We start from the raw sequence: 137178 nt of genomic DNA on the forward strand, positions 1-137178 counted from the left end.
CGTGTTTTATTTCTTTCAAGGAGGCGAGTTTCAAATGATTTCCTCTTCATATCATCCATTTGAGTTATTTGTTAGAGATTGGTAGAGAGACTTTCTCCAGGTACCGTCAATCGACGGTTTCCTCTTGAAGATTCACGTCCGCATACAATATAATAGACCCGATCACACAGCGGTGTGACAGATATGAACATTTATTATAAACAAGGGTCAGATCGAAAGATGATGTTGATGACGCAATTAATTTTTTTTTATTAACATGGAATTTGTTCTCGAATATTTAATTGTTTTATTTCTTCTTTAATCTTTCTGAAACTATATACGCTGTACGTGTTACAGTAGGCGGGTGTGTGACGGAGCAAGACAGGACGAATATTGTTCCACAACTTGTACGGACAAGCTTTTCGTATATAAACGAGGATGGATAATTTTATACCGGACAGAAATCTCTCCGTCGTCTGAAAATAAATGCACCTGTACAACAGCTATCTTTGCAGTCATTATGGCGACGCCAATCACAAACCAAGTGAGCTAATCAGTGGAGTATTTTTCGACAATCCACGTCTTGCAACGTTTTTCCTCGTCGAAATGCAGCATAAAAATCCCCCGACTCACTTCAAACAAATCGGCGCTCACTCATAGTTACAAATCTCGTTTGGCTGCGATCATTTACAACGTAAATTGCCGACTTGTTCCCAGGTAATTCCGTTTGCCTGCATTACAATACGACTGATTGCCGTGACCTTTGACCCAGCATTTGCTGCGTAATTCAAGTAGCCTTGGTTTCTGTATACAATTCGACTTGTCATTTCCTCGACTGCATTTTTTGTTTCATTCGTCGATTCCAGCGTTTGTCAAATCGTACCTGGGATACGCCTCAGGTAACAAAATGATTGCCGTCCTGCTTTTTGAAACTTATAACAGCATTTGACACTGTTTACGTCAGTTTTTCCTTCTCTGAAATATGTTACTGTTAGTTTGCAGAATATCCAATCTGTTACTTTCTAGTAAGTTATAAATTGCAATCAAGGAATGTGGAAAATGTACAAGCTGAGACAAAGCATGTATTTCGGTAATATTGCCGAACATTTCAAACTTCATGGCGTCAAGGATACCAGTGTGATCGATGAAAGAAATATAAGGATACTACGCAAATATTACCCATGATAATTTACAACCACGATGCAAAATACAAGTTAAGCAAGCGTCATTCAGATCAAAGTATGACGTCATTTTCTCCGCAACCACATAAACAAGAAGACGTAGGAATTTTGCATTATCGTCGCGTTTGTGGCTTGACGATTTTATTGAAAAAGTCTTGTCGACATGACGATCACATTTCAAAGTAGATAGAATGCCAGAAGGCGCATGCCCGGGTGTTTCTGATCAAAATATTGCACAACTTGTATCGTATCAGCTTAAACTCCCTGAATTGTACATCAGAAAAAAATCAACTACGACAACAAACCACTTTCCACAAACACACAGTACATACACTTATAAGCTTTGTCCTGTCATTCGTAACTTGTCTACGTTATGTAAGTTTGTCTATTTCTTCTGCATATTGACGCTTGTCGTCAAATTGCGTATTTTTGCCGATTAATCGTTTCTCACTCGGCTGTCACTCATTCTCGGGTTCGGTGAAAAGCAAGAAATGAGTAAAACAATGACTACTTAACAAATCACAATTAAAACCCTGAAGTTGAACTTGAAAATGGATACATTCGGCGCTGACTAAAAATTGAGTTGGCAGAGTCAGTGGTTTGAATTGCAAAAGATCAACATATCAAGTGAAAACCGAACACTATGATCGAGATGCAATGATTGGATTGAATACTTTAGAAATTCAGTTTTCCAGCCTTATGCACATTAAAAACTTAGCCTGAAGGCGGTCTGTTGTGATTGTCGACTACAATGTTGCTGGGAACATAATGTCTTTTTGCAGCCCCCACCCCCACCCCATCCAGTGGCTTTATCCTGTTTCGCTTTGCCACAACCATTTGTTACAGCCACAACAGATTCGCAATGAATCACGAAAAAGAATTATTTCAGACTTCTCAAACACTCCAACACAACATAACAATAGAACACGTAAAAAAACAACTTTGCGTTATGGTTACTGCGCATGCGTCGAATGCGGGCTCACAGGGTGGGCCTAATACAATAAATAATCATATCTTATATATTAAAATATTTTACATTAATATACACGTAAAGTTGTATCTTATCCGATATAATTGCGCGTGGTCCAAATAATAAAAGCGGAGTCTGTGAGGTCACTTTCTCCAGGATGATGAATCTGTTAATCGGGCCTTGAATTATCGGGAGAGTACACAGGGTTGCAGGTTCCGGCGTTCTCCAGATACGAAGATGGCGCTTACATTCCCAAGGATAGCCGAGTCACACAGGCCAATTTAAAGCTTTAAAAAGCCCCAAACCCTCTCACTTTCTTTAAAATTGCAAGTATTCTGCCTGTAGTATCAAGCGTTTCGATTCGATGACGTCACTGTGTCCATTTGCACCTCATCAGTACCTCATAATTGTCGTTCGTTTTTACTGAAGAAAACGATCAAAACTGTTCCGTGTTTTATTTTCGGAGGTAAGTTGACGGTATTTCACGAAGCACATGTCCCGTTTGGTGGCGCTGTCACTTCCAAACACATACAGTAGTGAAGGCCGCATTTCTGGCAAGGTGGAGGGTTGGAAGGAGACTTTAGTAACTCAGGAGAGTGGTCGACATATCCTGCAAGAAAAATGAGAGCAAAAACCATTTTAGATTAAAGGTAGAATGCGCCTTGGGGACAGATATTCAGACTCTTAAAAATATTTACTATACTTCGCTGGTAAGCAGCTTGTGATGACTGATTTTGGAGCTTATGTAAAAAGATCCTAACCGTCTTGTTTTGTGAAATTAAAAATTCAATTTTACCCGATAAAATCAACACTGGGATGGCGGCCATTTTGAAGTTCAAATACTGGTTAATATTAAGAAATTTGTTCACCTGGTACCAAAAGTTGCACGATTTTACTCTTGATTTGGAATGAACTTGCTCATACACACAGTCCTAACGCATAGAAACATCGTGCTCTCTTGGAGAGACGAAAATTCTAGCAATTAGACAAGCATCCGAACGAAACAGGCTCAACACCCGATGATTTTTTCATGAAACGTTGGAGTCGATCACTCGCCCTAAAGTGAATAGTATTATCAGAAAGTGCACTGCGGACTTTTTTATGTAAATTTCCTCTTAACAAATAAAAAACACGAAATATGCAATAAGAATGAGATCCCTACTTTGCTGACATGCTTTGAGTTTAATCAAGCGTCTTCGCGCCTCTTCGGTTTTGTTTATCATAGATAACAGCAACTTTGTCATTGCAAACATTCGTTTGGGGTTTATATGAAAACTTAATTATGAGATTTTGAATGTTGACTAAAAACTGGCGCTTCGCACCACAGCTTTCCTGACAGCTACTACCTAGACCCCCGTTGGACTCTGAGGAGATAGTTCTATGTCGGCTATTAAAATGTAATCTTGATCGCCTCACTGCTTCGTGTTTATTTCTTCGCCCAATTTCACCATCGCCTAATTTTTTTTTTCGCGGTAAAACTTTTTGTTACGCGTCACGGGACACGTTTACATATGGCGACTCTTGGCCGGTGAGCAGCCTGCATCTACAACCAGCGCCTCGTTGGTAACATTTCAAACTCCGATCTCCCGGGAGGCAATATCGATAATGATGATGTCGGCCAATCAAGCCTAATAACCATCCAGCTGGAATCATCTTCTTTCGGCGTGTTTTACTCGTTTTCCGTCGTTTATGATAATATCCAATGTCCTGATTACGTGTAATAGACTGTCGATGGGCTCTGAGTGGGCCAGGGGGCTCGCTGCACCGTTTTTTCAACAAATTGTCTTATTTTTATCGTTAGGACGGTTTTTTTTTTCATTTTTGTTAAATCAACGTAAACATTCGGCGAATTTTGTAAATCGATAGGACTGCTGATCTGTTTCATTGCCATAAATTCTTGACAGCCGCTGTTTTTGCCTTTCTATCGGTGAACATGCCAGTTTGCATACGTTATAGTTGTTTGCCACCTCTACGTCTTTGTCACATCAATGTATTATGGTGTCTCGCTCCACTGTCTATGCCAATACATTAGTTGTTGGCTTTTTGTTTTTTTTGTTTTTGTTTTTGTTTTTATTTTTTTTTTGTGAGGGCGGCAAGTGTATATATAAGAACCTGGAATTATTTCCGCTTCCGCCAGCTGCGAATGACTAGACTGATATTTGCCAATGTCTTTAGCCTTTTCCTTTAGGTTGTATGTGACTATTTCTCTTCTTATTTGTCGCTTAAACATTCACTCTCCAAGTGCAACTCATATTCTCAGTACGGCGAACCACACTTCATCTCTGCAGAGGTCTGTTTTCAATACCGCTTTCAGGTTTCCTAGCTTTATACTCTACGTAACAATCATCCAATTCGTTCCTATATCATTTCCAATCCCCACTCTGTTTTGGTTGTTTTCAACACAGAGGGCGAATCCTACTGTCTAACCAGCAAGCAATTTTCTTTTTACGATCACGTGTTCGTAGCCAAATCTAGACTAGCAGATCCATTTATACTTATTTGCATCATTAGTGTATTTTAAACCATCGCTTTGTTTCTTGCTACGAGCACAGAACACCCGTCATTGCATAACGTGGTTTGCTGTGTTGATATCATGTATCTGTACTTAGAGAACATCTCTAGCGTAAAGGTGTAAATTGTCTGTGCCTTCAAAGAGATCCAAAACAAAGGGATCCAAGCTAGCAGCTTTGGCAAGACACAAGGCTTAGCCTGTTCACACCTACGGTTCACGCTCCAAACTATGCAGTGAAGCGTGACACAAGTCTCTCAGTAGTCCTTGCTCCTCAACACTGACATAAATGTCAGTGAGAACCACATTTTTTTTTGCTAAAGCAAGGGGAATGAAACTTTTGACACCTACTTGAAAATTTTGATTTCCGTCTCTCTATGGTCTCGTGTAAATATGATTCTCGAGTTAACGAGACAAATATTCTCGCATCAGAAGCGTAGGGCAAATTTGCATTCACTTTTACATAAAACAAGGTGGAAAAGCAAATATCAAAGCCATGTCATTGCCCCTGGAATCAACATATGAACTAAAAACAAATTCTTTATCCTCATTGAACAATATCTGATAACAGTTCTAATTTCATCATCGTGTGATAAAGCACACCGTTTAACACGAATAAGATGAATCTCGTTATCCGATGCACTATTTTGTCACGGGGATTTCTGTCAAGCGTCTATACAAGTGACAAACGGTAATATATCAACACAGCAGATTCTACTGCAAAATGAACATATTTCTTATCAGTTAATCTGTTATCAGGCCAACAGTAGGTTACCGTATACACTCTAATCATTTGATAGATTGGATAGCTCTTTTTTTCCAGAAAGCTGCAATTATATCTTATCTTAAGATTGCCATAGATTACAACATTGGCATTATTTTCGAATATTTCGTTGTCATGGTGATTATTTTCATTAATATTCGCCTTTTATCTTTTGTAATGTTAAGGAGAGAGAGAGAGAGAGAGAGAGAGAGAGAGAGAGAGAGAGAGAGAGAGAGAGAGAGAGAGAGAGAGGGGGGGGGAGAGGGAGTACGTGTGACAGACAGGAAGATAACAGATGGGAACAGATAGGTGCTTGGACAGAGACGGATAGACAGGCAGGCGGGCAGACAGACAGACAGACAGACATGCGCACGCAGAAAGAAGGAAACAAAGAAGAAACTGACAGGTAAATAGAGAGGCAGAGACAGGCAGGCAGACTGACTACAGACAGAGAGATGGAACGGAAGCAATTAATTTGGGCAACCACGACCGCGATGTCTATTTTTTAACTGCTAAAAGATCCTAAGTTTTGTGAAAGTTTCAAAGCCCCCTCCACTTATAGCTATGTACGAAAATCACATCAAATTAAATGTGCTTAATAGGGATCCCCGTGATACGCCAAGTAAATTACATTTCGCCATATGAAGCTCTGTTTGGCGTCCCCCATTCTATTGAATGTTTTAATATCGGGACTCGAGTAATATATGTTTCAATGCTTGACAAAAACAATACCGTGACTGACATTAATTTTGCAATTTCAATCTCGTCCTGGCCTGAATTCAAAGCACTCCATGCGTGCCTGGATATCGAACTACTATGACTGTGATTGTGATTGACATAACACAAAGGCGTTCGAGTGTATTAATATTTTTCATCTACGTCGGAGCGCTGTAGTCGCAAAAAGTGACTGTAATGATAATGTAAAATGTAATAATTGTCGAGTAATTATCAAGGGAGACGACTTGTCATTCTTGTAAAGATACTTTTCCAATTTCCGTTACACGGGACTTGGGGATAATTTAACGTCCCGATCGACATTAGGGGTTATTTTCCTACCTATGTTATTTGCGAGCCTATATCAAGAGATCCTGTTCCCGAAAGGAGCCCTTGACTTTGATGGAAAAGTTCTGGAGTGATCGAATCCAAACCCGTTATCTGCAAACGTAAGCTTAGATATCAGTCCGATCATTCTAAATACAACTTTCCGTGACACAACTTATCATTCCTCTTCTTCTTATTTGTCTTTCTTTCTTTCTTTCTCTGTCCTGTCAGCATTCTAGCCATCTTTTAGTTTATAGGATTTATAATTCATCTACCTATACATCGACTCATAATTTGCCTCCGCAATTGTCTGGTATTCATAACTTTCTTCTTTAGAAAAAAACGTGTTGGTCAGATATTGCAATGATAGACAATACGTGACTTACAATTAACTAATACGGTTAAACGGACGTAAACTGTCTGAAATGTCACTTTTCTGCGGTCCTATTATTACCGCCCAATCAATACACAACATGACATCTACAAATATCATTTTTGGAATTGTTCAAAATGATATTATGATAACCGCTCTGTATTAATAATAATTACATCACTCTGTATTTGGCTTTGACTCTAAACAGTCATTGTCTAAAAACTTCGGTTCTCACAATAGAAGTAGACTTAGATAAAATATCATCTATAGAAGTGTTGGCACGTGGATACTCAGTGGCAGAGGAGCAGACGATCAGATTGAGACGAACAGACACACAGACAGGCGAATGCCTGACTAGCAGACTACCATGTAGTACAGAAACTATTTGAGCGCATCTCTGTCACGTCTGTTTTGTTGTCCATCGTATTTGAACACTGTCATATATGCTTTAATCTTGTTTTGTGATTATTTCTGAACAGATAGTTTGCTAGGACTGTTAAACAATAGACAATCAGAGACAACAGCTTGGACAGAGAAACTAGCTCACGTCATAAAAACTAACACTTGCGGCAAACATGTAACATATGTTCACGAATGCGCACTTTTCATTGCCATATAATGTCATCTCTAAAACTAGTCCACTGAAATAGAGATCGGCTGTGTTCACATGTAAATTCACGAAACAGTCGGAAATATGTGCAGATTTTGTTATACCGATGAGAACGGGTAATTAATGCACCACAACGATGATGTCACATGGTGTTATACAGCGGAGGTAAAGAGTAAATAGGAAATATTATTGAAGTTCTAAGATATGTTGAAGGGAGCTACGTAAAGAAATGCTGCGTATTGAAAAGGAATAGAGAAGTGACACAATCGATGATGAAAGATCTCAAGATAGGAGAAGGATTCAAGGATACACCATGCAACATCGCAATGTGTACCGTAATTTCCATTTGTCCACTCGTTGTGTCGGAGATATACAGCACTCTAATTTATGTTCCCTTCAGCCAAACTCTTGTAATACGCATTTTAATAAAATGGAAGTTTGAAAGGTAATTTAAGGTATTTTCACAGTCACGGTTATTTCAGCCTTTATTTCGAGGCGTTTGTTGGGCAAATAATAAACACCACGTAACATAAATTAAAAGGCGACCATCGTTTGCCACGACTACTTGTATTTTTAAAGTTGCTGTAACGAGTAATCCAATTTTATGGACAGTAATAGGTTTAAAGACTGGTAATTTACGCCGATTTCTCCCAATTACTACCTCGCAATTAACCTTGTTCACGGGATGCATCACTACCCCGCTGCAATAGCCATGGCAGCAAAGATAACATAGCTGTCATTCACTGTAATAATCATGAAATAAGTGACCGTTCGTAGGTTGCCTGCCCAAGAATTTTCTTCGGCGGTAGAATTATGATTTTGTTTTTCACTCGCTAAGTTTGATCAACTCACCAATCTTGTTGTTGTTGTCAAGAGGACCCGGCGTTGTCTTCCCAGTGTTGTGTTTTTTCTGTCTTGCTCGCGAGTTTTGAAACCACACCTGCGTGACCCGTTTACTGAGTCCCGTTATCTGAGCTATCCTCTCCAAGTCCTGGCCGTCTGGATTGCTGTCGACGTTGAAGTTCGCCTGCAGAACTTGCAACTGTTCCTCGGTGAACGTGGTTCTTACCCTCTTCGTTCTCGGGTTGTGTCGGCCATGACCGTTTTCTGCAATCAAAGAATAGAGCGAGAGTCTTAATATGTAGTAAAGCTTCCTCATTATCTTGACTCGACAATAATTGATATAAAAAACAAAGCGGCAGTGGGGAGGAACGACCGGGCCACAGCACGGCACCGCCGTCAAGGTCTCGGGTAGCAGCTTGACTCTGACGCGAGGAGTGCGTTCACATAACGCGTCAACTTACAAACAACCGTGACGTTACGTAATGTACAAAGAAACCAGCTCACTTCCTTCATCTTCTGTACGTTTAATATACCTTCATCTGCTGGAAATGTACAATGCAGTAAGGAAACGTGGCATCCCTATAGCTATAATATCAACTACGTTAACAATCATGCCAGTCATTGGTAAAAATATTGTTTGTGTTTTTAAGGGAATATTTCCAACTACGAAGGTATTCATGCATTGATATCGTCATGGCACTTCGACATCAGAATAATTTGTCAATACTAAGGGAACAATTGAAGAATGCTATAATCATATAAATCAAGAAATTATCTTATAAACAATTGTAATAGAATTATTTTACCGTCGAATCGGAGTTATTCTAGCTGCATATCTCATAGCTAAACAACTGAAAATGTAAAGAAAGACATTTCACGATTTACATTATAAGTCGATCTCTACAAAGAATTATCGCTACGGTGAGCTGGGTAGGTCTGAGAAATTATTTAAGCATTTGTGCGAAAAAGTAAAAAAAATTCAACTACATTGCAATACAAAACCTGACGGAAATTTCCCTGATCTGCGAGCAGACGTTTGGTAATTTCTTATTCGTGCCTACAAGTTACCTCTCTGTCTATATGTTCCGGCGAACACTGTCAAAATATTGAAAAGATATTTTGCTAAAGTGGACCGCCCGAGAGGAAAAGTAGCCCAAATGAGTTGATGGGAGTGGATCGGAGTAAAAAAATTAACTTTAAACTAATTCAGGTCGCTTATCTAAATGCAATTTTCCTGATAACATACACGCCAATTTGTGTCGATCACTACCCCACGCTGTGCTCAATTCGGACCCCTTTGCACGTCGTTTGCTGAACAACGGGCGGTTGCATGTAATCATACCACTACGGCAGCTTGCACGTGAATGCAAAATTGGTCAACGCAAAGACCCAGCGTTTTACCACAGCCCAAGCATTTACGTAGTACGCATCGACCGTCTCCGAGTCCAAAAACAGCGACGTGGTGCGCGGGTAAACTATCATTTCCATCTTTCAACAAATAATACATTATTATCGCTTAAATCAGTGTTTCGCTTACGAAACAGCCTAAAATGCAGCGGAAAAACAGTTCGACGGTGATCTCAGACTTCTGCTAATTAATCGACCGATCCATGTTCCACAGCAGAAGAGCTCTCCCTTTCTATATCTGTGTCTCTGTTTGTCTGTCTCCGTCTACCTCTGTCTGTCTGTCTGTCTGTCTGTCTGTCTGTCTGTCTCTGTCTCTCTCCCTCCCTCCCTCATACTGTCAGTTAAACTAGAACTACTCCGCAAGAAAGATCGCTTAAACTAAACCAGTTAATGGTACTGGAAATAAACTCTTTAACTGGAAAAATGCTTCTAATGAAGAGGTTGACACATCACAATTCTGACACTCTGTAGGATTCTCTCACGAGAAGAAACAAAATTATCCTTGGTGCATTAAAAACAGAATTCTCTCTATACCCCGTCGTACATGCGAATTTATACATGGTGTGCGGAATTAACCCTTACATAATGTGGAAAGGGCTGTCTTACGGCGGGCGTTCGAATAATTCCATAATTTTAGTCAAGCTTCTTTGGGTAAAAACATTTACGATCTGAATGCGATCACTTTTCTCTGTGGGATCATTAAAAGTTAGCACAAAATTATTCAATTCGGAGCTAAACGCTCCGTTATCTGGGCTAACAGCCGCGCTAGTTCACCTTTTTCACTTAGCCTCAGCTGACAATATTGGCGGAGTATGTTTGCATTTGTGAGCAAACCTTGAAGGCCGTGGTTAAAATATTCAGAGATGTCTTTTCAGTGCCAGCAGTATCTGTGACTGATGATTTATTAATCGATGCCTTTAGTGATTGGGGAAGGCTTTGGAACAGTTATGTGGTTGAACGTTTTCGCATTTCGTGGGTTTTTCCAGTTTCAGAGCTTTTTAAAGTTTGTCAGCGCGGTCTTGATATTGTTGATAAGCAGGTCGTTGAGTAGCGTTTAGACGTTCGTAAGAAATATATATATATATATATATATATATATATATATATATATATATATATATATATATATATATATATATCACAATGTCAATCTATTCCGATGTAACGTTTATACGAGATGATAATTTCTGATATACAGTATATTGAAATGTATAGTTTTTTCCACGTTTAACTGGAAGTACTGACTCGCAAGTCAACGAATCTTACAAAAACAAACGTTTGAAATGAACATGGCAGTTGATTTTTTACTTTTCTATGAAGTGGTTGCTGGAATACATTCGAGCTGTACACCTCATTGACTTTCAATTTCTTTTGCCTGGCGAAAAAACGTTACGCAAATATCTGTCCTGAAATATTTGTTCTTTGTGGTGTGAGCATAAGACCCAAGGCGTTGTGTTTTGTTAACTTGTTTACGTTCTCTTGGGGAATGTTGAGCGGGCATACGAAACTTTCGGTAAACAACTCGACATCATGACAGAACAGGATAGACTAGATAGTGAAACAGAAGCGTTCACTTTTAAATGCGGACTTCAACTCTTTCGAACTCCTGTAATTTCTGCTATTTCGATAAATGAATGGGCAAAAAATATCACGAGCTAATTGTGTTATTTCATCGCACATTTTTGCGTCGTTGGGCAATTAGGACCAAGTCAAATTAAATTAGGCAATAATATGTCTTGATAATTTACTGACCTGTGCGGTCGAATCGGTTATGAAAGTGAAGGATAGAACTCCAATATTTTCTTATCCATTACGATTATTCATAAATATCATAGACAGGCTGGCGTTTATGGACACGTGCACACAAAGACAGTGGAGCCAGCAACCGACTGCGTTGGATAGGGAATGCCATACATCCTATCATGATGACGCCAAACCTTGCCACACATGTAGTTCAACAGCAACAATAAGTTACACCGCCCAGGCGTATACGCCATTGTGATGGTGCTATTACGTAAACTTACGTCATGAATGCGAGCACGCTGAAATGGCTTTCTGACTTCCGCGACCAGAGCAATTTTACATGCAGGTAGCTTTGTATCATAACAAAAATATTGGTGGCGTTCAACGCCGCTTTATGCAGAGCAGCTAACCCTGTGCTGTATGTGTAAAGATGTTTTTTACGGTAAAACCTGCGTCTTTTGTCATAATTTCATGATATATGGCAGCAAAGGTAGATATGTTTGTTGTATATTTTAGCCAGGTCGTAATCCAAGGGTTTTCAACGAAAGTGACAGTACACAAAGGCCTCCATTGCCTATCTCCTTTCCCGCGGCGGGTGGCTGATTCACTTCGACGGAGAGAACGCAAAGAATGGTCGCTGGAAGCATAGAAACACATTTACGTTCCCAAATGTCACCGCCCTACATTACAGCTTGCGTCTCGAGCTGCAAAACATGTTTTAACTCGCCCGTTGAGTCGCAATTGAGAGAACACTTTTGCAGTTGAGAGGGTCGTAATGGTTGACACCTCCAGAGCGTCGATGAGTGTGGATATTGTCCTCCGTGTTGGCAGTTTCATCGCCGTTACACAAAATGCATGTAGTGACATCATAATCATTCAGAAGACGCAAATTCAAAAAAATGTCAACCCGACAAATAAATTCAAGAAAACGAAACATGGTCAGAAGCTCCCTTATAAAATATTCGTGATTGTAAAAACTGTACAGCACCAAGCTGTACAATGTAGAGCATAACACACACACGCTCTCTCTCTCTCTCTCTCTCTCTCTCTCTCTCTCTCTCTCTCTCTCTCTCTCTCTCTCTCTCTCTCTCCCCAGTAGTTGTCGAGAATATAAAACAACTAAAAAAATAGACAGTAATTGTAGTGAGTTATAATTTGTTTTTTTTTTTCATCAGATAACTCTCCAAACAAAGAAAGAAACGACCCGGCGCCAGTATAAAGGGCCGATGACGGGGTTGTTTGATAACCTGGGAGTAGTCGGTGCCCTATTGACTAATAAATGTTCTGACCATGCTCAGGTACTTACCCTCTTTGGTTTCCGAAGTGTCTGACGAGTTCTCTAAAAGTTCCAGGTAGTGTGTTTTGCATAGCACTTTGTTTTCCTGCATGGCGAACTCCTCCCCTGTTGATAATTGTCTCTTGCAGTTGTCGCAGGCGAAGCAGGCCAGGTGGTACACGTGGTTTTTCGCCTTCCTCACCCAGTCGTTGGACTGGATGTTCCGCATGCAGTGAGCACACTTTGTCCCAAATTGCCTGTTGAATAAGGGAGAAATGAATAGTGACGGAAGGCTAGTTTTTATCTTTTGATTATCGAAGATAACGGTGACAGTAATAACAGTCACTGTATATGATCATGGCGACGTCCAATATGGCGATGTCAGTTGTTCCAGTGATAACAACGAATCATCAGATCATTGATTATAGATGATGATGATGATGATGATGATGATGATGATGATGATGATGATTATTATGGTGATGATGATGATGATTATGGTGATGATGATGATGATGATGATGATGATGATGATGATGATGGTTGTTGTTATGATGGTGGTGGTGATGCCACCTAGTGATCCTTCCCTTCATCATCATCATCATCATCATCATCATCATCATCATCATCATCATCATCATCATCATCATCTTTATCATCATCATCATCTTCGTCGTCGTCGTCGTCAAAATCACATGCTCCGTTGTCATTATCACACCTTCAAAGTCAAGTTGAACAGTATTATGAAAGTTTAACAACATATCAAGGGGAAAAAATAGAAATACATTTTGTAAAGACCTAAACTACTCAAATACCCATTTTACAGTTGTGGCGTGTTTAAAACTGAGAGCGGTGCAGTATTTCTTTATTATAATAGTACAACATGTTACATGCTGGAAACACTCTCTCGAGGTTTAAGGCGTGTTGTTTGAGTGTTAATTGCATTTGTAGCCGGCAACAGCAGTGTTTTCATGGACAGCTGTTCAGTCAAATGTTTCCAAAAATAGTGATAATGATCTGCCAACGAATAGCTCGTGCCTCTCGTTTATATGACTGGTTTCTAAATTTTCTGATAAGCATGATCAGTCACAACATCCCCCAACCATTGTCACCCTCTCAGGACTTCCCCTCCCCCGCCTCTCACGTACTCGTTCCCGTCATAATGCTCGCATGTAAACCCTTTACAACCCTTCCCGACGTCATTGTTGCGACTCGCGCGGGAGGAAATTTGATGGAGAGGTCTCTGACAAGCATACCATGTTACGGTCAACGAACAGATCAACAAGGAAAGAAGGAAGAGTATAATCGTTTTGAATGAAAGCCTTCCCGCTAGGCCTGCTAGAACCAAAGATTATCAAGTAGTATACACCATTTGATACGAAAAGACAGGAACTCAAAATCAGATTAGAAGGGTAAAGACACTGTTTCTTTCCAAAGCCACTCCTTTCAAATAGAGTGCAGTGACATAAGGGTATACGATTAGTGTACCATGGACTCGCAAAAGTATGCTCAGTTTCTTCAACCAATCGTAAATCTCGACAGGCAAAACAGTCGGTATACGTAGAATGCCTCGATGATGAACGTTCCCAAATATAACGTCTCCTCGTTTTTCGCCAACGGCTGGAACTCGACAAAGCTTGTAGGGGCAGCGTCTACAGCCACAAATACAACTTTCGCTCGACAGAGCTGATCAGTCGAGGATTACTAAAACACGCTAATTATTCAAATACTGACTATTTCAACTGAGATTTTCTTAATCCATAAAAACAAATAGTTCAATTATACTGGGCAGTCAATTTGACGGCAATTCCCGGTTCAACTCCTCTGAAAAGCGACCAGCCCCGGCAAACCAATCCATATGAAGACGGTGTAGGTCAAATATGCGAGTCACTATGAGCAAAGCAGTAGGTGTGATTCATTGTTTATTCTAGTTTTTTTATTTCGTTTTCGTCGAGACTCAGTACTTGTCAGCAGCGTAAAACTCGACACGCGAGGAAAATTTGACACAAATCTGAGCTGTGTGGACGACCTCAACGATTGGCAGAGCAATCGCTTGCCACATCAGGGTGTTGTTGGAAATTCGCCCCTTCCAGGACACAACGATGTCTTTAGTGGCCAATTAATCAAATAAACGGTGTAATAATGACAGATACTGTTTGTTTACACAGTGTAGATCGATTTCGATAATTGACAGTCAGCGTTCAAACACCATTGAGAATATTTACCCTGCGCTGTCTTGTTAGTTTTTCGATACATGTTTATTTGTTTGTCTGGTTCAGTTAATTTCACGGCTAAAGCCAATAGTGTGATTGGTGGCGAGAAAAGTGTGCGTTCCAAACGTCTGAGCTGAAATGTTTGCTTGTTTTCGTTTGATGTTGACAAAACAGCGACATTGAGCATCTTGTTCGGGCTTTTGTCCCCTCCTGAGTGTTTCTCCTTCGATAGTGGGATGTCGTTGCCTCGGGTGTCGCGGTGAAATAATACCCAGCCCCAGCCGCAATTAAGCCATGGCTCAAAGTAAGGAACCAACGCACATTGAGAACGCTAGCCACTGTGATGCTGCAACGGGCGATGGGAACATTCAAGGTTGGCCAAAATAACACATATCTGTTCTATTGACAAAAAGCTCCTCGAAGACATTCATGAGCAGTCATCCTGCTTTAACCAACATTCAATAAATTCGACAAGGTTTGCTTTGTCCATAGACTTGCATACGCTTTTGTCCCCTTTCAAGCGTTTCAATGTCAGAACGACTTCCGGTTTCTCTGAACATTTTTCAATAGACCACCTTACTTTTCCTCGTGCTATTATCACAGTTCCGATGACATTGCACCGGGCTTTATGCATTTGTCCTACCTAGCCAGCTTTCTTGCCAATGACACTTTTTGCCTACAGTGCATTACCGCAACGAGCGGCAAAGACATCGTCTGAAAAGCGGCTATCGGTAAAAATGGACAGATCAAAACAATCTTGACGATCAAGCGAGAAAATGCAACATTTGTAGATATGCTACGTTCTTGTGGTGAGAATCAACATGATTTCACAACCCTCTTAAATTAAAAGTTGAAACTACCGGTATACGTCTATCGTCTTCCTTGGATTACTTCAATGATTACGAAGGACCGTCTCTATCTACCGACGATTCTACCATGCTCTGTGGAATGGATCGCCAGGCTCGTGAGGAGCTCTCTTCGACGCTAGCTTTTTTCAGAATGGTAATTTTTGCTGTTAATGAGCCTCCTTCTATTGAAATCTCGATCTTTCTACCTCACTAGGTGCTAAAGCGCCCGAGGGGAGAGTTTCTGCTTCTCGGTCTCCCCAGCGACTGGAAAACCAGTCTCTTCCCCACTGGCTTCATTGTAGCAGTGAAATTCCCGTCGTAGTATCATGGCAAACATTGTGATTCCTGGCAATCGAAACACTTACATCCAATTTAGGGGAAATTCAGTGGAATCTTATCAGTTTGAATCCAGCGTACTTAGTTGAACTTGAACAGAGACATCTATGTCTTATGTCAATTAAAAACAGTGGGAAACGTAGACCTGCGATTCAACTCGCGGCGCATGTACTCGCCGTTTTGGTAAATTATTTGTCCTGATATTTTCTAAATAATCACAAAACCTTTTTTTGAGTCTATCTCCTCAAATAATTTCTGTACAGAATAACGGCATTGTTTAGCGTTGAACGGAAATGACCACTAAATATTAGGCGCTTGGCACATTGCTGGGATAATAATCGTATTTAATATGTAGAATGTCTATATTGAACTTGATTATTAAATAAAAGAATCACCGTACGCGATATTAGTGTAGGCCTATAGGCCTACATGTTGCCTGGCGAATGGCTATGGCTGCCTGGCTCGGGCCCGGCGAACGCACTGCATAATCATCAATGTGTAGAATGTCTACATGACTTGATTATTTATTAAAGAATAACCGTACGTGATATTACTGTACATGTCGGCTAGCTTAACCGAGCGGCTGTAGAGCTCTGCAGGGCTTGGGCCCGGCTTTGGCCCGTTGTCCACTGCTGCACAGACAGGAAGGGAAGGTGTGAAAGCTTTTCACCGCCCGATTTCATAAATCAGCGAAATTCACGAACTCTGAGCGTTTCCGGTGATAAAACTGGTCAACGGTCAGATGGTTGCATAAACAATCGATCGACTGGCCTCTTTTGCCTAAAATCATACCTTACCCTATGCTACTGGCGAGAAATCGTCCTGAAATCGGCTGGGCACACCAACCCAGCGCCGGCCATTTTGAATAAGCTGCATGCAATGTATGCGCGCCTGCATAGAACCCTTTGCAGATGACGTCATTGCTCTTCTCTCATTGGACGCGTACATTGCATGCAGCTTATTCAAAATGGCCGGCGCTGGGTTGGTGTGCCCAGCCGATTTCAGGACGATTTCTCGCCAGTAGCATGGGGTAAGGTATGATTTTAGGCAAAGAGGCCAGTCGATCGGTTGTTTATGCAACCATCTGACCGTTGACCAGTTTTTATCACCGGAAACGCTCAGAGTTCGTGAATTTCGCTGATTTATGAAATCAGGCGGTGAAAAGCTTTCACACCTTCCCTTTCTGTCTGTGCAGCAGTGGACAACGGGCCGAAGCCGGGCCCAAGCCCTGCAGAGCTCTACAGCCGCTCGGTTAAGCTAGCCGACATGTACAGTAATATCACGTACGGTTATTCTTAATAAATAATCAGTCATGTAGACATTCTACACATTGATGATTATGCAGTGCGTTCGCCGGGCCCGAGCCAGGCAGCCATAGCCATTCGCCAGGCAACATGTAGGCCTATAGGCCTACACTAATATCGCGTACGGTGATTCTTTTATTTAATAATCAAGTTCAATATAGACATTCTACATATTAAATACGATTATTATCCCAGCAATGTGCCAAGCGCCTGTGGAAATGACCGCTAAATATTATTCGGTGACTAAGGAAAAATAAATAGATTGTGCTGTTCCGATAACATGGTTTTCAAAAATAGGGTAGGTAGGTCGGCAGGGATTTTTTCCAAAATATTTTCATTTTTAAATAAGCTTATGCACTTTTCAGGGGTTCAGGGCAATCAAACACTGGCCACAACATTTCCAGAAAAACGTATCATACATATAAAAGGAATAAAGACATAAAAGACGTTCTGGTTCAAGCAAAAATCAAATGCCAGGTAACAAACACGTGATTTTACGCGTTTTTTCTTTCATTTTTCTTGACTTCCGTGTTTACGTAGCTCTAAAAAGTTTAGGGTCGGCAGGAAAAAATAGGGTAGGTCGGGTTATCGGAACAGCACATGTTTTTCCTTTGGCCTAACAAGTCTGGGTCTGGGGTTTCAACGGCAACTCATTTGTTGCCGTAGAGATATACATGTAATCGGTGAATCGTTCAAAGACAGCTTGAACCCTCTGAGTGGTGAAATATACAAAAAAATTAGCGACAAGGTAAAGCTTGCCAACAAGTGTAATCATTATCGGGATGAATTGTGTACGTACTGCGTCACCGTGTGTCTTAGCACAATCTCATATCCCGGTGCACATGAATGGAAAACACGTGTATCGATTTTTACGGCTTTCAGAACTCAAACACTACCCATTCTTTCTTCTTTCTCTCTCTCTTTCGGTTCGGTCATTTCATGGTTAATAGTATAAAGCATTTTCAACGGAGTGTTGGAGCCTAATCGATGAACTTCATCTCGGCAAACTTGACACTGTAACCTTCGTACTCTCTGACTCTGTTCACTGCAATTCAAAGTCGAGGTGCTTGTTCGCGAAGCGACGACGAGTAGAAATCAGTGTTATAAAACCGAATGTAAACATGACATCGAGAAATAAAACAGCCAAACCACATGGAAACATTGTCATTGCAGTTCAATTTCTGTACTGTAGAGGGTCATTGCCGAAAAACAACAGATGACAGCATTTCAAGTCGCCAAGAAGTACATGTTTCTCGTGGCATACGTCAGAGAGTGATTTTTCTTATCCATAACTAAACCATTTTTCTGTTTCGATTCCTATCAGCAACGCTGACAGTTACACGCACAGAATCAAGACTGGCCGAGGGGCGGTTCTCTCCGGACCGTCTCACGGTTTTCTCCGTCTGCAGCCCCCCTCCCTCTCTCTCTCTCTCTCTCTCTCTCTCTCTCTCTCTCTCTCTCATATTATTGCTTAATGGCCCTCGAAATTACCCAAACTAAACATCAAATGTCATCCAACTAGTCCCCTCACCCGACGTTTCTCCTGATAGTTTTCTTGTCCCCCTTTCACAGGCAAAAAGCTCAGTCAGTAGTCATTTGTCGAGAAATGCGCCATGTGTGAAAAAACACATATACTGACATCCTTACGTGCGTCAGCTAGAAATTTTACAATTCACTGAAAGACTCCCCGGGGCAGGTCTGCAGTTTATCTTTCAAAGCGAGTTATTCCCAATCCCAGATGACCCCCGGTTTTAACAGAAAGGTGTTATATCAGTGGCTACCATCTCACGGTAGCACTACGTGTATTTCCGATGCATGAGGCACCGTCGCGCAGAGCATATCTCATTGCTTTTCTCGTTTTTTAACTTCCTTTTTCAGTGCATTGGCTCCATATCTAACCCTTGAGTCACTCAGGGGTTAACACTACCTCCGAGTAAAGCCGGAAGAACGACGGGGTTCGCTAAAAACTACCAAAGCGTAAGTATTTGTTTCGCTGCGCCGAAAGAGCGCAAATGAGTCAACCCTTTGTCTTAGGGTTCAAATTACGTTGCACAACAGTTACAGTGGACGCCACGGGGGGAAAGGCTACTGAAGTTCAAGTGGCGGTCAGCCGTTCTTGTCTTAAAATCGATGACAATGTCAAAGTTTGCCGGAAATATTAGGCGTTCACAGGGACGCTGCTTTCAATTCTAGTTGGGTGATTCACGTGTGTGCCAGTAACCCAGTCGAACTTAAAGAAACGTGACATTACGAAATAACAACGATTTCGTCTCACAGATTTTTCGAGGGGATTCCGAATTCTCTAACCATGTGAATTCACAGTTGTCTGAGCTGCCTTTAAGCCATACGACCTAGCCCAGTAGTTGGATAACCAGCGGTAGTTTCCTACCACGACGCCCTCTCTTCTATCCCTGACACGATGATGCGTTTTTTAAATTGAATCCTGGGAATAGGAAACGTTTGACCAAAAATTGGCCTTGGATTTGGATGGATGTACTTCTGTATTTTTAAATCGTTTCCTGTACACGATTTTGTAAAAAGCGTCTGATTATTTCCTACCTGAACCCAATATGAACAATGACTCGGGGTTTCGGATACTCTTTAAGATTTGCGAAAGCCATCCTTGGAAAAGCCGCAATCGGACCAAAGCCCGGCGTTAAGTGCAATCTGAGGCATGAAATGTTTTCACTTCAAACAAGTTCAAAGCAAATCAACAAAGAGCGTTGAAGAAAATCATAGAGTTGCTGGATCTATGGAAAGCATTCAGGAATAGAATGTTGCAAAAGTTTGATTCTGAATCTGAAGCGGTTCCTTGATTATTTGGTCGCCGATTTAAAAAGAATACACAAAAATCTAACAATTCTTCAGTAAAGCTCATACATCATCATCTGATCCAACAATAGTCGTGGTTTATATTTGTATGTTCAGCGAAAAAAATAACCCATCGTGTCATGATTGTGTCAAACAAAACAAAATTTGCGAATGACACTTTTCCCCCTTTGTCATAAAAGAGCTACGCCATGAGCACCACTTTTGCAAAAAGGGACCAGACGGAATCTGATACTAACATGATGATATCGAGAAAGGGGGCCATAAGTAAAACGTTTGAATGTTTATGACACAGGACTGTGATCTTGATGGTTATTCCACAGTGCCATCAAAACAAAAAAAGCCTTCTGGACATGGAAGTCACACAACAACCATACCAAAAAAAATTCTAAAATTGCCACCAAAAAATGAAATCACGCATGCAAATATATTTCATAAATGAAATTGTGATTAAGAAACTGAACTTTGAAGACGATATACATATTTGCCCGATAGCAATTAAAAAAAGTTATGATAGTTGCCTCAGACAATTGTGTCGGCGATTCAGTCGCTCTACTTTCCAGTTCTATCACTTGCTGACGTGGAGCGATCTCAAGCCAGGGGCAATATTCCATTTTCTAAGAGTGATGCAGGATCGTTATCGCTGATCTCCAAGACTTGGGAAAAAAACGCGTTGACAGGAAGGTGGTAACGCATGCCGCGAGCAAGAAGCAATTTTAACCGAATTTGACCCAACACACGTGATCCCGAAGATGCCTATCGCAAGCCGGGAGCAACGCACGAACGGGACTTCTGAAGTCATGCTGTATGCATCTGGATTAGAACATGGGCTGTTACGTACTCAGCTGCTGGTATTGTCGGAAAGTGCCACCCCTCCGTTTTGTCGAGTATATCTCCGTTTGCTACACTGCAGTATAGGGAACTTTGGGCTCCCTTTTACAGTAAGTTGGACCGTCCCCTCCGGTATTCATTGAGAAATATTATGTCCCCATGAAAGTACGATCTGTTCAAAAAACTATATAGGATTAGGAGACAAACTAAAGCAATGGTCACCGTTTGTCTTTTAATGTAACAACGTAGTGCCCCAATACCCAATACCCTAGATGACGACTGAGAAAGCACACAAAAATCGGTGCAATCAATATGAATAGAAAACACGTGTCGATATTGTCAGGTTGTAACGTGTTGTTTATGACAGCTTTTCTGGTGTGTATGGCTAAAAACACGTGAAAGCGTAATTACGCGCTTGTGAAATTATGCTGATCGACAAAACTTCTAAAACTTTTTTCTAGAATGTACTTTTTAACAGAAATAAGTTTATCATATAAAGATAACATGTTTTATTATATTTACGCAGGTGAACTAACCCTCGCATATCTAATAGTATGCATTTTCCATGTAACGTAATATCAGGCGTTATTGCGTGTAAACTGCAATTGACAGTGGATCCCATTCACTCCTATTTGTCAAGATTTGGTTCCATAATGTTTGGAGTGTAACACAATTAATTCGATCTTCCACTGAAGCTAGGTGAGCAGGGCATATGCATAGTCAACGAGACAACAAAGAAACTTGGTGTAAACTGCGGCATGTTTTAACCAACGAGGGGTACGCCTTCTGATCACCGATATATTAAACTTTCAAGTTTCACTCACTTCTCTGTGTGATCGTCTGATTATTATTCGCCGGCAGAAACTGCGATGAATTTTGTTTTCTTGTTTTGTTTTGTTTTATTACAGTTTTTATTTTTATCTTAAAGTTTGGAAGCAGGTTCAGCGAATTATCAGTTCTTCGATTATGCTGTCCCTATTTTGTTTTCAATGTCTCGCTTAACCGGATTATACTGTTGTCAACGTGATTCTAAAATACAAACTTTGAACAGAGCCAGGATTTTGTTCCGTCAAACCATAACGAAGACGCAAAAGAGCGTCTTTTTTTTATAATCGACAGATTCTTGATATTTTCCAAAAGCTTAATAACCGAACCGTATCGTAAAGAATAACATTAAACTGTGCTAAGAAAAATATGCTTAGGTTATCTGAGAATATAACAATTACATTTAAGGATTTTAGAAACACAAAGGCCGCCGATGGGGTTACTCACAGTCCAACACTGTTACATGATTGTATATGGCTTATCGCGAATTCTGTACAATTTTTTCCTCTGAATTTCTGTCTGGATATGTTATGAATAATATTTCGTATCGTGGGATATTTCATCACCGGGCAACTGTTTCCATGGGGATGTCGGTCAATTTCCGAGAGTTAAAGTGGTCAATATCTGACCCATTGCGTGTACACTGTGTGGTCATTTTAATTGCATTGAAATATTTTTTCATTCGTTATTTATTCCCTCCTGGTTTACGTCTTAGATTTGGTATATTATTCTATAATGGATGGCGGTGTCAATAGCAGAGGTTGAAAACAGGCAAATCGCCCGTCACGGAGTCACTATATCTAGAGACTCGTGTAAACACACCGGGCTCAATAACAAAAACAAAACGTAAACGATATAATTACCCAAACATGGTAATGAAATGATGCAGCCATTATAGTGCATTTTAAAATGCATCACACAATTTTTCCCTCTCCGCAACTAAATGAAAGTGTCGGTATTGCAGAGAATCGGAGAATTACTCACTCCCTAATTTGATAAAGCGAGTCATATTCGTTTCAAATTCATGTTTGTAATAGGATTAGCCTTTGGAACTGAAAACATGTCTGAATAATTGACAGAGGTTGAGAGTGGACAGTTGACCGTGCTCATTTTCGTTTCTCATCGGCAAAGTCACCGAAGGCATGGTGTTGATTTTCTCGTAATTCTTACTTAAGTTTATGCTATATTCACTTCGACCTCGCGTGTATGAAAACATCAGGGTACAGATCGAAAATCGCGAGACTTGGTTTCAAACACTGTAACGTCGAGAATTCGGTCTGTTTTAAGATTGGAGTGTTGGTGTGGTGTTTTGTCTCGGCCGCACAGGGGAGAATGCGTGGACGCACAATGTGAGGGTAGGGAGTCGTGTGTATATTTCGTGAAATTAATATGATGCGGTTGTACTAACCTTATGTAATCCATTTTGCAGTAGATATTCTCGTCCTTTGTGAAACACGACTGTTGTCCGCCGAGGTTGGTTTGACACACGCAACATCGAAGGCACCGTACATGCCATGATCTGGTGCCGACTTTCAGTAAGTAGCGATCGACAATCGGCGCTGTACACCCAATACACACCTCACTGTCCTGCTAAAAAAAAATAATTTCTTCGTTATTAATGGTTCCTCGCTAGAGTTCCACGTTTGTCATGGATTCAGACAGATGGTCAGAATTTGTAACTCATATCATAAAACATATTTGGCGTTCAACATAAACATTTCATCTAATATAACTTCGAAGTGTATAACATTGAAATGGTATCTTGTTCGATCGTCTCCTGATTTCACGTGAGCTCTTGAGAGATTCTCATCAACCCTAACGATGGCCACTTATCGGCCTTAGTGGCGACCGAAAAAGTCGAAAACTGTGACACTGACCATCAAGAACACCGTCGCAGGAGTCCTGACATGGCGTTGCGAGAGTGAGCACTGGCTAAGCGACACTGAACTGACCGCTGTGATAGTGAGAGACACTCGGTCCAAATCGCCTCCGAGTGCAAGCTTCGTAAACTATGATCGACACGACAAACCATACCCAATTGTAGGGCTTCCTTGATCCAGCCAACAGCCTCTAAACACCCATGGAAATGTTTACATAGGCTTGTGTCAAATTCTCAGGTTTTGATCAAAATAGCGATTGGGTGGGCTCTCATGATCAGTCAACGATGCAAAGTGAAACATTTCATTGATACAACTAATTAGCAGTTGTACATTAAAAACAACTTACGATCATCTGCTCTTCGAAGCTGTCGTTACTCGCTTGCTCCGACATATCAGGTGCCTCCGGGAAAACAGTCCAGTCGGCGACGGTCTTGGGTCTGATCGGCCGCAGACTACGGTGCACGTTCAGCGAGAGAGAAGCAAGCGTCATACGCGGTTCAGCAGCGGAGATACGATGTATTGCCTAGTGTTATCTATTGAAAAGCCGACTGAATAGCCGTCGAATATAACCTTCGCTGTGAACCATCCCCCTACCCACAACAATGACAACCTTCCAACCAATCAGATGCGGGCTCCCCGCCCAAGACCTCCCGCCATGTTGGCGTCTTTGCAAGCGTTCCCAACAGGTGGTATTCAGCTGTCAATCATGGCGACGCGATGAATGATTGGACGTTGACACCTAAAGGAGCCCGGAATGAAAAAGATGGTACCAGCGAAGATACCGGGCAGTAGCAGCTACTGTGCATCGTAATAAAATGGAAGAAGTTCGCAATGAATGACTTGATAAAAACGAAAAGATAGCCCCAGAGGATTGATAATGAAAGCGCGTTTACATTCGAAATAACAAACATGATGTACTATTGAAAAGCTACAATATAAACGACAGCTATGTTATTGTCGTAAACCTTTTTCAATATTGGTTCGTGCATAACAAATGACCAGATTCAAACACAAATATTTCACTTTCACGTGTTTACTGAACCTGAAGCGCAGCGATAATAAAAAACAAGGCACAGTGCTTTTTTTTGACAACGCTAATGGCACAGCCATTGAAATGCAGTGTTTATTTCACATTCTTTGTCAACCTAACTCGTTGACTCTTGAACCAACGTCCCTAATTCTGCGTGAACGAAGGGAGCGCGACAGATTCGCTCTCTTTGTGTCCGCTGTAAGCAGGTAAATTCGATACAGACTCTAGTTCTTCCAGCTCTCTGAAAACCAAGTCGGAGCAGCAGCTAATGTGGTATGTGAAGTACCAGAAGCGAGCGGACACAAACATATTCCCGCTGAAAGCGTTCTGTAAACATTTCAAAAGACGGCCGGGTGAGATAATTAGACACGAAATTTAAAACTCAATGTACCCGAAGTGACGTCACCTACTCTGGCGGGTAATCTCATTACCATATCAATCAGTTTACAAACCTATAAAGAATACAAAAGTGGACAAAGAGTGAGGATCGAAGGGTAATTGTTTGGGAGGAGAAGTTAATAGGAAGGGTGGGCTTCGCATACTAGTCTGTTTACTTTTTAGACTTGATAAGTTTACCTTTTCGCTTAGAGACTATAAATCTATCGCTGTGTAAACGAAGAGCACACGACCTGATAATTGGTGAGGAGGTATTGTCACTTGTAATGTTAGCTTACGACGACTGGACACAGTCAGCATTCAATGGTCATTCAACAGACATTATAAGATCACATCTTCACTGGCTAAATCTCTTTTAGAATGTTAGATAACTATAGCAACGAAGAAAGAACGAGATTAGCATTAGTTCAGTCAGAGGTGAAGAAAAATAGAGAGCAGAGATGTGACTTTTCCGCCAATTTATTGCTATTCAGATTTGATGCTACGATCTCTGCTGCGGATTACCGGTAGCCCTTTCCTTGATTTGCTGTGACAGCGCGGCCGAACCGACCGAGCGATGTCAGCGTTAAGTCTGCAATTTTACGCCAGGCCGTGTCATCTTCTTTCAGTGTGCGACAATACTCTTTGACACATATGTACACGTCACACAAGGGTGCCACTTTAGCATATTGTTTTGCTGGGAAACGCAACTCCGGCACTTATCATTCCAGTTGTCACGGGTAATACACGTACGTGCATTTTTGTCTTTACACGTCTTTCCTCAGCAGACATAAGATTACGATACCCTTTGCTCCGTTCTCTGTCGCTTGCTGAGATCCAGCTGCGTATATTTACCGGTAACTTGAAATGAGGATGCTTTAGACACAATAACGTCTACCGAGTAAGAGTCGGAGAGAGTCGCTTCTTCGACCCTGAGGGGGTGAAGTGGATCGCGAGTCGCTCTGTGACCTTCTGATTTACACAGACAAATTCTAATGTAAATTTAGCAGTGTCGGGGCGAGATTCAACAGCCTCTTGTCGCGTTGTTTTTTAAACTCAAACCTGGATTTAGCCCACAGACTGTGCGCTACCTCCGATGTTTCAACGAACCCCATTAGCGAGTAGGAAAGCTGCGTACAAGCGAAGACACGTACTCCCTTTAAATATTACATGGACAGAGATGATAAAAGTTAGCGGATCCAATTCACCGTATTTTTGCAGCGAAATTTCATCGATAGACTTTTTACATTTCATCTGTTATCCAGCATGACCAAGCCGTAACATGGTGCCTACATAGTGAAAATATACTTTGCTCTAACTCCCTTGCTTTCTGTCATAAGGAGTTTTCATGTAAAAATGTTCAGAGCCACTGTCGAGAACTTGACGTTATAGCGAGAGACTAAACATAAGAGCAGTAAATACAGACAGCGGTCTACGCTTTCACGCAAAACTTCTGTGACGAACACTGCGTACTCAGTGTTTTACCTGCGCGCTTATCATATGTTTTTGTTTACATTAGCGATCATAATTAGTGGTCTCGTGTTACGAATTCTTCACAGGTGATGTAGTGTTACCATGGGAGAGTTTGACTCGAGTTTCATCATAATAATGTGGGCTAGCCAACCTAAAGAGGCCGCCATCGAACGCATAAAGTACAGGCACTTGCGCAAGAATGACTGACCACGAAAATTCCAACCCACGAGGAAGGAGATGATCCAAAGAATGCGCGGTAGTTTGACGTAACCGAAGACGTCATGATACCGTAAAATGGTTCGAGACGAACTTTACGGATTCATACGCCGCGTAGTATCACGAGGTAGGACGCGACTCAGAGACAGATATTCAGACTCTCAAAATTTTTGCAAAGCTGATTTTTAATCTACCACTTTTGAGGGCTCATTTTGAAGTTCGCGGAGTAAACAAACTTTTCACCTACCTTTTTTGTCGACCTCGAATATTGTCGTTTCCCCATAGATTTAACACAAGAATGGCGGCCATTTTGAATGTCAGATGTTGGCAAATATTGGTCTCTATACTAAATTTTGCACGGTCATCTTGGTTGCTATTCTTGATTTCGAAAGTAAATTGGTTAAATTTTTTTAGGAAAAGTTTGAGGAAACATAAATTTCTTTAATTTTGAGGTGAGAACTCTTATCTTAAAGCGGCCATTCGCCGCATTGACTCTTACTTGCGCATTCTGTTTTGCGAGACTACGTTCGGTTCTTGAAATGCGATCCTTCTGCTGAGACGGAAGCAGTGCATTAAAAGTGAAAGCACTTGTATCTCGCTTTAATATCAATACCCTGTTTCACTGACGAAATTCCTAATGTCACAGCTGTCGTCACGGTACAAGGAGGCACCGTGGACCAGTGGTTAGGGCAACGGACTCACTATCAGAGGATGGTGGATTCAAGACCTGGTGAGGGACTCACTGTCGGAGTACGGTGAGTTCAAGACTCTGGGACGGTGTTGTGCCCCTGAGCAAGGCACTTTACTCCTCAGTGCTCCATTGGGGGTTCGTGGGTTATGCGTACCTCATCCTGTAATTGGGCTAATTGGGCCCGGATGATGGATTTTAATATAAAAATACAAGTATAAATCTCAAGGCAGCAAGGTCACAAATAAAACGTGCATATTTTCCTCTGTTAGTCATATTCATCACCCTTTTCGTTCAACCATTTATATAATAGCGTATTTTTATCCATATGATAATTGTTAGCCAGTCGAAGTCTAACAGTATGTTAGATGGCGTTGAGGTCATGTTGTGATGGTAACGGCGCTCGTTGCTATGGCCGAAGAGACCAGGTGACTGTCACCTCACTGCTGAGAGACCAGGTGACCGTGATGTCAGCGGTACTCACTGCTCAGGGACCAGGTGACTGACGGCTGACATCTTTTCTGTTATTTGTTATTACTGTTGTTGCTGCTTTAGTTAAGCTCACAGCTCCCTTTGTTGCTGTTTTTTCGCCTCTTTACACTCGGAAAATGTAGCATTATGTTGACGATAGTATGCCTTCTCTTAGCCCCTGGGAGGCTTAATATCTATGCGTTTCCCTTCTAATTTAGAGCGATTTTGTTGCTCCGTTCAATTAAGCAACTTGATATCAACGGTTATCGTCAATTTTCATTGTCATGAGCGAAAATATATGTATATGTATACATTTCCCGTGGGCAAAAGAACAGAAACAGCTAGAATGATGAGATCATTTAAAGACTGTACAATTGACTGTTTTGTTTGTGTGTTAACTCTCATGAGGAACGGGAATGCATTCAGTAGAAAATCAGCAAAATTCATATCGATAAATTTCACATTCCAGGAAAATATCTCTCTCTCTCTCTCTCTCTGTCTCTGTCTGTCTCTGTCTGTCTCTGTCTCTCTCTCTGTCTCTCTCTGTCTCTCTCTCTCTCTGTCTCTCTCTCTCTCTCTCTCTCTGCTCTCTCTCTCTCTCTCTCTCTCTCTCTCTCTCTTTCTCTCTCTCTCTCATATCATAGAACTACATTAAATGCCTTCTGCTATGATAAAACCACTTTTATGAACCCGTAAATAGTTCATTTCTTCAACTATGGCCTCAAACAGAGGTAAATGCCGAGATTCAATCCAAACAGCCTGACATGCACACATGTGTTTTGTAACTTTCAAAGACACTGTCCAACCTAAAAGAAATTTTATTTTAAGTAGAACTTAAACTTGTGTCAAACCATACATAAAACTTTAAGTGGACAAGAAATGTAACGGTTTCCTTCTGAGGTGGCCTAAACTGCCATTCTTTCTTATCAGAGAGCTTTTGAATCGAGTAATGAGTACGTAATTTTAGGCTTGGGTGTTACTTTGTAAATTCTTCACCTAAATCCGCGTTTTGTCACTGTTCATGTGAACGCTATGAACAGCAGATTTGTATCCACGCCCATGCAACCGTGAAAAAAGTAACACAATTTGACCTAAGCCTCTTGTGATCGAGCAAGGTACGTTGGTTATGCGTTCTCTGCCTGTGTGCTCTAACAATACCCGAAGATTGCCGCCATCCTCACACATTTGTAACTCATTTCTGATTGTCATTCTCCCTCTGAAATCGTTGTCATATTCGCACGTACCAGATCCCGTCTTACCCTAAACGTCGATATCACATCACCCCATCTTTAAACTGAAAGTTTCCTTTGTGACGTCAGCTACTGTGGTCGTTTCTTTGACAGGACCACCTTGCGTAAGTGACAGGTTTTTTGTATTCATTGGCGTCAAACACAGTGCGCACTTTTGTTGTCGCAGATATTGACAGCAAAAAATCCTCACGTACACAATATGTATGAACGCGAGACGAGCGTGAGGAACTGCCCGGGGCATGGCAAGCTGCCGGGCCGAGGGAGTGCTAGGTTTGTTTAGAAACTGTCAAAATAGAATGGTTTTAAGACTCTAAACACAAGCTAACGAGAGCATTAAAAATTCCCCGAGCTTTAGTTGTAAACGCCAATATTCGCGTGAAATCGACGTGAAAAGGCAAAGGCCTAAACAAAAAACCTTGTTTGTAGACCATGTTTTTGACATTCTCTCATCTTACCTCCAGATGTCCCTCAACCAAATAATTCCCTATCGGAAAGACTGTATAAATTAAAAATAGTCTTCCTGGAAGTCATACAACCACTGTACCTTTAACATTGAATCCTCGACACGGCAAAATTTCTAAAAGTCCCGTAGGAATTTGAGTGCTTAATGTAAAGAAATTAATTTAGGCTAGAGAAAAAAACTTTAGTCACAGTGTAATCAGAAAGACAGAGAGACAGAGAATGGCATAGGGTATTCAACGAGATGGTACTGTAAATCAAATGCGACGGATGCTGGTTTTCAGAGACTGAATTTTTTGAACGCGTCATTGTCACTTTTTCACACTTTACAGACATACTCGCATGTATCGCATTTTGCAATATTGTATCGTCGATAAGCAATAAATTACTGCTATCGCAAAATTTGTTGTTGTCATCATTTAAACACCATGACAAATGCCCTGGGGCGAGTGAATCAGGGAACACACACAGCACGCTTCCTGTGCCGTGTCCATCAAAGCGAAAACCGTTGTGTGCGTGTGATGCAGGCGGGAAGCCCATGTGATAATCACCCACGGCGCTTCCGTTGCGTCACCGTCGGCGAACTCTGCTCCGACGTCCCTCTGTACGCGGCCTTCAACGATAAAGCTGTCTCATACTGTTCACTAGAACGTTCAAACGACTACAAAATATAAACAACTAGGAAAAATATCTTCCTTGCAACAAAAAATATATATAACTTTTCTGTCGTTGTGGAATAGGCATACAGCTAGACCGTTTTTGCTCCAAGTCTGTGGGCAGATTAATTTATCGAAAAAGAATAAATTGAGGGACTGAATTTCAGCAGACTGTCGCACTGAATCTAAGTGATAGGCTGTTTTGTAGATCGTGGGATGAATGCCTTGGCTTAGCCAGCCAGCAACTCAGCTGCCAACAAAAGCCAGGCGACTGGGGGCCAGTCTAGCATAAAGCTGATGGCCAAAACAAGCCATATCAAAAAATTCCAGCGTCGTCGAACTAAAAGGAAACCCAAGTTTGCGGTGCAATTCTCGGCATACGCTCATTGCTAGACCAGATCAGACCAAATATGATAGTTCAGACTTTCTTGTTTAATTGTTTCAATGGCAATATCGCTCGTTAATCCCTAGAGACAACTGTTTTGTTTTAATGGGATGCGTAATATAATTAACCGCCAGCAAGATCATTGATATGTTAATATATCGCTCGACAATCTCGCGAGAGAAACAATGTGAGAATTTAACTTACAAAGAGACGAATATTACTAATTAGGAAATGCATCACACTCCTTGATGTCATGTTAATTGATTTTTTGATACTTTGTTTTGAGGAGATTACAAACATAGCACTATACAAAGGGTTCGAAGATGACACACCATAGAGCTGATATTTGATTCTCTGACGTTCAGTAATATTATTCGCTTTGCAATATTATCGAAACAAACTTCAACGATACAGTGACATGGCAAAGACGCTTCTGTTAGAGCCATAAAATCATTTATTTGTGACCAATATAGAAATATCAGCAACACCTTAAAATAATACGATTTCTAGCATGATTTGTTTTGAAGTCTTCCTTTAGGATGATTGACGCTGAAAGGACAGTTCTTTACAAAATTTCAGTTTGTTTTCCATATTATTTATGTGAACTTGGAGTTCCATCATTTTCCTCCCGCAAAGGTAGCCATAACTGCAGGGCTCCATACAGTAAATGATGCAACTTTGTTTACAATTTTACAAAACCTTGTTTCGGCTTCCCGTGGAAAGCTTGCAGCTCTGTTGGTATCGTATGAAGTGATTGAACAATTACTCGCCTGCATCAAGATTGGAAATTTATGATGAATTATACACATTCAAAAGTGTATGTAGGTAAATGTTTTGCGGTCAAAATGCAGGTCGCGCTTTGGCATTTTTTGTTGCAGGAAGAGTTGTATATTGGTATATATTGCAGAGACAACACAGTGTGTGTCCGTCAACAGTGACCGTTTTGTGATGAAAATCACACCAGATATTTTACATCCTGATGAAACTTTGAGTAATCGGGCAGTTACGAGAGCGATCTCCCTTTGCTTCTGTCCCTGCCTCCCCTCCTCCCCCTCTCTCTCCCTCCCTCCTCTCTCTCTCTCTCTCTCTCTCTCTCTCTCTCTCTCTCTCTCTCTCTCTCTCTCTCTCTCTCTCTCTCTCTCTCTCTCTCTCTCTCTCTCTCTCTCTCTCATATCTACGTACATGCACCGTGGGTGGAGGGACTGTAATAGTAGACAAATGCTTGATGCGAAACACTGTTTCTGTCCACCGTGTCACTATTCCAACAGACTGGGTTCAGATTTGAAAAAAAAACTTCATGTAGTAGCATAACTGTGTAATTAGATTGAGTATGGACACTGGGGCAAGAACCGACATTTAGTCGCATATCTCTAGACGGACAAAATGCCACACCAGTCTCTGTTACACGCGTAAGTCCGTTGGATGCCCCCCCCCCCCCCCGCAGGCGGAATGTGGCATTGCCCGATGGTCTTTGCTTCCTGTTATTGTTGTTCTAAAATGCTTTATACTATTCTTTGATAGGATGTACAATACAGCAACATGTTTGCTGTTTTCGGTGGTACTTCAAATCTGACGATCTATTCTTGCAATGTGTGACAACGGCTGTCTTTTCTTATTAAGCTAGAGCGCACCTCGGGAGAGATATACGGACTTTCACACTATTACAATTCTTTTCTGATCTACCACTTATGTGGGTTCATTTTAAAGCTGTTGGTGTAAAAAAACTTTTCATCGTCTTAGTTTTACGAAAATCGAAAATTTTTGTTTTCTCCATAGAGTTAACACTGGGTTGGCGGCCATTTTGAATTTCAAATATCTGTAAATCTTGAGCTTGTTTCTCTAGTACTAAAATTTCCACGGTGACCCCCGATTTTTATTGATTTTAAAAGAGAATGGTTAAAATATTCCTTGAGGAAAGTTTGAGCAAAAGTTTAAGTCTTTCACTTTCGAGGCGCATATAGGCCTAACCTTAAGTACGGAGGGCGGCGACGATAGCAAAACTCCGTAACGAAATATGATTAAACGAAGAACTGTTGTCTCAAGGAAATGCAAAATAGTGTAGAAATTGCATGTTCATTCATATATATACTGATTTAATGTTATAAATATGCTAGAGTTTTAACCATGTCAGCCGAACACATATCTAGGACCAACTACTGACGATCTGAACACGCTGCCCAGAAAAAAACAAAAACAAAACCGGTATCGATTCCAGTCGAATACAGAAATCTAGTGAGTCTGCACCGGAGACAGTAGCGTTAAATTGTCTCGCAATATATCAGTCTTTTTCCCGTCATATCGCCAAAAATCACTTCAATAGATTAACTGCAATGTCATTACTCAATTCCGAATTGAGTTTCTCTGCTATTTTCGGCACAAGTGGCGCGAAGACCGGCCAGTGATGATTTCTGTTCCCTGGGGAGTCCACGATTTGGAAATTAGATTTCGCATCCTATTAGAAAAAACGAAACATTTGGTACTCACGTGTAATCATATTAAGTTAGAGATGATACGGTCAATAAAACCCGACATGGGTGACATGACATAGCGCATGCGCAAACTAGGTTACCGAAATTGATTTTGCAGGACCGAATTTGATTACAAAGTCGCCGGCATTGGTGGTTTACCGGGTATATATCCACAGTATTTTCTTTATTTTAAAGTTTCCCCGTATCCAAAGTCACTTTTCCCAAAAGCGAGGGAGTTCATACCTGCATGTATATGTATGTATGTATGTATGTATGTATGTATGTATGTATGTATGTATGTATGTATGTATGTATGTATGTATGTATGTATGTATGTATGTATGTATGTATGTATGTACGTACGTACGTACGTACGTACGTACGTACGTACGTACGTACGTACGTACGTACGTACGTACGTATGTATGTATGTATGTATGTATGTATGTATGTATGTATGTATGTGTACGTTCTCATCCATGTCTTAAAACAATCTGATAGAAACGCCTTTCTGTCTGAGTGTAAGCTTATGTCTATCATCTATTCATTTTCTATCCAAAAATTCATTCAGAGTCATTTACCGACGGAAATGTATGTTCTGTTATCAGTTTGGTCAGCAGTTCGTTTGCCTAACTTTCTCTACTCTTATGTGTCCCTCTGACTGTCCCTCTGTCTGTCTTTCTGTCTGTCTGTCTGTCTGCATATCTATCTGTTTGTGTGTGTGTCATGTCTCTCGATCCGCCTCAATCCGTCCAGATCTTTCACATAGGATAACTTACTGACTCTCATAATTAAGCAGTTTGAAATAAGAAAAAAGACACCGGACATGGTTATTTTTCAGATAAACAGCAAATAAAACATGTAAATACAACACTTCCAATCCTACACTCATTAGCAAGCCATTGTAAAACAAATGCATCATTCCTGATAATTGATCATGGGACGTCGAAAACGCTAGCGATAAAACTTTTGTCATGATGAAGATGCTGTAAGCTGCTAAGAGGTCTCTGTGGCATTGCTTCGGGATAGCTCCGGTTCAGAGTAGAAACCTGACCAATTAAATAGTTTTACTCTGAATAATGAAATAGGTAAGCCTCACCATCGGCGTATCAGATAACATAATGATCAAACACATGAATAATTAATAATGGTGCCCAACAGCATGCAAACATCGAACTCGAATATTCATTATCCATGCTTGCTCGAAGATATATATGCAGTAATGGTATAAAGAAAGAGAAAAAAATATGGTGGGTATAGAGGGCGCCTTCGAAATGCTTTTGAACCTCTTGCAGTAAGTAAAGTTTTCACAGACTTAGTTTTGTGAAAATCGGGAAGTTTGTTTCCTCACAGAGATAACACAGGGATGGCGGCCATTTTGAATTTTATGAATCTGTAAAGTAACATTGGGTAATTTTGGTGACCTCTGATTTTTATTCTTGAGTTTGAGAGAGAATGGTTGAAAGTTTGCTTAATTTTCGAGGCGCGAACGTAACGGAAAGCAACAAATCGCCACATGATATATGGTCGTAGTACACATGTATGCAGCGTATTTGTATGTGGAACCATATATGGTGTCAGACCTTTCACGGATGGCTCGATTGCAATATATAATCAGTACCGACCTTTCAGTGTTTAGACATCAGCAAATGGTTTTAAAGGCGTGGCCTCGTGTATGAGTTGTTTTGGAGAGGGTATCATGATATTCGGCATAAAAAATCGGTGAAAGATATTTCTATGAATATGCATCAACGGATCTAGAATTTTGCAAAGTCATTAAAAGGGGCGCTTTTTACCTTCTGGCTCAGGGAAAACGAACTGTCAGTCTTGAACCGCCTTTTCTCAGGAGGGCGCTATTCTCACCCTGCCTCATGTAATTACTTGTGTACTGTGTACATGCGATTGAGTCGGTTTTGTAGATCTACAAAACAAGCGACTTGGCGGCCGATAGAGCTCGCTGTGTTATGAAGAGAATAATTATTTGTGACACATATGTTGATGAAGAAGGTGAAAATCCTTGATAGCTCACTTCAGGACGGCCTAACAAAAATGGCAAAAAATAGATGCAAAATGCACAATTTAAGATTTTTATCACAATTTGAACATATCACCTTAAGATCATCCCTTAGAACATGTTTGCCTAATATTAAAGCTGTAAGACGAGTATTTTTTGGGAAACAAATTTTTTGATCGAAAAATTGCTAAAATCGCCAAAAAAAATACAAAATTGCATGTTTAATTCCGATTTCAATATGTCACATTGAGATCATTGCTAGGGACCTGTATATCAAATATAAAAACTACCAGACAAGCGGTTTATGAGAAAATTGACAGAAATGACAAATTGCTTTAAAAATTACAAAGATGCAAATTAAACCACGATGTGAACCTGACTGACGTAAGCTCAAGGAACCTTAATATCAAGTAGCAATGATCGCAACAGCAATTTCAAATAAATTTTTTGACCATTAGAAAAATACCCTAAAAATACAAATATGTAAATTTCACTAATATTTGAACAAACCTAAATAAGGTCACCTAAAGGAATGTGCATACCGAATCTCAAAGCAATCAGACTAGTAGTTTCAGACAAGAAGCTAAATGTTGATGTACGACGGACGATGGTCTACACCCCGATGAGTTCGTGTCGCTGACAGCGGAGCTACAATAAGATAAGGTAGACTGTAACAATTAGAAACCGATGTCTCCTTAATGTTGACTGTAAAATTCTTGCTGAAGGGATTTCTACATCGGCTGAGAAAATTCTTTTGGAAAGTCACTCTGCAACCAAGATCAGTGTAGCAGTTACATCCAAAGACGAGAGATGGCGATGATTTTGTCGTTGCAAGAGAATGTGCAATAAATCACTTAAACCTTTTATTATCATCATCTAGACCAAACAAAAGCTTTTGATAGATTGAACAGAAATAGTCTATTTTCAGTCCTTGAAAACTTCAACTTTGGTAATGACTTCACCCGGTAGATAAAACTTTTTTGTAACAGATAAAATGCAACAGCTTTCTGTCTGTCAGCATTCAACAACATGAGGGGGTGTGGCAAGAGCGCCCTCTACCACAGTTTACTGGTCAACCATTGGTGGGACTCCCAAGTGTGATTTCAGAGTGGGTCGTACATCGCCCCTCGAGAAATCGACAATGTGGAGGACTTGCAGACAAGTTGATCTGAAGCTGTTTAGTATATTTGTGTGAATGACAGCAATTTTTACCTCCAGGTCATCCTCTCCGACAATCTGCAGTACTCAAGCACAAACACAATGGTAGAGTTTAATTGATTGTTGACAAGCTGTGATATATCTATAAGAATGTATTCTTTTTTTCCAAATCCACCGAACTATCTACTATTTGACGTGATTGTCAAGCGCATGATTGCAGAATAAAGGTTAATAAATAGGACAGTATTTACTCTAAATCATCGAACACTCGTGTACTATGACGAGAAAAGTACCAAGGCATGTTTTGTAATCGACGGATGATTGAATCAATCAATAGTATTCACAAGGGTTATATGACCATCATTGTAGAAAATGACATGTGACTGCTGCTTCATTGTTTCACCTTCCTTGGGGAAAACTCTTTAATTAAAAATGAGATATCATTTGGAGTTTTATTCACAACAACAGAAATGTAATCAACATGTTATCATGCATAAGACTGATTCCACGATGGAAGGAGCTTACTTTCTTGCTTTGTTCGCAGTATAATTTAACTGTGGTATATCTTACCACAGTATTGTCATGAGTTGCTCTCCTGATGCCCATATAGGGAAAGATAGGTACAAACCATGCATGTAAAAAGAGTCGTACAATATCCCGATTGCTCGTAAAAAATCTTATCCAAGCAATGTATGTCATTCAACAAAAACACAGCTCTACATTTGGTTCACGAGTGATAATATATGAGCTAGTAAAAACCGAAGTTTATTTTGATACCACCTGAAAGGTGTTATCAATGACACGATGTCATTTTTATAAACTGCATTATGAACGCCGAAAAAGTCTTAAGAACTTTTAAATATATATTACAACCCTGCGTTACATTCATTATGTTAATCAGTAAAAAAGTAACGATTTGGTCGTCTTATCATATCATGAGCAAAACAGCAAAAAAGTACAGAGAATAATTTCCACGTGGTATCTACAAATATCCCCATATTTACTCAATATCCCATATGTTGCGTAGAAACACCTTAACTAAAAAATGTTTGCACCAAAGATGAAGTTACACGGACTACATCAATTTGGTTCTATTCCTCTAAAACCCAAGTTTCTTTTTTGTTTTGACATTGTTGTGGCATTACTTTTGTCACCTCTGAGTTTCCATTGATTTTAAAAGGTTCATAAATCCCCATTTAAGTTTGCATTGACAGAAATAAAACAACACACTTGTACATTTCTCTGTTTTGAACGACAATTGGTAATCCACCCCATCACCACCCCTTTTCGGCAAAAAAACTTTGTTATTAACGGTAAGTGTAGACAGAAAACAGTGACTGGACAGTTTGAGTGCAGTTTGAGTGCAAGCCCCATTTTACAGCTGACATGTACAACGCTTCATCTGCTAATCCCTGATGCCTTTCATATCTGCAAAGTCTTCGTCCATTGTTGAGTAATATACATGTTGACGAGTCAACGGCAACCGCAAGTGACTGAATGACATAGATCACGTGACCTCCTAGTGACCCCCTGCTTTGAATTTACTGATCAATTCCCTGGATATGACGATTCTCTGGATCTGAGATGTACCTTCGTAAATCTGAAAGAGAGGGTACGTCGAAACTGTTGAGTAGGTTCTTCCAACACAGCAAATTTTACTGACTGCATTCATGAGATGGTCTTATCACATGTAGAAATCAACCACAAATTGTGTAAATCAAATGGCTAAACCAAGAAAAGCTGTCACAATGGTAAAAAGGTTCCCTTCTATTGTTCAAATCTAAAGTAACTTATGTCTTTCTCAATTAAGCAATTCTCACGCCTTTTTTTCTGCCTCCTAATCTTCTTTGCGTGTTCTTACTCTTCCCTCTGTGACACTCTAATCAGTGATTGAATGCGGAGATGATGTTTTTCATTCCCCAAAAAACTTGACTTTCTTATTTACTCCTTATGCCCAAACTCTTTTAAATAAGAACCAACCATTTCGGCAACTTACTTGCAAAATTTTTGCATCACGCATTAGTTTCTCCACCGGGTATTCACTGTTGAAACCACAACCACCATAGATCTGCACGGCATCAGTGGCACATTTGTTCGCCACGTCCGAGGCGTAGGATTTGGCGATTGATGAGTAGTACGTGCTGCGTTCACCTTGGTCGGTTTGCAAGGCCGATCGATACGTGGCCAACCTGGCTGTTTCGATGCCAATGGCCATGTCAGCTAGCATGAAGGCAACAGCTTGGTGCTGTAACAGAATATTGCACGGACTTTATTCAGCGTAAGGCAAAATATGTCTGATGTCCTTATCTTTTTTGCCTTATAACTCAAGATTACGAAGTGATAGTTATACTATAATGTTGAACTTCTTTCCTGGGTGAGAGGTCCATAGTACGTGTAGATTTTCGTACGCTCGTATTTGCACCTGTTTCATGATGAACTGCAATTTGGAGGGGGGGGGGGGTACTCCTAGTAATATTTCCATACGGGGGTGTGTCGCCCAAGTTAAAGAAAATCGACTCATGTATATTCAAAAATGATCCCTTGTTAGTGATTTGTCTCAGGCTGTCATTTTAGAGGATTTTTTATCGTAATTCTATTTTATGTTGACGTAGTACATACGGTAACATAATGAGGGGTTTTCTGATTAAAAGTTGACCCTTGTCTAGGGATTTTTTCGTTATAATTGCTCCATTTGGGAAGCACACATCTGTACATCTCTTTGTGGAGTACCCCCACCCCGGGCAACCCCCATCCCAGGGCAACCATCCAATCTCGTAAATGTTTATACTTCTGCACCATGTTTAAGTGCTCGAATCCTCTGTATTCTAGATTTACAGAACGAAAGAGGATCTATCTTTTTCATGCGTTAATATTTTAACATTTTCAAATTGATGTCGGACTTACACTAGTTTGATAGTCCCAGTTTTTTGGCGGAATAGGAAAATTGAGAAAACATCGGGGACGTAGCAGTTTGAATTTTCGCAAACCATGTTTGTGACTCTTTTTCCTCTGACTGACCTGTGCAATAGGAACTCCCATGGTCTTCCTCTCCAATGCATACCTTGTCGCCTCATCCAAGGCCCTCTGTGCTAGGCCCACGCCTATCGCAGCGACCTACAAGAATTACACAAAGTTGACCTCTCAGCATTTACGTGTGATCAACACTCCTTATTTTGTCGACTTCATGTTTACAGAAGCTCTAAATAAAATCTATATTTGAATAGAACAATTGCATTCATTTCTTTTAAAGGGATAGGAAGAGTTCATTTGAATTGAAACATCTTGCTCAACTTACAACTGGTCTTGTGCCGTCGAATGTACCCATACCAACTTTGAAACCAGCGCCCTCACCGATCAAAACGTTCTCCTTGGGAACAACAACGTCTTCAAATATGATGCTACGGGTGTCACTGCAACGCTGTCCCATCATTATTTCCTGTTAGGTAATAGTATGAATATTCTTTTAGGTGGCGAGTTAGGTTAGGCATTTTTTTGCTGAACACCAAATACCTAAACTTTGAATGACATGTTTAATTCTTGAAGGAACTATTTCAAAACTATTTTGTTTCAAGCGAACAACTAGGCATGTTGTTCTCCTCACTGAAACACGCTTAATTGTCAGTCATCAGATATTTACTCCCTCGCCGCTCGTAGATATAGCAGTAAAAACCTCAATGACATAATTTATGTCATCAGCACATTCAATTGATGTGAATACACAAGGTGTGGTCGAAGCCCTGATGATAGACAGTTCAACATGAGCAGCTGAACTTCTCATAAAAACATGACCAGAAAAGTTAAAACGACTGCAACTTTGTCCCTTGGAGCTTGCATGGAATAAAACGCCTCGCAAAGACCTGATGTTCTTATCATATGCACATTTACCTCACTTCAAAGCTAACAAAATTTTCATACATTCGACACATTTGTTTCCATGGATAATGAAGTTCAGGGCGAAAATTTGTTCGTTAAAGCAGTGACATGAAAAGTGTAAAGGACCAATGATAATTGATGATGAATTATTCGGACAGTAAACAAGCAAACACAAACAAACAAACAAAAAACAAACAAACAGGCGAACGAAATTGTTTCGCAATATTGAGTGCCAGTTTGGTTTCCTGACATGGTTTTGTCATGTTCAAGACGTAGCCTTACTCCGGTGACATGCACGTAGCTTCATTTTCACAGCCAATGGTACGAGTTGAAGTGGTTTCTATGGAAACCTCACACTTTGGTCAGAAACTTCGCGAGGCCGTAAGCCGAGTGATGTTTAAGGGCTTCTGACCAAAAGTTTGAGATTTTCATTGTTAAACCACAGTAACGCGTGTCATTTCTGACTTCTACTAACATTATATCAAATTGATCTTTCTAATTTATTCCGGTAAATGGTAACACGGCGATCAATACTAATTTACATATAATTAAGCGATGGCTACTGAAGAGAACATCTGCATTATGAGGAAGACCTTAATTCGGATTGGTCCGTTAAAAGATCTCGTCTGGTTGTATCAATCATCTATACACGTGGACATTTCTCCATTTAATTTGAGTCGAAGTTCTCCGGAAAGAAAGGCGTAATCTACTTCTCTGACATTTCGGAAAAAGAGTATAACAGTGCTGGTGACGTTCACCGGTATGTTTTCCAATTTCACATTTTTCAAGTTTGATTCTGTCTTCATTGAGCAAGACTTGCAAGAAGATTTTGAAACTTCAAATATAAAATATTTGGCAATGAGACTGTGTACCTTCTTGCCTGGTTGCACGCCTGGGGTATCTGCATCCACAATGAACCCTGTAAATGCACCGCCTGCTTTCGCTTTAGGGTCAGGGTCAGTTCTTGCCAACACAAAGTACCAGTTTGCAACTCCACCATTGGTAATCCACATCTTCTGTCCATTGATGACGTACTCGTCTCCCTTTTTCACAGCTCTCGTCTGGATTCCCGCGACATCTGAACCTGCACCGGGCTCCGTCACTGCATATGCCTGTTTATATAAGACATGTACCTCGGGTTTACCATAGTTTCCTCAATCGAGGTCACACAATTACATATCGACTGACCATATCAGCTCTCGGGGCGAAAGAAATGTCAATTATTCATTTCAAGTTCAACATTCAAGTCGTCAAGTGTTGTTAATCCCTCAATACAGTACAGTACAGTGAATTCGGTGCACTAGAATTTATACTCACACATAGAAGTGGTTCTTCCATCAACCTTGCTACATACTTTTTCTTCTGCTCCTTATTGCCAGCCAGTAAGACGGGAGTTAGCTTTGGTCGAAGGTAAAAAGCAACATCTGTAATCACACTGGAATTACCATATGCTATTTGTTCTTACAATAGTGCGTAATAGTGCTGAACACTCATACACACAAACACACAAACAAAGTCAAGCGTGCGCACACATATGATTGTTTATATATATATATATATATATATATATATATATATATATATATATATATATATATATATATATATATATATATATATATCTAGACGTGGAACTTGTCGTAATTACTCTACAGACTGTTTCATGCGCTTGGCAATCGTCCTGACGATTGCCAAGCGCATGAAACAGTCTGTAGAGTAATCACGACAAGTTCCACGTCTAGCAATACCTATGCCCTGCGGAAACGCATCGAGCACTATACATTGTCTGAATTGACACCAAGCCACTGATCATATATATATATATATATATATATATATATATATATATATATATATATATATATATATATATATATATATATATATATATATATATATATATATATATTGTATGTATGTATGTATTATGTATGTGATGTATGTATGTATTATGTATGTGTGTATTGTGTATCCAACCATTCATAAAATATATGTAGTATTTATCTTGTTAGGAGAACACCTACCCCGAGAGTTGAGGCGCTGTAAGCCGTGGCAAGTCCAGAACATCCATATGCTATTTCTTCGGTAATTATACTCCAATCTAATATTCCTAAACCTGGCCCACCTGTTCGTGCGATAATAGGAAGTTAGGAATTTCGGATGCAGCCCCTTCCCATTTTTTGTGTTTCTTGTCTTTGTCTCGACTTTGTAAATAAAAACAAACGTCCATCGCGTATCCATAAATGTATTGCGGACCAGCACATATTCCCGTACACGTATAGCCATATTCAACTTGTCATAGAGCACGATGTTCTACACGGTTTGCACTCAAGAACTTTACCGATGTTGAAGGTTGATAGACACTGAAAAAACGTGACCCTTGAAGGCACGACAGTTACAGCGATGACATGGAAAGCGCCCTCGGTTGATGAATCAGTCAGTCAACTTGAAGGCTTTAGTCACCCTTTACATCAATGTTCGAACGACATCGGTATAAGCTCGTGTTTATTATGTTACTAACCATTTTCCTGTGCTATCGTTGGATGTAAGAGTCCAAGCTCCCAAATTTTCTTCATAATATCCATAGGGTACTGAAATTATTTAAACACAATTTTGCGATTATTACTTGCAGAGGAATTAACAAGAAAATTCTTTTGAATTCAAAAGATTTCTTACCTTTTATACCGGACTAATAACAATGACGCGATCATTAAAGTTAGAAATCACATCATAATATACAAACTCCAAAACAATCAAATCACGTGTCACATCACCGCAGAGGCAGAGGATTGTTCTCAAGAAGAGTCAGCTTTGTACGTTATTCATCTCACATGGCGATTATTGAACCGAACAAATTAAAAACGTTCATCTACATTTGAGATAAAAAATTACAAATCCAAAGTCTCGGAATGCCTAACCTGTCCTGTCCGATCAAGTTCGGCGGCCACTGGGATAATTTCTTCTCTTGTGAGTTTACGAACCATCTGTTGTATCTGATACTGTTCGTCGGTAAGTGCTAAATTGTCAAAGACAAGAGGAGATAAGATGAGATACGCATGTAAACTGTCGATTTTATTACCCTGAATGACCATACACTTTGATCTTTCCATTGGCATGCTTTGGGTCGACATTCAAATTTCTGCCTTAAAATCTTCAGAGGGAATGCAAATTAAATGTATATGAAGCTTGCACCGGATCACAGACTCAAGTTACTGTTTTAGAATTTGAACACTGTCTCCACGTCGTCAAAAAATCTTCTCATTAGGAAAAGTCATGCAATGGCCATGGTATTGTTCTGATGAATTACCATATCCAACGTTCTTGGTGTAGAAAGTGGAGACTTATTGTAACAGAGGAATGAGAAAATTGCATTGCATCATGAAAATTCTTATGTCTATCCTCCGCTTTGTTTTCACCGTTCAGCTAAATAGTTAACCCGTGTGATTTTGGTGGAGTTCGAATCAGAACATTTCTCTGTAGCTCCACCATTGCGCATGTGCAATGTCATTGGCAGAAAATTGTGCCTTCGATTACCATATTTTCAGGATAGGTGTCGGAAACAATAGGAAGAATAAGTTTGTTTTTTATTTTTCTCACCGAATGATAGTCCATTCTGTCCTTCACTCGATTCTTCACTTGACGCAGTCGATCTGAATCGCGCTGTCGAAGAGCAAACACATCGTAATAAATTCTGAAAGAAATTGAGACAGAGAATACAATATGGCGTACATGAAGTGCTGCGAAGAACGCAGTATAAAACGACTGAGCGAAGTACAACCGACGGTTCTTCCTATAGGAGTTCTTCGATGTAACTATAGACCATCTATAATATCGCTTAGCATCTACTCGCTACTCAGTTAAAATATCCATAAAAATCCAAAGATGTTCGTTAAGGATATGCGGTCCTATCCATTGTGAAAGATGGAGGCTCTCTTCTTGCTTGTTCCTATGAAAAAAATCCAGCATTAATCTAAGCTTTAATCTATCATGTCCTCATGATACGTTTGGTATGTACATTTTGAAAGCCCCAGCTGGGACAGGTGAACTGCCTTGACACAAATTGCAATATTAGACTGATATTATGACGCTTTCGTCGTAGAAAGCCTGAAACAAAATGCAATTTGCCATGGAGATGGCCGAGGTAAAACGTCAACATAAAAAATATAAATTTTTGTGACAATTTTAAGTCAGATAAAGCCGTCGAATTAGGGCGTTCCTTGCATATAAAATAAAATCTTCTGGAATGCCTGGACCTCAAAATTTTATATGGGATAGAACTTTATTTATTCAAGGACTCAAGAAAATCCTCGGTATCCTGGCGTTATCCTATACTCAAAATTAGACCGGAAGTGGTTCGACTTTTTTACTTTTTTATGTGTGGCTGTTATAGTAATCTGTACAACTGAGTAAATTTCGACGAATGTATTAATCAGATTGTTTGCTGAGATGCTTAACATTTGCACAAATCTACGTAACGCCAGATACACATCGTATTTCAAATTATAAAATAATTGTAGCATTATGTCAAACCATAAATCATATCACCTAATTTGCATACAACAGCCATATTTTTCAATTTATGAAGAAACAGTCTATTCTTGCTAGTGGGCCGTCCCTCTTATATGAATATTTCTCCCGATTTATTGAACGTGTAGGTGAAAGGTGAACAATAGGAATGCCTGCACATTCTGACATGAATGCTTTCCAGGAACGTTTCATAACATATGGCAGTCTTTACGATTAAAAGTATGTTTTTTACAACTCCACGATACAAAGTCGCTGTCGTTTGTGATTATTTCTGTCAACTTGTATACGCGTGGTCGACAATATTTGCAAGCTGATAACAATACAGAACAAGGCTCATCAGTTGCTCTCGTTATCTAAGCACACGGTACAGAAAGTATTTTTATGATGCCCATACTATGCCAGGATTAACATAATTTTAATTTCACATTTTATTTTAAAAACGAAATCTTTGGCACAGAAAAACACCCAGACCGTCGACTTTGTCCCTGGAATCCCGGTAAAATACGATATGTGCTGAACGCTGAACTGCAAAAGCCCCTTCAGTGGTAGCCGATTGAATAACAATGTATTTTCGGTAACAAAGTGTTTTGCATAACTTGCAGACTTTGCCAAGGTCAAGATCGAATAACTTTATAGTGTCTTTGCACAAGTGTCATGAACTCGCCAGTGTATCGAAAATAGTTGAAAACAGTTTTCATTGACCAACGAGTAGGTCACAATGAAGAATTCAAGGACGGACTAGCAGGACCTGGAAAGTGGGGTCACATCCACTATCAACAAATTTGATCTTTCCTCTCGAGGGTCTATGCTTAAATGGTGTTTTCAAAGAGGCAGGATTTTCGAACGTCATAAATATATATATATATATATATATATATATATATATATATATATATATATATATATATATATATATATATATATATATAATATATATATATATATATATACATACATACATATAATATATATATATATATATATATATATATATATATATATATATATATATATATATATATATATATTATATATATATTATATAATATATATATATATATATATATATATATACATGTGTGTGTGTGTGTGTGTGTTGTAAGCTGATTACTGAACTCCCCGGGGTTAGACGTGTGCGCTCATGTCTATATCAATAGCTGACAATTGTTGATTTGACTAAAACAATAACGAGTTCGATTTCTGGAATCCTCCGTAGTAAGAACATGATTTTTCTGTACAGGAACCTATATTGTTTGATTAACCTATAGTGTTTGATTAGCCTACGCTTTGTACTGAATGGACTGCAATGCCATGGCCTCGATTGGGGTTTCAATGGGCGCTGGACGTTGAACTCGAATTCTGTTCATGGTCTTCACACAACCTGGAGGGCTGCCTATATCGGAGAACTATATGTTTAGGGCAGGGCTCGTCTAGAAGCTTGGTCTCGAGCAGCCAATAATAGATTCAACTCTGGGAGTGGGTCAGACTATGATCATATTGGCAAAATGGGTCAGATTTTGGCAATATTTTTGCTTGCCATGTCTTGAGAAACGGGGCATCGGCTACTGTACTATAACATCAATTTAGACGCCAGTACAATACTCGTGACGATATACCAACCAAAGTAACCCTGGGTATCCAGCGTAAATGTAAGCTTAAATCCTAACTGTATAATTGAGCAAGTAAAGTATTGCAGCGTTACTGCACTTCAACACCAATACCTCATTCCGAAAGGAAGACTTACCTTTGTTAAAAGACTTACCTTGTTGCGGATTACACTCGCCAAGCCCCGTTGAACGATCATGTCGGTGATGGCTGTTAGTTATGTTTCCGTATCTGTTCGTGTGAAGCTTTATATGGCGGCAAGGTTGTTTTGCCTTTGTACTCTGCACCTTGACCTGGGATGACCTTAGCGCGTGTGTCCGATGAGCACTCAACTACTGGCGACAAGTAACTTGATTGCAGATAAGCTTGAGCCAAATAACCCTGTCGTATCGGACTGTCTGATTATGAAGTCATATGCCTTGAACCGTCGCGCCGGTTGCACAGTACCATGACACGACTACCCGTCAGATTAATGGCTGCTATATACAGTGAATATCGCTGTCCTACTTTTTACGTTCGGTCATGCGTAGTATGCCTATTCATACGTATTCCCTTTGATTTTCATCCTTAGCTTTTTAGGGGTTGTCGCTGATTGCGTGCTATGCAATGAAATACTTTCTGTATTTGGCTATAAATGCAAATATTATTGATAAAGCGATGTTGGATTAATAAACCTTGCTGTACCGCTCAATGGGATACGAATTTTATATGGCCACGGCAACAAGGCTATAGAAACAAATTGCGTCACGGTGTTTCCGGTAACCCGACCTACCCTCTCCGATCCTAAACTTTATTTCCTTATTTTTAAAAATCACGCATGGTTTTGCCGAATTTTGCTTTTTTTATGTGTCACACTGAAGTAAAAATAAATAAAAAAGTTCCGACCGACCTACCCTATTTACCGAGGGCTTGTCAACATTTTTTCTTACGCCTTATTAGTATGCAGTTCGTGTAGTATCGAAAAATATTCTGGCTGTTCGATATGTATGCTTTGTTGATCAAAGACTCTTTCGGTGATCATTAAAAGTTCTATTAAAACAACTTACAGTAGTTTGTAAAATGTAGTAAATGGCACCATGCTTGTTTCTGGTATGATCACGATACGTATGTGCAGGAAATACTGCATTTTTGTACTTTTCAATGGCGGCGCCATTTTATGACTGCGGCACCGTGACCCGTTTAGTTTTCAGCCTGTTAAAATGTGTAGGCATGGTCAAAATCAGCAAGCAGTGACACTTCTATACATGTCCTTCAGTTAGCACATCTACACAAACCAAGGCTGCGTTCACAAAAAATGGTTAGGGGGCTGGAGGAATTCAGGGGGATTCGAAAATTTTGGGGGTAGTAGAGGGGGGACTTGAAAATTTTGCTCTGCCTGTAGGGAGGGACTTGAAAATTTTTTGGTTCCCTTTTATGTTCTACATTTTCCAATTCCAAGTTTTTGTAGGTAATTCAATGAAAATGAATACCATTTTTATGTCATCCAATTGTTGTAATGTTAGTAATCATTTAACAAAATCTAGAACCATTTTGTCACATTTCATGACTTTTATCTCGAAAAAATCTAAACGTGTGATTTGTCATAAAAACCAAACGAGCCTAGTAACAGGGCAGAAGCTGCAACTGTTGATGAGTTTTGCAATATTTCTATATAATATATCAACTACAGTTTCTTGCTGTCTCCCTACAGCATAATCATACACATAATATTAGTTTGTCGACAAAGCCTGTATTTATAAATATGTATTAGTGATTGTCAAAATTTTCAAAGTTAATACAGCTACCGCCTACGGGCAGTGTCACTATCAGATACTGCCCTGCTACTGTAGTGTCACTGTTACTGCATACCTGAACAGTGACAGAAATAGCTCTGACTCTGATGTACATGGTAGTTGAAGAAGAGTTTGTGTCAAATGACGCTCATGACAGTGAACACAAGATTAGGCCAGAGAGCAACACATGGAAGACCAGGAGACTTCTGACATATGAGAATAATATTAAGGAAAAAAAGATGGGATCACCATGTTAATTTTTTTAAATTTTAATATTCACGTCATAAAATAATACAAAAGTAAAACCTTGAACAGTAAAGACTAAGTGAAAAAATATGTGACTATTAAAATGGAATTATTTATTTTTTAACCAGATTTGCCATTATTACACCAAAAATTTCAGAGATTAAAACATTTATTTGATGGAATATTTTAATCTTCCAATATTGTCAATTTTGAGTAGCATCTAATTCATATATGTCTTGTACTTTTGAAACAAATATTTGGTGGGTCATCTGCTCAGTTTTTTACAATACGACAATTAGCCAGAATTCACAATTTGCATACTCTCTCATGATCGTCATTTTGGGTGCAACTGACCTGGCCAGATTTGGATTAACTCAAGTTGGCTTAGAACTCAGTCTGATAAATCCAAAAAGTTGACTGAGGCATTTAAAAATGAATCAATTTAAGAACTTGCCTTAGAAATATGACTTTACAAAGTACTAATAACAGGTAATGTTGAACATCTGCGAGCGGAATGGCGCAATATCTGTTTATTTTGTCTGCGCGCATATCCTTTACAGATATGCGTGCTTGTGATAGTTGGGGGAGTTGAACAATTTTGATATAGAGAGGGGGGGGGGCATTTGAAAAAAATTAGGGTATTGAGGGGGGATCTGAAAAAAAATAAGATTTTAAACGCGATTCCTCCAGCCCCCCCCCCCCCCATCGTTAATTTTGAACGCAGCCCAACTTTGGTTTGAAAATAAAATCATGAAAATGCATAAAAATCCACAGCTATTGGGGATTTAATATGCTGCCAAAGCCATGGAATCACGACAATTGAGTAATAAACGAAGTGCAATAATCAGAGGTGCACGTAATTACGCTGTATCGCCTGTCCCTGCTGCGTCAGGCACAAGGTGACCTAATATGTAAGTGTCTGACATAGCAAAAACCGTCAATAACCGAGCCGAGCGGTATACCCTTTGTTGAAGTGGCTTATTGCTATTGCATTACAACAGTCAATTGAAATTCTAGAATGAAATATCAGAAATGCGTTTTTACTCTCACTGGGAGCTGGCACTGTTCCAACTGTGCAACACGTTTCGATCAATTGGAACGCTGTATTTTTTATATCAACATACTGGTATAATAGTAGTCATTGTTGTTTTTGACAAATATGGTTCAATGCGGTGTCAACGTTGCCAAACAACAATCATTTCGGTGGTCAATTCATCTCTCGTGGAAATACCACCGAGCATACTGTGCACAAAAGGTCTTAACCTGACCAAGCCATCCTCAGTTAAAAATAGCCAGATATGAAGTCTCGTAATAACATTTAAATCTCGTGCGTAGCGGGATTGTGATTTCAACATATTCTTAGGAAACGAAGACAATGCACCACTCTTCAAGTTTTACCGGTGCAAAAATGTTTTTCACCTTACAAAAAGTTGCACTTAGGACACCGTCATTATTTACTGCCGGAGGGTTCGAAGGAATTTCTTCGGAAACTCCGAAATTTGGAGAACCCCCCCCGCAAACCACGATGAATTTGAGTACCCGCCTCTCTAACTCAGAAATTTTGACTAACCCCCTCCCCCACTTAGAAAAGTTAATACCTATAGATGTATTTGTAAAATTTACAAAAATACAGTATATTATAAAATAGTAAAGATATTTCAAATCCTGATGTACCCTGCTAGATTATCATCAGTTATCTCATGACGGCTGAAAAAGGTAAAACCAACCAAATGAAATTCAATACCACAACAAAATATAGAAAGTGTATAGGTATAAAAGCTAACGATATTACCAGTATCCAACCATATGGTATTGTTTAATTTGGATGTGAATCATGATTAGGTTTTCACTAGGATGTCTGACTTGGCAGAATTTGAAAGTAGGCATGGCCGAGAACTCGCGAGAAACTAAGGGGAAAGTATCAAATAGGGTGTCCCCTATCTTAAGAGGAAAATTTTGAGAAATTGATGTGTGCAATCGTGCAGTCTGGTGCAATCTGAGGTGTTTTAAATTTGCTTTTTCGCCAGTAAATCTGTTAGAACAACCCAAGGGGAGAGCACGAAAGAGGGGTGCCTCCACTCTCGCATCGGAAATTTTGAGAAATTGATGTGTGCAATGGTGCAATTTGAGAGATTTATTTGGACCCTCTTCTTCCTCTCCTTATTTTGAGCAACCCCCCTCGAAGTTTCCAAATTTTGAGTGACTCCCCTCACATTCCCCCCGACCCCAAGGGCTGACTGCTCCCTTATTATTTCTTTAAAAGTTGCCTTGATCGCAGTACAATACGTTAGAAATTGACAAATGCATGCAATTTGTTAATTAACGTTCTACTTATTTGCGATAAAATGATGCAGGCAAATGCACATCTTCAGAGACTGACGACACGATGATGAGTAGAAGAATTCAGGATGCAAATCAGCAGCAAAGCCATCGGTCATTTGTACCTAATCATAGCGTCCCGTCTCTTTTTTTATTCGTACCTTCACTGAAAGCACGGTTCTAAATCCTCCAATCTCTCGTTGGTCTAGATAATAATGAACTGTACTCTATTGAAAGCTGTAGGGTCATATTGCACTTCCATCAAATCAAAAGCAACGTGAAATTGTGATGTAAATACATTATAAAATTGAAAACAAGAAAAAAAATATTATCAAAATTGTCCATGCAGGTTTCTCTTTCAGTCGATAATCTTCTTCGAGAAGTTGTGAGATTTAGTTGCATGGTTGCTGACACGTGTGGAACTAGTATCACCGCAATCTGTTGACGATTGTATTTGATTACCAGAGAGGCGTGCAATCAGTGGCCCCCGCTTTTGAACCTTCTGATAAGTTCTCCCGATATGACGATTCTCTGGATCTGAGACGTTCCTTCATAAATCTGAAAACACAATTCATGTATGAGTTCATTTTCTTTGCCGGATGCAGCCTATTGGCTCAGACAACAGATTGTCCAAATGTTACTGTGCGTGTGAGTTGGTTTGTTTGTGATCCCGTCCATATTTTTTAGTGGCGATAACTCGAACATAATCTTTAACTTCCCAAAATTACACTGAAGTTCAGAGACATGCATAATAATTAACACCAAAATATCCTTACTTTGTTGATCCTAGAAAATTAAAAAATTGAAGCATCGAAGACTTCATACAGGAAGTGACGCCAGCCTGAAGACGACACTGGCTGAAACAATGCTGACGTCACATTTATCTTAAAGGGACAAAGGCGACCATTTTTCATGAATTTTGTTTGATACGAGATACTACTTATATTGTTTGACATGTTGAAAGATACTGAATGAATGGGTGACCATGCATATATTCGACCCAAGTTTTAGACACGATACGTGAAACCATCGCGAAAATGAATTGATGGTCATGACCATTAATTCATTTTCGCGATGGTTCCTTTTAATTTGTCTTTAACCGGGTCGAAAATATGCATGATCACCCAATCATTCAGTATCTTTCAACATGTCAAACAATAGTATCTCGTGACGAACAAAATTCATGAAAAATGGCCGACCTTGTCCCTTAAACCCTAATTGCCCCTTCTATAAATGAAGTAAGAAATGAATTGCATGATGAGGGGAGGGGGTACAGGCAACAAGGGTGCTGCATGTCTACTCTTGTATCTTCATGCAAAGCTGATATAAATTCATTTTGTATTTTGTTGGCAGGTGGAACATAGAGTGGACATTCTACGCTGTTTGTTAAAACGTCAAGCTGAGTAAATGGGCTGACGAAACATGCAATTACTGGGTTGAGAGCATCGAATTGGGGTAAGGCTAAGTGTTTTATTGATGTATACCAATATTTAGAGTAATTTATGTAACATTTATATATTGACAGTTGATAGAGGTGACCTTCGGAACGAAGTTCAGCGAAAGTTAGAAAATCTGTGTAACACAGAGAAAAAGGACAGTTAACGGTCTGTTGAGGTACAGTCATTATTTTCTCAAATGATTTTATGCCTCTCGTAGTGCTAGGTCAAAGCACAGCCATAACATAGAGTGACAGAAGGTTTAAGACATGAACAAAATAAATAATGAATGCACATCTCTCTAATGAAGATAAATGGAATGGTTGATTGTCGTGGACATTGTATAGGTAAATTAGCCTACGACTTGCTGCTCCTTACTTGCAATAGTTTGGCGTCTCTCATGAGTTTTTCCACGGGATATTCATTACTGTAACCACAGCCACCAAATATCTGTACAGCGTCAGTGGCAGCTTTGTTCGCTACGTCTGAAGCGTAAGCCTTGGCGATCGATGCGTAGTAGGTATTGGACTCGCCCTGGTCAGCTTGTAACGCTGAGCGTTGCGTCACAAGCCTCGCTGTCTCGATTCCAATGGCCATGTCTGCCAACATGAAGGCAACTGCTTGGTGCTGTAACGGAGACACAAACAATCCGCGATGTAGTCCCTGACACATTATAACACTCAACGGTATAAAATGTCCAGTCACTTTCTTAAATAATAAACCCTATAAACCTTCATTCCTTCTTTATTCCCTTTTCAATATCTAGGTAACACATTTACTTGTTAATTCATATACATGTAGTTTATTAAATAGTTTTTATCGCGCTATCCATCGCAACGATGTCTTATAACGCTCATTTTTTTTGTTCAAAGAAATGCTCGTGCGGCTGAGATAAGTAAATTTGAGTCTTGATTTAAATATATCCACATTTGGTGCTGTACGAATGTCATCTGGAAAATGATCCCATAGTGAAGGAGATGTGAGGAGATTGATTGGTCACCGTGTGATTCAAATCGTGAAGACCTTACGATTCAGCATACCTTGGTTATTGTGAAATGTTGTCACAGGCAAAGACAACAAATAACAAAGCGATATTCGTGATATCGGAGTAGATATTCTGACGTTTAAGTTGGGGGCGTATTTAACTTCACGGTTCAATTTGTCGTCAACAGCACTGAGGACTGCAATCGCCAGTGTCAAAGGACACGGATGCAATATTTGAGACATACCATATCCATGCAATATTAGAGATATGACATATCCATGTAATATTAGAAACACGACATAGCCAATGCAATATTGGAGACACGACATGGCCATGCAATATTAGAGACACGGCATACCCATGCAATGTAATAGACATGATATATCCATGCAATATTAGAGCCATAACATATCCATGCAATATTAGAATTATAGTATATCTATACAATATCAGAAACGTAACTGACCTTTACAATGGGCACTCCCATCGTTGTTCGTTCCAGTGCGTACTTCGTTGCTTCATCAAGAGCTCGCTGCGCTAAACCAACGGCCATCGTTGCAACCTGGTTGAAATTAAGAAAGATTTTGTCAGCGACCTGCCCATCATACGGCCGTGTTGGAGATTTCACCGAATTCTGTCTCAGTTTTCAAAATTGTGTTCTTAATATTCATAATTTAGTTTAGTGAACATAATTTCTATATTCAAATGAGGTCGGTAGTCTGATTTATGAATTTCAGTTTGCTACACATTCTACCAAATACTTAGACAAATTAGCAGCCAGCAGTCACACTTACACCAGGTCTTGTTCCGTCAAATGCGCCCATGCTGATCTTGAATCCGGCGCCCTCACCGATCAAGACGTTCTCCTTCGGTACGACAACATCTTCAAACGAAATGCTACGCGTGTCACTGCAACGTTGGCCCATCATTATCTCCTGAAAGAAAATATAGAGGCATTAAAACTTCCACTTTTCACAGAAATATTCTCAATGTTCAGGTGAAACCTACTCTGTCTGATTTTATTCGCTAAACTGAAGTATTTTTCCCCTGAAAAATGCAGGTAGTGAATATTGCGATAGAACTTCTGCAACTGGCATGTCTGCCACCAAAATGAAATCAGCGTCGTCAGGCTTCGTTATTTAATATCTGTTGTTGGTGTCAACTATTGGATCAGTTTCAAGAATCTTGCTGTCATATATACATACTGGCACTTAATTCTGCACAGGCTATAAAGAAAGACTGAAAGCTTTAAAGTTATCTTCATAATCTATTTACTGTTACACGTTAGTAGGTCAACATCGTCAACAACTTTGAAAAAAAATGCACACTAACTGGACTGGCCTGATTAACTTTTCTCTTTTACTGAGCATTGTCGTGCATGTCATCCAATTGATAATGTTGATACAAATTAAATTCCACTTTCATGAAAACACTATCAGTTATGTTACATGTAAAATTGATCAAATGATAGTTTTACTTGACTTGAGAATTAGTCGACGATAAGTCCATAGATGTTGTGAAAGTTCAACCATGAAGCGAACTGATTTCTTCTTACATGGAGAATTCCTCCTATGTAAGTTCCCAGAACTGCTGAGGCTGGAGGGGCCATACACTGTGTTAAAACTTTGCTACCATTGATAAACTGATTCTTAAATCATTTGCTACTTTATATCTTATTGAATATTATAATTACATGTAAGGTAGTATGCCCCTACGGGACATATGTTGGACTCTCGAATTTTTCCAATACTTTTCTGATCTACGCCAGCAGATTTCTTTTTGAAGCTATTAAAGTAGTAAGCAAAGTTTTCGCCGTCATAGTTTTCAGAGTGTTAGTTTTATGAAATCGGATATTTAATTTTTCCCTGTAGTCTTACCAAGCTTTGCGGCTATTTTAAATTTCAAACATTGGCCAATTGTTGGGTAATTTGTCTTGTACTGGAAGTTGCATTTTTATCGTTGATTTGGTAAGAAAATGGTTGAAAATCTTCTTGAGGAAATTTTGAGCAAAACTTCAAGTATCTAAGTTTAGAGGCTCGTATTAATTTAAGTCGCTGATATTCAGGCCGGAATTATTAATCAACGTATCACACGTGGGCCACTAAAATCTTCTATGACGTTATGTATGTTCAAGAAATATCCGCTAGACTGTATACAAAGACGTCGAGGACTATATTAAAGGCATACAGTCACCTGTGAACTAAATATGCCCATATATGGTCAAAGGGGCGTTCCTTGGTATTCAAAATGCCCATGTTAGGGCGTTTTTTTTAAAAAGCGGCCACCCGCTTAAAATCTGTGATTGGTTACATTATCATTTTCCATGGTAACTGTGGCAAAATTGAACCAGGTGACAGTATACCTTTAAATCTGATCCGTTCGCCTGACGTATCCACTTCGATCGTGTCACGTGATCTCGTGATGGCGGTCACTAACAACGGCGTCAAGATTGCTTCGCAAGTGTAAATCGTAAACAGCAATGCTTCTCTTGTCACAGTCAAATGGTAAAATTACAATAAACATATCTTATCGTTTGTGGGTAAAATTTCTTTGAGTATTTACCCTGAATATATGCGATTGGTTAACTCTTATTGAGTAAAACTCAAATCTCCAATGACGCAAACCTAACCTTCTTGCCTGGTTGCACGCCTGGGGTATCTGCATCCACAATGAACCCTGTAAATGCACCGCCTGCTTTCGCTCTAGGGTCAGGGTCAGTTCTTGCCAGCACGTAATACCAATTAGCAACTCCACCATTGGTAATCCACATCTTCTGTCCATTGATGACGTACTCGTCTCCCCTTTTCACAGCTCTCGTCTGGATCCCCGCGACGTCAGAACCTGCACCGGGCTCCGTCACTGCATATGCCTAAATTTTTTCAGTCAACACAAAATATTCTTCTCAACCAAATTAAAATATTAAACATCTGCCAATCTTATATGATTGGATTGAATATCATCAAATCAAAATTTTGGCTATAAATGTTTTATTGGTATGTATGATTTAAATTTAAGCCAGTTTGTCACATTCAAATCCCCTGATGATACTTCCATGAAGATGCCACTTTTTAAAACTGAATGTTTTCGTCATTCGTTTTTTAATAGAGCTTTTTACTCATGTAGTGTAATGCTCTTTCATGCTAGGTCATACAAGTCTGTTAAACAATAAATTTTATTCTGATAACACTTGTACTTGGGCGGGAAAGTGCCACTGTAAAAGTTGCCGTCTCTGTTAATTTCTGTTTTTTTTGGTTTTTTTTGAAATATTTTGCATAGTTTATATCGTTATATTCTTGAATTTATCTATATTCATTCGTCTTCTTTGTCTTTTTTGTTTTTTCATTTGTAGGTGTATCTTGTAAAATTTGTTTTGTTTTTTGGGGTTTTTTTTTTTTGTGGAGAGTTGCTTTTTACAGGTGTCAGTCACCTGTGCGACTCATCCTGACTTCATGTCAAAGCTGAATAAATAAAATAAATAAATAAATCATCGTACATCCGTCAGAAGTATGCTGTCAGTCAGAAAAGCTTTAGTTTGCGACATACGATTGTACTGCTTGGTACTATTCTGACAAAAACCATAAAACCAAGATACTGGACGGTACTCACAGCAACTAGAGGCTCTTCCACCAGCCTACCAAGGTATTTCTTCTTCTGCTCGTCGTTGCCAGAGTGAATGATCGGGTATTGCTATTTCATTTCAAAGAGAACGCAATGTTCCGAACGTCAGATTCAGAGCGAATGAGTAATGAAAGCATCCTCGCCAACAAACAAACAAACATACCCACGTCACCAATTCGTGCAAGTTGAATCAGAAACCGACTATTTCGACATCAATACAACCGGTGCACAGAAAAACAAAAAAAAGGCTTGAACGAATTTTTGGTTAGACCAGAGTGAAAGACTGGGCGATTACAGACAGATATAGGAAGGTATAGACAGCTCGACGGAAGGTAGGTATACACGAGATTTGAAGTAAACAGTCGTTGGCAATTACAGTAGGTGAAGAGATTCGGTGTTCGGGTGTCTTCGTAACTTTAATATATCTCAGATGTGTAAAAGATAGGCTTGAACGTAGATAGGTAATAGCGTGTAGGTTTGCTATACCTTATGGTCTCTCACTCAGTGTTAATGTGTTTCATCTGTTTCATGCCATTAGTCAAAGTACTCACAGCAAGATTTGTTCCTAGGCAACCAGCCGTCACACCAACACAGCCATAAGCTACTTCCTCTACGATAATAGAAGTATCCAAATTTCCTAAAGATGCACCACCTGTAAATATCCATTGTTTTTCATGTCTCTCGGTATTTAGTATTAGGATCTATTAAATCGCATAAGCTTTCGGAAGTTCAACATTGGTCATAGAAAGCATGATTTATGAATCGGTCAAGGTTGATGTATTTGGACAAATTTACTTGAAGGTGACTAAAATTAGGGCTAATAATAGGAAGATATCCCCTTCTCACATGTCGGGGATAGTGTTAGAGTAAGACTTCGATGGGCCAATATCCAGGGAGGTGACTGTCCTTGACCCGGAATTTGATGTAAATTTGTTGACGCAACTTCTGTTTTAAAATTTGCTCTTTGACAGTTTAAATCTCGCCGTTCTTCCTCGCGCGATGAAGTTCATGGTTCAAGGCTAATCTATATACACAAATGTCGAATACAGGACAGCACAACAGCGCCGCCAAAAATCGTTACTACCATGATTGACAGTAGAGTATAAGTTACCTGTGTAATACTTTAGTTTGGTTTTGATGAAAGTGGAAGACATACAGACACTATTTAGCTACGTATACCTGATCTTTTTGTGGCAAATTGTGTAAAACACCGAAGTATATCTTAATATCGTGATAGTATATAGATATGAATTTTCTTGGAAAGATGTACAAAGGATTAAAGAATTCGGCTATTGAAAATGTTGGCTTTTATCGAAATGAGTTGCATATTGAGTCTGCAGGAAACAATCATGAAAATTTACTTCAACTGTGATTTTGACCTTGACTTGATTTGACTGTACATGGTATTGTCGTTTCTCACCATACTTTTCAGGAATCCACATATTTAACATTCCAAGTTGCCATAGCTTCTTTACGATATCCGTGGGGCGCTGAAACGTAAAGAAAGTGCAATAGTAAGACGTGATTAACGGCAAGTACTGATTTGAGAGAGAGAGAGAGAGAGAGAGAGAGAGAGAGAGAGAAGAGAGAGAGAGAGAGAGAGATTAAATGTTGATAGATTGTTTACCTCGCCAGATCGATCTAGCTTGGCGGCGACTGGAATGATTTCTTCTCTTGTGAATTTTCGGATGGTGTCTCGCATTTGACATTGCTCTTCAGTTAGTGCTACGGGAAAGCAATACAAAACAAAGAAAATAAGGTTATGGAAAGTAAAATAAGTTTGAAAACAATGAACGAGGAGACTTGTATTACATTTCAATCGCTGCCAAAGGAGGATTTCCATGCAGGATTTTAGTCCTCAGTCTGCAGTCACGGTCCAGGGACTATTAACCATAATCTTGCCGACGGTTTACTTAGGAAATAACTGGTATCACTCAATCAGTGCAACCATGGTGTGTGTAAGTTGTAATTTTCTGAAATTTCGCGGCGATGTGTAAAAATGCGTGAGATGTGTTAACGTTGTTTATACCCTTGTTAATGAGGGCCCAAGTGTATCAATGTGCACAGAACATTGAATAAATGGTTAAATATCAACAAGGCTGTCCCCAAGATTTCTGCTTAACTTGGTAAAAATGGACAAATGTTCCCTATAGTCGACGAAGACCCTAATTTTGTATATGAATTCTCTTATTTGTCACTTTTGAGTGTCAATTGTATTTGGAAAAAGTGAACACTGGCAGTTAAGTTCCGAAAAAGAGGTTTTACGCTAGTATATTGAACGCTCGATTGTACGATCGGAAAAAAATGATTTTGATTAAGACATTTTTTTATTCCAAAATATAAGAGAAATCACAAATCGGAAAACATATATCGTATCTTACTACACTTGAATTCTACAAACTACGATTAAAATTCAATGTCCTACAGGAAAATAACAAAAAATCAGTATTCAAGCTGTGGAGGAATGAATTTTTCACATTCTAATCGTGCATTTTAGAAAGTAAAAATTCTTAATTAAAAAGAAGAAATGTGTGAACAAACTGAATAAATTATTGTTTACCCAATAACGTAAAACTAAAGCAAATTATCGTATATTTTTTTGCAAAACATGATTTTTGGGTAGGTGACCGCACTCAAGTTTTCACAATATTTGGCAAAATATAGCCGGGATTCGGGAATTCAAAAGTTTACACTCTCTCACAATAATCGTTTGGGGCGCTCTTCATTCAGAAGATTGAAACTGACCTCGTTGACCCTGCCAGGTGTGGGTTAAAGGTATATATGCTGTCACCTGTTCCAATTTTGCCACAGTTACCGTGGAAAGAGAAAATCTAACCAATCACAGATTTTAAGGAGGTGGCCGCTTTTTGAATACCAACGCCCCTTTGACCACATATGGGCATATTTAGATTACAAGTGACTGTATACCTTTAACTTTATTGACCCAAGCTCCTAAAAGCCAGCTGACGCATTTACAAACGACAAAACAGGATGAAATCTAAACTGAAACGTGTTGAATCAAATTTAAGAACTTCGCTAAGGATTTTAGGCTCTGCAAACTGCAGACGACAATCTATGTGAAGGGACCGGGCCGCCACACAATTCATGATGCGCCTCGTAAAAATGTTGCTTCGAAACATGCAATCTGTGCAGTGTTTCTTTATTTTCCTGTGCGTCATCCTTAACAAACATTTCATAATTATGTCCTTTGAAACCTTAATTTGGTTTCTTTAAAGCTTCAAAATGGATGAAATGCACATTTCACTATAAATATCATGTCGACACAAATTTTCCAATCTATGATTTCTATACTATTTTCAAATGCACTTACTTACATGGAGGGTGTTTACGGTGATTTTAACACAGAAAAAGTTATTTTAAATTATCCAATGCGATACCAAGCCTCATTCCTAATGGTTAACTATTGCATAGTTACACCGACTGAAATTGTGTTCGTAAAACAGACAATCCATGCAAAACAACTGGTGACTGTTCTTTCGCCATTCCGCGATTAGGTCTTTGACTACTATCTCTCTATGAACGGAATCATCTCACACCTTATGTATGTTCACAAAGAAGTGTTATTGCTTTATGAGTAGCATCATAGGCGACTCGTGTAACTCACTGCTAGCGCTAAAATATGATGGAATCTTGCTTATGACTACCCAGCAAACGTTTGCTTACGGTTGATAGTCTAAGAGTATACTAAAGCTCCGTTTGACTGTATCCCTAATATCTAACATGGTCACAGTAACAATATTTAGGGACGAAATGATATTTACAGCAGGGCGATTCCTTATCTGTCTTGAAAAGGTGAATCTCGGAAATGAAAACCCTGTTACAGGGTCTGTCAGATTTCAGGGGTGTATATTTTCAGAAATAATGAGCCAATTTTTATAACAGAAATGAATACAGACATAATAGTGTGCACATAAAAAAATATTGACCCCGTTACAGGTCTGTATTCACACTGCTGTGTACAGTCCTGTAAATACAGTGAAGGGACAGGCAAAAATTTCAGGCCCTGTCACATCTCTGTGTGTACAGCACTGTATATAGCCATGTCATCACAGCACTGGCCACAGACCTGTACATCAGACCCTGTCACAACAATGGGACGTCTTTGCTGACACAGACCTGTACCACAGGGTTGTGTCAGGGTCTCTATACGGCCTGATAACAGGGGCAAATGTTTTTGTTTTGCTGTGCATGTTACTTACTGAATGAAAGTCCTGTTCGTGGTTCACTCGCTTCCGTAGATATCAGTCGTAGCCCAGAAGAGTGTGAAAACCGAAACCAATTCTGAAATACAATCATGATAGTTTCAGAGATAAAACAGTTAAACACAGAGCCAGTGTTTTGCAAAATGTGTCCCCACAAGGAGAAAATTAATCATTTGGATAAACAGAAATAACTGTAAAGATAAACTTGAAAATTGGGACTCAGGGCCAAAAAGCATTGTAAGCATATAAAAATGTAAAAACAATATTACTATATTTATGATTATGAATATTGTCGGTAAAATCTGATATTTCTGTCATTATTGTGTTCCTATAGAAGTACCTAACTGCACTCTAATCCTGAATGTTAATCTGTATTTATGCCAATTCATGCAGTTGTAGTAGTCAGAAATGGGATTTATAGCTGTAGCATGACACAATATAATGCGAGGTCACAGTATTGCCTTGACAGTCACTCTGAGCAGTAGATGATAGGAAGGGGTGGACGACAGTGCACAGGCCTACAAGCAACACACGTTTCCTTCACTGATACTTCTTGATTTCCAAAATTTGTACCCCTTTAAGGCCTAATTTACATCTTTTCTCAACAAAAATCATAATCATAAATATTAATAACATATTACTTTCGTAATCACTAATAATGCCCTTGGCCATGTGATTGAACATGATGCTATCTCGAGAAAACAATCGATATTTGTATATATTATTCATAAAGTTGCTTTGTTTTAGAGAATGAAATGTTGGCAACAAAAAACCCGAAAGTAAATAATTGCCATACTTGATCATTTCACTGAGTGACAACAAAATGTTGTATTCGTGTCAATCTGGAAAGAATAAGAAAACATATCAAAGTAACGACACCCAGCCGACACCAATATGATGAAACGACACCTTGTCCTGCAACCTGCATATATTATTTCCACTGTGGCAAAGTGCGTCTATATTTAGCTAACCGTACTATGACACAAACGACCAGTACCTCTTTGATTAGTTCTCCCGGACTCTGTACTTTAAACCTAATTGAAAATATATGTGAAATGGCAGTAGTAATGCAATGCAATATTGCAATATTGAGATTTGTTTTTTTCATCGATTCTTCAACAGGTAGATCAGAACCAACCCCCTAAAACAACATTTCATTATAGTTTTTATATTAATGAGAACTTGGCAAAATGATATTGATGAAAGTCGCAATGTTAGAAAATTGCCGATCAATCACCAAATAATAGATATAGCACCCATGATGCCTCTGTGACTCTGTGATGGGAGTCACTTTCGTTTCTATCACCTTACAAGCAGCGACCGTAACCGTTTGTTCTTACTCACGGCACAGACAAAGTGCTCATGGGTAATATGATGTCAAGGCTACTGCATAAAGCCATGGCTTGCTGAAAGAACTAACGATCAATAATCACGTGACACCATCTGATTTTCTTCAGGCGCAGAAGTCTCATGCAGTGACTCCAGAACCTACATCAGTCGTCAGCTGTAATTTTTGTTCTTCCGAATTTGTCTACATGGTGTTTCGTTCTAAAAGGATACCATCGAATATTTTCTATTCAGTAAGAGCGCTTTTGTGACCCACTCAATTCGATAATAATGGCGGGAATGTGGGTCTAAAGTTCGCTGTCCCATCGCCAGGCGCAGGGTTCACCTACCATCGGTTAGTTCGATAGTTACTCTATAGGACATGGTATTGAGGATTTCAAATTGAACAGTTCATTGTACTTTTGTGGAAGTTAACCCAGTGTATCGTTAGTCCTCTTCTTTACGATGTTACTGTTTACACATCACACGGTACGTCTCTGTTAGAATATCCATTCTTTGTAATCTCATTCCAACAGCTGTGAAAACTCATTGTAGTAGATGGTACCGATAAATGTGTATAGCGCCCTCATGAGGTGCATTCTTGTAAATAAATTACCAGGATGTTGGCATGTCCTCCGATTTTAGTGTAAAGACAAGTTTGGTGTGCGTTGTCTCAATCCGACATTTTATTCCTCCATCATGAGTGATCCCACCAACCCAACAGGTTATGGGCCCAGTACAGCTGTTTATGGGCGTTATGGAAGATTATTTTTCGATGGAGATGAGCGAGAAAATTTGAGCAATGGAAGGTAAAGTTTCTAGGATATTTGAAACAGCAAAAACTCAACGACATTGTCATGACACCAGAGGGAACGGAGGTAGATGCATATAAAAATGAAGACGTTTATGCTGAATTAATTCAATTCTTGGATGATAAAAGTCTGTCTTTAGTCATGAGAGATGCTGAGAATGACGGTCGTAAAGCGTTCAAGATATTGAAAGAACATTATGCTGGGGCAGGCAAGCCTAGAGTTATTTCATTATATACAGAACTCACATCCTGGTCATGCAACCAAATGAAACAGCCACAGATTATGTCATTCGAGCCGAGACTACTGCAGCAGCACTCAGAGATGCGGGTGAAACTGTTACAGACAGCCTGTTGATTGCTATGGTATTGAAAGGGTTGCCCGACAGCTACAAGCCATTTGTTGTAGTTGTTACCCAAAGTGAAAAGACTCAGACATTCTCAGGATTCAAGATAGCTTTGAGAAGTTTTGAGGACACTGAACGGGCTAGATCTTCCACTTCACCCGATGATTCAATCATGAAAGCCGCTAACAAGTCTGCATATCAAATGTCGTCTAAAACTACAAAAGATATCACATGTTTTAGATGTGGTCAGCAGGGCCATGTGGCTCGGAAGTGTGAGAAGAAGCCGAGTAAGTGGTGCAGTTTTTGCCGAAACTCTTCCCACACGGACAAGACGTGTCGTAAAAAGGGAAAAGACAGGAACAGTAGAAGCAAAGACTCAGTTAAACAAGTAACAGGGTCAAGTGATGAACATTCTTTTGCATTTCATGCTAATATGTACACTGGAGATATGAGTAAGATGAAAAATGATATGTTGTTGGTAGATTGTGGTGCCACTGCACATATAATTACTGATGAGTCCAAATTTATAAATTATGATGCATCATTCAAACCAGAGAAGCACTATATTGAGCTAGCAAATGGTATGAAATCTAATAATGTAGCACTCAAGAGAGGTGATGTGAGTATTCCGTTGGTTGATGTTCATGGCAGAAGCATCCATGCATTACTGAAAAATGCCTTATATATTCCATCATATCCCCAGAACATATTTTCAGTACAGGCAGCAACAGAAAAAGGTGCAAGTGTAATATTTCAACCTAACTCTGCAAAATTACTTCACAGGGATGGTACGAAGTTTGATATTGAGAAACATGGAAGACTGTACTATCTTCCAACATGTGCTGATAGTGTTAGTTCTGATAATGTCAACTATGCAAACGATTTACAGAGTTGGCATGAAATACTTGGTCATTGTAACCATGACGATATCTTAAAAGTTGAAAAACTTGTTGATGGTATGAAAGTCATTGGCAATATTTCTAAACCTGATGATTGTAGTATTTGTGCACTTGGTAAAATGACAAAAAGTCGAAATAGAGGTCCCCGTGCTCGCTCAACCGTCCCATTAGAGTTGGTTCATACTGATCTGGCAGGGCCTATTGATCCAGTATCTAATGAAAATTTCAGGTACGCAGCTATTTTCACAGATGATTACTCAGGTTTGATGTTTGTGTATTTTCTGAAATTTAAGAGTGATACTTTAGCTGCCACAGAGCAATTTTTAGCAGATTCTGCTCCATGGGGAAATGTAAAAACTATGAGATCAGACAATGGATCAGAGTTCCTTTCAAGGGCATACAAGTCACTTCTCAGGAAGAATAGAATAAGGCATGAAACTTCAGCACCTTATTCTCCTCATCAAAATGGCACTGCTGAGCGACACTGGCGAACATTATTTGAAATGGGCAGATGTTTACTTATTCAGGCCAATCTTGACAAAGATATGTGGCCATATGCAGTAATGGCAGCTGCATACATACGTAACAGGTGTTACAATAAGCGTATTGATCAGACGCCATTCTTTGCCTTTACTGGTCGAAAACCAAACTTAGCTAACATGAGAGTATTTGGTTCTGAATGCTATGCGTATAGTTATGAAAAGAAGAAATTAGATCCACGATGTACTAAGGGTATCTTTGTAGGATATGACAAGGGTAGTCCTGCGTATTTGGTGTACTATCCAGAAACGGGCAAAGTCATGAAACACAGAGTTGTGAAATTTGTGACGAAAGGTACTACTTGTAAGAAACAAGATGAGAAAATTCAAACTGAGATTTTGAATACTGATGATGATTTCGTTCTGAAACCACGTAGTGATGAAGTTGAGTTGAATTCAGATGGGGCTGAAATGTCAGAAACTGGTGGCCAAGCGATTGCGGATCCACAGTCGTCTGACAGAAATTTAAGGTATCCTAGCAGAGTAAGAAAACCCCCTGCATATCTAGGTGATTATGTTACTGATTTTGAAGATGATCAGGTAATGTCTAGTGTTGATTATTGTTACCGGATTTCTGATTTTCCTCAGAGTTATTCAGAAGCAATCAGAGCGCCAGACTCTGAACAATGGAAAATTGCTATGCAAGATGAAATTAATTCTCTGAAAGAAAATGACACATTTACCCTGACTGCTTTACCAGAGGGTAGAAAAGCAGTGGGGGGTCGTTGGGTCTATACTATTAAAGAAAGTTCTGATGGTTCCCAAACTTACAAAGCGAGATATGTTGCAAAAGGGTATAGTCAGATGAAGGGTGTAGATTATAATGAAACTTTTGCTCCAACTGCTAGAATGACTTCATTGCGTATGTTTTTGCAAGTAGCTGCACAGTATGATTTGATTTTCATCAAATGGATGTTAAAACTGCATATCTTAATGCTCCAATTGATTGTGAAATATACATGGAGCAACCTGAAGGTTTTGAAATTCCAAATACAGGTAACAGTAAACTTGTGTGTAAATTGAACAAGTCTTTGTACGGTTTGAAACAATCAGGGAGAAATTGGAATAGTATGTTACACAATTACTTATCTGAAAATGATTACATACAGAGTTCCGTTGACCCATGTTTGTATACAAAACAGGTTGATGATGGTATGGTTGTAATACTTATCTGGGTAGATGATCTTATTATTGGCGCAAGCAATGATACTTTATTGTGTAATGTCAAACAAATGCTGAAAGCTAAATTTAGAATGAAAGATCTTGGAAAACTTTCCTATTTTGTGGGGATTCATTTTGAACAAAGGATGGTGTTGTTAAAATGAACCAAAAGAAGTATCTGTGTAAAATACTTGAAAGATTCGAAATGGTTGAATGTAAACCAAGGTCTACTCCCTCAGAACAAAAGCTTGTGTGTAATGATGAAACACTAGCTAATGCTAGAATATATCGTGAGGCTGTAGGCAGTCTGATATATGCAATGACATGTACAAGACCAGATTTGTGTTGGATTGTAACCAAGCTGTCACAGTATTTGTCAAAACCATTCAAAGCTCACTGGATGGCAGTTAAACATGTGTTTAGATACTTAAAGGGTACTCTTGATTATCAATTGTGTTTCAAGAAATGTGATGATGGTCTTACATTAATGGGTTACAGTGATGCAGATTGGGCATCATGTACAGATGATAGACGTAGTGTTAGTGGATACTGTTTTAGTCTAACTAATAAAGGTCCTCTTATTTCTTGGAAGTCTAAGAAGCAACCAACTATTGCCCTGCCTCCTGTGAAGCAGAGTATATGGCACTTGCAGCAACTATTCAAGAATGTCTTTATCTTATCCACTTATTCAATGATTTTGGTATCACACATAAAGTGCCTGTTTTGATTTTTGAGGACAACCAGGGCACAATTGCTTTAGCCAAAAACCCAGTAAACCATCAAAGGTCAAAACATATTGACATACGTTACCATTTCATTCGCCATGAATTAGCTAATGGCAAAATAGTCTTGGAGTATTGTCCTACAAATAACATGGTGGCTGATATACTGACTAAGCCAGCAACTAAGTTTAAGCTGGAAAAGTTCAGAGACTATGTTTTTGGATAATTGTATTCTGATGTCCGTAAATGTAACATGGCATCAATGGAGAATACAAGATTTTCTATTGAAAATATGCATATTTTTCATGTCATGTAAATTTTTTTCACAAGCGGAGATGAGATTAAGTGGGGGTGTTAGAATATCCATTCTTTGTAATCTCATTCCAACAGCTGTGAAAACTCATTGTAGTAGATGGTACCGATAAATGTGTATAGCGCCCTCATGAGGTGCATTCTTGTAAATAAATTACCAGGATGTTGGCATGTCCTCCGATTTTAGTGTAAAGACAAGTCTGGTGTGCGTTGTCTCAATCCGACATTTTATTCCTCCATCATGAGTGATCCCACCAACCACCAACTTTAGGCGCAGAAGTCTCACGCAGTGACTCCAGAACCTACATAAGTCGTCAGCTGTAATTTTTGTTCTTCCGAATTTGTCTACATGGTGTTTCGTTCTAAAAGGATACCATCGAATATTTTCTATTCAGTAAGAGCGCTTTTGTGACCCACTCAATTCGATAATAATGGCGGGAATGTGGGTCTAAAGTTCGCTGTCCAATCGCCAGGCGCAGGGTTCATCTACCATCGGTTAGTTCGATAGTTACTCTATAGGACATGGTATTGAGGATTTCAAATTGAACAGTTCATTGTACTTTTGTGGAAGTTAACCCAGTGTATCGTTAGTCCTCTTCTTTACGATGTTACCCTGTTTACACATCACGGTACGTCTCCAATTATGATAATTCGGATATATACCTATATATACCCTTTGCCAGCCCGATCCAATGACGGTTTATGAGTTCCGACCGCTCATAGTTGCTCTTGTCTTCAAAAAGCGCTAAATAATTTAAGTAGATTCCTATGCAGTGCTGGTTACTATGGCATACCATTTTCTTTTCCTTCCGTGGTTTTGACATTTTGATCGCAAATGAAAAAGATTTGTTTCAGGTTGCCTTCAGATTTCCTCCACTCAAAATTCAGCAAAGTGAACATGACCTTGCTTCCACATACCTGCTGGTAGCTATGACACAATCTATGCTATCCATGCGTAAACGGTGTCACTCACCTTGTGGCGGGCAATTCTCAGTGAATTCTCCTCGTGACTGTTACAGCAAAACTCCGCTGTAGAGCCATGTCGGAACTATTTCTTCACAAACAAATTAACACGTCTCTGCAGATCCCCGGCTCGGTCCAGAAGTGCACATTGTGAGTCCATGCATAGTGGCGCTGACACAGTTCATTCATAGGTGACTGGATCAGTCAATTGGGTCAGTTTTTTTCACAATGGGCATTTTTTGTGCAATCTGTGACTTGTGATACTCATTAGTAAAGTGTATCAAAGTTGAGTGTATGGCTAAAAGGGTTATAATGTGTTAATATAAGGGAACATTGTAACATAAAGTATGGCCACAATAAAGTACAACTAGATACCCGAAAAAATACATCAAATACATCAACAAATTAAGGCGCTTTTCACTCGTGTATTGGTATGTGGACCCTTTTGCGACCCTACTTCCGTTAACTGACATTTTTCCAAATGGTTCTTTGCGGGATTGGGAAAGGAGGAATCCTGGAGGGGAAATGTCAATTCTGTCAACGATTGAAAAAGGGATTCACAACACGGAAGGTCTAGAAAGCTGTTCCACCTCTTTCCACTCACCAGATATATACACACCTTCATTGGTTACCAAGTAATTTGAATTAACTTCGTCTCAATTGTCCGACCCATACATGCATAGCAACTCATATTTTAACCCCTGATTATATAATATATGTTCCATTCCTACATCCCCTCTAGATGACTGTGTCTCCCCAGCAGAACCTCTCATAAGCTCCCACAGTATGTGCAGCACTATATCGAAACATTTGATCTATCGCAGATGTTGATGTATACACCAATTTCCCCAAACCATCAAAGATTCTGAGTCATTGAATATTTAAAGAACTCTTGTTAAAACGTTATACTGATAACTTGTCTGCTTGTTTTAATTAGTTTTCTTGTCTTTTCCTTGTCTTTTATTTGTTCTTATTATTTGTGTTTATTATCTTACTTTTTTACATATTCGAAATACATTAAAAGAGGTATTTTACCAATAGAGTAATCGAATAAACACAACACGACAAATTAAACAACACAACGATGTAACATAACGCACTTGTTGAACTTTTCAGCTGTGTCGAGCAATTTGCAGTTACAGTAGCCTTCCTAAAGTCAATTGTTTTGTCATTTTTTATTTCTGATAAAGCAGGAAAAGTATATGAATCCAAAACGCGTCCAACGGTTTTCCTTTAACCTAACATTTACAGGTAAAATGGGATGAGGACACCTTTTTATGTTTTTTATTAAAAAGTTATCGAAAGATAATAAGTCTAAAAGCCCGTTTTCATTACATAGCTACTCATTCCGAAAAGGTTATAACAAAACTAGCTAAGGGTACCCCTCTCAGCAAACGGGCAATCTAATTGCGTCCATTCGTTTCATCGTGACTGCCGATATATTATTTAAAGTGCTAGACACTCGAATCAAAGATTTCTAGTGTCTATGCCTAGGGGAAAGAAGACAAAAAAGGTGGTACTTTTTGTATTTTTCCTTTCATTGTGACTTCAAATGAATCCTCTCTTTCAATGTATAATAAGACATGTTCCGTCACTGTACATGTATTGTGTCAGATTCGGTCTCTGTTATACACCCAAGGTCCAATGTATCACATATAAAACCATTTAGTTTGCAACAATGTAGCAACTAATTAACAAGTATAGTGATAAGCTGCCAGACTGAAAAGTGTGTATCGTATACTGACTGAGCTTTTGGCAACTCAGTGACATGTGTTAGCATGATCACCAGTGTCGTGAATCAGAACGGCAGCTTCTGTTTTAAGCATAATTGTCATTTTAATTTGCTTTTTAGCAGAAACGGAAACCTCAGTAAGCAGGTAATTTTCACGTATTAATTACGAATTTGAAAGTACTGGCAAAGTGCTATCATATCATTCTCACTGTCTTATACACCGATTGATCATACCCACCACTTCATTGAATATAAAATAATAAAGACAATGCATTAAATTCACAGCTATTGGGGCTTTAAACATATCTGATCCTCTGTTACAGAAACAGAATTATGAAGACTTGCGATATTGCTTTAATCGTACGGTTTCAACTTTTATTTTTGTCGAAGGCTATACAATTTGCCTGACCCCTGATATCCCTCACTCTGAAATAGTCAAGAACTTGTCTTATTTTAACGGGATAGGTCTGTAATAAGTGTTTATATGATAGCAGCAAAACTTTCACCTTTTCTGAAAATGTGCATCATGGACAAGTCTCAATAACAATTGCCAGTTTCGGTTACTGATATATCCCACTGTTGCTTACCAAAAATACAAGAATTTATCACCATTAACGGAATGACGTGAACTTCACGCATGACAGTGCATTCCTTTGATAAAACTTGATTGCATATATCAAATTACTTAGTACAAGTGACAGTTTTATTGTGAAGATATAATATTTTTCGGTCTCGCGATCTCGGTGTTGATGTCTACGTTCAACCATCGTCTCCGCACCCTCAGTGGCGGTACTGTAGCGCCCTCATCAGTGAATGAGACGAAATTATGGCTTCTAAAATAATCATCGGCAGATTATATTTATGGTTAGGGTTTAGGTAATGGTAAATTTTTTAGATAAATTTCCGAAGTCGTAAATTGAGATGTAATCACTCCAAATGCTCCTCCTCCCCTCTCTGACTTTTTGGAGGTCAAAGGTTAAAAAATACAGCAGTGTTCGTATAACCTTCTTTCTTTCTAACTCCTTGGTATAACCTCATTTGGGGACTTCGTCTGGGTGCTGTCCACAGGGGGAATAACACATGGACTACTCATCTTAGTTTTTGCCCGGGGAAATCAAACATCGCCTTTGAGATGTTTTAATGTTATTGATCTAAGAGGGAATAAAACTTTTTATGTTGTTTCATAAGTTTTTGTTTACGTTAGTGATGTCGAAATTGTTAACATCTGAGGGTTACAAATACAAGGTGACGATTATTACGGACATTTAAGGGAATCCAGTTGATAGTTTACTTATACACGTACTCAAAGCGACAAGAGTAATTGGAACAGAACAATTAAAACCAACAGTGTAAAACTGCAACAATTTACCACACTTTCACGTTATTTAACACAAATAATGTGAACAAAGCCGTATTTTAAATAATAATTTCTGACATGTTTTGGTTCACGCTCCTACTCCAATCTCAACGGAAGTATGGCACCCGGCATGATGAAAACCGTGACTGGTACGGATAGTCCGTCAGTTGTGCTCCTTATTTTCTATTTCACGGTGTCACCAAATGACCTTGGTAAAATTTACAACGCATTTATCTGGGTACGTCGGTTGGTAAAAGTGATAAAACAATAAATTCCCAGTCCAAGAGATAAGACGCTGGCTATATGATAACATTTTTGATAAATCCATAGGTGAGAGGTCTTTGAGTAACATGACTATTTGAGGTACAGCCTAAACTAATTTGTTTCACGTAATGTTCATTAGATCTCACAAAGACCGAATCGCTGTTTTGCATGTTTCCTTAATTTGAATTGTCAGTTTATATTATTGGTATACAACTGAACTTTGCGCATGCCCGAAGAGAGTTCGAAAACACCATGATTTCAGCCTTGATGAGATACTGTATTGACAGGACAAGGGAAGTAGGGACATTGGTTCTGATATCGATATAGTATATGTGCCACAGAGCCGTAAACCCTAGTTAATTAGTACCCCGGATTAGAACCGTGAAGCTCGAATAAAGCGTGATTGACGTTGTTGAGTATGTGGTAAATTTTCCAAAGGCTAGCATAATTTCATGAAAGAGCATGCACAGACGCCAAAAAGGAGGACTTTGATCGACTCAAGGACAATGAATGGCAATGTCCCGTTCATGATCATGATCAGCTGGAATCTGCTACAGTCACTGTGCGACACTTATTGGAGTGGTCATTTGCCGCGTATCGTTCAAAACAGTATAATATTGCTATGAAAGCAATTTTCACTAAATTCGATTGTGAGTTTGGGACATGCGCTCTTTTGCAGACATGCCATCGCTAGGGAAGCCGCTAGCAAATTGATTTTAAAATAATCCAAGATGTAGAAATTATGTGCTGGAGTATGTAATTTCCATTATATTATTAACGAACTCAAGAAAACCGTCAAAATTTCCGAAAAGTTCCCACGCGAAAGACAACGGGGCCCAAGAACTTGTAATTGAGCGCGACGCCCTGTCACGCGCGCTGTAAAAATTTTGCAAACCCGGAGAATTTTTCGAAAAAAGTGTCTAAACTTGGTCCATAAGTGCTCCATTTTAGTTTGTGATTGATTTTGATCTTTGTAAAAATCACAATTTACATTAGATGTTAAGGTTACGATGTTTACGATATTATTCATATTCACGGGCGTGTGGTCAGTCACGTGGTTCAGCTCGACTAATTAAAATGCGACTGACAGGGCATGGTTATATAATTTCAATCCGTAAGTGTTTTTACTGTATTATCGGCTGCTTCAGTCAGTTTGAAGGTGAGAACCTTGCAAGACCAATACCAAGGTCAAAGAAAGGATGAATGAATCGGCAGTACAGCAATGTTTGGTGAACAAAATACGTCTTCAAAATATCCCTCATGCGATGAAAAATGCGTTTACTGTTTTTTACTTGCTGTGTTACATTTCTGAAGTATTTACACCCAGATCTGAAATTGACAGTTCATCGGAAACGATTAAGCGATCCTTCTTGACCACGCTACGTTTTCTGCCAATCACAACAGAAGATCTATGTAAGAATGTTATATCGAGGTAGCATTGAAATAATATTCAGAGCGGCGTGTCTCAAATCGTCTACATTTTCTCCCATTCAGAACAGAACATCAGTAAAAACAATGAATATTACACAATATCGAGGTAGCGTAGAAAAGTTTGAGTGGCATATCTCTGATCACTTGATCCAAAAATCATTTTCCCTGGAAATACATAATTGTACACTCCTATTGTTATGGTCAAAACTCACATATATCAAGTTGTAAAATACATCCGAAGCAAACAGAACGCAAACATGAACGGTGCAATTTCATTTTATGACCGTTCCATTATGTAAGCATATAGCGCCTTGAAGCCAGCGTATGTCTCTCTAGCTGTTGGTTCTATTTGATCTTCGGGAAGAAGAAAGCCGAATGTACCGTCGTCTCTCAGTTCAAGCGCGTGTGAATACTTTATTTTAAGCACGCCGTATCCCCAGTCCACACTGGATCCTGACGAAGGATCTGCGGATAGAAAACAGGAATCATCTGTTATCATCCTACATCGATAATTCTGTGTTTTACATGTTTTCGATTTGCGACAAAAAGAAACAGCATAACATTATCAAGTAAAAAATCACAACAACGGACCTCAATATAGCACATTAAATAATATATTGCGAGCATATATTCATGACTCAGACAGTACTGCGGTCGGAATATTTAAGCAATAAAGCACACCCAGCGACGTGCGATAGCGAGTGCATATATGAAGTGAACTGGTCAAAATCGAGTGGTATACCTTCGCTGGGTGTGATTTATTGCTATTATATCGTAACATTATATTGAAATTTCGGCGTGGAAAGTCAAAAATGATTTTAGCTCAAGTTGAGAGCTCGCGCGTATGCCAGCCGTGGTATATCGCCAATATACCACGGTTCTTTTCGCGTCTCGACCAATCAGATCACTGTATTTGCGCCATCAATATACTGGTATGATATAATAAAGATAGTTTGCATCGGTTCAGCCAGCAAGCCATGGGACAAAACGGCGACTGTAAAGAATCTGAGTAACTATCTTTTTATTGTATGGCGATCACTAGGTCTTGTTGTACATCGAAGAATTTTGAAACACAAACTATCTAGCTTGTCATCCCAGTGTCTTGATGTGTTAAATGCACAGTTCTTGTTTTGTTTACATTTGAATTATAATCCGGACCAGAATTCAGTTGTCAACAATAGCAATGTTAGTCTACACACGTACAGGCTGAGTTGACAGACTCATCACTGTGTATCTCAGCAGAACACGAAACCGTAGTTACATGTAACATAAAAAAATAGTAAAAAAATATCATAAGATACAACAGTGGCCCTTATTCTGAAAGCTTATAAAACTTTTGCAAATGATACAATCGAGCAAACTTACTATGGTTTGCAGATAAGAATGGACAGTGAAATTGATCCAAATTTTATAATACTTGTGTAAATGGTTTGTAAAGTTGTTTCAAAATTTACTACAGGATCGGTAATTGTAGTTAAGTTGCGGAAAATAGGCTTCCACTGTAATTGTTCATAGAGCAACAAAGTCTGTCGACTGGTAGGAACTGATTAGTGTCTGTGTGTGTAGGGTAAAGATTTCCTGACTTTCCATCCCCGTACAACTTTCGACAACTTTCTCATGTACAGCTTCTGGCGTATGTACACCTCTTTTCCCATGGATCATGATTTTTTTGCCAAAGAACTTCATGCAATGCAAAGGCAACAAGAGTCTAATGACAACTAGACTCTGACTTGGCTGTGATACAATCTAACTCAGAGCGGCTGAATAATGCAACTGAATAATGAAATGTGTGGCTGGCACGATGCGTATGAACCCGTGTCGAAATTCAAAGACACACTGACACCCCTATTGAGCATTTCAAATTCATCATGGTGACCCACTATCATCAAAGTCAAAAACAGGGTGACCCCCCTGAATCCACCGCCCCCAGGCCAAAGAAACTGATAAGTCCCTCCTATTCGATGTCAGCAACTATGTAGTGACTTGTACTATAGTGCAATATACCCCTAAATACAATTAGCAATCACAACGTATACTCACAAAGCAGAGCTGGTATGGTTCCATAAGTGTATTTTATGCCGTTTACAGCTTCTAACGCATCGACAAAGACTTTCGCAATATTCATCTGGAAGAGAAGTTAATCTGATAATTTTCAGCCCCGCATTGATCTGATATGTTTTAATATTCAACGTTTTGTGACGCAGAACAGGAAGGACAAGTTGACTGTATTGAGTATGTATTTACAGGAAAGGAAAATACTAAAGGGACAAGGAACTGTTTTCATAATGAACAAGATGCTTTATGAGTTTAGAAAATTACAATTCATTCATTGTAAAGCTACTAATATACTTTCTTGAATGAATGGAATAATGATTTACTGATTGACGGACTGAATAAAAGAATGAATACAGGCATGAATGAATGAAAGAATAAATAAATAATTGGAGGAATGAATTATCGAATGAACGAATGACAAATGAAAGAAGTACCGAACGAAGGAACGAACGAACGTCGAACAAATGAATTGGTGAATATATAAATGACTGAATGAATGAATGCGAAGGTTAATTCATCCGAGGATGATGGATGTATAGATGGATGGATGGATGGATGAATGGATTGTTGGGTGAAGGAATACTATTTTCTGAAACTTACGTGTTCATCGTAGTCTGCCGGAAGTTCGGATGTGTATCCCCAGGGGTTCAGAAACATGTTGGAAAAGCTGTGAATGTCCATGAAGAATCTAAACTGTTGTGTCTTGGCCTTTTCTTGAAGGAAGTCGACGACGGTTTTAACCTCGATTTCAGACTGCGGATACGGTCCACAAAATGTGGTGCTGCAAGGATTGAAGCTCACTCCGGCACCTTCAGTGAACAGGTAAAGACTGTGAGTGTTACAGGGTGCCTATAACAACTCTTTTTATGACATGTGCATACGATAGTGATATTGAGCTAATGTGAAGGAATATTTTTACTCGGCCAAAGCGAGATACTCGTTGACACGTGGTCATGCAGCGACATAGAGAGGCATCCAAACGGGTGACCCTAAAACGAAGGGGGAAGGGGAAGGGGAGGATACGAAGGGGTTGTGACTACAAAACAAGCACTCGTGCGGTGCTGAGGCAGGGCCTATATGTATCACTGATGACATGAAAGGGGGACATGATATCCACAGTGTGTGGAGAGAACATTTTTGTTAAAAATGCAAAAATCAACTACTATTCTATTCGAAGTGTTCCAAAACCTTCGCAGGTGAAACGAATGCGTTACTGTGCACATTTCCCTGCCGTTGTTCTACATTCGATCCTTGTCTGTTTTTGTGCGAGACATGGACGAGAATCGCAATCGGTAGAATTTCGAGAGAGAAGAAATAAGATGTCAGTGAATTTGCTGCTCGCTCTATACTCGTTTCAGTTGCCTAATTATCATGTAAAATAGGTAGTATGAAACTAAAAAGAAGAAGAAAATATACAGAATGCAAAATGGTGCCTTAACCCTTTCATCCCCATTTGCCTGTCTAGAGGTCCAACTTGACCATTGGAAATAATGAAATGGTTCAAACCACAGTGGTGAAAGCGTTAAATTTGTATTCCTACCTCCCCATTCATAGTCCCAATTCCTGTTGGGATCCGTGCCGACACATTCGCTGCCCAGGTTTGGGGTTCTTGTCTTTCTCCACAGTCTGTTCTGAAAGTGTAACAAACATTGATATTAAAAGGTATACCATTAAGGTACAATTATATGTTCTCGAGCAGACTCAGGAACAATACATTTCGACACGTTATGAATTGTACGGAATTACAGGGAGGGATGGACTGATATTTAAGGTACAATCATAATGCGCCTCAGAGACAAGTATTCGGACTGTCACAAATTTCCAAATACATTGTGGTCTACCGCTTTTGGGAGCTAATTTTGAAGTCATCGAGCAAGTACAATTTACATGGACCCTCTTACTTTGGTTCAAATTGAAAATTCAACTTTGCCCATCGGGTAAAAATTGGGAATGATGGCCATTCTGAATTTCAAATATCGGTAAATGTTGGGTAATTTGTTTCTCTAGTGCCAAACTTTGCAAGATTAAGATTTTTCATTAATTCATTTGGTTAGACTACGGTTTGAAGTTTTATTGAGTAAAGTTTAAGAAAAAGTTTGTCTTTGAGTTTCGAGGAGCAACCTTAAAAGAAGACTGTATCAAAATATTGACATGGCTCTTATCTTTGCATAAAAATTAGTATACTATTTAAAGAAGTCATTATATAAATACACCAGACCTCCGAAAGCAAAAACAAAACAAAACAATACAAACCTAATGGATACACATAGCAGATTATATTTACATACACATATACACATATTTATGAATATATATAAATATATATATATATATAATATATATATATATATATATATATAATATATATATATATATATATATATATATATATATATATATATATATATAATACTCTGTACTTTGCTTTTAGCATCGAGCATTGTAATTTCATGCATCTATTCAACTTCCGATGCTGTACGCCCTTCACTTCAAAATGCTATGTTCTTTAACGGAGTTGACTCATTCCAACTTTTCCCCACACAGAAACTGGGCAGTTTGGATTATTCATACCTATCTTTATCCTACTGTTCGTAATGTTTATGTCGTAAACACATCTATCGCACACTTTAAACACCTTCCCGGGTTCTTGAACCCGGTTTGGCTGTTCTGGCCTTTTTGATCACCCCTCTTAAATGCTTGGATAGTTGATTTGGAAAACAATTAACATTAAAAGTTTCATTAGCAATTAAGCCAAACACCGGAGACATCATTTGACACTAACAATCGCAACAACACCAATTCAAAGAAAAGTCAAATTGGACTCCACGAACAGCAAAAAATACAAAAACCTGAAAGCTATCTGAAGCTGCTAAACTCGCACTTCTAGAGATACCCTTTCAAACAAGGAAAACAAAACATGTCGCGTGCCCAACGAATCGCGATAAACCAGCTTGCAAACAGTAGACAAATTACCATAAAAACCCTTCGACAAGGGTCGGGTTTTGTCTTTGTCAACACAAAAGATTACGCACACGAATGTGAAAGGCAATTACGCAACACTAAGTATTATACACAACTAGCCAGTGACGACACAGAACAAACAGTAAACAAAGTACACGAACTATTAAACAAAATGTACGAGAACAAACACATCGATCATGATACTTGTAAGTATCCTAATCCAGAAAACATAAAATCCGTACCCCGCAGTGGTACTTATTGCCTAAAAATTCACAAACCTCGGCAAAATTCTAAAAGACACACTATTCAAAACAAAATTTACTGAAGTAAAGAAACATAGAACAAATAAACTGAACCACCAAACGGACTCACAACGAGACCCAAACATTAATATACTTGCCTCGCTACTCGAAGAGCAAGACCACTAAAATGCATTAAAATAATTTTTACACTAACTAACGAAAGAATCTACACTGCGACTGATGAGAAACCACACTCTGGTTTCGAAACGCAAGCGTCAAAGGGCCACTCTATCAACTCTGTAACACAATAGGCTCGGCTGCGTCTCGCCATAAGCTTTCCCCACACAAACAAAACATTACCGTACACACTGATCCAAACTTCCCTACAAATATCCGAGGCGAAACAAACATTTTTGTTAACACAAACAATCGGATAAGAATGTAGGAACACATTTTTGAAACGAATCAAACACAAACTCGACACAAAAACATTTTGGATAGTTAGGTGGGAGCCTCTTTCACACTTTTTACATTCATTGCTCTTGTGTGGGGGGTTGTCAACCTGATGTAATCGCAAATCCTCAGATTTCCATCTGATATAAGTATGTACGTAAACAAGAAAAGTAAACTCATGAATTTTAATAGACGGGGTGGCTATGACCAATTTCAAGCCAGATTGGTCACAGCCACCCCGTCTAAGTCTGTGTGGGGAAAAGATGTCATGTTTATTGCTGATGTGCAGCGTGGTCGGAAGGTTATATCTGATTGGTCGATTGTCACTATTCATAGCAACTTAGGGAGTCTTTTTGTATTATTTTATTATAACGGTAAGATTCAGTCACCCAATTGGAGATTATCTTCCGAGACGCTGCACATCAGCCCTGACTTTAAGTGTATCACCTGGTACCTGCAGGTAAATTAATACCTAAATGATTCTCAGTTCACCCTTGGCACTATAATCTGTTAATGTCTCACCTCGTCCCAAGTGAATTCATATCCATCGGGGTTCATACAGATTAGTATATAAAGGTCGTATCTGTCTAGTAATTCAGTGATGACGTCATCGCTACCATACTCCATCAACATCTGTAGAAAAGAAATGTTTTATTCTTTCTTAAGGACAATGCAGTATCGTTGAAATATAAAGTTCCATCACCAATACATACAATAAATAAAAATGCTAATAAGGAGACATGTCAACGCATTTTAGCGCACTGGAAGGTCGAAGTCGGTAATGTTATGAAAATGTCAATACACTGATTTCGAATGGTGTTACATATCTGTAATCAAAATATTTGAATTTCAATTAGAGCCTGAAACAGAAAAGGGTGACATGTTACTCGTTTGTTGTATGGAACAAATAAATTTTGTTACTTTTCCCCTAAAGTATGATGGAGGTAAAGGGAGTGACACTCCTTGCTGTAGTTTTACGATGCAAACCTCACACTCTCTGGTCAGAAACTTGTCGACTTCACAAGGCTGTAGGCCGTGTGATGTTTACAAGTTTCTGACCAAAAGCGTCAGGTTTGTATTGTAAAACGACGACAACGAGTGTTGTTTCCGACTGACACCACGAATTTGAATATCGTCATATTCATTGTCAAATTGATGTTACCGACAGATCCGCAGTACAATAAATTACCCACAATTCTCTTTGATTTGTATCCTTGAAGGTTACTTTTCTAAAAAACTTTTCAGTTCTGCATGTAAGCACTAATGTGCAGCATCACAATAATTTTTAAATAATATCTAGTAAAAGTACATTTAGAAATTTCTGTCAAAGTTTCAAAATAACCACTAAACAACCATAAAATTCACATTCTTTAGGTACTACTGTAACGCCCTCCTTTTCGCTTCCTTTCCCTTTTCCCAGGATTTCAATTCACTTGAACTCTAGTAACCTCACAGTGACCTCCAAGACTACACTGAGTTCCTATGCTTATTCCTTGACGATTGTAGTTTCCTATTACTCACTAAGACTGTTTACGTTCACAACCTTGAAGTAACCGTCACTGTCTTGTGTTGAGTGATGGATTGTTTTAACAGATGTTAAACTCATTAGAAGTGACCGGAGGTTGACGTTGACTCAAACTTCGTGTTGAAAGAACACTTCGTCCTGTTTTGACAATATTTCCTGTCCTTTAATATTTTCCGACATGATCTGTATTTAATTAAAATTGTAGCTTGAGTCATTCATTATAATATGTAGATTTGGAAACTATTTAAGTTGTATACTTTTTAGAAGTAGAGTAGAACGGAGCTCAGAGACCGTGGAGTGGAGCAGAACGGACCTGAGAACGGTGTTTAGTAATAAAGATTGAAGTTGTGCTTACAACCGACAACTTTGGTGTCAAGCTTCAGTTACTGAAAGCATTACGATCCCAGACCGGTACCTCAACCCCAGAGAGAGTGAAAGTACAACCGTGACACTACAAATGCCTTGCTTTTGGCAGCAAGTTATCATGAACTGAAGGGGTCATTCTCTGAGAAAACTTAGCATGCAAATTTCTTTTGTCACTTCCATAGCAAAAAATCAATATCCTTTTGTTTCATAAAACAGGTGCAACTCGTCTCCCTACTTTCCATCACATTATTCTGTATGGCTGAGGACACAATCTGTGGCAAATTTCACAAAAATGCTATCTCCTCTCTCAATTATGCATAATTTTCCAAATTGTTTAAAATTAGAATTGAGAAAAATGGTATGCATAAAAGTACGTTTTCAAAATTTTGATAAATAGTCTGTGAATTTGTCTACAAATGGGAGACATGGTAGACTTCACTCAGGTATCTCCGAGGATACAAAGCATAATGAATTATGGGAAATCTACAGTACTGTGAGATCCCTGCAATCCCTTTCAACACGGCAAAAACGGTCAAAACTTATTAACATATTAATAAGTGCAGGCCAGAGAAGAAAACAGATGCTTAATTAGGAATGCCTTTCTTAGGATTGGTCCATTAAAAATCACACCTGGTTGTATTAATTATCTGTACACGTGGACAGTTGTCCATATCATTTGAGTCGACGCTCTCCCGAAGGATTGATATGCTCTTCTCTGACATTTTGGAAAGTAAATATAACATTGCTAGTGATATTGACCGGTATGATTTCCAGTGTCAGATTTTCCAGTTTGATACTGTCACCATAGAGCAAGACTTGCAGGAAGATTTTAAACCTAAAGTGCGAGATTTACCACGTTTTGCCGAGTTGTTGAGAAAGAAGCTGTGATTAAACATTCGCATGTACCAAGAAATATTAGGCGTCGCAGTTTGGGATTCCTGCAGTCGCTAAGAAATCAACCTATAACATGTTCGGGTGTGAAGACTAGTGAAATGCGTACACTCTGTCTGCTGTTACTGTGGATATGGAAACAGGTAAGTCATGTTTTCGGTTGTATTGGTTTCTTTCCAAATGGAATCTATAGATTTGACCGATGATAACTTATGTTGATGCTGCGATATCTTTCTTTGTGTAACGCAATTTTCAAAAAATATGAAAACAAATGTGTGAATTTTTTACCCAAAAATGTTCTTGTGTGTGCTTCTCTTCGCAAGTAATTGTTATGCATTGATTATTCATATGCAGATCAGATACTTTCCCCATTAAGTTAACACAGGGATTTCGGCCATTTTGAATTTCAAATATCTGTAAATCTTGAGTAATTTGTTTCTCTGGGACCAAAATTTTGAAACACTGCGGACGAAAGCATGAGCATGCCCGAGTGTTCATTTTCCTCGAAGCATATTTTCTATCTGACTGCGCTTTCAGCTGGTTGCAAGTGACAACGGCTGAACATTGTTTCAATTTATTTTCAATAAAATATCAATCGAAATCGTGCCACTCATCTGTTCAGGTCACGTCCTGAAAATTTCTACAATAACCTGTATATATTGACTTATTATACAATTGTACAATAACATCAACGTGTCTGTTGGTTTCTTTTACTCAAATTGAATCGTAGACAATTTTTCATCAGTTTTGGTGATGCTTTTTATGTTTCAGCGTATTTTGGCGCACTTTTGCCAAGTTTGGCGCAATTGTGAGCTTGCAAGTGAGCAACACAACATTGTATCAATTTCCGACAAAAGAATATCGATCGATAACGTCCACTACACGATTTCAATGGAGACTGAGCCCGTTGATCTCAGTTCTATGTTATGTTTTCCAATTTACTGCAAGTTTCATCGTTCATATTCGCCCAAAGTTTGTATAAAAGACGACAACTTGACAGGTATTTGGTCTGTACAACTTGATAGACGCTTACTTATTACAATGCGTCAATTTCAGTCTTTTGTTCTGTATATGTAAACGCCGTCAGATAGCCAGTTTATTGACGGCAACAGTATATTTCAGTGATCGAAATAAATAGAATACAAATAAAAAAAGTTTTGTGAAGCAATTCAAAACTCTTAAACGATAGAAATTTTGTATATTAATCAAAGGATAACCGTGCCACTTTTCACCATCATTTGTTCAGAATTGAGGAATATGCACCGGCGAGAAGTGTGCAATCCGTTCGGTGCATTGGACGCCATTGTGTTCTATGGGAAATCGAGCTTATTTGCAACATCGTAAAATGAAAAATACATCTGAAAAAAAAAAACAGTTTCATTTCGCCGTAATTTCTCACAGTCAATATTTGAGAGAGCACATCTCATGAAGGTGCATACTACCTTAATGGAGCTTTAACAAAAACTGCATCCTCTTACCTGATTGGTCATCCACATATTGGTAGCAGGTGTGATCCATTCTCTAGCATGGATACCACTGTGAATCCACATAGCTTCTTTGACGCCACCATGCGAAGAATTACCAACCTAGCCATGAACAAGAGTTTCGTTCAAAGGGCGTGGGTTCTCAGTTGCGCATGCGCAAAGTTTTCTGTTCTCAGACATATATTTTACTTCCACGCCTTTGGCGGTTTCTACCTAGAGTTAGCGTTCTAACGGAACGTTGCTTTTAATGCTATTCATTTCATCCTGTACATGTTTTGCCATCCTTGTGTCAAATATCAATAAGGATATAATGAAAAGAGAGACGATACCCAGCGATGTAATGCTTGTCATTTTACACATACTCTACTTCTATGAATGGTTAGTAAATATAACAAATGTTATTATGTCGACATCAAAATATTTAGAGCGAAAATACAAGAAAACAAAAAGTTCCTCACGAGAAAAAAGATATTAATTTGATATTTAATCATATGTCATACCTTTAGCGCCCTCATGACCCGCTTCTCATAAGATCTTCCCAATATAAACTCTGATGCAAGACCAGGGTACTTTGCTGCAGTATTTTTGATCCACTGGTCAATCTAGGGGGAAAAAATCCTAACATTGTTTATGCCTCACCTCTGCAGATTTTGTGTTGTCTGTAGGCTTTAAATATCATTATTTGAGTCACTACCAACAATTACAACTTTCAAACATGTATCAATAGTATGCTTAATGCCGCTCAATTTGCTTAGTGTAATTAAAAGCCAAAATATCAAGAATTCGACGATTAAATCTGCACTGAGTATTTGGAATCCATTAGAAAACTAGAGTTGCGATAAAAATACATGATCACTGCCAAAGCTACCAATTTCCCTTGCATATGAACAGTTCTGTTAAATTGACACTCATATTTGCATGCATATTGAGAATCTGGTCTCGCAAGTATAGGTAAAAGGATTCGTGTTTTACGTTTTGTCAGATTTAATTGAAAAACCAAACTTTGTGCCGACACTTCTTTTATAAACATTTAACTATCTGTCTCGTCACAGCGCTCATTACGAATCTCGCTAGACTTTACGGATGCTTTATTCAGTTGGCAGCCGTATGAAAAAAAATAGCTTGTTGTGAGGCGTTTCTAAAATTAACTTTAGTTACACACTTTTCTATCAACTGTAGACGTTAGGCCGATGGCGAGATCTTGAGTGCGATACAAACACCAAATGAATATTCTCGTAACATCTCGTCAAATCTCGTCAAGCCGCGCAAAGATCATAAACTCGTATAGTAGCTCAATGAATTTTCATTTACCTCAGAATATCGATGGTACACGAAATAATTGAAATTGTGTACATTTTGGACACCTGCACTTTGTGCTGAAAAGGTCTGGGAATCCGACCCTGCTCTCTCATTGTCAATAGCTTTCTGGACATCCGCTATCATGACTTGGTATTGCAGCCCACCTTCGCGTAGACGCTCTTTCAACCATTCGGCGTCCGAGGGCGCTGTCATGATATCACCTGGGTAGCTCCACACATCGTACTAAAATATTGAGGGAAATGTGATTCTGCGGTTTCAGTCAGCAGAAATGAAAGAAACGGTATCATAATCTTAAGAATATTACAAAATTAGTTCATAATTGACAATTCACAACCCCAAGAAAAGTTCAAGCAATAACAAAACAATAGTGAAGGTGACCTGACGTGTAGGGCCACTTACAATTGATGCACTAAATCTCTTTTTGTACGCTTTCGCTGCGATCATGTATCTGCTCGATCGATCGATAGTACTGTATGGATATATCAGTTACAGAGGTTGAATCCGTTAGTGCCATTCTGGTCAAATATTTCATGCGAAACTTGATTATTTGGCTGGAATGCGCGGATATAGTAATCAGTGTGGTATGCAGAGCTGTTGCGTCACATGACCCGGCCCTCAAAATTTTCTTTACCTTATCAGATGCTGTGATCTCTTTCACGACTTCCAAGTCTTTCTCTGACCCGACTGTGACCCTCAAGACTTCATACCTGTTATTACAATCAAACAATATTGCTTAGTGACTGAAAGCAAGGGACGTCGACTGGTGTCTGAAAAAGATCTCTTAGACAAGATGTGAATGCACGAGATGCAAGAATTGCTTCGTAAATAGTCTTTAATTTGCACATGACATGTGAACAATTTGTTGGTGTTTTCTTCGGTATGCAATGTTAGTTGTTTGAAGGGAGGTCAAGAAAAACTTGTGGGTTTACAGGTCATGAATATTAATGCACTCTGAACGAAATCTGTTCACATACGCCCAACTCTCACAGCTCACTTGGAATTTACCAAGCCAGTCACTGTTAAACATATCACATAATATAAGAAACTGAACAGAATGATGACACAATTCGTACACCGTATGGTCGATTTTTCATCGTCATAAGTGTAACGGGCATGCGTCGAAATACAAATGTGACAGATCCTACACATCAAAGTACATTTTTGTTTTTAGTTTTACGTGAAAACTATGCACTCGAAGCCTTTTCAGAAATCGTGTACAGGTAAAAAAAAAACCATGAACAAAAAACATTATATGTACAACCATTAATTTACTTCAGATTTGGACAACATTCTAAACGAAATCGTTATCTTATCTCACTGTTTCGTGTTGTTCTAGATTGCAAAGTGATTTTTTGACAGGTTGCTCTGACAGCCGTAGGTTGACTTGTCAAATATGTTTTAGGTAACTATTTTAAGCCATATTATATAGTTGCATGAAGTTGACATCTTCAATAAACTTAATAGACTATAAACATCATGATAATCATATGGTTATTTTATTATTTGAAATTCGAATTCGCCGGAACAGGATCCGGCTATAAACAGATAACGCTTAGGAGTACAGCTATTAGGATTTCTAGCGACACTTCTACCCGGACAGGACAGACATGACGTAATTGCTCAATTTAGTTTGTTTTGGTCTTGGCAGCATGTCTCGTGTTTGAAATCTCGTTCTGAGAAGTATCCCAGAATCTACCCTCCCAGGAAAAACTTCTTCAAATGTAGCATTATCAAATGTATGAATAATAATAAAATCATATCATCGAATTGTACAAACACCGCCTCAATGCACTTACAGAAAAATCAATTGAATCAGAAAAACAAAAACATTACAACCAAAATATTCATCTTGAAGTGGATCATTAATAGGATAAAAAATCAGTTCAGATATAAAACATCTGATATAATTCTAAGGTGAATTTCAAATGCTTGGAAACAGTGACTGAATTTACGTGATAAACATTGGTACGTGTTGCAGCACGTATTGGATCACATAGAATTAGCGGAGAGATTGAACGTAGATCTTATTTCATCTTGGTTCGATAAAAATCACACAAAACAATGTTCCATAATGACGTTCAAAGATTTCAAATTTGTTAAAGCTGTTTCCCGGAGTATTTGAGAAATGATTTAAAATGGCTAAACTTGAGACCCAATTCCTTTTAACTTCTAGTTTTAACGCCGTAGCCTGTCAGCAGATATTGAAATATGCTTCCAAGTGAAACAATAATTTCGTTCGTTGAATGTGAACTTTAACCTATGATAAAATTGAAGGGCATCGTTCACCGGACCAAAACCCTCTCATTTCAATTTATCGAAATCTCTTAAAATTTTATGACAACCAACTTCTATAGTTTGAATTAGAATAATTTGAGACACTTCAAACCTTGTAAAGAACCACTTAGGCCTAACAGACTTGGTCATGCTAAACGGCGAGTTGGCGGCAACTCAGTGAACATATTTCACTTTTTATACACCTGACTACCATATTCATCTCATGACCAACTCATGCCCTACCGTGAACTTATGGATCAGAAAGTACTCACCCGTCAAATCGCACCCGCTCAGACCGCAAAACCGTTGCGAGAAAACAGACGCATACTATGAAACTCTGAACGCCACGAAAGGAAAGCATCATGGCTGTCGGTAAAGTTGCTGTACTTGCAAGTTAGGTGCTAATTTTACGAGGTTTGCTTGACCTGACCCTGGCAAAAAGCGATCGCAAGTGGTTCAGAGTAAACTTAGTAGAGTGGTACGTCCTGTCACTGATAAAACTGTTGCCTTTGTATCGGCTTGGAGTTCGTATCTCTCTGATCTAAGTCACGCGTAGATAAAACAATCTCACTTGACTAACTGTAAAACCTTTCATCTCTCTCAATAAAGTAATTAATAGTGAACAACTTCTACATGTTTTAGATTTCACTGTTAAAAGAGATCTCCAATAGGGTTCTTCATTACTTTATTCGTTGTCAGTATTTAGGTTAAACACGTGCTAGAGCCAGGGCTCTTAACAGTGGCTAATCTAAAATGCCGCAGTAAATTTAATCTTTTGACGACAGCATGTGACGACATATACAAACACAGCGACATAAATAAACAGTTGGCACTTTTGTTTATAGGTAAAAATTACTCTGTTTTAAATCGCCCTCTATATTTGAGCTCCCTTTTTTCATGTTTGATGGCGTCGTTTGACTTTGGGTAATCGATACAGTTGATTTTCAATGTCACTTGGTACTTGATCACTGATGCGTTCCTTATCATTTTACCAGTACTAAACCTTTATTCAAATTTTAATAACAGGGCACGGAAGTATAAGGTATGATGAACTATGAACTCTTTTTTGCGATACTATGTAGCAATGAAATTCAGATGTGCGTATCAAGCAGTCACGTGGTGAATGGTATATTTCTGTCGTGAGGGAATATCGCTGTTAACATTACGATGGAAATTATCAATACCTTCATCAGGCTATGATTATGTTACTCATAAAAACTTCAATCGCACCTTATAAACTCATAAAAACTTTTACAAACATTTGTCCGAGAAAACTTTAAAATATTCTTGTTCATGACAAATCGTGAAGTTAGTGTCACCGTCCAAACCTTCTATTATAGAACTGACCATTATGAAATTTGTAATATGAAAATTGCTGCCTGATGTATTATCACGTACTGTATCAACTAAATGGCAAAATGTGTGATAGGTAATATCAAAAAGAAAATGGCAAAAGCTCTATTTGCTCTGACTCTTCAAAAAGCGGCATGTTTAAGCCCTAGAGAGGAAAGATTCAAAACATTTCACAGTTATAAAATCTGTCCAGATACCTATTCTGCCGTTAGTCATAGTTTGATTTGAGCATGCGCACTTAGTTAATTGGTTTTCTATCCGGAGCAGCTGTATTTGCTATCTCAGCATGCCAACGCTTTGACCAGTACGTTGGGCAATGTGTGTCACTGGCGTAAGACGTTTCTATTGTTTATTTTTATGCTATCTAATATATGTCTTTTGACCATGAGAATGATAATTGGGGTCACCTGAACAAACAATATCATTGAAATGACAACATATCTTAAAACGTTCCGCATTGTTTGTTGTTGACTGACACTGGCCAGAGATTAGTAGCATGCTACATATATACGCGCATATACTGTATTATTTACGTCAATTTACATCTTCAACTAGTATCTTTACTTGGTTGCCGTTGTCGTGCCTGTCATGCAAATAAGTATCTTGTCTGCTATAAAATTGCAAAGCAATGTTTGTCACGTTAACACAACATTACAACATGTTTAACTTTGGTATTTTAATATCACACAAAGAATATACAGAAGGCATCTCAATGCATTCAATTTACGATTTGCATTTGTACAGAGCAATGTTAAGAGTACAGACAATAATAAATATTATATCTCGTCGGATACTCAAGACAAAAAATAACTTAATGTTTAGTCAAGTTTAAACACATTATATTGATTTTTCATTAAAAAGGCGCTAGAAATAAACCTTTGGTAAAGAAACATAAAATCAGTGCTTACATACCAACAGTGATTTCAATGAAATATTCCTTCAATTTATAGTAATTATGAAATGAAACTATTGGAAGAAAAATTGTTGATTTAGTGACTTTTCTGCAATCTTAAAAAAGAACACGTCAAGTTTACTGTAATACTTCAAGGTCATGGTTAGTGCACTCCCTGTATAGAATCAGAGAGTGAAGGATGATTTCCCGTGATGTAATCTACGGCAATGTTCTGAGCGTTTTGCTTGCTAAAAACATTACTTTATAGTATGAACATTGAAAAAAATGACAATATATTTATATTATTTAGCAGTCCCAAAGTTTACTTATTACTTAAGATGTTTACCATCAAATTCAAACATTATATTAATATTACATTATTACAATAGCTAAATAATTGGTGGGTAATCTTCATTTCAATTGACTGGGCGCTAGCCAAAAACAGTGTTGGTACACGTGGAAATGTGCGTAGGGACAAAAAGCACATCACGATACTCAGTTATCTAATCTGCAAGAAATCCTCTCTGCTAAGCTTTCTGTCCCATTAGCTGTATCTTTGGCTTATTAAAAATATAAAAATACCATCAAATCTTCAGAGAGGTTTTTAATTTTCATGAATAATTCAAGTCTTTGACAATGTCACCCTTTCAATAATTGGCGATGGATTCGCTCTATTGTTCACAATTTGTGTGTATACTCATTTTGCTTCTAATTTAACACCATCTTATTAAAAAATCCAATTCAAAGATATAGCTCATGGGGCTTCAGCTGATGTATGTACAAAAGTGATACTTTATACTAAACGTACGGTTTTTGATGCTCAAGGAGCTACAAGCTTATCATAAGTCGGGTGCAGACGGATCGTTTTTATACATTTGAAATGTGATGAAAATATACATGAAAGTCTTGAGGGTGTAAAGTGATAGTGCACGTGGCCATCAAATGGGTGACTGATGGCGAACAATTGTAAACATACAAGATAAATCTACAAAACGTAAACACGACGTTTTAAATTATCACAATTATTTACTGTTGTTAAAACCTCAAGTAAACCTACTAAAAGAGCTTCATAAGATTTAGTTTAAACGTGCACGGCTCACTTTAGCACCGTGAATGTCGCTACGCAATGAGCAAAGTGTATTTTCAGTACAAAATTTTCAATCTCTCTTTCGAACCTACTCGATAATTGTTATGGCAACGTTGCAATACGAGAAATATAACAAACTATTAAGACATCATGAGATATTTTCAGCCTATGTTTTTAAAATAATTACACCTTCACATAAGCATGAATTGAGTATGTGTCAGATTAATTGTGTATTAAAGTCTGTCTTTAAGTTTTTTCAAGATCTCTGTGTCATTTTGACAAAAGACAAAAAAAAAAACCAGCCAGAAAAGAGTGGATCTTGCTCATCTTCCAATGTCATATCAATACCAAATCAATTATTTTTTTAAATAGTCCATGAACTTTATGAAGTTTGAAGTATATATGGTGATCAATCTTTCCTTTATCTACAATGATGGATCCCTAAGTCATAAAACTGTTTTCGCTGTTTACAAATAAGTTGGGCCGTCTTCTTCAGGTTTTGGTTTACAAAACTTCTTGGCAAGATGGCGGAGGGCATTCAGAAACAATTCCAAGACTTCAAAAGCTGTGATCAGCGACATTCCTATGTAAAGTCCAAGAATACCTCCAAGATCTGCCAACAGTTCCTCAATCTGACGTAAAAATAACAGAAATGAAAATTAATACCGCAGCAACAAGTCCAATGGATACACACAAAACGACTTCAAGACGCTCAAATGGTTGATTTGTTTTGCTGAAAGTGTATCAGAAATGATGAAAGCGTTCGTGACAGAAAGATAAGGGTTTTACATCGAAACGACAGTTTATTTCATATTTCACCGTACACAAGTTTCACATTTGAGAAACCATACAGAATATATAAAGTATTATCCGTTGTCATTGATAATCTCTCAGAAAACTGCTAGAATGCGTTTATCTTTCAATGCCGCGATAACAAAGATTGTCATGAATTTTCAGAATTAAATTTTTGATAGCTGAAACAAGTTTACCGTATACGCAGGCAACTTCGTGATTTTCTGATAGTTCAATTCCTCGTAGTATACAGCCAGGCGTACAAGGTTTTCTCTGCAATGTGATCGAATTTAATACACTATTAAAATTCTCATTTCAATTTCTTCAAATCTTGTGTTACATTTTGAAGACGGTCCGCCTATCAAGAGTATACATTTTGCACCGGAAAAAATCGATCGAATAGGTGAAATTTTCTGCATCGAATGTTCTGCCATATGCTTTCAGGTTGTGTAGAGTGGGTTGAACGGTGTACTGATAGGTTACGGAAACTTCAAAGGAACAGTTTCTCATATCATCTCTAAGAATTATGGAAGTAATGTCAGTTTATTTAAACATTCACCACAAAAGACTGAGGTTAAAAAGGGTTCCTGAAGTGCCATGAAAGTTTTCTTAGGTAAACGAATATTCTTTGCGTCTCATTACTGGACATAATTTGGATGTCAAATGCCACAATACCGTGTTAACGGACAAGAGTCGTCACTTTTGATGATATTTTCGATACTTTGTTCCAGAGCACAAACATTATCTCTAGATTATCTCTTGGTGTTGTTATTGTTTACAAGCGGTTTCTAGTCCTGATTAGAATTCAGACGTCAATAACGACATTGGCCACCACACATACACAGGTGTCTTAGCAAGCTGAATGCTATCTATTTCGACATGATATTACGAGTAGGACAAGAAACTCTTATACAGACAAAATGTAAATAATGGAGAAATCCTAAACAGAGAAAGCAGAGGCACAGTTCACAGTTATAAAAAGGTGATTGTCATTGAATACTGGACTACTTTACCTTGCCGATTGTTCATCAACGACGATATTGCGGACTTTCTCATTTATCGGACGCAACACCTTTATCACACCTCCCTGTAAAATATAGATTCTGACGTGAACAAATGACAAACACGACATCAAATCGAATCAAATCAAATACACTATAACAAAACTAAGAAACACGTTGAGCTAACAACCCAGAGTTGCTGACGTCTAAAAACTGCAAAGAAATTCGCTCGCATTTTTTATCCCCTACCGTGAGAATGGGTCGTGTCAGAATATCTTAAGATCAGTCTCGTGTTATTGTGAACAAATCAATTGAGAACGTTCACGGATTAATTAACGGACTTTTCATTTGATAATGTGACATAGCCAGTAAAATAAGATACTCCCCCACGAACTGTTAGATGCTAAGGACTTTCTGTGAATATAAACCCCACTGACAGCTCAGGAAACATTCTAGTTATTTTGTGAGTGCTGAGGTCTTCAAGAGCAGTTGGGCAACAGTTAAATGAGCAGCTAAGCATATGATCGATGCCAGCAGATAAAAGCTGAATTTTGGTGAATGTGTAGCGTAGTGGTGTAAGTTGTCCTTGTTTTTTGTAAAGACTGCTCGGTGAAAAAAATTTGCCGATAGAAGACAGACATAAATTGATGTATTTAGTTGACATCGACGGAACTGAATAAAATATTCAATTTCCTAAAAATAACAAAAATACATAAACATACACACCAATAGCTTTAGCTTACCAAAAGGATACTTATTTATCATTAATTACATAAACCATTCCCGATCCCAAAGTTTGTTATAAGATTGCCAGAAGACCATATGTTTCTACAGAATGTGATTAGAAAATTCTCCTATGAAACTTTCACAGAATAGAAAATATCACTCACCACATGTTTCTTTGACGGCCACATTGACTGTGACATCGTTTTGCTGTACTTGGTTGCTCTGAAATATGCAAACAGTTCACATTGTCACTCGCATCTAAAATTACAGTCAACATTCCCCGTAGTATTTGGCGCCCTCTAGAGGCATATAGTAGACATCTTCATTTCAACAAACATTGCTGAAATAATTTGGTACTCACTGTCGCTGTTGAAATCATAGAGATCTACGTTCATCACCCTGATGAATATGTTATTAATAACACCAGGACATTCGACAGTCATAATTGATATTTATGGTTTTGTTAAGTTCTGATCATTTTGTTGTGTTGTTTTCTATGTTGCCAGTCATTATAGAACTTTTATTCTCTGCTCTCGACTATTTTCATTATTAACGTGTAATCTCGTATAACAAAATGACGTGTTGGAGCTATCGTCACACACACACGTTACCCGGATGTACGTTTTCGTCATTTACTTTACTTGGATCCAGAAAGCTTGACGTTGTTGTACCCGTAATGTGGGTAATTATTTTTGTTTTACTATGTTTATTGTTGTACTTATACTGGACAGTGTAAACCACTTCTTTACACCGTAAATAACTAATTAACACTGTTCTTGTGATAAGTATAGTAATTTTTCCATTGCTTTCATGACTGCCGGGCAATACTAGATGATATAGTTAGATGAAATAGCCAAATGGTAACATTAAAATCATTACAGTGAAGAGGTTGACGATAAATGTGTGAGAGTAATATATATCACAGATAAAATTAAATCGAGCACTAATCGATTCGGAAGTTTAAGAAATCAGAGGGGATTGATTTTCCTTCGGGGAATAAGAAAAGTAATAGGTTTGCTTTTTTAATGATTGAACGTCCATTTCATAAAATTAATGGCGGCCTGACATGATGAATACACGTCTTCAGTGACCTTTGACATAGCTTAGGTTATTTGAAGTTTAAAGCCTGCTTGTTACCAACTATTTGTACAACCAATGCATTGCTTGAAACTACAATATTATTTATATCACTTTGCTTTCTGTTGTTTGACGCAAAGCTGGGACACAATACAACTTAGCTCATCTGCCAGTGACGCGGTTATTATTCAATACATGAATGTCTGTCAGTGTCTTTCGTTCTTCGTCCGTCCGGCGTTTAACGGAATGTTAATTAGGTTTTATTGATTTTCCGGTTATCAATGTTCAATAACAACTGCTCATCTTATCTATTCTGACAATCTGATTAAAATCAGATGTAGAGTACGGCGACGTCTCTGTACTTTTTCGGTTTTCTCTTGCTGTCGCCTCTCACAAACATTGCTGAAATAATTTGGCAGCAAGAGAAAACCGAAAAGTACAGAGACGTCGCCGTACTCTACAGCTGATTTTAATCAGATTGCTATTCTGATAGCCTTTTAGGTAACTAGAAGAGAGAATCAAGTGAACAGAAACTGTAAAACTTTCACTTTTTGATATCCTCTTTCTGCTAAGGCAAACGTAGAGGAAAGAGTTACTTACTTGCAAGGCTCTTTGCAGTTGTTCGATATCAACCCTCGTTGGTAAAAATACTCCATCAACTGACGACACTGCTCTGTGCTCGCATAATGAAAACAGTAATGTTAAAGTAAATGACCTTTGATGAGTATGATCCAGAATACATCTTAACGTAAAGTTTAGATTTTCATTCTAAAGTTACGTTTAAGTGTTCTTTTTTTCCGTCAATACAATCTGTATGCATGTTTTATCATGTGTTTTTAGTTGAAAGTTAATTTTCAGTCCACAGCAGCATTCAATTGCCATCACTGTACTGTAAGCAAGGTACAGTGTTAGCGTGCAAACGGCTTTTCTTTCTATCGCTTTATTTTGCGGTGTGCTATCAAAGTGACATGTAGAATGACTGAGAATAGAGGTATGATTTGGAATATAGTCTTGCCTTGTTTAAAGTCTGCTACATCGCAGGGTATTCCTTCTAAGTATATGGTGTCCACACATTCACATTCATCACGTATGTACTGTTGCATTGTGGTCTTGTGGCAATCCTACAAACCAAAGAAGATATTTTAACAAACCACGAACGCAATCGGAGTTTTATTCTTTCCATCTTAATACCTCAACATTATATTTCTTTCCCAGACAATTTTATCTATTTTTATGCGATTAAAGGCTTTTCTATTAGGTTGTCCTTCGTTATCTTTCAAACATGTAAACACTGAATAAACGCGATATCTAACCCTTTAATCGTACGCAATACCTTCAACTTGAACATGCCTTGAAAGATTGATGTTACGACTTGGCCAAACTTCGATCGACAACTACAAAAAGACTACGGATAGACAATTAGGAGGGATTTTCTATTCTCAATTGGCCTAGGACATAATCATTCTGTTTTGTGACTTAGAATTGTTTCGTTTGAAATATAATAAAACATACCATATCTGAATACTTGTATCCTTCACCATACACCGACTCAAAATCCTCGTCATTGCTGCAGTTGGTGTATGGTTCACTTAGACTCTTAATGGTGTCCTGCAAGGAGAATGTGTGTGTATCATCAATTTAATTCACTGTTCAGAGACGGGGAGCAAACATCGGCTAGAAAAGCCTTAACACGCAAAGTTGGGTTTTGCTCTACTGAAAAGAAATTGAATATACAGACAACTATTATTCAGACGCATTTATCATAACATGACAGATTAAAAAATTATTAACTAGCCTTATTTAGTCTTAAAGCTGGCTAAATGACAAGGAAACTCTTAAAAACATCGAAAAAATACTTATGTTAATCCGAGGTACTTGTGAAATAGCAGCTTTGATGAAATTGCAATCGCTTTAATTTTTTTTAATTACTGTACATTCTCAAGTTATGCAGTCCTGGTATCACAAATCATCAAGACTATTAAAACAGCAGCAAACAGCACTGTCTTCTTGGCAAGTTTTTTAATTTTTTTCGCAAAGTGGAGGAGCTATTGTTAAAGTATTACATGCCTTGATAATGAAATTTTGCTCATCTTTTCGTAAGGGAGCTTCAAACCGTTCCTTTTGGAAATTAAGAGTAACAATCATGGATCACTGGCAAACTTGATACCAGAGAAACAAATTACCAAATATTTAATGTCACTTGAAATTCAAAATGGCTGTCATCACTGATTTTTTGTGGTACCAACTTTTGCACGATAGCGCCTGATTTATTTGTCACGGAAGGAAATGACTTAAAGTGTCCCCCTGAGGCAAGTTTGGACAAATGTTGAAGTAAATATTGAACGTGAAGTTTAGGAAAAAGTAATTATGAAACTCTCAATACCATTCTAATCCCGATGGATGTCTTCAAACCAGGAGCGACTGTTATGGCCTCATCTTCTGGGAATGGTGTGATGTCCTGCGGGTGGATCAACACACGCACACCAGCTTCTTGCCCATAAAGCGGTATGTACTCGTCTTGTTCGATGAACAGCGTCAGTTTCAGACCTACAGAGAAACACATGTTACTGCCACTGGACACACCACCGAGTAAAAAACTGTTCTTTGAAAGCTTGTGATGCGTCACAGACTACAAAATTTCGTGAAAATAAAGTGAGTGACTTTAACAGCACTTTCAGACAAAGCTTGGCAAAAAAGAAGGATCGAAATTGACCTGTTACAGGCTTTGTCTCGATACACGTATCAAAACATATATTTCGAGAACTATTTTGTGGTATTACCGTATCGACTCCCGGGTCTACTTGAGGTCACTGTTGTCTGATTATTCTGCTGAAGACTATTGAAGGTGAAGCAGTTACCGTAGACGTCGTTCTCAAATCTGTAGAAGTTACTGTCAGTGTGAAAAGAACAAACGAATGTCAGTCTTTTCTCAAACCTGTCTTCGGAAATATCTCGCTAATGAGGACAGTTCTCAGTCACAGACAGTTGTCTCAAACGCAAAGGCGAAGGTTGAATAAGAATTGACCTATATATTAAAGCTATCTTTTATTAGATAAAAAAAACTCCTATATTTCTAAACACTTTCCTTGATAGACTTGATATGAATGTATATATATATATATATATATATATATATATATATATATATATATATATATATATATATATATATATATATATATATATAACACAAATAACTTCAAGTACGAAGTATTAATATAAAGTACAAAGTAATTTGTGTTATTATTTATAACGCTCTGCTTTAGCATCGAGCACTAATTTCCCATTGGGAAATCTGTATATTTTGATATGTTTGCAGTTAGTCATCACACAGCCCATGTTATCAGTCAGGTACCACACAAATACTCGACGTTTATCGTTCCTCAGTTAATTGCACAATAAAGCTTAAGCCCGGGCCTAGTATTATTATAGTTTGTAGCTAATTTTTCTTGGATGCGACTATATAAATTTTCAATTAAAGAATCAATCCGAGGGCTTATCAATCAAATTGACACATGTAATCAAAGTATCATGAGTCACCTAACTGACCTGTGGTCACAATAGACTTCGTCAAATGAACACTGAAGGATAAAGTCTTCGGCTTGGTGACCAAATCGAGCAACTTCGTCCCTGTCCAAATGCAGTACCTTTTGCAAGTCGCTGTAATCAGGGCTGGTGCTGTATGCCAGAAAACCTGTATGCATAGAACCATACTGAAAGTGTACTGATGCCATGGCTCACTGAAATCTGTCCTGGATATGCAGACAACACCATATGTAGTTTAAATTATGGCCCTGTCTACATTAACTTCTTTGAATTCCTTCATTATAAATGTAATATATGCAAAATTATTCCCATCAAACTCGGACAATTGACTTTTGATATTTTTTTCATTTAATTTGTTTTCATTATCTAAATCAACTGCAATTCCTTTCTCTACTCCAAATAGCATGTTGTAACTACTGCTATTTAACTTGTCAAAACATCTACTACAGTATAAACACGGTGAATAAATGTCGAAATGCACTGTTATTGGTTATGTTCAAATCCAAATTAAGATCAGAATTCACAGTTTAAAAGCAGATTTTGGTTTACACATGTACATGGACTGGCTGAGTCGATAAGCTGAATACTATGTATCCTAAATATTTTTTGAGAGTATAAACTTTACTTGACATTGAAAACACGAATAGCAAATAATAATTCTAAGTTACAACCATGCTACAAGCCGTAGTCAGTACCAATCTAAATGCGAAGACATATTTCACAAATTGTTTCCCTCAATTGACATGTTGAAAGAATTTTGCCATGGTTTTGAAAGAACGCGCAGTGTCATGTTTGTGCGTTAAATGTTAGGCTGAACCTGTTCAACTTACGTTTTGACAAACGAGAACTCACCTTTCCAATTAGGATCGGGAAATGTTTGGACGCGATCAAAATTATTTGATTTGTAATAATTGAGTTCGAAATTTTCATATAGTTTCTTATCGTCAGAGATATGTCCGTATTTCTCGAACAATTTGTCGAGTATCTGGATTCCACCAGGACCTGTTGAAAACAGAAAAAGGGTAAAGGGATACTGGTGAGTTATTATTCACAGAGGGAATACTATATTGATATGAAAGTAGCTACAAACAGTAGCGACAATTGAAGTGCATTGCCTACATTAGTTTGCAGACAATGGTGTAGTATCTCACAGCATCATGTCAATACGAAAGGACAACGTATTTTGGAAAAACTGTAAAAATTCTTTTATTGAAAAATTAGCTGTAATCCTACATACGTTTACCGCACATCTGTCGTTCACATGGTTTGACGGAAGCAGGCCTATCGCCCTGGCAGAAGGTGTCTTCAATTGGCCGATTCGAGTTTCTGCTTACGCACTGAACTTGCCTGACACTCTGACCATACTCACAAGCAAAGGTGCACTGTCATAAGGGGAAAACATAAAAGGGTAAGATTTTCATCGTCTAATGCGTCAAACTATGTCTTGCGATTACCCTCGTGTCTACTCGGTCATATCTTTTGAAGGACACCTTGGCGTTTGAATGATATAATACAATGCTACATAAATTCATTAACTTTGATCAGAAGTATGCTCGTTTCATTAATTAATTCATTAATTAATTTACAAAAGATTGCAAAATCATTTTCATATTAGCATCGTTCGGCAACGGCCAAGCAGAAGTTGTCAGTTTTACTGACATTCTTGACTCTCGCTTTTATCGGTCATACGTACGGTATGCTGGAAGGAGACTTTTAGTATGTATACTCGTACAGTTTTGTTTTGGGGAAGAGGTTATTCTTCCGCCTTAGAACGCTGGCATACATACTATGAGCCTTGCACGGCAAATACAGCGATCATAAAAGTAAATGTTGACGACCTTCTTTAGGAATTTCTTTACCAAAACGAATAAGGATTTCCTAATTCAGTATGATGATGATGATTTAGATGATGTAGTCTGAGTTACAAATGAATCATATTGTAATTTCCATTAGATCCCTCTAAAAGCTTGAAAATTTACATGCGTATAAATGGCGAACACATAGCGAATGTACAAAATATAAGCTTATGAGAGTAACGTGTTCATTAAATCACAGAAGAAATCTGACTCATTTGAAAACCTCATCATAAGATAATTACGCAAATCTACTTTGAAAATGGACAAAGTTGTGACCTGCTGTTTATAATCGGACGGGGAAATTCCAAATACTCGCAACATGGAAAGAAAAAGACTTTTGACCTGTTGTACTATTGATTTTTTGGAAGATACAAATTACCGTGACTGGCATTACGGGTGATCGATGAAATACGTCAGTCAACTAAGGGGGTGAAGATTTGAAAGTCAATAACGATAATGCTGTAAATTAGACAAGTACAACTAGGTTAATCGGCAATCAGTGTAATGTCAAGAAGACTGTGTGTGAAGGAACAAACTTGTCTGCTCCTAAAATTAGTCATCCTGCCCTTTTTGAGTATGTAATTAATACTGTGAAGATTTGACTTTGAAGTATTGCCTCAAACAGTGAAACAAACAAAGAAAGTCAAGGTGCAACAACCAGAAGTGTTAGTCTCGCGGTGTTAAATAGAGTAGTTTGTGAAGGATACTAATTCCGACAGAAAGTTTCGTACGTAAGTTATCAACGTGAACATTCCAACTTAAAGTAGAATCAATCACAACGCCTGATAGGATGTGAAAAGAAACTTTGCTGTCATTACATTCATTAGCATCAGACCTACGTAAGTTAGTGCTTTAGAGCACAGACGAATAGAGAGACAGTCCATTTGTCTGTGTTTAGAGCGACAAACTCAAATTGAGTAACCCCTCTTGTTTCGTCTCTATCGACATCTAACGTGCAGTCTGTCGCTGGTATTCTTATCAATAAACAACTTTCAAGGGGTCGTTTGGAAAGGCGGTCAGAGATCATCTTTCCGTAAAGACCTCTACATATTCTAGTTTGAAAAGGGGCAAAATTGAGACACGGATAGTTATGTCACTTACCCCACGCCAGGGAGACATATGCCAACTGCCACACTGGACAAATTCATAAGATGCATTAAATCCTTTACCGGTTAAGATACTGTCGGAGTGGAAAGTAAGGCGTAGTGAACTCGACGCAGAAAAGTATTGCACGCCCTCATCTCGACCGCAGAGGCGTTCTGGTACGCGTTCATCCGAAAGCAGATCTCTATACTACAGACAGAACAGAACGACCGCTATTATAGTTGCCCGGTAATATAAGGCCGAGTATTGGCGAAGTTCCTGTTTACACAACTTTCCTAAATATTTATTTTCCTCAAACTTGAATCTTAACTATGCACGAATTTGACGTCAGTGTGGAGTTTAAGACTTTACTTCTTCTACCGATATGATAGTCTCTTCATCAGATAATGACAGCGTTTTCTCATGGTGTATTCTCTCTAAACATTATGATCAAAGCGCCATTTCCTCTGATTCGGTATGTTAAACGAGGAATTGTATACTCGCCTCTAGGTAATCTTTATGGCAATTTTCACTGTTTACCAGATCGATTTCCTCTATGGTGAGAACGATACACCCACCATAGTTTACAATAGTCACTTCACAGTCTAGATCCGATGCGTAACCATTTGGAAAGCCGGGGGACGTGATCTCTGTGCAACATGAATCAAAGAGCTGACCGCATATAGTATCTAGTAAAGGCCAGAAAGTAATCGAGAGAAAAGAATTAATTCTTCGTTCCTCTTTCACAAGGAACATCAAACCCAAAACATGACGTTTAGAAAACCCTAGCCAGATCAATGAATATTGAGGTCGGCTTTTACAGCAGGGCTCTCACTCAAGCCCCTTTTCTTTATCAAACGTAGTCTACTGCTGGTACAAAGCAATACCATAAAATATACAAGAACTGACCAAGGTTATAGGTCTTGTGGGGCTAAAGCAACCCCATTATGAGTTCTGTTGCGAGTGCTGGGTTTCTTTAAACAAATTCTGGTTTTATGCTTCAACACTTTTGTATTTGTTGCACTCAAGATATTTAAAATAACATGCATCACAGTAAGGTAGAGACGAGAACAAGAAGCCGATAAATCGCTCACCTCCGGAACACGGCGTGTTATTACAGGACTCAACTCTTTCCGGAGAAGATCCGGCTGATGTACACCGCCGACTAACATCTCCCTCGTCAGCAAAATAATCACCGGTATCAGGAGAGTCATAGTGGCCCCTCGTGCCTCTAGCAACGACCATTTTTCCATTAGAACCCTCAACAAGAGGATTGTCAAAATTTTCACCGCTATCCAAGGACATATCGGCAAAGTCCATAGAGGGATCGTCTGATTCAATAACAGAACATGTAACATTTCTCTTTCGAACTCCCCCACCACAAGTCTTGGAACACTGCGATAGGATAGACGAAATAAATTAGAACTTTCTCGGAAACATGAATACCAGAAAAGTGAAAGAAGTATATTCCAACAGCAAAGAATCTTAATATTTCTCATCTAATCAAATAAAGAAAAAATACATTGAATAATCATCCATTTTGTTACAGATGGAGGAGACTATATCTGAATGCATTCAATGAGATGAGTCATTTTATCGTACTCTCAAATATCCGACAATACCTCAACTCGCTCTGCGTATTCGACCTAGCCTTTGACACTGACCTCAGTCCAAGGGGATACAGCCCATTTCTTTGATGGAGGACACGTTGCCAGGGAATACTGGATACGATAGCCTTTGCCAGTTTTCTTTCCGTTGCTGACAAATTTGATAATGACGTCACGAGATGACGACGTCCATGAGGGCGGGATTCTGCTTCCGCAATATTTCCTTGTAATTGTCGGATTATAATAGTCTCGTATCTAACAACAACAACAACAACAACAACAACAACAACAACAACAACAACAACAACATAATATAATAATAATAATAATAATAATAATAATAATAATAATAATAATAATAATAATTGAACCTGTAATGTGTTTCATATTAAGTTATCATATTCAGTTAGCAGGAAGTAGACATAAAAATATTAGTTCATGATTTGCTCAGAGAGATAGTATTTTATAAATATTTGTATGACAATAGGAATGTAAAATGACATAAAAAATTAAGTTTCATATGGAACATTAATTGTTTTAGTGTCACATAAAGAACAAAATTTACAAATTCCTAACATCCCCTAACCGATGACCAGATCCTTCTGTTAATTATATTCGCCAGGGAACAGCTGTCAGTTTTTGAAGTTGTATTGTTGCTTATGGCTGTAACTTATTTACTAGGTGCGATATAGATATTTTCTGGTACGTAAAGAACCACTAGGCGGTCGCTTAACGACTGATATGGATAGGCTGTCAATCCAGGCTGTCACTGTCATGGCTGTGTAAGTCAGAATGAAAGGCTCGTTCGATTTCCTCAAAATTCAGTCGGTTTTAGGAATTAGACATCGCTTCATTGTTGATTTCTTAACGTTAACAAAGGTTAATCTAATAACATGTCTTATCAATGTAGTGGTGCACTTTGTATGGACATGATTGTAGATGGCTTTTTTCTAATCATTTTGTATTACCATGAGTCTACACTTTTGAAAAAAAAAATAACACGATGATCGATTGGCGTGCAGACCCTATACTTAACCACTTTGATACAAGAAATCTCGGCACTGCAGGAAGAGGTAGCTGAGAAAAGAAAATATATTCCCGAAACAACCATGGGGAAGACGAGGAAGTGGGCGAAAACAAACCTCAATGTAGTCCCTTTGGCAATTTTTGCCTCGTTCAATATCTAGCTCGAGGAATGCCAGTGAGATACAATCACTACTTTGCAAGCCATCAAAACCAGTCTCTGCGGTAAGACGCAGCTCGCACGTGTAATCAGTGTCGTATTTCTTTGGGTAATTTCTCGAGTACAATACTGACGGGTCACTTCTTGCAAACAATACACCCATTTCACATTGGTCAGTTACTGCAATAGTAAATAACAACCAATATCAAAAAGTAATAAGAAAAATACTACAAGTTGTCAATGAATGTGGCACTATTATTTATATCTAAGTCCAGATTACTTAATCTTTGTGACATTCACCGATAGGTAGATTTCTGATTTTCTTCAATAAGACGTCTTGTCTTGACATTTTGTCATAATCACCTCTAATTTTCCAAAGAAGGAAGGATATTTTTTCCGTAGAATGTATGATAAAATTAGTTTCTTGCTGTCTTGACAAAAAGCAGTTGACTTTAGCAATTAAATACTAATCCCATAGGATTTTAAAATCATGTGTTTATGATTTAACTACAGCGGGAGTCTATTAATATTATCAGTCAGGTGGCAATGGCGCAGTGAAGAAAGTTTAACAATCAATCCCGTAACATAACGTCAAAAAAATACTGGTAAAATAGGTACTAAATGCCTTATGCAAATGAGAAATGCAATCACTATGAATTAAAGCATTAAAGCAAAATTTTGCGCACATCAAATAATATGACAAGAAAACTAACTGAAATTCAACTCATTGTTCACATTTTCAACTTTTTTCTTTTCCAAATTTGTGAGCAATCTCTCGTTGTCGTAGCTTAATCTTTTTCTGACCCTTATCTTATTATTTCTAAATATTGAAAAGTATGGTATTGATTATCGGGACATGACATGGGAAAACAAGATTCTGCACCTCACACAGGTAATACAGTATAAACGGAAGGTAAACTAAAATTTCATCAGCAGAATATCCTATACGTTAATGCAAATCCTTTTATTTACAATAGCGTAGCTGTTCACCAAATCCTGGTCTGTACAGTTGACATAAATATGAGTACTAAAAGATACAAAGTAATATTACTCACAAACGCAAGACTCCTCGTCCGCACCATCTATGCAGTCTGGAAACCGGTCACAAATGTTATCTTCAGGTATACACTTAGACGCATGACTATCCAATCCAACGTCACATTGTCGGCCACCATAACAAACAGCTGGAATGCACAATTTTAGTAAATAACTCGACACACACACATATGTTCATAAATATACATACGTATATATATATATATATATATATATATATATATATATATATATATATATATATATCGGACAGGCACTATAAATAACCATTACCGCCAATTTTGAATCGCCACTTTCCATCTGCGCCACACATAAACGGTAAGAATTGTCATATTCTATATCCTTTGTAACTTTCAAATTTACTCAGCCTATAAAGTCCGTTTAGCATTTAATTAGGATCAACACTATCCTTACACTGTTCTGTATTTGTCTGTATTCTCCCTTGTAGACATCTTCAACCTGATGAAGTCCTACTTTTAGGACGAAACGTTGTATCAAAATTACCAACAGAATAAACAGAAAATATACAAGCAGATCAGTAGACGTGTGCAATTTTATTCATCCGCTATATATATATATATATTATATATATATATATATATATATATATATATATATATATATATATATATATATATATATATATATATATGCACTCTTCATACTTTACACTCTTTATTATACTCATTCGCCGTCTTTCTCTTTTTGTCTTTCTTTCAAGCTAAGAAGAAAAAACTGAAGCGTAACATGGAGATCAAGTTAAAAAATTATTTGTAAAGTTATGTTGCATTTATTAGGTTATAGTCTGAAAACTGTTTTACGCTTCACAACATCGACCCATTTGTTAACATTTATCAACTGACAAATTTGCTCTGATGGCGAAAACAGTTGAGAAAGGTTACAAACAACCAAACCATCATGAGAAAAATGCCAATGAAGTTTTTACAGAGAAAGTTGTTTAGACTTACTGCAGTTCATTTCATCCCGACCATCGAAGCAATCACGGACACCATCACAGCGTTTTTCATTCGAGATGCAAATGCCATGAAAACCAGCCTGTCCACAGTTAAACTCCTCACTCCCACAAGGAGCTGTGTACAGAAAAAATGCAAGAGTGAGAGTTTCAAAAGAACTTTATCTGTAAGAATGTTTGTATTCATAACGATATTGACTCTTCATTTTAATGCAGGGGTACGTGGAATATTCGCATTCTGGAAACTATATACATAGACATGGAAACTATATACATAGACATTTTTGTCCGTTTAAATAGTCGTAGATATCTCATCGATAAATAATTACTTTTTAAATCATCTATAATGTGCACAATATTCTAAATTATTTTAAAATCGATCAACAAATTTATCATAGTTGCAAGAGGTTTTAATGCAAGAGAAAAAATGCATTTCTTCATAAGGCACCCAACCAATGTTAAGTCCCTACATTTTTACAGCTTGTAAAATTTGAAGTTCCCAAAAAGGATTAAATTAGTAAATATCGTTGACGGAATGTTATAAATCTCTAGCTTACGATAAGAGCATCCGACTTCGTCGCTGTAACCATCCCAGCAATGGAAATAACCATCACATTTCAAATGAGGCTTGATGCACCGTACGCCATCGCGACACTCGTGATCTCCTTGCAAACATGGAGCTGTAAGAATAGTGGATTGCCTCTGGTAAAGTGTGTTCAATTAAACAGGGAAAAGAAGAGTATGCATGTTCCTGTAAAGCTTGAGTAATCTAGTCCGATTTTTTGTACCTTTTCTTTTTATAGTTATATTACAAACTCTAGTAAGATTAGAAAATGTAATATATCAGTGGATTCAAGTGAAACAAGGCGTTTAATCATCATCTATTTATTATCCCTTTTTGAGAATTAATTGAACTCTTGCACGCTCGACTGCTTCGAACGTTTTGCTCGTTTGAAAGTATTATACTAAATAGATGGTGTTTGTGTTGATGTGTTTGACACCGACCATTTTAGCCATTGGATGAATATTTAAACTGTTCATATATGTTTTACAAATCCTTACTAATAACTTTACTTTGATGTGCCGAAGTCTGCGGTCAAATGCAAATTATTTACAAAATGTCTTTCTGATGGTTGTCATCACTTAATCTGTCATACATGTGTGTGACGTAAACATGGCGTGACGTCACTCCGTCTCTTGATTCTAAAGTCTTCCTCCACTGTCAGCGATAGCTGTCATCAAATTGATGAACCAACCAGACACAACAAAGGAACAACATCATCTTAATAGTCAATATCAACAAGCACTGATATGAGATCAGAAGATCGACGATTGTCATTTTCAATACATGATCACGTGTTTACACACGTGGGCATATGTCGCAGCGATGTCTGTCTGTCTGTCCGTCTGTGTGTCTGTCTGTCTGTCTGTCTGTTGGTCCATTTTCTCAAAAACGGCTGAACGTATTTCAGTCAAATTTGGTAGACATCTTCAGAATTCAAATGGCTAGAACTGAAAAGGTTTTGGTGGGCGTGGCTTGCATATTAATGAAGTTATCACAGTTTTAATTTTTCTGATACATGGTAGTCTATGGGAAGCCGGTATCTGTGGTTTGAGGGCGCTATCCCCACGTTACACTCTGGCTCGACGATGCTGAAATTAGACTCGGTTTCGGATTCGGTTTCGGATTCGGTTTCGGATTCTAGAGACTGAAAGAAATTTTATATTTTCAGCCAATTGTTACACTGTGGAATACTGGATTTTCCTTACTTTCCCTGGACCCTTTTTTCAGCTAAAATAATATCTAATCACACTAAACAAAGTGAAAATAAGTATATAGGGATAACTTAACAATACAAATTTTTTGACAAAATGTCATGTGATCTCGATGACCTTTGACCTTAAATATGAGTATATGTCCATAACTCAGTAACCACAAGTGCTACACCCTTCATATTTGGTATGATGGGAGACCTTATGACATCACATCCTGTACCTTATTAATTATGTGCATATCTAATTCTGAGCCAGCAAATAGAGCTAGAGGTCTGATTTTTGGTATATAGGTATAACTTAGCAATACAATTTTTTTGACAAAATGTCATGTGATCCCAATGACCTTTGACCTCAAATATACATATATGGCCATAACTAAGTAACCCCAAGTGCTACACCCTTCATATTTGGTATGATGGGAGACCTTATGACACCACATCCTGTACCTCATTAATTATGCGCATATCTAATTCTGAGCCAGCCAATAGAGCTAGAGGTCTGATTTTTGGTATATAGGGATAACTTAGCAATACAATTTTTTTGACAAAATGTCACGTGACCTCGGTGACCTTTGACCTCAAATATACATATTTGTCCATAACTCAGTAACCCAAGTGCTACAGCCTTCATGTATGGTATGATGGGACAGCTTATGACGCCACATATTGCACCTCATTAATTATGCGCATATCTAATTTTGAGCGCGCCAATAGAGCTAGAGGTCTGATTTTTGGTATATAGGGATAACTTAGCAATACAATTTTTTTGACAAAATGTCACGTGACCTCGGTGACCTTTGACCTCAAATATACATATTTGTCCATAACTCAGTAACCACAAGTGCTACAGCCTTCATGTATGGTATGATGAAACACCTTATGACGCCACATATTGTACCTCATTAATTATGCGCATATCAAATTTTGAGGGAGCCAATAGAGCTAGAGGTCTGATTTTTGGTATATAGGGATAACTTAGCAATACAATTTTTTTGACAAAATGTCACGTGATCTCGGTGACCTTTGACCTCCAATATACATATTTTTCCATAACTCGGTAACCACAAGTGCTACACCCTTCATGTTTGGTATGATGGGACACGTTATGACGCCACATACTGTACCTCAATAATTATGCGCATATCTCATTCTGAGCGAGCCAATAGAGCTGGATGTCTGATTTTTGCATATAGGGATAACTATAGGAGAGAAATTTTTTTACCAAATGTCATGTGACCTCGATGACCTTTTACCTAAAATATATGTTTATGTCAATAAATAGTAACCACAAGTGCTATGTCCTTTGTATTTAGTAGGATGGGAGACCTTATGACAACACACGCTTTACCTCATTAATTATGTACACATCTAATTCTGGGCAAGCGAATAGAGCTAGAGATCTGATTTTTTGGCATATAGGGACTAATTAGGAATATAATTTTTTTTTGAAAATGTCATGTGACCTCGATGACCTTTGACCTTTATTATACATATATATGCATATTTCAGTAACCACAAGTTCTATACCCTCCAATTTTGATAGGATATTAGACCTTAAGATGTCACATCTTGTACCTCATTTATAATGCGCATATGTATTTCTTGGCTGGCCAATACTGCTAGAGGTCTGATCTTTTTTCCCGATTTAGAACCGTAACTTAGACATGCCTCATTGTTTCAAATTGGGAACAACGACATAGACCTATGTGCCCATAGATCTCAACATATACACTCCAATGATACTTCTTAATGACCACATTTTCCTGCCCCATCAAGACTAGTACTCCTATTACAAGTGGGGACTATGTCATTGTAAATGACTTGTTGAGTTAATGGTTGTATCACAGTATTCGATATATCTAATTCTGTATTTTTCCCATTTTATATTCTGAATAATTACATTAAACATATTTCACTGTCTCCAGTACATTTCATTTAAGTATTTTCACTTCATGCACTTTATCCCTTTCACACATGTTCAAATATCTGACCAGAGAACAAACACTAAATAGTCCAGGATGGGAGCAGTGTCATTGACGCTATTTTTACTTCAGCCAATTCCTAATTTGCATATTAAATGAATTTTCATACTTAGGGATATTCATCTGAATTGACTTGATCAAAATTGATGTAACTTGCTATGTACATTTCAGACACTGTAATACAATATTATTGAAAGTCATTAATCATTTTCTCTTCAGCAAATTCCTAATTCGCATGTTTAATGAACTTTCCTAATTAGAGATATATATCTGAATTGACTTGACCAAAGTTGACAAAACTTGCTACATATATTGCAGATACCATGATACAACATTATTGACAATCATTAAGCATTTTTACTTAAGTCAATTCCTAATTTACATATTTAATGAACTTTGCTTATTAGGGATATATACTGGGATTTACTTGATCAAAGTTGGCAAAACATGACAACATTGATGATTATACCTGGTTAAAACAATATCGAAAGTCATTTCACATTTTTATGTCAGCTAATTTACAATTTGCATATCTAATGAGCTTTCACAGCTCGGCATATATGGCTTGAAGGACTTGGCCAACGGTAATTACACTTGCTATATAAATGACAGCAGTCAAAGAACTTTAATATTTTTATTTCAGCTAATTACATATTTGTATACTTCATGACCTTTGAGAATTAATCAGCGGTGATTATTGTTCATTATGTTGATCATAATACTTTCAATGAAGTTGCAAACATGTGGCAAAGGTTCAAATTTACACATAACTGTATGAAACACGTGAGCATTTTCAGTTCATATCTGGTCAATACATGCGTTCAGTTACAAGAGCCTTACAATATGAACAAATTCAGTGCATGTGTGACTAAATAATACCTGCCAAGGTAGCTCCTGAGTAATTATATGTACAATTATGTCGAAAACGGAAACTCATTTGAACAGTTCTTTTTCACTGTGTCATGTCATTTCTACCCTGCCTCAACGACGACTATGGACTTACATAATCTAAGAAACTACTGCCTAACTGTCGTACGGGGTCAGCTTGAGAAACAATTTAATTTGCAAAGGTATGTTGATGTCACAGGTCGTGTATCTGTTTGCCTAGATTTTGTTGATCGTTTACCATACTTTAGGCAAATTTCATTGATTATAATTAAGGCGTCCATTAATAATGGCTTCACACATGATAAAACCAAAAGGGGTTCTGTGGCCGCATTTCATTGTACCGCAAAACAAATCAACGCTTCTATAGAAGTCGTTGTACTTCGTCGTTTTGCCTGGTACATTGTGAATGGAGTTAGCGATTCAGAGTATGGTTTTATTCATGAAACATAGTGACATAATAGTAGATAGACTGACAATTAGACTGGTGTGTTTATTACATCGTTCCTATGTCAAATTTGAAGAGAACCGATTCTTGCATGTCTGATGTGGGATGAATTCATACACGTACAAGGAACACAAGCTAGTGTGACAGAGATTCTTAGAAAAAGACTGCTCAGATCACTTAACACACGACAATGATTTGGCGATTTTGCTGCTTTACACTTAACGTGTCACTTAAAACCAATCTTGGTGGATGTAACATGCCAGTAGGGTATGTTTACCCATAATTCTATTCACCTACGACCACCAATGAGCAGTGGTCCAAGATCACCCTGTGATGACATTATCATTTTGTTTCTTGACCTGACAAATTATTTATTTACCTTGCATGATGATAGTTACTGGACCTGTTTTGATGTCAAATTGCTTCAAAGTTTCAGTTGAAGATTAACCTTTCACTGACTTTTAGCTGTTTTATTTCTTAATATGGTTTATTGGGACAAGGGAAAACAATATTCTACGCCTCATATAAATATTGTAGTATAGACGGATCGTAAAGTGAGAGATGTCTCAAAAAATTGAAAAATGTAAGTTGAAAATGTAAACATTGCGGAAGGAGATCAGGTTAGAAAAATACTGGCTGAAAAAAGCTGAATTACAGTTCAGTAAAAAAGAAAAAAAATCTCCAATTCGTACAACTTACTCTCGTATGACAGTTGCCTATGAATACTGTCAGGATGTTCTGGGTCAGTTTTCGTCAACTCGTGATGTACACTTCTCTCGATTTCGGAAAGTCGTAACTTATTGGTATTGCAAATAGTCACGGCTGGGAAAGGCAAGCTGGACGCTGTTCCGACTTCCATGTTGATTCTAACATCGTAAGTTAGGAAGAGCGAAACGAGTTCATAAGCTTGGAAAGTGAAAACTCCCATAGCAGTCAAGAAAACGGCCAGCCAAATCAACTTTCTGAACGGAGAGTCGCCGATGAGGATCTGCTGCAGTCCATGGCACGTTGTCGACTGTCCGAAGTTTGTCACCAAAATACTGCAGTTTTTCTGGTCGGGATCCTCACTAGCTTCCATCGACGCCATTCTGAGATTACGTTCAGTCGTTCCGTTCTGTGCCTGCATCTCCATCGTTGTGTTTAGTGTTGTCCAATAGACGAAGAGACCTACGGTCCTTACAATAATATTTGGCAGACGTGACTGCCACTAACAAAGCTGAAAGCTGTTGTCCCTACACTGTAAACCATTGGCTGTCACAATAGTTATTATCATGATAAGTTTTAATTTGACAGTGATCGATTGACACCATAGCTTATTAAGAACTTCTCATGAGACCTTTTGTAAACGCTAGAAAGGCAGCCAATCGCACTACCTGCAGATTAATACCTTTTAATGGACTCTAATATGAAAATTGACAATATAAAATGTAATTTTCGTGGAGATCTCAGGGGACTAGTGCAAAAAGTCTAACCTTGAATGTCTTCCAAATATTAGATCCGTTTCCTTTCCTTCAAGTTCTACGATGTCTCTTTTGTCTTGCTATTCATCTATCCATTCATCCCTCTATCCATGTCCTTTTTCTGTCAACATCATCTGAACTTCTTTAAATACACTCGTTCTGTACCCTGTTCCCTCTATTCCCAATCCACCTATCCACTCACCCATCCATCCATCAATCAATCCTTTAATATAGCTAGCTTAATTGCTGACTAACTAAATAGAACCTCCCACTCCTGCGTCTGTTGATCAGTTTGTCTCTCGGTTTATCCATCTGGCACGTTATATTTTGGCAACTGATATCTTCACCGTGCGAATGGGTGTCGTACGTTTCGGTTTGACTTCGATCGAGAATTTATTGAATTCTCTCCTCTTCTCGCACACATTAATTGTAAGCTGCAGTTTATCAATCAAGCATTAATGAGTCATGTATTTCAAGTTTTTACTGCTGATGTCTTCGCTAGGTAATTAGGTGTCGTACCTTTAGGTTCGAATCCGATCGAGAATTTATTGACTCCCCTTACGCTCATTACTATTGCAAGTATCAAAGTCCACCGTCGAGCTTGTACGCAAAGGCAGTGGCAGATACATTATATATTTGACGATGAAAACTGTTACTGCATACTTAACTGTGATACAGACATCATCAATACAAACAATACCTCATCCGAAGATACTTTTATATCTAATAAGGAGAATATACAATAGAATATAAGATGTAAATATTAATAGACACATTTTGTGATTATTATCAATGAGGTTTTGCAAAGCACATAAGCTCTAACTACACACACACACACACACACACACACACACACACACATGGCCCTATAAAACTTGTTCAATTTATCAAGCAACGATCCCAGCAACTCCTTACCAGATGATAATCTCCGCTCACATGTGTTGTTTCGTCCGTATCTATCCGTGTCTTTATGTACAGAATGTCTATTTGTCTGTCTGTCTGTCTGTCTGTCTGCATGTCTGCCCGTCTGTATGTCTGTTGGTTGGTCGGTCGGTAGGTAGGTAGGTGCGTATACATGCAAGCATTGACGTGCAAGCATTACTATTCACATAGGAAGTGTGAATGCTGTTCCATTCCCCTACCCATGAACAATAAAGTCTACCTTGCACATTGGCTTGATTTTGTAAAATGAGTGCTTTTCTCAACTCAGTCGTTCATGAAAGTTATGAAGTCTGCAAAAAGTCGGGTCGCGGTCCCGTACCGTGTTTCATTCCATCGTCTGTATCTGTCTGGGGCTTTGTAATTTCAAACGTTCTAAGATTTCATTACATGTAATTAGTAGTCAGCTGTAACTGATAAGACAAGCCTGTAGGTAATCAACTAGGTAACTGGTGGTTCAGTGTGAAGAGTTTGTGTAGCATTTATTATTTTTGTCTTTGAGAACCTACCGCTTGTGAAGCAACATTGAAACAAGTAAGGTAAATTTAGGAACAAAGTATGTAATTTATACTACAACTATCCTGCTCTACTTAAACGTCAAATCTGCGTCGCTTGCCACTGTAAGAAACCATGAAAAATGTGAGTTCGGCTGACAAATTTTTTTTTTTATGTTTTCATCTTAAGTTGTGAAAGGAGCATACCTTTATGTTTTTATTGCACTTGTTTGACAAGGTTGATTGCGCTAGTTAATTCGGATGTGTCGTTTACTATCATTCTGCTGATTAATTTATTATAAACAACTGGTGCCTGGAACAATTAAATGTTTTTCTTTGTATTAAAGGACACCGAAAACCAGCATAAAATAAAGTTGGCAATTCAGCAAAAAAAGCGTATAAAATTCGTGCTTTGGTTGCTTCCATGAGAATAAATATAATATATAAAATGACAACACGGTATCAATACATAAATAACAACACCGGCCTTTTCATTTCAATCGGCACTCTGAAGATACAGAGTAAATTGATAAATTGATTTCTCTTTATAATCTCTATCATCCCGTGGCTTCTCCATTACTTTGGGGGCGAGAGCAAAGACGATCTATTATCAAAATTAATTGCAGGAAAGTGACCTCAATTATCGTTAATGCACGTATCATGGTTGAAATAATGTCAGGCATCAATGAGGCTGTCCAAGGTTTGGATATTGCAGATGACCTTTAAAAATTGATGAGGTACGCAAAATTACTCATTTTTCGATATCTCTCTGTTCTTGTACATCTACTAAAGAGTCAATTCTGGCCTTTCTTTGGCTGGTAGTCGTTTTGTTGCCTTCTTTGTCCGTATCAGTTCAAGATACTCAACTTTCCTTTTTATTTCCTATGCCACATCAGTTACTTTATCCATGCCCTACCATAGAACTGACTGCCTGTCTGATTCTGCGTCAGCCAGTCATTCTATTGGCGTTTGTGTCACATGTCATTGTCTCACTTTGTATGATTTTGTTTGTCCATCTTTTTTCTTTCGGCTTTTGTCAGTATCCACCTGTTCTTTCAATTATCTGTGATCTCATCAGGTGCAAATACACCGTATTTAGCTGAATATTTACAAAATATGAATATCAGGCCAAGAGTGCACGTGTTATTGTTATTATTAGTAAGTATCTCCACCCTTGATGGGCGAGGTCTGTTGATTCACGCTTCAGATTTTGCGGTATTGATCCAGAAAACGTACCTCTTGCGTGACTAAAATTGTCGTTAATTGATGTATATATTCCAAGCATCGCTCTTAATAACATGCAGTTCAGGATAAGCACTTCCAAAATGTTTAGACTTTACAGACGCCATTAATGGATATTAAGAAAATCATAGATGCAAGCAATCAAGTACGATTGAAATATATTTGAAAATTAGGAGAAAGGGTTGTCAAACGAATTTACGTTAAGGAGCATTTATCAGGCAATGTACATTTGTAAAATTTCATGCATTTGTGCGTGTGGTTCTAGTGTCTGTGATGTCATATAGTTGTTGAGCATTTCTAATACCTACGTTACTAGGTAATTAATGACAGCTTCGTAAGCGTAAAATTTATAAACTCTTCATCGTTTGAAAAGCCTACAGCCTAACAAATATCGGTATCTTTCATTTTAATTAAACATTTTCACGGAATTGCCTTTCTTTATCGATATTCGTACCTTGCAAACTTTCGATGTTTTGCAGAAGAAAACATCAATTATACAAAATCGATCAGCTGATTACCTCATTGCAGTATTGCCCCAATACCAAGATGCCCAGCAATGTAAATGACATTGGTTAATGAGTTATCATCGAGTTGAGGATAATGCTCTATTTTCACAGTCCCTCTGGATTCATTCGTTATTATGATAATCAACTGAGCTCAAAGAAATTGTCCTTTCACATCAATGTCTTCCACTCAATGGCAAAGTCATCAAGGAACGGTAATATGTGCGCTTCTCTACGCTCATGAGAGGAGCTTATATTTTCCTAGATAAGCACCCAAGCTTGTCTAGCCTTCAGTATGAAGCTGTAATTGTTTTGCTCATCTATATATTATGCGGTATTTACTTTTGGATATAAATTGAACCCTGAAACTTTTTTCATGCAAAATGAGATTAAGCTAGTCACCTTTACATAAAACACTGAAAGAAAGTTCACGAATAAATGAATTATTGTCAAAATCGGCTAATACATTACAGAACGACGCACGGAATTCCCAAACGTTTAAAGTTTTGCTACTTTGGCTCAATGATTAGGTTCATCAACGGTTGTAGCATCACTATCTTGTATCAGTAGGTGACATGGGAGGAGAGCGTCATTGCTGCAGATCAAGCACGTCGACGCACACTTTACAACCCTAACAAGGTTTGCCAGGCTACCTGGCATGTATTATTTTCACGATTAGTTTGCTGCCATAGAAAGCTGTAACACAATTGACTGCGTAGAGAGCTGTATTCACAACTGGCAATGTTGGCTTTCCTCTAAAAAGTATAACGAATCAGGTAATTCAGTTCCGGGTAATAAGGATAGCTCGGGTGAAAAATAGTGCTGCCCTTTGAGTGTGGATATCTGTACTGGTGCTTGTTTTGACCTTGGATTTGAATAATTTCGCATTTGAAGTAACTGAAGTACGTGCAACTTGCACTTCATCAACTCTACGTACAGACTATCATTGTTCAACAAAACCATTTTTTTTTATAAGCATAACTTATCCATGATCAATTTTAATATTACAACCAAGGCAGATGAAAATAACTTTTCTAGCTGTTACTGGAAACCTAAACTCAAAACACCTAACCAATCTAGCTTTATTGCATGGTCGTGTAAGTGTTTTACAACCCAGTTATCAAGGATATTAACATCCGTTGTTTGTACTGTACCTCCAAATAGGGACTTCAAGCGCATTGTGATGTCGTATTATCCAGCAATGTTATCAATCAAATTTAGATATTGAAAAAATCAACTAACATGAAATAAAGATACCATTTGGTTACACATATTGGAAAATTGCATAATCAATTATAAGTGGCTCTGTTGTCATCGATGAAGGGGAAGGAATGTAAATCCACAGATAACACTGTGAAACAATGAACTGACGTGAACCCATTGAGGAGGAAGGGTTCAGCCTATTTGAAATATTTAGGATATTACAAGCTTGGAGTGGAACATGATTTACACACGATGATTACATAACTGATTGACCATGTGTATATATGACTATGTTGAAATAGAAATGATGAATACATGTATAACTCAGTATTACAGCCAGATTACTCAAACTCTATCATGCCAAAATGCAAAAAATACTTACCTAATTTATTCATATGATTGTTTGACACGTTTCTGACATAGTATTGTTTTGATCTGGTCAGAGTAACAAAATAGATAAAAAAATCACCATTAAATGAGATATGATTGACATTTCACAATATTTTTTTTATCTTTCTCAGCTTAATTTACTTTTCATTATTTACTGCTCATCGACCTTTGACCCAACGGATCTTCATTGAATTTCGTTGAACTTCAATATATCTCTTATGCAATCAAAATAATTTTAGACTTTTGATCAGTAAAGTAATCTATCAAATCAGTACGACCATAATATATGTATCGACAAATTTCACCAACGGTTGAGGTCAAGCACTTGATGTTTTCACAGTTTAGATCTGCTGCCCTGCGAGTTATCCGAAACATCCGAAACCAAACATTGGAGAAAAGGACAATTGTATTCTCCTTTCTATTCTCATTTGCATATTAACTCTATATTTGCATATCTGACTTTACATTTCAATGACACTCTAAATTTGCATACAGAGATAAAACCACAGTGAAAGTTTTGTCAGACTAGATATATGTATCAACAACTATTGTTGTAAACAGTTCTCTTCGCCAGTATAAGGCTGTTACATTGAAATAAATTTGTATTATTGGAATATTGGTTGGACAGTTGTTCTTCTTCGCAACATATTTTGGTAGCAGAGCATGGTTTGCAGAAAGTGCAGTCATGGACAAAGAACAAGAAGTTGGCCATCAGTATGATGCGGAAGAAGTGGAGCAGTATGAAGATGCTGAAGGTCTGGAAGAACAGTTGCAGGAGCAGAAGCAAGCAAAGACGAAGAGCAAGGCAGCGTTTACCAGTTTCAGACACCAGCTACTACGTCTTCCAGAAGAAGATGAGGAGGAAGAATTACCAAGCCGAAGACAGGTGAGAGATATTTGCCGAAAGTTTGACTTTGCTCAAGAAAATTCTATGGACATAATGGCAACATTATCATACCTGTGATTGCAACGAAAAGCCAAGCAGAATGTACAAAAGGTCAGTCAAGAAATGGACAAACTAGAAAATGAGTATACAGAAGCACAAAATCAGGCACAAGATTATATATATATGCCAGAAAAGATGCAACGTCAAGTGCAGGGTCAGGATTGCCTACTAATATTAGACTCCGTCAACAGAAAGAAAGGGAAGCACGCCACGAGGTTGAGAAGATCCTAGAAGAATTGAATAAAAGGAAAAAGAGATAATAACTATGAAAAAGGACTTGGAAGAGGAAAATGAACGTCGACAATATGAATGGGATAAACAGATGCAACATGAACATCAGCGTCTTCAAGCAGCTGAACGGAATTTACAGAAACGATTTCAAGAACTTGAGAATGAAGTTGATATGGAACTTGGACCGAGACAACAAGCATCGCCACAATTGCAGATTGATCCTTGCAGTGTACCTGATGTACATGCAACTACCACGCCAGACACTATACCACAACAGGATACAGTTGAAGACACAAGGTCAGGGCAAGGTATGTTAACAACTTCGAATGCCAATACAAATCAAGTATCAAACTCTGTCGCCATTGGTCAAGATTTGTGGAAACAGTTGAAAAGAGTCTCAATTCCAACATTCTCGGGTGACAAGAGACTTTACGAAAGTTGGAAAGCAGCCTTTAATGCATGTATAGACCAGTCCCCTGCAACTCCAGAATATAAACTTCTTCAGCTGCGTCAATACTTGTCCGGAGAAGCTCTCAAAGTAATTGAAAATTTGGGTCATTCAGCAATTGCCTATGAAGCAGCTAAAGAGAGACTTGAACGGAAATACGGTGGAAAGCGTCGTCAAATAGCGCTGTACTTAGAGGAACTTGACAATTTCAAACCTATCAGAACTGGATATAGCAGAGATATTGAACGTTTTGCGGACTTGCTGGATATTGCTGTAGTCAACCTCAAGGAATCTGGACGAACTTGGAAATGGCTCCCTGTATACAAAGCTACAAAAGAAAATGACTGAATCGATGCTGACACAGTATCATCGCTGGATCTTTGAGAAAAACAAGGTGGAATCAGTTGAAACACTCAGAGATTGGATCATACAGGAAGCAGAATTCCAAACTATTGCAAGTGAAACTGTTCAAGGACTTACAAGCACAAATACGAAAATAGACAGAAGGGCCAGGTCAACCAATCCACGAACATATTTTGGAAGTTCTGAAAACCGGAAACCTGTTCCGAGTGGTAGCTATCGTTCCTGCAAAGTATGTGGTGGTAAGCATGGAGTATGGAGTTGTGATCAGTTCAAGAAAATGGGCGTATCCCAAAGATGGGATGCTGCAAAACAATTCAAGTTATGTTATCGCTGTCTTGGAGATGATCACCGAGGTCAACATTGCACCAGAACGAGGATATGTGGAACTTATGGTTGCCAAGACACTCATAACAGGTTGCTACACAGAAGGTGGAATCCAGGTAATCAAAAGTCAATAAACAATTCTACATGCTTCACAATCACAGCCCAAAGTGCATGACAATAACAGTGACATTGCTGATAGTGTCAGAGATCTATCTGCATGTTCCACTGAGGGGGAGCAACGAGGTTATGCAGTGAAATCGCACACAGCCACGACAATGATTTCAGATTCGTCTGATGTAGAACACATCACCTTGCGGACTGTACCAGTAGTATTGAAACATGGAAATCGTAAACTCAAGGTGAACGCTTTGCTTGATGATGCTAGCACAGGAACATACATTAATGCTGATGTTGCTGACGAGTTGGGATTACAAGGAGACCCTCGCAATATATCTGTCAATGTTCTCAATGGACAAATGAAAACATTCCAGTCAACTACTGTAGAAGTGGGACTTGAGAGTATTGATGGACGAGTGAATACCAAGATAAGTGCACTGACGACAAATAGAGTAACAGGTGACATGCAGGTCATAGATTGGAACAAGACGGCGGGAAAATGGACACATCTTAAAGGTATAGACTTTCCTCGCCTTGGACGCAGACCTATAGTTGATGTTCTTATTGGCCTTGATTATGCAGATTTGCATTATTCGTATAGAGATGTGAGAGGACAAGCTGGAGAACCTATTGCCAGATTAACTCCATTGGGCTGGACCTGCATCGGAAATCCAAATGGTAATCAAGGGCGTACTATTCAGACAAACTTTGTACGCACACATTTCACCCATGGTGAATCAACTTTGAAGGACATACATGTGACACGTTGGAAGTTGTTGGACGTTGGGAATCTCCCAAGTCTGGCAGAAACTCGGACTATGTCCATCGATGATCAAGCTGCACTCAGAATGGCTGAGAGGTCATTAAAGTTGGAGAATGGTCGCTACCAAGTTGGTATTCCATGGAAAGAAAATGCACCTGAACTGCTCGACAATTATGACATGGCACTGCATCGGTTGCGGAACACAGAACAGAGACTGAAAAAGAATCAACAGATTGCAGCAGCCTATTCGGAAAATCTACGTCAATATGTTGACAAGGGATACATCCGCAAAATCGATCCGACTGAAGAGAAACCCAAGAAAATTTGGTATTTGCCACATTTTCCTGTTGTACGACCTGACAAGGCCACAACAAAGACCAGAATCGTATTTGATGCATCTGCAAGACATCATGGTATCTCCTTAAATGATGTTATATATCCAGGACCTAAATTGCAGCATGATCTGTTTGAAGTATTACTTCGTTCCGAAGAAATCCAGTAGCCTTGGTTTCGGACATATCCCACCAGACGATCGACCCTGTCATCGATTTCTGTGGAGGGATCTAGAGGAAGATAAAGCTCCAGATGAATATGAATTCACAAGAGTTGTATTTGGAGTCAATTGTTCTCCATTTTTGGCGCAATTCGTAACGCAGACACACGCCAAAGCCCACACAAGCGAACTACCTATGGCAGCAGAGACAGTATTAAAATCAACTTACATGGATGATAGTATGGACTCTGTTAAAACTGTCAGTGATGGTATAAGACTATATGGAGAACTATCTGAACTGTGGTCTACGGCAGGGATGCATGCCCGAAAATGGCTGTCGAACTCGGCTGATGTTTTGGCGAAGATACCGACCAAGGACAGAGCATGCGAGGTTGACCTAGACAAAGATGGTTTACCTTCTATGAAGACACTAGGAGTGTGGTGGCTAGCTGGGGAAGATGTCTTCACATTTAAAGTGAACCCTCCAGCGGAAAACTACACAATCACAAAACGTAGTTTCCTAAGCAGAATTTCCACTCTCTTCGACCCAATGGGATTCTTATCGCCATTCACGATCCGAGCTAAAGTACTCCTACAAGAGATCTGGGCTGCCGGACTAGAATGGGATGATGACCTTGACATTGACTTAATGATCAAAGCCCAGAGATGGTTTGCTGAATTAACTGACTTGGAGAAGATCAGAGTTCCAAGATGCCTACAATTGCCACAAGAAGTTGTGTCAGTGAATCTACACACATTTGTTGATGCCTCCCAAGATGCATATGGTGCAGTAAAATAATCGCAATCATACCAATCCATAATCCAATAACACTAGGTCAAAATTTGTAAGACAATAGTTGTAAACATAGACACAAAACAGCACAGAACAGACAGTAAATAGACGGTACACAAACAAAGTCAAATAACAAAGTCAGTAACTTATGCGAGATCTACATATGCAAATAATCTGGTTTCCTGTCGTATGGTGGCAGCAAAATCTCGAGTAGCACCACTCACAAGTACAAGTATTCCTCGCCTGGAATTAATGGGTGCCATTGTGGGACTACGATTGACAGAGACCATTTCAGAAGTGCTTGGAATAATGCTGAATCAAGTAGTATTCTGGTCAGACAGTATGAATGTTCTGTGGTGGATAAGGAACCGAAGCCGGAAGTTCAAGCCCTTTGTAGCAAACAGAGTTGGTGAAATCCAAACCTCTACCAATCCAGAACAGTGGAGATATGTACCCACAAAAGAAAACCCGGCAGATTTAGTTACTAGAGGGGTGACTGCTGTCGATTTGGCTGATGAAGATCTCTGGTGGAATGGTCCAGAATTTCTTGCAAAATCAACATCTGATTGGCCACAAAACCCTATAACAAAGGGCAACGAGTTTATAGATATTGAAATGAAGAGAGACAGTAGTAATCGCCAAGTGACTTTCAATTCAAAGAAAGACCCAAGAATCAGCCATTGTTCCATACCAAGAGAACCTGAGCAGCAAGTACAAACATCAATGGTTACAACCCAAACAGAGTCTACATCATATTGCTTGAATCCTGTGCGTTTTTCAAGTTGGACAACACTGAAGAGAATTCAAGCCTGGGTCTGTCGATTTTTGGACAATTGTAAATTGCCAAAAGAAGAGAGAACAAAGGGAGAATTACTTCCAGAAGAAATAGAAGAAGCAGAGATTATGATAATCAAGACCATGCAGGCTGAATCATTTCCCGAGGAGTATTCAGCACTTGTTGGTAAAAAGGAATTGCCAAAGAAGAGCAAGTTGCTAAGATTACGACCAAGACTTGATGGAGATGGTTTAATGAGATGTGATGGGCGGCTAAGATATGCAGATTAACTACCATACGATGTCCGCTATCCAGTCATTCTACCATGGAGGAACTGGGTCACCAAACTACTAGTCAAACACTATCATGAACAGGGAAAACATGTAGCTGGGACAAATCACACTCTATCTGCTTTGTCAACACGATTTTGGATCATGGCAGGACGAGAGGAAATCCGCCAGTGGGAGAAGAGTGTGCCGAATGCAGACGACAAAAAGCGAAATCTGCAAGTCAGGTAATGGCTCCACTGCCTAACATTCGACTGAAGATGCAACTGCGTGCATTTGCTGATGTAGCAGTTGATTATGCAGGCCCATTCATCACCATCCAAGCGGCAGAGGTAAACAAAGAACAAAGCGCCACTTGTGTCTGTTCACTTGCATGGCCACCAGAGCTGTTCATCTGGAAGTTGCATATGGGCTTGACACAGACTCATTCTTGAATGCTTTTTACAGAATGGTCAACCGTCGAGGTCTTCCAAAGCAAGTTCTTTCCAACAATGGTAGCAATTTCGTAGCAGCTGACAAGGAACTCAGAGAATTGGTCAAACAACTGGACAAGGATCAACTCAAGGGGTCCACTGCAAATCAAGGAATAAAGTGGCATTTTAACCCTCCCTTAGCTGCTCACTTTGGTGGAGTTCATTAATCTATGATCAAGGGAGCTAAAAGAGCAATATACGCCATACTGAAAAATGCTGATATAACGGACGAGGAACTTCTAACGGCTGTGACAGGAGCAGAAGCACTTTATCAATTCACGGCCTATCACCTACCAGTCTGCAAATCCAGATGATGTAACTCCTCTGACACCAAACCATTTTCTTTATGGACAAATTGGTGGAGAATTTGCCCCAGCGTCTGTTGACACCACTGACTATAGTCCCAGAAAAAGGTGGAGGAGAGTTCAAGAATTAATGCGACACTTTTGGAAACGCTGGCTGCGAGAATGGCTACCCACTTTAAATATCCGGAAAAAATGGTTTACACCACAGAGAGACCTACAAGTAGATGACATTGTCCTGGTGATTTCTCCAGATACACAGCGTGGACATTGGCCTTGGGAAGAGTCATCGAAGTACACCCTGGTCGTGACGGACATGTGCGTGTGGTTACAGTTGGAAAGAGTAAATTTCTGCGCCCTGTAACAAAAGTGTGCCCTCTCGAATTTTGAGTTAAAGATACTAAAATAGACATTTGAAAGACTTTCAAATTTGGACATTTCAGAATGAAATTTCTACTTTGCAGTATACGCGATTCAGTGTCAATTGTCTTTACTATTGGATATTTTGACTTGAAATGTAATTTCCTTAAAGTAAACAAAAAAGTACAGTATTAGAGAATCAATATGTTACACATACTGATTGAGGGGGAGAATGGAGAAAAGGACAATTGTATTCTCCTTTCTTTCTCATTTGCATACTTAACTCTATATTTGCATATCTGACTTTACATTTCAATGACACTCTAAATTTGCATACAGAGATAAAACCACAGTGAAAGTTTTGTCAGACTAGATATATGTATCAACAACTATTGTTGTAAATAGCTCTCTTCGCCAGTATAAGGCAGTTACGTTGAAATAAATTCGTATTATTGGAGAATTGGTTGGACAGTTGTTCTTCTTCGCAACAAACATGTATCGTGAAATGTCCATCCGTCAAGTTGCATTTGTACTTATCGTGAAATAAATACTTCCATTCCCTTGACTCTGGTTTGAGTAAACTGTCCGATTCAATATGTATGAATTCGTTGTACGTCTGAGATAGGTTATGCACTTTTTTTACAGATGAGCAATTCCAACATCTTATGTTGTTCATTTTGTAACTTTCATAAAACAGCTGCAAAAATTTTGAAGAGTTGCTTGCAAGTATAATACCATTTGCCAGCATTTTTTCATGTTGTCTACCGACTACAAAGTCATAGTAACGCAACGGTTCTAAAGGTGCCAGAAAAAACACCTCAAGATTCAAGTAAACACCTCCTTTTTCCAGTAAAACCTGTAACCTGGCAACATCTGCAGAATGCTCTATCCATTTTTCCCTCAATCTTTTGTTAAAAACCTTCAGAGGTCGCGTCCGATTCACAACCGTCAACGTTGGTATTAGGTACTTTGCTTCGTACCAAAATTCACCAGCTGGTTCACAGTCTGTATGGAAATATATTTTGTCTGTTTTCATTATCCTGTGAGCGTTTAACATACTGATAAGGTGTTCACATTTATATGGCCGACACGAAAACCAAACAAAATGAGCAATATTTGGTACCACAAAGTGATCACTTGGTTTCAAATATCCAAACTTCTTTCCCTGTTTCTTGGATGCTCCTGTAACGTTGAGCAATTTAATTGACAATTCTCCCTCACTGGTTGTTTCACACTTCTGCACTTCCAGACATCCGGTGGTAGCTGAAGCTACTGATGGCAAGATGTAATTGTCCGTACTTTGCCCTTTGTTGAGTTCCAACGCATGGACGATGGATTTAAACTGTAAGATAAAAATAAGCCATAATCAGTCAGTTTAGTCGCGAACTTAAATACAATTTACAAGAGGCAAAATCATGAAAGTTGAATTGAATAGGTATAGTTACGACTTCGCTAACAGAACCTGCAGTTGAACATCCATTTGCCGGAAATTCTGTTGCTGTTTACTGAGTTTCTAATCGGGGAAGACATAAGGATCCCCTCTTCCTGTGTATCCCTAATGAGGTGGAACAAAAAGTAGATTATTACGTTTACTCGAAAATTAAACGTAGATGACACTGAATGTAATGTATCTGTTTTGTGCTAAACTTTTACGATGAAAATGACAGATTTTCAATTTTCGCCACTGGGGGGTGCAACTCCAGCGATGTGTTTTGATCGGAAGTAAGGGTTAAATTTGTGTCGTGTTACCCAGAAACACGTGAGCGGAAATTACATTTCAAATCGCCTATTTTCATTTACTTTAATTTATACAGAAATGCACTACAATAAGATGAAGCTACAAATAATAAGAAAACTGGAAAAATATGATGGGAAGGATTGCGTGACTTCACGCCAGTTCTCTGACGTGGCCATGTGTAGTCTCAGTTACCCAGTAATTTGGGGCTCTCATCCGGCCGCCCCTACTCCGTGTTAAGAAATCCCATGCAAAAATCTCCCACCATGATGGCGCGATACGAACAAGAGCGTTGAACTTATATCGAAGACTCAGGTAAGTTTATTTATAAAATTGATCCTTAAAAACCATTGTTTTATTTTATTGAGTTCAATTGCGTTCACTTTTCTTACCGCATCGCTTTATAGAGTTCCCATCGCTTAGCCACGGTCAAATGCATCGCTTAGCCACGACCACATGCATCGCTTAGCCACGACCACATGTGTGTAAGGTGCACGTGTAGAGAAACGTAAAATAAATACATGTAAACCAGAATGGCAACTCCAAGCGACTATGGCTTCCGTCTGTCATTACCCTTATTTTTGAAAACTTTGGGCGCCCTCACATGCACATCTCAAAACCGACTTTGAAAACAAACTTACAGTGTAGCTAAACGTGGTTAGTGAAACGATTTATAAACAAAATTTATGAACAAAGTTCAACAGCATTGATCTGAAATGTGATGGACACGTGTGTTTGATGACTTATTTTACAGTGTGATGTATGTTTGAATAATCAAACGTAAAAGTCATGATAACAACAGGTAAACGTAAACCAAAAGACTGTAATTCGTTGGTCCGCTTTAACATTTGCTTTGCTTTAAGATATTTAAGTCTTCCACCATTGATCTGTAAATGAAATTCTAACCGTGTAGCTCTCACTACTCAGCTGGCCGTGATCATCAAGATACAAAATGTTCGCGAAACTAGATATTACTGCTCAATACTTCAGGACTTACCATGACATCGTCCGTTTTTAACAATAATTGTAATGTTCATACTGATTTGAAGTACCACTAGTCACAAATGTCGATAATCAATGTAATTAAACATACTGATATTAATCGTTAGTTTTCAAGTAATATCACACATAGAACTTCAGTCATACACATGGCTCACCGTTCTGGCGACTGAAATGACTGTTGGTGTGAAAAAATCATAACGGGCATATGGAAAGGACAACTGTCACGCAATAGTCCACACATCAGCATTGGTCGAAAGCATTCACCCGCATGCTTAGAGCCATTGTTTAAAGGGACATTAGCTGTAACTGTTGGCTTATTTTTCACAACTCTGTTTCAATGTATCAACTACAGAATTTTACTATAATCCGATCATCATGACCAATGCCCGGTGTCCTGCTTGCCAACACAGCCTGTGTATGTGAAATGACCATTGTTATTGTTGATAAATGTATTCTAGTCCGGACCTGAATAACAAATTTGAACAATAACAATGCAGATTATACTCATATAGGGCATATTTATAAGCTAAATATTAGGAATTACCCCATGGTTCAGGGATTCAAACCAGAAACTGCAGATGATACACAGAACAAACAAAATTTTAAAAATGACAAACGTTACAGCTAATGGATCTTTAAGGTAACCAGTCGGTCAATACAAACGCTTCAGCTATGTACTGCAGACACAGACGTCTACAGTGGCCACTAAATGCACGCTTTCGCGACAACTTTTCATTGAAAACAGAACCATCGACTGTGTGTGTATTTGCATACCAAAAAACTCATTACGATATGGGCAAAATGAACGACCCGGGGGAATTGACATAATTAATTTTAATAGTTTTCCGAGAGAAGGGACATTCTGTGTAATATCAAACCATTATTGCCATTTGTATCAATTTTTTTCGGAAACGCATCCCTTTGCCGTTTTATGACGTTATTTGCTTACCTGCAGAACTCTCCAAGAAACGTACGTGTACTTACAAATAATGAGGTGGGAATCGGGATGTAAGAAGGACAACTTTGTCATGTAAGTTATCCTGCATTGTATTGAATCCGATCATTAGAAAAAAGAAAGAAATACATGCCTTTCGATTATGTTCTATTTTAATATGACGTCATTGTCAGCATACCCTCCAAGGTAGATTTCACTGCCCCTGCTCGTCCAATCAGGGAAGCTCGGGCGCCTGCAAAGTAAACGCGGCGTATAGCAGATGATAGCTCGTACATTGTGACGATTATTAAAAATTTGAATTATAAACAAAATTCAAGTTGCCTACCTCACTTTTTACCGTATGATACTAACACAATTTTAATGATGTGTCAGATAATTTCAAACTTTGATGTTACTTTCCGAACGTGATGCCGAAATCGAGGTAAATAGGATTGAAACATTGGGTCAGCATTCTAAGTGTAATCTATGCGCGAGTGTTAGACTTTCCTAACGCAAACAATGCAGGGCTGCGAACGATGATAGAGTCCCTGAACAAATAACGTTGTTGATTCAGTGAAACATAAGTTTTTAACATTATGGCAATGTCTCAATAAATCGGAAAATGTTCATAATATTTGAATTATTTCATTTCCTGGTGTAAATTGTTGATGGGTACTGCCATTTTGTTCCCTTGGTGACGTCATGCCCCACCTTCAAAGCCATGACGTCACTGGGCAACCCCGAGGAACACAATCGAATGCAGCCTAGAATGAAGGTAGTTCATAAATGCAAGTGATATCCAATATTTAGACAAAGTGCGCCGGGAGTGGTACTGCATATTATTATTGAGAGGGCGCTTTTCCTCATAGCATTGCGCGGGAACGTGGCTTGAGTAATACGATAATCAAACGTACACTCTTTTCGTTTGACTCTGGTCATGGCAAACCTAACAAAGTATGTTTATAAAAGAACATTTGAGGGCCCCTTAACACCCCTGTTTATTCCCCCGCCCCTGCCGTCAATTGTGCTGGTTCAGTTAATGTGATGCAGAATGAGCTGCATTACTCTGTTGAAAATTAACTTTAAACACTCAAGGTTGCTATCATACTTCTAAAAATATATAGAGCTTTACGTCCGATTAAATATTAACATCATTATGTCAATTTCTGCTCCTTATTCAATCAACAGTTGACACATTTTCGTTTGAAATGTGCAAACACGCTGATTGTATGTCAATAGCGGTTCCTGTCATATACTGCTACGAGATAAAGTAAGGTGCTACATGACAACCAATACCCCCAATCAAGGTTGATATAATAACTCTTTATATTCACATGAGGTGACTTCAAAAGATACAGATCTTTCATGCCGGCGCAGCAATCTTTTGATTACAGATGAATAACCGCGCACAAAGTTGTATTTAGTATACCGATGAACAGCTTATCCCATTTGAATACTTCTGGATATATTTGATATGCACAATTTTTCACTGTGAACAGAAGATTTGAAAAGGAGAGTTGATTGGAGCATTATGATAACTTTTTGAAAGACGTATTTAAAACGTATCCGGAGTTGTGAAGTGACGTATTGAAATATTGATATATAAAAAGACAACTTGAAGCTCAGGACTTAGGAAAATTTCATTACCTAGCACTATAAATATTGCCTCACTTTACATTCTCTTTATTTTTAACCGAACATGGTTTGTAAATCGCTACGTGGCATAGGTCAACGTTGTTAAACATTACATCCTGCGCGTGTCATTGTGGCCATAGGCACCTTAATATACTCATATTTAGACATTTCTAACGTGCATGTCTTTACTATAAGATACAGACATCCAATGAGATATATCGGATTTGAGACATGCATGCAGAAACACTGAGAGTCATTAACGTGTATGCCGTCTTTGACCCCAAGTATAGAAACACGAGAGACAAAATAATCTCCAAAAAATTAGACATTTAAGCAATAAGGAACGTCATTAACGTATTTTTGCTCAAGCTGAGAGCTCGTGCGTTTGCCAGTCGTGGTATATCGCCGATATACCACGGTTTTTTTCGCGTCTCGACCAATCAGATCGCTGTATTTGTACCATCAATATACTGGTATGTATAATATAAACTGGTATGATGTAATGTATAATATAAACTATCGACGAATTTCACGTGGCCGACATGAACGACTTAGACTGTTCGGGCTGGTACGATATTCCCAGTGACGTTTCCGGTGTCTGCTGACTTGACGACAGATTGATATGCACAGTCATCTCGGCCTGCAATCAGCTCTTCTATTCGACCTGACCCAACTCTGCCAACCTTGCCCCAAAATATGCTCGGCCAGAAGTCCGCTCGGTCTAAATATAAGTGGTTGAACAACATTGCCCTTTCCTGATTGCAGGCTTTCTGTACCCACGATTATAAGCTTAGTCCCAAAGCGACAGATATCAGTCAAGCAAAGGACCGATCCATTTACCTGCTATCCCTTCTGTACCTTGCACGGCGAGTCAAATAAAGCATGAACAATTTGTTTTCCCATCGCGCCATTGCAGAATCTGTACTCTCCGATGAGCAGGCGCTAACAACTTGTGGCTTATGATGCGGCAAAACGATCTTAAGGTACATACATGTGACAAAAACGACATGTAATGAAACCCTGCATTTGACTGTTCGAGAGCCCTAGACATTAGAAGATTGTTGTCTATGTGGAAACTAGTATTTTGGCCTTATGTCCGTTTGCGTTGTTTGTTGTTTGTCTAAAATGAATAAAAATCAAACAACGGCATAAGCTACCGCTTGTTCCATGATTCCTAAATCGATTTTGCACTGGGATACAAAAGACACAGACTAGTTAATTTTAAATCATTCTGAAAGGTAACTGTAAAAACTGCACATCTGTAACCGTGTTAGGTAGAGTTTGGATCGGCCGAGTTGAGGTGTCTGGCCAAATTGGTACGATAACATTCACAAAGATAAATATTTGTACAGCGGCTGCTGTTTGTTGTTGGTAACGAGCTTCTAAAACGAGTGCCAGCGAATACAGTTGAGTAGTAGGAAACTATCGATTTCAAAGATTGACGTTTAATTCATTTAATTATGTTATACTCGTATTCAAATTGTCTTCACCTCATACTCCTACCTGTACAATGTCGCTCATGTAGCCTATTAATATTAAAGCCCAAGTAAAGCTAACTTTAAACGTTTTTCTTCATTTTTTGTTTAGAATGACATCCTCATTATGTGAAAACAGACCATAATTAATACTGAATCGCACGGTTAGCATGCCCAGCCCGCCTCACAAACGTATAGATCCACAGTAAATCGAGTGAAAAATGACTTTTTGTCCCGACCACGAATCAGGTTTTGTTGACACCCGAAACACAACGTAATCACAAGACAGATACTCAGCAACGTACGCAAGTTTTATCAGGGTGTCCATAGAAACCCACGGTCTGGTCAATCCAAACCTAGCGACTCGGCTAAAAACGCTCAAAAGTTCGGCGAAATACCGAAAAGACATAAATATATGTTTTTTACAGATTGTTCCGACTGTAAGGAGCTGTACAAACACACGTCCGTGCGAAGTTCGGCGGAATACCCGGAGGACATAAATGTTGTATGTTGTTGTATTGTTGTTGTATTTTATTTATTAACGTGTCCTATGTGGACTTAAAGTTTACATTTGCTAACATGTGTTATACAATATCTGTTAAAACTTGCCACATCCAGCCCCTTGGGCTTAAAAGACACAGAAAACCAATTTCAACAAGAAATAAATAAATAGAAAAAGTAACAGTATTCTGAGTGAGAGGAGTTTATCTTTCTAAATTATACATTGTATCCTTTCTCATATTATAAGCATCAAAGATATAGTTTGCCAACAAGTCAGGTGTTTTAAGTATCAGTAGTTCAACTTATCAGTAATATGAAGAGCACTGAATTCTGGATATAAAGCACACACTTTTCCAAATAATTGTTCTCTTAGGGAATCATACAAACAGCAATCAAAAAGAAAGTGTTTCTCATCTTCAATTTCAGTCCCTGGACAAAAATTACAGATTCTATCCTCCACTGGTAATTGCTGAAATCTGCATGTTTCTACTTTAGAGGTAAAATACCAGTTCTGAATTGTGCAAGAATTAGGCGTTTCGGTCTTGACAATGGTTGCAGTAAATAATTTTCCGTTTCAATTTATTTTTTTAAAGTTACATATGTTCTTAACTTAGGTTTTCTACACACATCTGTACACCACTTTCTTTCAAAAATATCTTTAAACTTACAAGAGGCATAATCTAAATTTAAGATCTAAGATTTAAAAACTTATTATTTAAATTAATATCTCTAAATACATTAGCTATATCATTAGACCAATTCTTGATTCTATCTCTTAGATTGTAATCCCATAGAAAAACAACTTTTGTGATTCTGTCATTTTACATATTAACAACTCTGTTCCAAAACCTTAGGATATTCATTTTATGTCTCACATTCGGTGGAGTCCATCCCATATCCCCATTTATAGCAAGTTTTGGTGCAAATTTATGGACCCCAAGAAAGTATCTTATTGCCCTATTTTGTAAAGAATCACATTTCATATTATCAACATAATCCCATATCCCAGAACAGTAATCCGCAATTGGTGTAACACAAGAGTTAAATAAAGTGGTGAAAGTACCAAACCTAAAATCTCTGTATTTGTGTATTCTTGAGATTACATCCCCTAATGCCTTACTAGCTGCATCGCTTAGTGTACCTTCAGTAACATCAAAATTTAAAAATTCATCCAGTACAACCCCAAGGTATTTGTATCTAGGAACAGTATCTAATGTTTTCTCATTGTACTGAAAAACAAAAATTTGTTCTATCAATATTTGGACCTCTGCAATGTACAATTTGTGTTTTGCTTCGTTAACGACCATACGCCACTTTTGACACCAGTGGGCAAGTACTGTGATTGCAGTTTGAAGTTTATCTTCCGAGTCGGCTACAATCACTATATCGTCAGCATATAAAAGGGCACTAATCATCCGATCACCCACTGGAATGCCAATGTGAAGGTCATTAATTTCAACTGCCAAATCATTTAAGTACACTGAAAATAAAGTGGGAGAAAGAACATCCCCCTGTCTCACCCCAGAACTTGTACTGAACCATGGAGACAAAAACCCATTAATATTTATACAAGAAAATGGATTATGATACATATTCTTAATAGCATTATAAAAGTTACCATTAATGTCATAGTGAAGTAGTTTATAAAACAGCATATCTCTGTTAACCCAGTCAAAAGTTTTTTTCATGTCTACAAATGCAGCAAACGTTGACAGACCTTGAGCTTTTCTATTTCTAATTATGGTTGTTAGGACAAATATGTGATCTATACAAGCCCTTGATTTCCTGAAGCCATTTTGTTCATCAACTATTAAGTTTTCTGGATCAAGGAATGTCACCAGTCTATTATTAAAGATACCTGAGATCATTTAGGATACCTGAGAAATATATAAATGTTTATAACTAAGCTAACGATGGAGGCAGTCGATTGTCTGGTATGCTGAACTTCAAGCACTGCATGACACGTCGATCGTCACCGACGGTACGGAGATCAAGTTTGCTGAATGAATTAACAAGAGAGAGAAAAACAAATAGGCCTATACTAACCGTCATAATCTCTGTAGTTTCTTCCACTGTGCAATATTGTGAACACTTCATTGAAAGTAATAATGACGGAACTTTGCTTCGTCTACTAAAACGAAAGTAAGTATAGTAGCAATGCTTCTCGGTAACGGTGTACGCTACGCTGTACAGGATAGGCAACACAGCCCATCAACTTCGCATATCGTTGCCGTAAATGAAAACGTTCAGAAAGGAACAAATTATACCTTGAATGCAGTACAAAAGTGTTACTTACTAAATTTAAAAGCATTTCAAAATAATATCGAACGTAACATGTATCTAATCCTCACGAGGACTACCATAACACTGGCATTACCAGGCTTGCTGCCGTGGAGCTCGAGCTCCAGGCATGGTAGAAGCCCCGGGTAGAAGTTCGAATAGAAGAGATCCCGGCCTCACTGCAAAGTCGTCCCCGTGCTCGCCCACCTCAACAGCAAGCTAACCTCTTGGTTTGATTATGTTTGTTTACTATTTTTTGTAATGAATTCATGATACACATTTTTTTTAATTTACATATTTATTCAACTTCAGTAATTTTTTACTACACATCAAAAGAAAAAGACATCCTAACTTACAGTGTATGAAATGAAATATTTAACATATCACATCACGTAAAACCTTGAAATTTTGTGCTTGAGCTCTCTGTAATAGCTCACTTTAATCATTACAGTAGATGGAATAGAATACTTCAAATTACAGGTGTTGTATTTATGTATAGCCCATTTTCCTATTAAAATAATCAAGTTTACTAATTTATCTTTTTTCCTTTTCATTTCAATTCCTCCTACAATTATTTTATAATTCAATAACAATTTGAAACCCAATACTTTTTCCAAGATATTTTCAACATATTTCCATATATTCTTAGCAACTATACAATCCCAATATCTATGTTTATATGTATCACACACTTTACATGAATCACACAAAGGAGAATTTCTAATCTTCCATTGAAATAACTTCATAGCATTTGGCACTCTGCGTATCATAAATTTCCAATGAAATGAATGTAACTTTGTTTCTGGAGTGATTTTCCTAGCTAACGTCCATAGTTTACTTTCATCAAAATTACAATTACATTCCATTTCCCAAACTGAAATTGCACTTGTTTTGATCAAAGTGCTTTCCATCAAAATTTCATAGATAACTTTTGTTTTCATATTTCTTATTTCTATCTGAACTCCATTAATAACAAAAACATTTAAATAGTCATCAACAATTGTTGACACAAAAATACTATAAAAGTCATTCCAAAGTAAACGTCTTTTTTGTTGTTCAACAGTCTGTTGATTATATTTTTTGTAATGAATTCATGATACACATATCTGACTTACCAGTTGCACAATTTGCATCGGACTGTGATTTTTGCTACAGTCTAGAGACGATCGGAGGGAGCTATAGAGTACCGCCACGTAAAGGCTCCAATTTGCATGGACAATTCCCGGGAAAACTATACACACAACTCGATGAGAGAGTCTTTCATGTAAACCTAAATAAAGTGATAAATACATAAACTTTTAAACATAACTTGTTCTGTAAATTTATGATTAATGGTTCTGACTGACGGATTTTAAACTGCGGCGATGTTTTATACGTTGGGTCGGTTACTCCTATAGGCTGTACAAGTGCATAGGGGCCGAGATTGTCGTTGGGCAGGCAGCGAGGAAAGTTGACAGCGCGCAGCCGTCAGGTCCATTGCAGAATGCCCTCGTTCGCCTTTTAAGTTTGGGGGAAATTTATCGCTGTATTCAGAATGCCTTTTTACCGGTATAAAAGCTCAAAAATTGAAGCATCAAAGGACAAGAGTCTGTAAATTTCTTAGAAGTAGCTCCATGTTTGTTCCTAAATTTTCGCTGAGATATCAGCCATGCGTATACTGGCCCTGGTCGTTCTACTCGGCCGTACATATCAGTTTAGGGAGCCGTCATTATTTATGGTATTTGGGTCGGAGGAATTACATGAGAAACTCTGAAATCTTAGTAAGGTCCCAGCCTACGACGATGAATTTGAGTAACCCCTCCCTAAAACAGAAATTTTGGCTTACCCCTGCCCCACTTCGAAAAGTTAAATATTGTATTTGTAAACTTCACAAAAATACAGCAACAGTAAAGATCTTTCTAATCTGGGTTTACCCTGCTAGATTATCATCATTTGCCTCATGACGGTTGTAAAAGGTGAAAACAATAAAATGAACTTCAAAGTCATAACAAAATGTAGATAAAAAAGCTAAGCCAATGAAAAGTATCCAACCATATAGTACTGTTTAATCTGGATGGGCAGCATGCCATTACGCTATGATTATATGTCCAAAATGGTTATTGAACTTAAGTCAATTAAAATACATTTTTTTGTGACAATATAAAGGATGAATTCAAAACAGTTCAGTTTTGTCCTAGATTCTGTGCACTAATAATGGTATCTGTTTGATTGGAAGATACAACTCGAGGAATGTCTATTGCTCAATTATTTTTGACTATGACAAATTCTTTTACTTACACTAAAAGATGTTATTGAGTCCACTGTTTCTTATACTTTGTGGAATTAGTTTTCTTTACGCATCCTCCCAAATAATCAGTTACAATAAAACAGAGAGTAATGCCATGTTTCTCATGCTTGATAACCATTTTATCCGAAATACTGAAAATTATTCATTTTGTAATGATACTCAATATCTTCTGAACACATACGTCAAATTGTAATTTTTAATAAATTGTACATTTTAAATCAACTGTTTTCATGTTTTTTCTACTATTTTTATATCAATCCATAACATCATTAAATGCTTCAGTATATTGCTAAAATTGGTTAGCCCCCCCCCCCGTATTCCTCTCCACATTATGAACACCCCTAGTAGCTTTCAATTTTTGAATGACCCCAAGGCCGTAAATACTGACGGTTCCCTATAATTTTTGTTTATCTATCTATTTATTTATTTATTCGGATATCCAACAGGAGTAAATTCCCAACTACAGGCTCCGCAGAACTTAGAAAATACATAAAATATGACGCAAAGGACAATTAATTCACTTGCTGCCAAACGCCATCTCGTTCGAATGCCACGATCTTCATGAGATAGCCTGCCAAAATATCTGAAATATGATGCTTCGATTTCGCAATCACCTTAACACTAACGCGACAGTCAGCTGAATTTTATTACCTTACATTACTGAATTTTGATACTTATATGCGTACCGAAGTGAGGGCAAGTGTATGCCGTGTCGTCTTGTCTTAATACATTGATTTTAGGGAGCATTCTTTTTTAACGGGCAAGGGGGTGGTCGGTGGAACTTGAGCGACAATGAAATGTAAAAAGCGACACCCCCTCCAAATCAAATTTCTAAAATTCGACCCCCTCCCAAATTCATCAATTGAAAAATGTGACCCATACCCCCCAAAAAATCATCAGATTTGATTCATTAAGCCTTCGCACACTATGGCCCTGGGCTGAAAAATTAGGCCCTTCAAAAGTGTTTGCAAGAAAATAGGTTACCCACCCCAATTTTCAGGCACAAAAAACAACGACCCTCCCCTAGATGTCACAGTCCGTATCAATAATATCTTAATTGACTTATAATTTTCCATTTGACCTTTGAACTTTCAAAGAATCCTTTTTGAATTTTACAAATAATCCCTTGTGTGACATTCCAATATTATATTGGTTTTCCAGATCTTCTCTTTCAAATATGATATTCTCGTCACGTACATTACATAAATTGTCAAACTCTTTTAAAGCACAGATTTTAATAGCTAGTTTTGTATTGTAAAAATTAATATTTAGAGTTTCCTCACATGCCATAATGTATAGAGAATCAACAGTTTTGGTGCAATTCCAAATCAAATTTTTTGCACAAACGTGAACTTGTAATCACCCTAGTCTAATTTATTTATTTATTTATTTACACTTTTATTGAACGGCCGAGTTACTTGTACAGTAATTTTCATCGGGGCTCAAGCAAAAATTACAATTATCACATCTACAAAGGAACATTCATTTTCACATAATCTTTCAAGTCAGATTTAAAGGTGTACAGAACAGTAGTTTGTTTGATTTCCATTGGTAAAGCATTCCACAGTTTTGCAGCACGGTATTGAAAGCTACGTTGACCATATTTTGAGAAGCATCTAGGTACATAGGAATCCTGGCGAGAAGTAGACCGTGTATGATGACTATGTACATCACTCTCAGCGGTACACAAATCAGATAAATACTGTGGACCATACCCTTTCAAACATTTAAATTTTTCAATAATAAGTACACTAATATCAATAATCAAGAGTACATAAATACACAGACTTAGCTAGTTTTGTATTGGAAAAAAGTATTCATAGTTTCCTCATAGACAAGATAGTGAATCAACATTTCGGTAACATTCCAAAATCAAATTTCTGCACAAACATCCACTTGTAACCACCCAAGTCTAATCAAGTACATTAATATCAATAATCAAGCGTACATAAATACACAGATTTAGCTAGTTTTGTATTGGAAAAAATTATTCATAGTTTCCTCATAGACAAGATAGTGAATCAACATTTCGGTGAAATTCCAAAATCAAATTTCTTGCTCACACATGCACCGGTAACTACCCTAGTCTGATCAAGTACATTAATATCAATAATCAAGAGTCCATAAATACACAGATTTAGCTAGTTTTGTATTTAAAAGAAATTATTCATAGCTTCTCATAGACTACTCATAGATTATGTATGGAGGACCAAGCAACATTTCGGTGAAATTCCGAAGTCAATTTTTTTCCATAACTTTATACAAACCTTTATAAAATTTGACCCCTTCCAATCATTTATTGTAAAATTTGACCTCACCAAAAAAAAACGGTTTTGTAAAAGTCAACCCCCCAATTTTTCACCAACCCCCCTCCCTGTAAAAAAAAGAACGCTCCCTTACATCGGTAGCAGGATTTCCTGACCCACTGCGCATCGGCCACTGCCGACTACACTTTGTAATCCGTATATAACGCATACACTTCGCCAGAATAGAATGTTAGACTCCTCTAAGTTGTGTGTCCTCTGAAACACAGTGGCAGTACGTATTTGGACTGATAAGAACAAAATAAATTCATTCCCAGGTCATTCAACAAGTGAACGTGGACGATCGCCCGGGCGGCGTGACATATGGCCCCGGAGATGTTGCAAGCTCGATGATGTC

General features: G+C 38.3%; 6 protein-coding genes across 8 annotated transcripts; 1 reads left to right on the forward strand and 5 right to left on the reverse strand.

Annotated features, from left to right (window-relative positions):
• Positions 1–1266: 1266 nt before the first annotated feature.
• Positions 1267–24337, reverse strand: LOC139152759 (LIM/homeobox protein Awh-like). Of its 2 annotated transcripts, none has more exons than XM_070726086.1 (5): positions 24108–24337; positions 23290–23468; positions 12726–12952; positions 8279–8533; positions 1267–2740 (listed from the first exon to the last, which is right to left on the reverse strand). In XM_070726086.1, exons 1-5 carry the CDS (start codon positions 24249–24251, stop codon positions 2613–2615), a joined length of 933 nt encoding a protein of 310 aa, XP_070582187.1. In that variant the 5' UTR covers positions 24252–24337; the 3' UTR covers positions 1267–2612. The 2 variants fall into 2 exon arrangements, with proteins under 2 accessions (XP_070582187.1, XP_070582186.1); XM_070726085.1 differs by having other exon boundaries at positions 23290–23471; positions 24108–24334.
• A 12457-nt stretch (positions 24338–36794) lies between these two features.
• LOC139152760 (medium-chain specific acyl-CoA dehydrogenase, mitochondrial-like) lies at positions 36795–47137 on the reverse strand. The gene is made up of 11 exons (XM_070726087.1): positions 46567–47137; positions 43875–43968; positions 43196–43293; positions 42799–42868; positions 42302–42402; positions 41595–41675; positions 41150–41389; positions 39700–39840; positions 39423–39518; positions 38401–38649; positions 36795–38004 (listed from the first exon to the last, which is right to left on the reverse strand). The coding sequence occupies exons 1-11, from the start codon at positions 46606–46608 to the stop codon at positions 37924–37926; spliced, it is 1293 nt and encodes a 430-aa protein (XP_070582188.1). The 5' UTR covers positions 46609–47137; the 3' UTR covers positions 36795–37923.
• Positions 47138–50867: 3730 nt separating this feature from the next.
• Positions 50868–68258, reverse strand: LOC139152762 (medium-chain specific acyl-CoA dehydrogenase, mitochondrial-like). The gene is made up of 11 exons (XM_070726088.1): positions 68096–68258; positions 61006–61087; positions 58413–58510; positions 58206–58275; positions 57337–57437; positions 56774–56854; positions 55797–56036; positions 53962–54102; positions 53634–53729; positions 52561–52809; positions 50868–51304 (listed from the first exon to the last, which is right to left on the reverse strand). The coding sequence occupies exons 3-11, from the start codon at positions 58485–58487 to the stop codon at positions 51224–51226; spliced, it is 1134 nt and encodes a 377-aa protein (XP_070582189.1). The 5' UTR covers positions 58488–58510; positions 61006–61087; positions 68096–68258; the 3' UTR covers positions 50868–51223.
• A 4441-nt stretch (positions 68259–72699) lies between these two features.
• LOC139152763 (carboxypeptidase B-like) lies at positions 72700–86931 on the reverse strand. The gene is made up of 10 exons (XM_070726089.1): positions 86713–86931; positions 84798–84873; positions 84158–84388; positions 83347–83448; positions 82841–82948; positions 79103–79213; positions 76465–76555; positions 75525–75733; positions 74910–74994; positions 72700–73334 (listed from the first exon to the last, which is right to left on the reverse strand). The coding sequence occupies exons 1-10, from the start codon at positions 86802–86804 to the stop codon at positions 73147–73149; spliced, it is 1293 nt and encodes a 430-aa protein (XP_070582190.1). The 5' UTR covers positions 86805–86931; the 3' UTR covers positions 72700–73146.
• Positions 86932–88509: 1578 nt separating this feature from the next.
• On the reverse strand, positions 88510–111096 carry LOC139152764 (uncharacterized). Of its 2 annotated transcripts, none has more exons than XM_070726091.1 (21): positions 110462–111096; positions 105230–105352; positions 104668–104790; positions 103699–103827; positions 102603–102823; positions 101518–101715; positions 100948–101248; positions 100358–100542; positions 99872–100063; positions 98152–98296; positions 97767–97916; positions 96918–97062; positions 96149–96246; positions 95752–95915; positions 94881–94976; positions 94384–94489; positions 93969–94041; positions 92456–92513; positions 91578–91651; positions 90762–90837; positions 88510–90404 (listed from the first exon to the last, which is right to left on the reverse strand). In XM_070726091.1, exons 1-21 carry the CDS (start codon positions 110892–110894, stop codon positions 90240–90242), a joined length of 3255 nt encoding a protein of 1084 aa, XP_070582192.1. In that variant the 5' UTR covers positions 110895–111096; the 3' UTR covers positions 88510–90239. The 2 variants fall into 2 exon arrangements, with proteins under 2 accessions (XP_070582192.1, XP_070582191.1); XM_070726090.1 differs by having other exon boundaries at positions 96149–96258; positions 110462–111095.
• A 9564-nt stretch (positions 111097–120660) lies between these two features.
• Positions 120661–121536, forward strand: LOC139114944 (uncharacterized). The gene has a single exon (XM_070676862.1). The coding sequence runs from the start codon at positions 120661–120663 to the stop codon at positions 121534–121536; it is 876 nt and encodes a 291-aa protein (XP_070532963.1).
• Positions 121537–137178: the final 15642 nt, after the last annotated feature.

The sequence above is a fragment of the Ptychodera flava genome, chromosome 16 (genome assembly GCF_041260155.1).
Source record: "Ptychodera flava strain L36383 chromosome 16, AS_Pfla_20210202, whole genome shotgun sequence".
In the NCBI taxonomy this organism is placed as follows: Eukaryota; Metazoa; Hemichordata; class Enteropneusta; family Ptychoderidae; genus Ptychodera; species Ptychodera flava.

Coding starts and splice junctions, on each gene's coding strand:
- LOC139152760 (XM_070726087.1), bottom strand. CDS start 46,608: ATGATCGTTCAACGGGGCTTGGCGAGTGTAATCCGCAACAAG. Junction 39,519..39,699: donor TCGACGGCACAAGACCAGTT/GTAAGTTGAGCA, acceptor TAATTCTTGTAG/GTCGCTGCGATAGGCGTGGG. Junction 38,650..39,422: donor TGGGAGTTCCTATTGCACAG/GTCAGTCAGAGG, acceptor ATTCTGTTACAG/CACCAAGCTGTTGCCTTCAT.
- LOC139152759 (XM_070726085.1), bottom strand. CDS start 24,251: ATGACGCTTGCTTCTCTCTCGCTGAACGTGCACCGTAGTCTGCGGCCG. Junction 12,953..23,289: donor TGCAAAATGGATTACATAAG/GTTAGTACAACC, acceptor CTTATTCAACAG/GCAATTTGGGACAAAGTGTG. Junction 2,741..8,278: donor TGACAACAACAACAAGATTG/GTGAGTTGATCA, acceptor TTTTTCTTGCAG/GATATGTCGACCACTCTCCT.
- LOC139152762 (XM_070726088.1), bottom strand. CDS start 58,487: ATGCGAGACACCATCCGAAAATTCACAAGAGAAGAAATCATTCCAGTC. Junction 58,276..58,412: donor AGCTAGATCGATCTGGCGAG/GTAAACAATCTA, acceptor TTTACGTTTCAG/CGCCCCACGGATATCGTAAA. Junction 52,810..53,633: donor TGGGAGTGCCCATTGTAAAG/GTCAGTTACGTT, acceptor TCTCCGTTACAG/CACCAAGCAGTTGCCTTCAT.
- LOC139152763 (XM_070726089.1), bottom strand. CDS start 86,804: ATGATGCTTTCCTTTCGTGGCGTTCAGAGTTTCATAGTATGCGTCTGT. Junction 84,389..84,797: donor AGATCACAGCATCTGATAAG/GTAAAGAAAATT, acceptor TCAATATTTTAG/TACGATGTGTGGAGCTACCC. Junction 79,214..82,840: donor ATATGTGGATGACCAATCAG/GTAAGAGGATGC, acceptor TCTTTTCTACAG/ATGTTGATGGAGTATGGTAG.
- LOC139114944 (XM_070676862.1), top strand. CDS start 120,661: ATGGTGGCAGCAAAATCTCGAGTAGCACCACTCACAAGTACAAGTATT.
- LOC139152764 (XM_070726090.1), bottom strand. CDS start 110,894: ATGGAGATGCAGGCACAGAACGGAACGACTGAACGTAATCTCAGAATG. Junction 104,791..105,229: donor CGAAGTCGGATGCTCTTATC/GTAAGCTAGAGA, acceptor TTCTGTACACAG/CTCCTTGTGGGAGTGAGGAG. Junction 96,259..96,917: donor GAAGTCTATTGTGACCACAG/GTCAGTTAGGTG, acceptor TCACACTGACAG/TAACTTCTACAGATTTGAGA.